We start from the raw sequence: 121,896 nt of genomic DNA, 5'->3' as shown, positions 1-121,896 counted from the left end.
AAAACAACAGTAATATGTTATTTTGCATTGTAATAAGAAAAGGGTCAGTCTGGATTTTCTAAAAGTTCACATTAAATGGGCAAAAGGCAGGAGTCAAGATAGAAAATAAAATTGATATGTGGAAAGGGATTATGATCAGCCAGTGTCTAGTTACTCTGAATCAGAACGTGTTCATGCAAAGAGTAGCTGGGACTGCTGAGGACTCCATTTAGAGTATGTAATTATATTTCTCCAAAGCATGATTTAAATGTTAAGCAAAGCTTCTAAATGTTCCATGAATCAAGCTATCAAAAGCCAACTGTTGACCTTGTGTGTTATTCTTTAGAAAGCGCCAGAACATATGGTTGGTCTGGAAGCCCAGTATCAAGGACACTGGAAAAGAGGAATGGATACACTCTTCACGGCTTGAAAGACAGACCTTGCAAGGTAACCTGAACAAAACTGTGCCTAACCAACTCTTTAAAGATATAGCTGTTACATTTAAGTCCCAAAGGAAAAAACTTCATAAGCTCCTCATGGTAACTATTTCGATTGATTCCAACTCTTCAGAGCCAGTAATAAAGAAAATGTTGCAGTCAGAGTCATCCAGCACCCTGACCCCGGGAGGAATGTATTATTGATTACTGCAGATGTGCCTACTTTCATAAATTCACGTATTCTTTCAGCAAACATTTATTTTCATACCCACTCTGTGCTGGGCTCTATAATAGGGACTGGGAAACAAAAATAACAAACAAACAAACAAAAAAAAAAGAAAACAAAAACATGATTCCTGCTATTCCTGTAAGTTAGCTTACAACCTCATAAAGAAATAGATATTAAAATAAACAATTAAGAAATGCATCTAGTTCAGCTAACAAGACAAAGAAAGCACAAGTGCAGCCTGGACAACAAAGTGAGACCTCATCTCTTGTTCTGCTATAAGGACACATGCACATGAATGTTCATTGCAGCACTGTTTACAATAGCAAAGACCTGGAACCAACCCAAATGCCCATCGATGATAGACTGGACAGGGAAAATGTGGCACATATACACCATGGAATACCATGCAGCCATCAAAAACGATGAGTTCGTGTCCTTTGTAGGGACACGGATAAACCTGGAAACCATCATTCTCAGCAAACTGACACAAGAACAGAAAATCAAACACCGCATGTTCTCACTCATAGGCAGGCGTTGAACAATGAGAACACATGGACACAGGGAGGGGAGCATCACACACTGGGGTCTGTTAGGTGGACTAGGGGAGGGACAGCAGGGAGTAGGGAGTTAGGGAGGGATAACATAGAGAGAAATGCCAGATATAGGTGATGGGGATGGAGGCAGCAAACCACATTGCCACGTATGTACCAATTCAACAATCCTGCATGGTCTGCACATGTACCCCAGAACCTAAAATGCAATAAAATATAATATATATATATATTAAAAAATAAAAAAACAATTATAGCACAATTAGTTAACATCTTTGATAAAAAAAGATGTATGACAGAAACAGTTACTATTTGCGGCAAGCATCTAGGTGGTTTGGGGCCAGATTAGTTACGTTATTTATGTACAATAAAAACAAAGTGGGAGCCAGGAACAAGTGTCTTAATATTCCTGAGAAGCTGAGGGAAGAATCCTCAGAGGAGATGACATTTAACTTCTCAGAGGAGATGGCATGCAGGGGTGGGAGTGTCTCATACAGAGGAGAGTGCATATCCGAAGGCATGAAGACACGGAAAAATATGGGGCATACAAGCAAATACTAGTAAATAAGAGGCTTCTTGAGGAACTCAGCAAAATGAGACGCCCAGTAAATAGCGCCTCCCACTAAGGAGATGACAAGTGATTCTACAGCCCTCTGCCCTGATTGCTCTTCTCCAGCGGGAGGCATTGACAGCCCCGCCCACCTTAAGCAGATCCGTGTGCACCCTCCCCTCCCCTCCCTCCCTTCCGTGCGTGTTCTGCATTCTTCCCACACGGATGAGCCATCCCAATAGGAGTGACAGCCTGCACTCCAGTTTTCTAGCCAGTGACCAGACCCAGGCCAAGCAGCGCGGCCACAATATCGGCCTCCAGGGTAGATCCTGCCCCACAGCCAGCCGGGAGAAAAGACCCTGCAAGGTCCAAAGTTCCAAGCATGTTTCACCGCACAATCTTGTTCAGGTTAGTTTACAAGGTCTGTCTTTTAATCTGTCTGCCCTACTCCCAGATACTTGTGATTTCTGCTGACTAGAAACATCGCATTTTGAGATATGGTCTGTCACAGTGGAAATAGCACTGGATTAGAAGAAAGAAGACCTGGGGATGTCCGAGGGTCTATGGTCAGCCGTGGTACTTCCACCAGGTTTCTTAATCTCGCTGGACCTCAGTTTCCGCATCGTTAGGATTAGAGTAGGTGACTTCCGAGATCCTTTCCAGCTGTTTCTCTGAATTATTGCTACTCAGGGGATATGACGGTTAGAAGCTGCTACCATAACTACGAGTCAGCCAGACTGTGTGTCATGGAAGATTATTCTAGAATATGAGCTGGCAAACGACAGCCCATGGGCTCCATCTGGCCTGCAGGCCATTTCTATATAGCCCACAAGCTAAAAATGGTTTCTACATTTTTTAAAAGGATTATAAATAAAACAACATGTGGCAGAGACTTTATGTAGCTCACAAAGTCGAGCATGTTTACTATCTGGCCCTTTACAGAAAAAAAATTGCTAACCCCTGTTCTTGAACATTCGGAAACTGATCAGATTGGAGCCCTCAGCTATTTGATACTCTGCCACAAAACATTGTTTACTAACTCTGCTTAGGCAGATTAAAGAAGTTTGTCACATTCTTCTCATTGAGAGGTGAGCCTGTATCTTTTCCTCTTAGTGCTGGGTAGGCTCTGAGACTGCTTTGCTCTGTAGAATACTGGAAAGTGGAATTCATCCAGCTTTGAGGCCCAGGCCTTGAGAAATGGGCAGTTTCTCTACCCTGTCTCCTAGAATACTCTGTCTGAGAGCCTTGAGTTGCATTCCCAAAATGGAGACAGACATGTAATGTGAAGCCTTCTTGGACCTTTTCAGACCAGCTTGTCTGCCAGCTGAATACCTCGAGGGACCTCAATCAGCGCCACGTGGAACAGAAGAATTGTCCAGTTAAGTTCTGTACAAACTTCTGACCACAGAATGTTTGTTGGTCTGAGCTTTTAAGTTTTGGGGTAGTTTGTTGCCCAGCAATAGATAACTGGGCAGGATCAGAGTATGAGGTACATGTGAAATAGATGCCAGGCACTCCTCTGCTGTGGGTGGGGTCCTAGTTCTGGATTTTACTAAGTGTCTCTACGTAATTCATATTATCAAACAAGATTGGGAATGCATCTTCATCCTGGCTCAGTTCTTGTGGCATGATTTTCCAGGACCTGCAAGGGACTGTGGAAAAAGCACCTAAATCTTCCACAGCACCTCCTAGGAAATCCAGGCACAGTTGGAATCTGCTCATAGCCCACACCCTAGTGCTATTCACCCCCACAAAGATGAAACAGCTTCTTCAAACAGAACATTCCTAGAGATACTGTAGAGGCCAGATCGATAGTGAGATCCTTGAAGACCAGGGTTTGGTGGCATTCATCATCATATCCCTAGCACCTAGCATAGCACATAGCCAGTCACAAAGTAGTTGCTCACTACATGTTGATTGCAAATAAATAATGATAATTGCCATAAATTTACTTCACACCAGCATAGTACTAAATGTTTTGTATTGATTTTCTCATTTACTCTTCACAATAATCCCAACAGGTAGATGCCATTAGCTTTATGTTAGAAATAGCAAAACTGCAGTTCAGGGAATGAATCTGCCCGAGGTAGCTGCTAGAGCAGGTATTCTGTTTGACCTGAGTGCTCTTAACCACTCCACCTGTGAGTGCCCTCACAAGTGAGGTATCTATATCCCTGCCTTTGAAGGGCTTCGAATCTGGGGGAGCGAGAGTCTAACCGCACACCTGGAAACATTTTGCAGAGCAGATTATGTAAGTGTTTCAGCTCTGTCAGCAGAGTTCTGTAGGGATCTTTGAGAGCTAGATTAGTTTACTGTTGCTGCATAGCAAATAACTATAGACTCGATGGCTTAAAATAAATTCATTTATTAGCTCAGTTTTGTGGGTCCAACGTCCAAGCACAGCAGGACCGGATCCTTTGTTCACGGTCACCCAAGGCTAAAATCAGGGTGTTGGTCAGGTTACTTTTTACTGGAGCTCGAGGCCTTCTTCCTAGTTCATGTGATTGTGGCAGAATTCAGTTCTTCGTGGTTGGAGAGCCAGGTTCTCCATTTCCTTGTCAGCTCCAGGTAGGGGCTGCTGTCAGCCCCTAGAAGTCACCCATATCCCTCATCTGATGGGTCCTGTCTTCAAAGCCAGCAATGGAGAACATCCCTGGGGTCAAATCCCTCTCAAACTTCAGAGAGAACCCACTCTCATTTATGGGCTCACCTGGTTAGGTCAGCCTCAGCCAGGATATTCTCCTTAAGGTCAACTGATTTCACAGGTTGATTATATTTGCAAAATTCCTTCGTGGGAGCACCTAGATTAGCATTTGCCTGGATAATTGGGAGAAGGTGCGTGTACCCCGGGAGGCGGGAATCTCGCAGCCCATCTTAGAATTCTGCCTACCACGAAAGCACAGAGCAAGGGCTGACTGAAAAATAGAAGCTGCTCTACGGGTCTGTCCTCTTGCAGAGACTTTATCTGCTTCTCTATTCAGAGGCCCCAGTGGAGAGGGATTCGTTCTGGAACCTTAAGGCAGATGATTATACGATGCTTCTTAATCTGTGAGTGGGGTTTGGAGAGGAGGGGTGGGAGGCCCATAAAACAATGACTCTGCATGTTAATGTGCTTGTACAAAGGTAGAGAGGCTGCAAATTGTGGTACCCCATGCTGGTTCCCCATCTTTCTCCTCTTAATAAGGTCTCTGTGGAGAGGATTTGCCCCAGAGGGTGCGAGCTGGGCAGGGTCTGGGTTTATCTTTCCCCACAGCCCTATGTTCTCTGCAGGATCAGCTGCGTTTGCAGTTGGAGTTGATTACTGAATAATGAATTATCATTCCTTTTTCATATTCTAGCCCTTTTCAGAAGTGTGCTGCTACTTTTCTACTTACTTGGTCACAAAAATGGAAAGAAAAAAAGATTCTTCTCTTAGAGGGGGCGGGAAACACCATCTAAACAATGCCGTTTTGGTCCTGCAGTTGATAGGAATAAGTGTTTTAATTCAGTTTCTGATTTGGAGTCATTTAACTTCTTCCTTGACTGGACAATAACATGTCTAAGGAAGCGAGCTTCACTAGGTCATACCAGGCAGGGCCACTTGATCAGATCAAACACGTTCTTGCCCCCTCGGAGGGCTGCTTCCTCCCTGCTGGGCAGGGTTCGTGAAGACATGAAGCGGCATCTGGAAATGGGCGTTCCATTCAAGGAAAATAGAGCCAGCCCTGTGTCAGAGAACAGAGCTTGCTCCAAAGGCCTCGTGGGGTCTTGCAGGAGAGCTGCCCTGCACATTACAAGTTGTGGGAGTTCTAAAATACGAGATTGGTTTTCCTGGGAAGGAGACTGTGTTCAGGCTGCCTCTCACATCCACTGTGAAAGGGGAGGTCAGTGCATTAGGGCAGGTGGCTGCAGATGAGAAAGGACAATGTCGCTGTGTTAGTCAGCTGTATTCAGCTCACTAACAAAGTAGAGAAACAACAGAAATGTATCTTCTCACCATTCTGAACACTGGAAGTCCAGGATCAAGGTACCAGAAGTGTTGGTGTCTGGTGAGGTTTCTCCTTGGCTTGCAGAGGGTTGCCCTCTTCCTGCATCCTCACAGGTCGGCCCACGGTCTGTGTGTTGTTTATATCTGTATCTCTTTTTATAAGGACCCCAGCCGTATTGGACTGGGGCCCATCCCTAGGACCTCATTTTACCATAATCACCTCTTTACAGCCCCTGCCTCCAAATACAATACCATTCTGTGGCAGAGGGTTAGGACTTTCAGTGTGTCACTTTTTTGGGGGGCGGGCAGGGGGACAGTTCAGCCCCTAGCAGTCATCCCCACAGGCAGTGGAATGGGGAAACCTAGCGTTCTTGGATGGCAATGCAAGCAGAAACAGCCTGGAGGTGGCTTCATTAAAATTGACCCGTGGCCTATTATCAGGCCTTAAGTTACCACATTCCAAAGTGCCTGGGGGGAGAAACGTGGCAGCTGCAGACCGTCTTCACCAGCTAATGACAAGCAGGAAAGGAGAGTGGAGCCTCTGCTGCTGGGATTTTAGTGTGTTTGTGAAAGGGTGTGTCTGCATGTGTGAGTATGTGTGTGAACAAGTGAACATGCATGTAGGAGAGTGTAAGGAAGTGAGTGTGTTGCATGTGTATAAGTGTGTGAAAGTCACTGTGTATGTGAGTGTTGTGTGAATCAGTGTGCATATGGGTGTTGTGTGTGCTATGTGAGTGAAAGAGTATGTATTGTGTGTGCTATGTGAGTGTGTTGTGTGAATGTGTATGTGCTATGTGAGTGAATGAGTGTGTTGTGTGAATGTGTATGTGCTATGTGAGTGAACGAGTGTGCATTGTGTCTACTATGTGAGTGTGAATATTGTGTGTGAATGTGTTGTATGAGCATGTGTGCTATGTGAGTTTGTAAGTGTTGTGAATGAGTGTGTGTGTGTTGTGTGAATGAATATGTGTGTGAGTGTTGTGAGTGAATGTGTGTGTTGTGTTGCATGAGTGAGTTTGTGTGTGTGAATGAGTGTATGCTGTGTATGTGTGTGTTGTGTGTTAGTGTTGTGAGTGTGTATGTTGTGTGGGTCACTGTGTGTGTGTGTGTGTGTGTGTGTGTGTGTGTGTGGTGCTAGAAGGAATCATGATAGTGACCAGGTTGCCTGAGTCACCTTTCCACGTTGACCACAGATTACTGGGGAGGGCAGGAGGGAGGGTGAGGCATCTGCAATTAGAAGAACCCAGGCGTTCATGTGAGAGAGAAACACAGAAAAAGAAAAAAAAAAAAGGCTTCAGTCCCAGAGAGGGAAAGAAATGCACAAATCAGATGCTAATATTCAGGTAGAAGCTGCAGGAATTTGATATCACAGGCAGTTTGCAAAATCATTTCTTTATTTTAGATAAACATTTGCTCAGACTCTACTGCTCACAGACCATAGGTTCTTCTGAATCCCTCTCACTGGAGGGTCAATACCAGATTTTTCAAACATTAATGAGTACTTTCTAGATCTCTTGCTTCTCTCAAATGTATTCATCTCAAGTATATCCCTCTTTTCCCTTCTCCTGAAATTTTATAAAATTCCCCAGGAGAAGGAACAGCTTTTACTCAACACATATTCTTTAGATTCCTCCTCCAGGTGAGCTTGGGTTTTCTCCTTGGCACTCATCACTGGGTGACATAGTATGTTTCTAGCATTTATCTTATTTACTCTCTGGCTCTTCTACCGCCATGTATGCTCCATGAGGGCAGATAATTATCCCCTAAAGTGTTTCACTGCTGTATCTCTAGGGCCTTAAATACTGCCTGACACAGAATACATGATTTAGAAATATTTGTTCAGTGAGTGAGTGCATTTAATGAAAATCTAATATGCTCTAGACATTCTGCTAAGGGCTAGAGAGAGGAAAATAAATGAGGTCTAGACACTTTCTTCAATTCCCTGGTTGGTGGTAGGATCAGACCTGCATGCAAATGATGAGAGTCCAGGTGATAAAGGGCCAGCAGAGGTGCATGAGGTCTATGGAGAGTGATGTGGGAAGGGGAGGGGTGTGCTTTGCATTGAACCAAGTAGAGAGGAACTTAGGGAAGATGTCACAGTAAGCTGGTACTTTCAGGACAAGTTGAGCTTTCCTGGCAAACAGGGCTTGCAGGTGCAGGAGTGAAGGAAGGGGCAGTCCAGGAAAGGGCACGGGTGTGTGAAGGCGCAGACGTGGAAACAGCATGGCATCAGCAAGGAGCTGCGCAATCTAGCGTGCAGGACGTTTGGTGTATAGATCAAAAAGGAGAAGCGATGAGACCAGAATATCAGGGGTGCGTGCCAGCTAGGGATTGGGAATTTTGTCTCACAGGAGCATGGGAAGATTTATTCTTAATATTTCAAGCCTATTAGTAACATGATCAAATTGGCAATTGTGGTAGGATAAAGGAGAGATGGGAAAGGAAGAGACTAGAGACTGAGATGAGTTAGGAAAGCCCTGCAATTGACCTGGAAAGGCAGGGAGGGGAGAAGTGGGCATGGAGTCAACACTGAAAAAGCAGAAGTGACTGATCCAGTGACTAAAAAAGGCAACGGAGAGAAGAAGCCAGTGGGGATCAGGAGGAATCGGCACCTCCAGCTTGAGCTACTGGGTTAACAGTGGCACCATCCATTCACATACAGAATAGAGAAAAATGGGAGGTGTAACAGGATGTAATTCCGAGGAAATGCGAACCATGTGGGTCTTTAAGAAGTAGTTCCTGTCCTTGGAGTCTGCAGAAGCCTTGGGATTGTCACCATCCTCAAAATAAACCAGCAAGAATATCATTTTCTGCCTCAATCACCCTTTCCTGCCTCTCAATCTACCTTCCTCTGTCCACACCGAACTGTTCCTTCTGCGCTCCTTTTCAAGCTGTGCTTGTCTTCCTGCTGATCGCGTGTACCCGTACTATAAAGCTAGCATTATCTCCACATTTTGTTGTCTCAAAACTGAACACAAGCATGGCCAAGGCACCAAGCAGATACTGCTAGTTGTCTATTGACTTGAACTGCACAGAGTTAAAGATTCAAAGGAGAGAAAGCTCTTCTGTAGTTTTTGTATATTTTTAGAAGTTTCTTAGCTCGATGGCTGTTGGGAAGTTTAGAAACACCGAAACAACAACAACAACAACAACAACAACAACAACAACAACAAAACAAAAACAGAAATAAAAATAAAAGCAGGGCTGCTTCTGCTTGGGAGAGACCTTGTGCCCCTCTTTTCTTGGCATACTTAGCTGTCATTATTAGAACCCCGTTTTCAGGGAAGATGGTAGTACCCAGAGGTTTAAAAATTATTGGGAAGGTGGGGAGATAAGATAAGGTGGGGAGATCACTCCTGTGTCAGACAGGGGCTCTGGGAAAGCACAAGTAACAATGAGACCTTGAGATCAGGGGACAGGGTTGGGCAGCTTCTTTGAAGGGTGGGCAGGCAAGCTCAGCCCTGGCAATACCTGGGCACATGACTCTTTCCTAAGTCATAGGAGGCTCCCACTGAGAGAGAGACTGTCTTCTCAGATGGTTCATTACTGCAGGATTACAACTGTAAGAATTAGCCAGACCCCTTATGAGAGGGACCAGATTGAAGACAATATGCTGCTTAGTTTCCCTAGTTCTCTTCCGTTGCAAACAAGGCTCTAAAAATGCTCTGCAGAACTAAGTCATGAATCATGCAGGAGAGAGCAGGAAAGTCCAGGATGAAGGAGAAGCTGCTGTCAACTCGTACATGAGAAGCTGCTACCAAAGGAAAAAACACCACAGAATGGGGACTCAGTGAAAGGTCCTGGAGCAGGAGCATGGGTGTGTACAGAGAGATGAGGGAAAGAAGTCTGAGGACTGAGAAAACTGGGGAAGGAGCAATAAAAGTTGCCAGAACATCGTCCTGTGAATTTTGAAGTAGTCCTAACAAAGGTCCGGGAACATGGTGGATTCACATACCTGGGTGGGCACATGGAGAGTTATTTGCAGACATAGATCAAGCTAGTCTCCAGCATCACCATCCCCTGCCACCTTCCCTTCTGGCACTGAGATCACTGACATCCCAGAGATAAGCAGTGGTCTTAGTCTTCTGACTTGGTGTCACAAAGGCAAAACTCTAAAGGCCTCATGCAGGTTACGTAAGTGAGTGAACCCAAGTAGGTATAGGAAAAATCATCCACCTGAATCTCACTACTGATAGAAACATGGATACAGACAAATATGTCTTGGCCATCGGGGAATCTGCCGGGTGAGGGGATGATAAAAGGCACTGGCAATCAACCACAGTGTCAGAAGACAATGGGGCATGGTGGGTGAGGTGGTAAACGAGGCTGTTCGTGCCAGGGTAATAGTAGGGTCACTATCCTACAACACATCATCAGCATCGGAGGCTGCATGCCCAGTGCCTGTTACATCTGATTTTTGACAGAAGCCATACTAATTTTTATATGATGGCTGCCAACTTACAAACATTCAGATCTTACAATGACACAATTGATATACTTAGGCACGTTGCATTCAGCCTGCAAGCAGTCAACTTAAAATCCCTGCTCCGGTCCAATCTTCTCATTTTGTATCTGGGGAAACAGACCCATAGAGATATCTGGCCCTCTGTTACATTGTGAATCGGGGCAAGACCTAGAGCCTTGATCTCCCCAGACCCAGGCCTCCTCCATCTCCTACTGTTCCAGGTTGTTTCTCTGGGTTCCTCAGCCTTACTTCCCACTCTCAGAATCTGTTTTGGCCTCGTATGCTGCCCCCTGGCCGTCAATAACATCACTGAGTTACCCCACTCAGCATTTTGTACACCACACATGTATTCCATCTGCTCCCCAAAAATCAACAAAAAACTTATCCTTCAGGACCTGTCGTGGGCTGAGTTATTCACATTCCCATAAACATGTTCACATCCTAATCGCAGGACCTGTGAATGCTATTTTATTATTATTTTTAAAGTCATGGCAGATTTAAGTAAGTTAAAGATGTCGAGATGAGGACATCATTCTGAGTCAAATGAGTGGGTCCTAAATGGGTGGTGTCCTTACAAGAGGAAGGCAGAGGAAGGGCACACAGAAGAGGAGGAGGTAATGTGACCCTGGACACAGAGAGTACAGAGATGTGAGTGTAAGTCAAGCAAGTCAGCAACCACCAAAGGTGGAAGAAGAAAATAGTGGATTTTCCCTTAGGGCCTCCCGAGGAGACACAAACCTGCCAACATGTTGATTCAACTTCTAGCCTCCAAAACCGTGCAAGAACTATCTGTGGAGTTTTAAGCCACCTGGTTTGTTTTAATTAGTTACAGAAGTCACAGGAAACTAATACAGAACACTTTCTTCTGCTAAGGGATAGAAATTACCTGTGACAGTAGTAACTACCAGGCATTTCATCTATACCAGGTCCTTATGTTTTCTACAATCCTCATACCATTTGTTAAAAATAAATGTTATCTCCTTCCTCACCCCTCTGCCCACCTGTTACAAAAATGGACAAATAGACACCTAGAAGCCACATAGCTCCTAAGCAGTAGAGTCAAGATTTGAACCCCAAGTTCTTTATTCTCACTACATTACCTGTAGGGAACTCCCTCAAGTAAGCTTATATAACGTAACAGTGACCTTGCAAAGCTCCAAGAGTGGCCGTTGTGGTAGAAGTTTCCATTCTAACAGGTCAATGTAGACATTTTTGTTTGACAATGATTATATTTCTAAGATGTAATATGTTAAGCTAAATTATGCCAATTAATATTAACAGAGACAGTCATGCTTGGTGCACAGCTCCGTGTCTGGGGTTTGTGGTTTGAGGCAGAGCTGTGCTCGTGCACATGACTTTCAGATGCAGGCATTGCTGGGCTGGGTCCTAAGGTGAATCAACATGAAAAAAAAAGCCCTGACTGCTCATGCACTGATATCTTTATCTTTTCAGATATCTGGGAACTACCACCATCATGTCTGGAAAAGAGTGACTTCACACTAATACAGCAGAGGAAAACCATGTGTTGGCCAAAAATGGAACAGAATTTACAAGGGAAAAGGAAGGTTCCTGGAGTAATATGGTGAGTAGTTTCTAACCCAGAAAAATAAGACTTAAGCATGGATTTTAAAGGTTAAGCTTGTGTAGGTAGATAATTAAAGTTAATCTCTTTAAGCCTCAATTTGCAAATCTGTAAAATATAAGAATAGAAATAATGTGTACGTATTCTATGGAACAGTTTCTAATACATATTTGGTTCTCAGTGAATAGTGCATATTAAATTATTGATGCTGTTGCTATTAATTGTCCTGGGCTCACTCTCTGCCTTATTATACAAAATTTTGACTAAAATATTCTGTAAGAGAATATCGCCAAAACCATCCTGTCACCAGTTTAATTTTTCTTTTTATAGTTACATAAAAAATTGTAGTCCCACACCAGAAATAAGCACCCTTTCAAGTGATCCTTTAAAATAACTTGTTGTAAGCATACATAAATTCACTCCACGTATAATATGTTTTCAATTGACTTAGAGTATGTGAAATCAGACTTGTTAGAGAAAAAAAATCTATAAAGGCTGCACTCATTCATCCACCAGATATTTATGGAGGAACATCTCCAGAATCAATGCAAAGAGCATAATTGCCTTAAGAGCTATGGGTAAAATGCCACGGGATTATAAATGGAAAAACACAGAGAAGTTGGTTAATTAAAAAAATTAAGTGTAAATTCAGAAGAGAGAGAATCACCTCAATACATGAGGTTGGGGAGGGAACAAGACTAATAACAGCCGGCAAAGCACACCACACGGGGAGGCTGTGTGAAGGCGGCTGACTTCCGGTTGGATCCTATAGGAAAGGGTTTATTTCAATGTGCTGAACAAGAGCTTTCTAATCAAAACAGATAGAGACAACAAAATTTTAGATGTCTGGGGGAAGCAGCAAAGGGGTCTGCTTAATGGGGTAAAGGGTAAACAAAAGTGAGTGTTTGATTTTATGTTGGAAAGTGAAGTAGGAGAGGCTTCAAATAGAACCTGAGCATTGTGACCCTTAGTTGTTAGATTACGGGTGTCCTTAACAACCTTAGTCAATGAGAGATATGATCAGAAATGGACATTTTGCAATTAAAGTGTGTAGTCGATATTGGTGGGAATGGAGGCAGAGAGGATGGTTAGGAGACCATTTTAATGACCTAGGTGAGAAGAGAATGAATGTTTAAGTTGGGCCGATAGGAAGGGAGTGAAAGAAAGGGAGTTAGCTGAGAGACCACCAATCGATTAGATGTGCCGAGCCAAGGGGGAAAAGGTCAAGGATGACTCAAAAGTTTTAAGGCTGAATGTCTGAGAAAATCTTCTCATGGTAGCCTGAAAAAAGAACATAAAACAACAGCAAACTTTTCGGGAATAACTGATACGCTTAGTTTGGGATGCGTGAAGATGCTCATCATGGAAATTAAAAAAAAAGTTGAATTTAGAGAAAGTTTGGCCCCGAAGATTGAGGAGGATGAAGCCCTACATAAGATAATAGTAAATAGCCTTGAGTAGGCTTAAGATGACTAAGGAAGAACATAAAGAAAAAGAAAAGAAGGAGACATAGACAGATTCTTGAGGGCAGCATCTAATTTCATGTGGGTAGAAGTAAAATGTCATGCTGAGAAAGGGCCGTCTGAGAGGAAGGAAGAACGTAGAATCATTCTAAGGTTCTTCGGTGAAACAGAACCAATAGAAAATGAAAGACGGAGAGAGAAAGACAGACAGGACAGAAGGAGAGAGAAGAAGGAAGGGAGGGAAGGAGAGAGGGAAGAAAAGGGAGGGAGGGAAAGATAAGAAAGGAGGAAGTAGGAAGGAGAGAAGAAAGGGGGAAAAGGAGGAAGGAAGAAAGGCAAAAAGGGAAGAAAAGAAAGGAGAAAAGGAAGGGGAGAAGGAAGGAAAAGATAAGAAAGGGGGGAAGGAAGTTAGTTAGTTAGTTATTAGGGGAAATAACATGCAGGATCATGGAGGCCAAGAAGTCTCCCATAGCCCGTCTGCAAGCTGGAGACCCAGGGAAGCCACTAGGATGCCTCGGTCTAAGTCCAGAGGCCTGAGAACCAGGAGAGAAGACAGGGTAACTTCAGTCTGAGGCTGAAAGCATGAGAACTGGGGGCACTGCTCATGGAAATCAAAGAGTCCAAAGGCCATAAAACCTGGAGTTCTGATGTCCAAAGGCAAGCGAATAAGGGTTTCTTAGTTCCAGAAGTGAAAGAGATCATTCGTCTTCCTCTACCTTTTTGTTCTATCTGGGTCCTCAGCTCATTGGATGGTACCTGCCAAGTTGAGTATAAGAGTGGATCTTTCTTACTCAGTTTATTGATTCAAGTGCCAGTCTCTTCCAGAAACACCCTCACAGACAAACTCAGAAATAATGCTTTAACAGCATTTATGATGTTTCAGATACAAGATACGACTTGCTGTTCAATTACTTGTTCCTAGATGGCAACTTCCAGCCTATAGCAAATCTACATACTTAGTGTTGTTGTCTTCATGAAATACATTAACAGAGTAACAGTAATATGGCTGCCGGAAGATGCAATGCCTTGATGAAGTCCTCAGAAGGTTTTAGGGAGTGAAGCAATCAGATAAAGAGTAGTGCCTTTGCCCTTAAAAAAATTTCAATGGAGTTTTTATATTAATTTCATATTTAAAAATTATTAAAAATGGAACTACATGCACAAAATATAATCTCATTTATGAAAATGACAGCCTAAAATCCTATTTCAGAACCAATTTTCAATACATGGAAGTTGCTTGTGAGCATCTGAGTCACATTAGGATATTCTTGTTAAAATTACCACAGTCTGTAGAGAAAATTAACTTTCCGAAATATTCCATAGGTACAAAAATTATAGGCTTTTTTAAAATGAGCATTCAATTTTCTAAAATATATTGTTGGGTTTTCCTAATACAGTATTGTATATTTAAATAAAATGTGCATTACACATATAATATATATAAATTTAAACTACATACATTTTATTTAAAACATGGTATAATTGTATATTACATATCTGACAAATCAATTTCCTTACATATGCATCTTTCTCTCTGGCTATTTGAAATGAAAGTGTTCAATAGTGTTTTATTAACGTCTCTAAGAAGAGAGAGGCAGAGACAACTGTCTTCCCTGACAATCAACTGCTCTCACAGTATCTTCAAATTTTCATCATGAAATTGCATTTAGGAAAAGAAGAAGCCATTGGGATAGGTGGGTGAATGTTACAAGAAACTAAGTGAGGAGGCAAAATAAAGTCAGAACCCAATTATCGTTTTGAGGAGCAAGTACAAGGCCAGCTTCAATTTTTGTTACTAATCAAGTATTATCTAAACCTGATGCATTGTTCTGGATATATAGATGTGGCTTGGAATTCTCCCATTCCTTATGCCTCACCAAAGAATCAAAAATATATGTCAGCTTCCTCAAACCACGGTGGGGTTGGCAAAGGGGCAGCAATCCTGGAGAAGGACCCCGAGAGAGACAGGTTGACAGTCAGTAATTGTGCCATCTGCATTTGAATGGTCCTCTCTCCATTTTGTAGAACTATTAACAGTCAACAGCCTATATATAAGGTACTTACTGTGCCTTTAAAATTTTTTAAACTACTAAGACCCACATTTGGGAAGAATTCCATTTGCAGAGACCAAGCGATTACATTAGCTGGGTGAACATGCATTTTAAGGATGACGTGTTAATGAGACCAGGTAAAATTTGGTCATTTGAGCAGCTGACCGGGCTTGCGAATGCTGGGACTCTGTACAAAAGGAAGTTCCTAATTGGGTCATTGATTTGCATAATTGAAGTAATTACTTTGGTGCTCTGCTTCACTCTGTCTATAAAACTCATGAGACCAGGGAGGAGTGTCTGTTTGTCAATCAGAATGATGACTCACCTTCACCCTTCCTGTGCCCCGGCAGCACTCCCTGGTTATCTGGCTACCTACATGGTAGTAAGAGTGTGCCCGGTATGTTTGATCATTGAGGACTTTTCTCTTAGGTTCAGTTGAGGGAAAGACAGCGTCAGAGTCATTATTTTTCACAGTCTGGATTTCTTGAATTTAGCTCAGAGAAAGAGTATGATGAGATGGCCAAAACAGTGGATGAAGCAGAAGTTAGAATAGGTATCTGATCTCAGCCTTGTGGCTAACTACTTGTGTAACTCTGATCAATCATGTCATCTCTCCAGCCCTCAGAACACCCCCAGTTAGAATGACAAAGGAACCAGGGTCATTCTAGAGAAAGGGGTCTGGGTCAGGTTAGGCAAAATCACTTCCACAGTGTCACCTAGGTACACTATGACCTCACTAGCCCTGAAACACGCAGATAATTACTTTGATGTTCCATGTTATTTGTGCCCTGGACCTTTCCCTTCTGGGTGGGAAGAAATATTAAAATCGTGAGTTCCAGGCAAAAAGCAAATATAAACTTCCCTATGGCTGTGTGGCCCTTGGTGGCTGGATTGGGGAACTAATGAAGAGAGATGCTTTTGTACAGGTTACTTTGGGGCAACCAGACTTTTAACCAAACTTTGCAACCCTAAATAAATAGGAGACCCCAAGAATTTCAAGGAAGAGTAGAAAACTGCAGAGGAAAATAGATATGACTCAAAGTTCTCAATCTGCTACAATTTCTAACTTTTTTTTTTAAGTCTCAAGACAAAGAAAGTGATACATAGCAACTGTCAAAAAAAAAAAAAAAAAAAAAAAAAAAAAAACACCCTCCATTTTCTTCTCCATTTCTTCTTTCCGAGCATAGGTGGTGGTTCAAATTACTAATTTTAGAGTAGGCTGATGAGGAAAATAATGTAAGTTAACTCAATTAACTAGATGTTATAACATAGTGCAAATGTGACCATGGACACATTGGAGAAAGAGTGATCACCATGGAGATGCTAGCACTCTCAGGTTCCAGAAATTTGCTGTAAAATTGTTATAAGCATGTACAATGCATAAAAAGATTTAAGGAGAGATTAAGTCAGTGGACACAGGGGAGAAGCATACTGATGTGTAGTTAGAACAATGACATGTATGTTGTCAAAACCATGTATGTTCAAGCAATGATATGGCCTTTATACCCTAGCACATTATTATCAGTGAAGAATAAATCACACAGGTTCCAAGAAAGGAGAACATACCAGACAGGCTTGGGCTTACGCATTTTTCTCTGATAATTACTATGTTATTTAACTTTTAAGCTTCAATTTCTTTCTCTCTATACAATGGGAATTCAGTGTAATGTCTACCTCATAAGTTGTGAGGATTTAATGAAATAATGCATGGAAAGCACTTAGCTTTAGTAAACTTCAGTAAGAGCTCAATTACTCATAGCTTTCATTAGTGCTACCATTCTGTTTTCATGGAAATGCATATCAAGAAATCAAGTCAAGCTATGGGCAGTGCGATTGGTTTAGGCAAACTTAACCCAGAGTCATGAACACATAAGTGGAACATAGCTGTTGGTAAATGTTGTTCTGTGGGTTGATAATAACTTGAGCAGAATCCATAACTCTTTTGTGCAAAGCACAATAATTTAGTGTGTTTGAGCAGCCTGCGACACACTTTGGCAAATTAGCATCCATTTTGGCCTATTACATTGCTGAATGTTCTAATGAAAGTGTGATGGTTGTCAGTCCTCTGCCTTGGGTGAGTCTCTTTTGAGACAGAGAGCTTTGTTTAGTGTACGGCCAGAATTAGTTTTCTCCAACATCTTCCATATGAATGCAAATGCTTTCCAAGGAGAAGAGAACAGGATAAATACCTCAACACAATCTACTGAAACTGCTAGAAAGGCAATTCAGTGTCCAAACTGTATACGTGGAGTTCTGAAAAGAAGAAGAAAAGGGAGGTTCCTCTCCTGTTTTCCTTCTAGTAAGATGGAAGGAATGGCGAAGTCTCTTTTCAGGGACAGTGTTGTGACACCAAAATGTTGGTCAGCCAACACTGGGAGCAGAGGTCTTGGAGGGAAGACCATAATACTCAAGTATTTCACAAAGACAAGGCTTATGACAAGTTAAAGAACATTTTGCAGATTATAAATGCATTTAGACTATTATTACTTATTTCAGAGATCAGAATTCATTAAAGTTAAATGAGCAGTTAATGGTCTACTTTGTGATTTATCCTCGTATCATCATTAAATTTGAGTGGGTACATGCATTCCCTTAAGTAAGCTGGAAGGCAAGATGGTTTCAGTTGTTTTTGTATTTGTTGTTATTGTTGTTTCATTAGTAGCTGATAAATTATTCCTAATGAATTATCAAAGGCACTTAATTATATCTGGGCTCCTCTTTTCCACTAACTAGCGCAAGTGTAGAAGATTCCACATTTTCTGGAAAGCTTGTTTCGTTTTTGTTTTTTAAATCATTTCTTCTGTCCTAACTTTACCTCTCCTATCTCCGGTGGAGGTTAGATGAGAATGGAGCTGGTGAGTGAGCAGAAGAGAAGGTTGGAAGAGTGAAGTGGTGATGACAGCCCTCTGCTGCTCTATTTCTTCCGCAGAACAAGCCCCAGGAAGTAAATCAAATCGACACCACACCTCTTGTTCCTTTGTCCTTTCATATACAGCTGCTTAAATTAGCTTTAAGTTCCCTGAGGGTAGGAATAGGTTTATTTTCAAACTGTGTTCAGGATCTAGCACCTTGCTTAATCAATGTTAAATAGTAACAGTGAATTTTAATTGGCCCACTTTCAGAGCATCAGATTAAATTATTCTGCTAATTAATTGGTTGATCTCATATTTCACTTATATTGTCAGGTTATTATTTTTCCCTTTAGGGCTCAAGATGCCACTGACAGTTCAAATACTTCTTCATTAATTACCACATCTTAGATTTCACATAACTTTATTATAATTATTTTGATATCATATTTATTGAGAACCAGCATATATTCAGAGCAGTTACGAACAGAGGATTGGTTGCAGTTCCTTCCACTATACGCACATCAGTTCATTGCTTAAAATCCTATGGAAGGTGTACTTGGCTTGGCAGAGCAGAGACTTCAATTAGGTTTAATTGGTCAGACATTAAACTAGTTTCATGTAAGTGATCAATAGACATTTTACAACATTGGATCAAGTTTCTTTTTCACCAGCCAAATGTTTTCTGTTAATTGACTCATCTTGTCTTCCCTAGATAGCTGTGATGTATAAGTAAACCAATCCGTACATTTTAAGAGGAAACTAGGCAAACTGGTAGTTTTCAAGAGAAAAGGAAACAAGAGAGAGAATAATTTAAAAATCAGCACAGGTCAAAAGGTTAAAGCAACTGTTAGTGTTTAGCTTGGAAAACAAAAAAATGTAGTAAGGCATAGAAGCTCCATGTAACATTTAAAGAGCTTACATAAATAGGAAATGGGTTTATTTCATGTAAGTGGAGAGAAAATTTTGCACAATATATGAAAAAACTAAACTCTTAATATATACATTGGGGACCTTTATAATACAGATAGTTCTTGTCACTAAAAGAGGCATCAAAACGCCGGATTTTAAAAAATGTAACAAATAATTAGGAATGCCCTACTTTGCAAGACTTTTTTTTTAATAAGTAGAAATAAACAAATCAGACAAAGCAATGGCTGCCAAGGAGCTAAGTTTTTAGTGTGTGTTTTGGTGTGTGTGTGTGTGTGTGTGTGTGTGTGTGTGGTGGTTGGGGTCGCGGACAGTGACAGCGATAATCAGTGAAGCAATTATGCCAGAGATAGTGATGAGTGCTGCCCTGGGATGGCAGTCATGTGAGGTCAGAGAGGTGGGTGGAGACCCAAGCATGTCAGGGGCTTATGGGGAGGATAGAAAGTTAACATTTTAATCTAAGTGCAGCCAAGAACCTTTGGAGGGTTTTAAGAAGAGAAGACATTTTCTGATTTGCATTTTTAAAAGATCACTCTGTCAGCTGTGTAGAAAATGGATTTTGAAGGAGGAAAAGAATGGAAGCAGAGAGACCAGCTACGGGACCCTTAGACTTAGTCAGAAAACAGATGTGGTCAGATAGATTTGGGGAATGTTCTTTAAGTAAAGTCACTGCTAGATAACAAGTGAAAGATGGGCCAGGCACGGTGGCTCAGGTGTGTAGTCCCAGCACTTTGGGAGGCTGAGGCATATGGATCACGAGGTCAGGAGATCGAGACCATCCTGGCTAACATGGTGAAACCCTGTCTCTACTAAAATACAAAAAATTAGCTGGGTGTGATGGCACACGCCTGTAGTTCTGGCTACTCAGGAGGCTGAGGAAGGAGAATTGCTTGAATCTGGGAGGTAGAGGTGGCAGTGAGCTGAGATCACGCCATTACACTCCAGCCTAGGAGACAGAGCGAGACTCCATCTAAACTTTTTTTTTAAAAAGTGAGAGATGAAGGAGTAGGTGGAAAGTGGTAAGCACCTCAAGGGATGCTTGAAACAAATTTTTGCTTTAAATAGGAGGTTGGAGATAGTGGTCTCAGAAGGTTCTTTCTACTCTGAAGTTGTATAATTTTGTGGTAAACTTTGGGGGTGGCAACTTTACATCTTACATCAAATTTCTGCTAATACCGGAAGCACATATGTGAACATCAACACTGATTATGGGACTGAAAGAGATTACAGCTTCTGCAAAGGCAGAGATGTTCTATTGTTTTCTTCACTACTATACCCCTAGTGCCTTGTATTGTAGGCAAATAATCAGAATCCAATGATTAGGTGACGAATGCATGAATAAAAGGCTGAAAAAAAAAAACTCTATGTACACTTTTTCTACCTGTAGTTGATATTCAGACTGATTTATCCCCACTCCATCCACCTTGCTCTTGTTGTAATGTAAGAGTTGTACTTGGTGGCAACACAAAGAATTAACAGTAACTTAACATATGCAGGTTTCAAAGCTTAGCAGTTGAAATGGGTTAGAATGCTCCTCTTTCTCAAACTCACAAGTCTTGAAGTTGTCTTTTTTGACGCAACTATGCCAAGTCTTCCAAATTAAGAAAAATAAGGATATATACTAAGCTAACGTTAAGTAAAACCATTAGAATATACTTGTGCTTTCAGGATGCATGCGATATGTTGACCCTAAGAAAGGTTTTTGTTCATCGTAGGGCCTTGCTCTGAGTAGTCCCTTAGTAAATGCCTGTGGATCCATGATATTTAAGTTCATTGAGGATGAGGAAAACATAGGAAATGTGGTTGGTTGTGCAGTTGAAAACCCCGAAGAGATTTTCAGTACTTCTCTGGAGTCCCCTGTTATGATTTGCATAGGAATTGGTCTGTCATGTCAAAGTCTTTATTTACCTGCCTTTAAGTTATTCTAGAGAAAGTGGTTCCTGTTTTTTTTTTTTTTTTTTGAGACGGAGTTTCGCTCTTGTTACCCAGGCTGGAGTGCAATGGCGCAATCTTGGCTCACCGCAACCTCCGCCTCCTGGGTTCAGGCAATTCTCCTGCCTCAGCCTCCTGAGTAACTGGGATTACAGGCATGCGCCACCATGCCCAGCTAATTTTTTGTATTTTTAGTAGAGATGGGGTTTCACCATGTTGACCAGGATGGTCTCGATCTCTTGACCTCGTGATCCACCCGCCTCGGCCTCCCAAAGTGCTGGGATTACAGGCGTGAGCCACTGCGCCGGGCCGCTTCCTGGTTTTAACAGCTTTTGTTAAATGAATAACTACTCTGTAGCCCCCAAAGACCCAGCAGAGGCCTTTCTAGAGGTTTTCTGTTCTTCCTCTTCCCTCTTCCTGTCACTCACCAGATGGCCCCCTTTGTTTCACCAAATCCACAGAGTTTATTCACCCCTCTTGTACTATAAGGCAGGGGGAAAAATAATAACAAACACACAGTAAACTTTGTTATCAACAAACAGAAGTCGTTGCCAAGGAAACAGAACAAGAGCATCTCTGCATCCAGCCATCACAGTGTGAAGTGAGTTTCAGATGAGGAGATGCCTTGAGGGGCCAAGGAGACCCTTCAGGAAAAAGCTGACCTGATAAAGGAACCAAGGAGTTGCCATTCCAACTGATGTCTTTTTTCCCTTTCTCAATAAAGAGAAGAGCTTGCAAGAGCCCTGAAAGACAGGCAGGCTGGGTAAACTAGTTGGGATTTCGAAGAGTCTTGTTCAATTAATCTTGCTACAGATAGATCAGAATGGTTGTACTTCTGGGCACAACCAGAGGTGAGACTTTTGGGTGAAAAGACACAAGGAAAGGGGACAGGGCATTAAATGCTTCTAAACTGCTGTGTATGCTATAAATAGGAGTGAGTTCCTTTATTTATACAATGCCTTTTGTCCAGGAACCTGCACGCACAGCACAGACATCACCTGCCTAGGTTTCCAAACACCCCTGTGAGTTGAGGATCAAGGACAGGGATTATTTTACAGATGGGAAAACTGGCATTTAGAGGCAGCATATGTGCCAAGGCCCTTCAGAAGGCAGCAGCACAGCCAGAAACAGGATGCGGGTAAAAATACCAACAATAAATTTTTTTTTATTGGTTCTTAACATCTTCCCTGCTGGATCAAGATCTTTTTCACAAAATGACATTAAAGAGTCAAAGTGTTCCTTTCTCCCCAACAACAGGGAGCTTACACAATCTGAATGTGGTTGTTGCATCCCTTGACACTATGGGTGGAAGGGGATCAAGGGGGGTGGGGGCCTGTGAATTAAACGTATCAAATTGAAATACTCTAGGGAAGCACTATAGCTGCTCTTGAATTCACTTTCTTGGTTTAATGGAAGTACTTTTAGGAGATTCATTTTGATACCTCTCAGCCATGTGGATTCTTAATCTGGGGACCTCAGTCAATTAAACAAATGTTTATTGATTGCCTACCATGTTCAGATTGAGTGATATGAATTAATAATAAATATTACCTATGGTACTCACCTGATGAAACTACTGAGTGTCTACCATAATGCTCTCCACAGAAGTACTGAAAACATATAGTAAACAATGAACAAACAAAATAAACATACCATAGATGGTGACAAAAGAGAGAGTGTGTTAGGGTTCTAAAAACAACAGGGTATGGTAACCTTAAGTCAGAGGAGTCTTGACCAAGGAGAGGGGTCTTGAACCACTTGTCAAAGGTTTAATCTGTGAAGGAAATGAGATGGTGCCATCTCCAAATAAAATAAAGCTAGACATAAACCATATAATCTATTTTTTATTTTTTTAAATTTTTATTGCATTTTAGGTTTGGGGGTACATGTGAAGAACAAGCAAGATTGTTGCATAGGTACACACATGGCAGTGTGGTTTTCTGCCTTCCGTCCCCTTGCCTGTATCTGTCATTTCTCCCCATGCTATCTCTTCCCACCTCCCCACCCCCCCGTCCCTCCTCCATTTCCCCTCAACGGACCCCAGTGTGTAGTGCTCCCCTCCCTGTGTCCATGTGTTCTCATTGTTCAACACCCGCCTACGAGTGAGAACATGTGGTGTTTGATTTTCTGCTCTTGTGTCAGTTTGCTGAGAATGATGGTTTCCAGGTTCATCCATGTCCCTACAAAGGACACAAACTCATCATTTTTGATGGCTGCGTAATATTCCATGGTGTATATGTACCAAATTTTTCCTATCCAATCTATCATCGTTGGGCATTTGGGTTGGTTCCAGGTCTTTGCTATTGTAAACTGTGCTGCAATGAACATTCGTGTGCATGTGTCCTTATAGTAGAATGATTTATAATCCTTTGGATATATACCCAGTAATGGGATTGCTGGGTCAAATGGGATTTCTATTTTTAGGTCATTGAGGAATTGCCACACTGTCTTCCACAATGGTTGAATTAATTTACACTCCCACCAGCAGTGTAAAAGTGTTCCTATTTCTCCACATCCTCTCCAGCATCTGTTGTTTCCAGATTTTTTAATGATCGCCATTCGAACTGGTGTGAGATGGTATCTCAATGTGGTTTTGATTTGCATTTCTCTAATGACCAGTAATGTTGAGCATTTTTTCATATGTTTGTTGGCCTCCTGTATGTCTTCTTTTGTAAAGTATCTGTTCATATCCTTCGCCCATTTTTGAATGGGCTTGTTTGTTTCTTTTCTTGTAGATCTGGTTTAGTTCTTTGTAAATTCTGGATATCAGCCCCTTGTCAGATGGGTAGACTGCAAAAATTTTTTCCCATTCTGTTGGTTGCTGATTCACTCTACTGACTGTTTCTTTTGCCGTGCAGAAGCTGTGGAGTTTGAGTAGGTCCCATTTGTCTATTTTGGCTTTTGTTGCCATTGCTTTTGGCATTTTGGTCATGAAGTCCTCACCTATGCCTATGTCCTGAATGGTTTTGCCTAGATTTTCTTCTAGGGTTTTTATGGTGTTAGGTCTGATGTTTAAGTCTTTAATCCATCTGGAGTTAATGTTGGTGTAAGGTGTCAGGAAGGGGTCCTGTTTCTGCTTTCTGCACATGGCTAGCCAGTTTTCCCAACACCATTTATTAAACAGGGAGTCATTTCCAGATTGCTTGTTTTTGTCAGGTTTGTCAAAGATCAGATGGTTGTGGGTATGTTGTATTTCCTCTGAGGCCTCTGTTCTGTTCCATTGGTCTATATCTCTGTTTTGGTACCAGTACCATGCTGTTTTGATTACTGTAGCCTTGTAGTATAGTTTGAAGTCTGGTAGTGTAATGCCTCCTGCTTTGTTTTTTTTTGCTTAGAATTGACTTGGCTATGCGGGCTCTCTTTTGGTTCTATATGAAGTTTAAGGTGTTTTTTTTTCCAGTTCTGTGAAGAAGGTCATTGGTAGCTTGATGGGAATAGCGTTGAATCTGTAAATTACTTTGGGCAATATGGCCATTTTCATGATGTTGATTCTTCCTAACCATAAACATGGAATGTTTCTCCATCTGTTTGTATCCTCTCTTATTTCATTGAGCAATGGCTTGTAGTTCTCCTTGAAGAGGTCCTTTACGTTCCTTGTTAGTTGTATTCCTAGGTATTTTATTCTGTTTGTAGCAATTGTGAATGGCAGTTTGTTCTTAATTTGGCTCTCTTTAAGGAATAGGAATGCTTGTGATTTTTGCACGTTGATTTTGTATCCTGAGACTTTGCTGAAGTTGTTTATCAGTTTCAGGAGATTTTGGGCTGAGACAATGGGGTCTTCTAGATATAAAATCATGTCATCTGCAAATAAGACAATTTGATTTCCTCCTTTCCAATTTGAATACCCTTTATTCCTTTTTCTTGCCTGATTGCTCTGGCTAGAACTTCCAGTACTATATTGAATACGAGTGGTGAGAGAGGGCATCCTTGTCTAGTGCCAGATTTCAAAGGGAATGCTTCCAGTTTTTGCCCATTCACTATGATATTGGCTGTTGGTTTGTTGTAAATAGCTTTTACTGTTTTGAGATACGTTCCGTCAATACCTAGTTTATTGAGGGTTTTTAAGCATAAAGCGCTGTTGAATTTTGTCAAACGCCTTCTCTGCATCAGTTAAGATAGTCATGTGGTTTTTGTCTTTGGTTCTGTTTATGTGGTGAATTACGTTTATGGACTTGCGTATGTTGAACCAGCCTTGCATCCCCAGGATGAATCCTACTTGATCATGGTGGATGAGCTTTTTGATATGCTGCTGCAATTGGTTTGCCAGTATTTTATTGAAGATTTTTGCATCTATGTTCATCATGGATACTGGCCTGAAATTTTCTTTTCTTGTTGAGTCTCTGCCAGGTTTTAGTATCAGGATGATGTTTGTCTCATGAAATGATTTGGGAAGGATTTCTTCTTTTTAGATTATCTGGAATAGTTTCAGAAGGAATGGTATCAGCTCCTCTTTGTATGTCTGGTAGAATTCGGCTGTGAACCCATCTGGACCTGGGCTTTTCTTGGGTGGTAGGCTCTTTATTGCTGCCTCGATTTCAGACCTTGTTATTGGTCTATTCAGGCTTTCGGCTTCTTCCGGGTTTAGGCTTGGGAGGATGCAGGTGTCCAGGAATTTATCCATTTCTTCCAGGTTTACTAGTTTATGTGCATAGAGTTGTTTGTAATAGTCTCTGATGATGGTTTGAATTTCTGTGGAATCTGTGGTGATATCCCCTTTATCATTTTTTATTGCATCAATTTGGTTATTCTCTCTTTTCTTTTTTATTAATCTGGCTAGTGGTCTGTCTATTTTGTTGATCTTTTCGAAAAACCAGCTCCTGGATTTATTGATTTTTTGAAGAGTTTTTTGTGTCTCTATTTCCTTCAGTTCTGCTCTGATCTTAGTTATTTCCTGTCTTCTGCTAGGTTTTGAGTTTTTTTGATCTTGCTCCTCTAGCTCTTTCAATTTTGATGATAGGGTGTCAATTTTAGATCTCTCCTTTCTTCTCATGTGGGCACTCATTGCTATATATTTTCCTCTAGAGACTGCTTTAAATGTGTCCCAGAGATTCTGGTATGTTGTGTCTTCATTCTCATTGGTTTCGAAGAACACCTTTATTTCTGCCTTCATTTCATTGTTTATCCAGTCAACATTCAAGAGCAAGTTGTTCAGTTTCCATGAAGCTGTGCGGTTCTGAGTTTGTTTCTGCATTCTGAGTTCTAACTCAATTGCACTGTGGTCTGAGAGACTGTTTGTTATGATTTCCGTTCTTTTGCATTTGCTGAGGAGTGATTTATTGCCAATTATGTGGTCGATTTTAGAGTAGGTGTGATGTGGTGCTGAGAAGAATGTATATTCTGTGGATTTGGGGTGGAGAGTTCTGTAAATGTCTATTAGGTTTGCTCGTTCCAGGTCTGAGTTCAGGTCCTGGATGTCCTTGTTGATTTTCTGTCTGGTTGATCTGTCTAATATTGACAATGGGGTGTTAAAGTCTCCCACTATTGTTGTGTTGGAGTCTAAGTCTCTTTGTAAGTCATTAAGAACTTGCCTTATGTATCTGGGTGCTCCTGTATTGGGTGCGTATATATTTAGGATCGTTAGCTCTTCTTGTTGCAGTGATCCTTTTACCATTATGTAATATCCGTCTTTGTCTCTTTTGATCTTTGTTGCTTTACAATCTATTTTATCAGAGATGAGAATTGCAACTCCTGCCTTTTTTTGCTCTCCATTTGCTTGGTAGATCTTCCTCTGCCCCTTTATTTTGAGCCTTTGTGTATCCTTGCATGTAAGATGGGTTTCCTGGTTACAGCACACTGATGGGTTTTGGCTTTTTATCCAATTTGCCAGTCTGTGTCTTTTGATTGGGGCATTTAGTCCATTGACATTCAGGGATAGTATTGTTATGTGTGAATTTGATACTGTCATTTTGATGCTACCTGGCTGTTTTGTTGGTTAGTTGATGCAGATTCTTGATTGTGTTGGTACTCTTTTACCATTTGGTGTGTTTTTGGAGTGGCTGGTACCGGTTGTTCCTTTACATGTGTAGAGCCTCTTTCAGGAGTTCTTGTAGAGCAGGTTTGGTGGTGATGAAATCTCTGAGTACTTGCTTGTTCTCAAAGGATTTTATTTTTCCTTCACTTATGAAGTTTAGTTTGGCTGGATAGGAGATTCTGGGTTGAAAGTTCTTTTCTTTAAGGATGTTGAATATTAGCCCCCAATCTCTTCTGGCTTGTAGGGTTTCTGCTGAGAGATCTGCTGTGAGTCTAATGGGCTTCCCTTTGTGGGTAACCCAACCTTTCTCTCTGGCTGCCCTTAGCATTTTCTCTTTCATTTCAACCCTGGTGAATCTTACGATTATGTGCCTTGGGGTTGCTCTTCTTGAGGAATATCTTTGTGGTGTTCTCTGTATTTCCTGTATTTGAATATTGGCCTGCCTTGCTAGGTTGGGGAAGTTTTCCTGGATAATATCCTGAAGAGTATTTTCCAGCTTGGATTCATTCTCTTCATCACATTCAGGTACACCTATCAGAGGTAGATTAGGTCTTTTCACATAGTCCCACATTTCTTGAAGATTTTGTTCATTCCTTTTTGCGCTTTTTTCTCTGTTCTTGCCTTCTCTTTTTATTTCATTGAGTTGATCTTCGACCTCTGATAATCTTTCTTCTGCTTGGTCATTTCGGCTGTTGAAGCTTGTACATGCTTCATGAAGTTCTCGTGTTGTGTTCTTCAGCTCCATCAATTCACTTATATTCCTCTCTATGCTGTCCATTCTCGTTAGCATTTCGTCCAATCTTTTTTCAAGGTTCCTAGTTTCTTTGCATTGGGTTAGAACATGTTCTTTTAGCTCACTGTAGTTTCTTACTACCCACCTTCTGAAGTCTGATTCTGTCATTTCATCACCCTCCTTCTCCATCCGATCTGGTTCCCTTGCTGGTGAGGAGTTGTGATCCCTTTTAGGAGGAGAGGTGTTCTGGTTTCGGGAGTTTTCATCTTTTTTGCGCTGGTTTCTTCCCATTTTTGTGGGTTTATCCACCTGTTGTCTTTGTAGTTACTGTCTTTCAGATTGGGTCTCTGAGTGAGCTTCTAGTTCGTGGATGCTGAAGTTACTTCTTTTTTTTTTTTTTAACCTTTCCTTCTAACAGTCTGGCCCCTCTGCTGTAGGACTGCTGAGGTCCTCTCCGGGCCCTGCTTGCCTGGGGATCACCTGCAGCAGCTGCAGAACAGTAAGGGTTGCTACCAGTTTCCTCTTCTGCTATCTTTGTCCCAGAAGGATGCTCGCCTACTGTCAGTCCGTTCTCTCCTTTATGAGATGAGTCTTCGGATCTATGAGGGTCAGGGAGCTACTTGTGGAGACAGTCTATCTTTTACTGGGGCTTAAGTCCTGAGCTGTGAGCTCCGTTGTTCGTTCAGAGCTGCTGGGCAGGTACATTTAGGTCTGCTGCAGCTGAACTCATAAAGCACTTTTTGTTCTCAGGTGCTTTGTCCTGGGGAGTTGGGGCTTTATGAGTTTCCGTTGCACTACTGCCTTTTTTGATTTTTCTTTCAGGTCTGCCCCGCCCAGCTAGCAGCACGCCTAGCCACTGCCTGCCCGCAGAGGCTTTGCAGAGCTGCTGTGGGCTCCGCCCAGCTGCCCTGTGCTCTTCCCTGCTGTCCTGTTTATATGGGTGTAGTTAGAACTGTCTCGACAACGGTGGCCCCGCCTCTGTTATGGCAGACTCTCTCTGTTGTGGCAGGTTGCCTCGGCAACGGTGGGTGGCCTGCCTCTGTAGCGGTGGAGAGTCTCAGTAATGGCGGATGCCCCTCTCCCACCGAACAGGACCGTCCTTGGTTCAGCTGTGCTTGGTGTGAAGGGCTCAACCCAGAGGGTTTTCCATTACTGTTTTTGTTTTCGTTGTTGGTGGTTGGGGGGTGGGACCAACCGAGCCTGATCACCTGGCTCCCTGACTCAGAGTCTTTTCTTTTAAGTTGAATGACCCCGCGTTCCAGTCGCTTGTTGAAAAGGCACTGGGATCTCCCATGCTGCGACTCATTGAGTCGGCTCAAACAGCGGAGCTGGCTCCTGGCGGATTTTTTGCCTAGGAATCTCCTGGCCTGGCTCGCTATTTCAGATGAATGGGCAACTCTGCCGTCTCAGGGCTCCAATCGCCAGCTAAGAGGGCTCCCAGACCAGTGGCTTTTGTACGGAGAACCGCAGCAACAGGGCGTGGTCACAGCAGCCGCGCGGGCCAAGTCAGCTCTGCGGGGGCCAAAACAGCTGCACCGGCTGGGACTGCGGTGCTGGCGACCCCTCTGCCTGGGTATCTCCTGGTCTGTGGGCAATAAAAATTTGTCTGGAAATGCGGCGTCTGCTCACCCTCTGCACTTTCACTGGGAGCTGAAGTCCTGAGCTGTTCTTAGGTGGCCATCTTCCCAGCACTCCCCATAAACCATATAATGTAAAATAGAGTATACGAGTCTCTAAAATAGAGCTAGACATAAACCATTTCACAGCATTTCTTCATTAATGCTTCAGAGATAGGATGCTTAGCATACTATATTGTAAATACTTACTTTCCAATTGTAGCTTCCTTCACTAGACTGGGTCCTTCTGAGCAGGGACTATGCTTTAGTCATGGCTATATTCCCAATTGCCTACCACATAATAGTTGATCAGTAAATGTATGATGAACAAGTTTATCAAAGAATAAAGAAGTGACCTGAGACAATCATAATAGTATAATCATAAAGTCTAATGCAATCCTCCACACAGCAAGAATTCATAGCTGATGAGAAATAAGTGAGACCTTTAAGTTCCCACCTATTAGAGAAAGCCAAGATTTTGGAAGGTTTGAGTCTTGGCTCTGCCACTTACTTCCCTGCGGCCTGAGGATAAGGCTCGAAGTCTCTGTTTACTCATTTGTAAAATATAGATGAAATATTTATATTTATTTCAGTGGTTTGGGTTAAGATCAAATTAAATAATACATGCAAAATAACTCTGCAAAGTGTAAAGCAGTGTACAAATCTCAGTCCTTATTGCCATCAATGGTATAATTTAGTATATCATTAATTTATGTTACCCAACACATATATTTCTCACCAAAGTACTATTGTAAATCATAGACCATTTAAGGCTGGAACAGCCTCTTCTTAAGATAAATAAGCTAAGGTTGAAGTAAACTGATTTTTCTTAAGTTCCAGCCACCAGGAAATGAGTCATATATCAGATGCCTGGCTAGTATTTCTTCTACTAAACAGCTGCTGGAGGCCCCTTTAGGAGACTAGTCTTGTGAGGATGAGAACTGCTTGGTTGCCTTCCTCCCCTCTCTGTCCTCATTACTCAGTGTCACCACATTGAAGCAGTCTTGAAATCATCTGTTTAGTCATTTCTTGTCTCTCCCTTCACCCAAAGTCAGATGCTACCTTCTTTCCTGAGGACTGTGGCAGCACGTGCCCAGTTCCCAGCTCAACTACTTTCTTCTCCAATCCAATCTGGATTCCACAGTTAAGCTGTCCTTCTCACACATCATGAAAGCAGGTGACTGCCCTTTCAGATAACACAAGAAGTTTCTGTCAAAGATAAGATGCTCATATGTGTGTGACCTTATTTCTGTACTCTCTATTCTGTTCCATTGGTCTGTGTGTCTTTTTTCGTGCCAGAACCAAGCTGTTTTGGTTACTGTAGCCCTGTAGCGTAGTTTGAAGTTGGGTAATGTGATACATCCAGCTTTGTTCTTTTTGCTTAGGATTATCTTGGCTATTCGGGCTCATCTTTGGTTCCATATGAATTTTAAAACAGTCTTTTTTTTTTCTGGTTCTGTGAAGAATGTCATTGATAGTTTGGTAGGAATAGCACTGAATCTTTAATTTGTTTTGGGCAGTATGGCCGTTTAATAATATGAGTTTTTCCTATCCATGAGCATAGGATGTTTTCCATGTGTCTTTTCTGATTTCTTTGAGCAGTGTTTTGTAATTCTCATTTTAGAGATGTTTCATCTCCCTGGTTAGCTGTATTCCTAGGTATTTTATTCATTTTGTGGCAGTTGTGAGTGGGATTGCCTTCCTGATTTGTCTCTCAGTTTAGCTATCATTGATGTATAGGAATGCTGGTAATTTTTATACAATGATTGTATATCCTGAAACTATGCTGAAGTTGTTTAGCAGCTCAAGAAGCTTTTTGACCCAAACTGTGGGATTTTCTAGATATAAAATCATGTCTGCAAACAGAGGTAGTTTGATTGTATCTATTCCTATTTAAATGACCATTATTTCTTTCTCTTGCCTGATTGCTCTGGCTAGGACTTCCCATACTATGTTGAATAGAAGTGGTGAGAGTGGGTATCCTTGTCTGGTGGTAGTTTTCAAGGGGAATGCTTCTAGCTTTTGCCTATTCAGTATGATATTGGCTGTGGGCTTGTCATACATGGCTCTTATTTTTGAGGTATGTTCCTTCAATACCTAGTTTATTGAGAGTTTTTAACATGATGGAGTGTTGAATTTTAGGCATCTATTGAGATAATCATGTCGTTTTTGTATTTAGTTCTGTTTATGTGATGAATCACATTTATTGATTTGTTGAACACACTTGCGTCCTGGAGACGAAGCCTACTTGATCACGGTGAATTAGCTTTTTGATGTGCTGCTGGATTCAGTTTGCAAGTATATTTTCTGAGAATTTTTATTGATATTCATCAAAGATATTGACCTGAGCTTTTCCTTTTTTGTTATATTTCTGTCCTGCCAGGTTTTGGTATCAGGATGATGCTAACCTCACATAATGAGCTGGGGAGGAGTCCTTTCTCTTCAGTTTTTTGGACTAATTCAGTAGGAATGGTACCAGCTTTTCTTCATACATCTGGTAGAATTTGGCTGTGAATGTACTGGGTCCTGGGCTTTTTTGAGTTGGTAGGCTATTTATTACTGATTCAAAATCAAAGTTTGTTACGGGTTTGTTCAGATAACCAATTTTTTTCTGCTTCAGTCTTGGGATGGTATATTTATCCAGAAATTTATATATTTCTTCTAGATTTTCTAGTTTATAAATCATAGAGGTGTTCATAATATTCTCTGATGCTTGTTTATATTTCTCTGGGGTCACAGGTAATATCCCCTTGTCATTTCTAATTGTGTCTATTTGAATCTTGTTTTTTCTTATAAATAAATAAAAGTTTTCTTTTTTTAAATTTACTTACACTTTAAGTTCTGGGGTATATGTGCAGAATATGCAGGATTGTTAAATAGGTATACACATGCCATGGTGGTTTGCTGCATCCATCACCCCATCATCTACATTAGGTATTTCTCCTAATGCTATCCTGCCCCAATACCCCCATCCCCTGCTATCCCTCCCCCAGCCCCCTACTCTGCAATAGATGTTCCCCTCCCTGTGTGCATGTGTTCACAGTGTTCAACATCCACTTATGAGGGAGAACATGCGGTGTTTGGTTTTCTGTTTTTGCGTCAGTTTGCTGAGAATGATGTTTTCCAGTTTTATCCATGTCCCTGCAAAGGATATGAACTCATCCTTTTTTATGGCTTCTTAGTTTTCCATGGTGTATATGTGCCACATTTTCTTTATCCAGTCTGTCTTTGACATATCCTTCCTCACACCTTATACAAAAGTTATCTCCAGATAGATTAAAGATGTAAACACAAGATGTAACAGCTAATGGGCATTTGGGTTGGTTCCAAGTCTTTGCTATTCTGAACAGTGCCACAATAAACATACGTGTACATGTGTCTTTATAATAGAATGATTTCTAATCCTTTGGGTATATAACCAGTAATGGGATTGCTAGAGCAAATGATATTTCTATTTCTAGATCTTTGAGGAATTGCCACACTGTCTTCCACAATGGTTGAATTGTTTACACTCCCACCAGTAGGTAAAAGTGTTCCTATTTCTCCACATCCTCTCCAGCATCTGTTGTCTCCTGATTTTTTTAATGATTGCCATTCTAACTGGTGTGAGATGGTATCTCAATGTGGTTTTGATTTGCATTTCTCTAATGATCAATGATGATGAGCTTTTTTTTAATACATGTTTGTTGCCTGCATAAATGTCTTCTTTTGAGAAGTGTCTGTTCATATAATTTGCCCACTTTTTGATGGGGTTGTTTTTTCTTTTTTATTTCTTTGTAAATTTGTTTAAGTTCTTTGTAGATTCTGGATATTAGCTGTTTGTCTGATGGGTAGATTGCAAAAAATTTTTTCCATTCTGTTGCTTGCTGGTTCACTCTACTGGTAGTTTCTTTTGCTGTGCAGAAGTGCTTTAGTTTAATTAGATACTATTTGTCTAATTTGGCTTTTGATGTTTTAGTCATGAAGTCCTTGCCCTTGCCCATGCCTATGTTCTGAATGGTATTGCCTAGGTTTTATTCTAGGGTTATTATGGTGTTACATCTTGTGTTTACATATTTAATCTATCTGGAGATAACTTTTATGTAAGGTGTAAGGAAGGAATCCATATGGCTTTTTTTCTGCATATGACTAGCCAGTTTTCCCAACACCATTTATTAAATAGGGAATCCTTTCCCCATTGCTTGTTTTTGTCAGGTTTGTCAAAGATCAGATGGTTGTAGATGTGTGGTATTATTTCTGAGGCCTCTGTTCTGTTCCACTGGTCTATATATCTGTTTTGGTACCAGTGCTATGCTGTTTTTATTACTGTATCCTTGTAGTATAGTTTGAAGTCAGGTATCATGATGCCTCCTGCTTTGTGGTTTTGTTTGTTTGTGTTTTGTTTTGTTTTTCCTTAGGATGTCTTGGCTATCTGGGCTCTTTCTTGGTTTCATATGAAGTTTAAAGTGTTTTTTTTTTCCAGTTCTGTTAAGAAAGTCAGTGGCAGCTTGATGGGGATAGCATTGAATCTATAAATTACTTTGGGCAGTATGGCAATTTTCACAATATTGATTTTTCCTAACTGTGTGCATGGAATGTTTTTTCATCTACGTGTGTCCTCTCTTATTTCCTTGAGCAGTGGTGTGTAGTTCTACTTGAAGAGGTCCTTCATATCTCTTGTTAGTTATATTCCTAGGTATTTGTAAATGAAGAAAAAGGCCTGCACACCTGTGACTATCTGATCTTCCACAAAGCTAACAAAAAACAAGCAATAATGGGGAAAAGACTCCCAATTCAATAAATCATGCTGGGATAACTGGCTAGTCTTATGCAGAAGATTGAAGCTAGACCCCTTCCTTACACTATATAAAAATCAACCCAGGATGAATTAAAGACATAAATGTAAATCCCCAAACTATAAAAACCCAGAAGAAAATCTAGGCAATGCCATTCTGGACATAGGAACTGGCAAATATTTCATGGCAAAGACACCAAAAGCAATCTCAACAAAAGCAAAAATTGGCAAGTGAGAGCTAATTAAACTTAAGGCCTCTGCACAGCAAAAATAAATTATCAACAGAGTAAACAGACAACTTAGAGAATGGGAGAAGATATGTGCAAACTATGCATCTGACAAAGGTCTGATATCCAGCATCTATAAGGAACTTAAATTTACAAGAGAAAAACAACCCCATTAAAAAGTGGGCAAAGAACATGAATAGACACTTTTCAAAAGAAGACCTACATGCGGTGGCAAGCATATGAACAAAAGCTCAATATCACTGATCATTAGAGAAGTGTAAATCAAAACCACAATGAGATACCATCTCACACTAGCCAGAATGGCTATTATTAAAAAGTCTAAAAATAAGAGATGCTGACAATGTTGTGAAGAAAAGGGAACACTTACACACTATTGGTGGGAGTGTTAGTTCAACCATTGTGGAAAGCAGTATAGCAATTCCTCATAAAGCTAAAAGCAGAACTACCTTTCAACCCTGCAGTCCTATTACTGTGTATATACTCAGAGGAATATAAATCATTCTACCTTAATGACACATGCACACAAATGTTCATTGCATTCACAATAGAAAAATGTGAAATCAACCCAGATGCCTATCAATGACAGATTGGAAAAAGAAATGTGTAATATATATACCATGGAATACTATGCAGCCATAAAAAAGAATGAGATCATGTCTTCTGTGAGAATATGGATGGAGCTGGAGGCTATTATCCTTAGTAAACTAACGCAGGAAGAGAAAACCAAATACTTCATGTTCTCACTTATAAGTGGGAGCTGAATGATGAGAATTCATGAATACAAGGGAACACTAGATACTGGGGTCTACTTAAGGGTTGAGGGTGGAAGGAGGGAGAGGAGCATAAAAGATAACTATTGGGCACTGGGCTTAATACCTGGGTGATGAAATAAACTGCACAGTAAACCTCTGTGACACAAGTTTACCTACATAACAAACATTCACATGTACCCTTGAAACTAAAAGTTTTTTTTTTTTTTTTTTAAGCTGCTTCTCCTAAAACCTTCTTCGTGAAGTTTGAGCCTCTTAATGTATCCCCTTCTACTCTTGCAGAGCTCAGGTTAGGTGGCAAGTAAAACTATGTCAGCATTACAATTGTGTCTACTAGCTCTTTGCATGGTACCAAGCTACAGATTCATAATACAATTTTGTTAAATTAAAGGAACTATATTGAAGCCTACTAAGCAACCACTCTTCCAACCTTGACCCTCAGTTGTTACATACAAGCCCATAACTTCTCAGCTAAATATTACCTCCACAAACTATATAAAATATATTCTTTGATACAGGAGCACTTCCAATAGTGGGTAGTCATTTGTGATATTTCTCTGTCGTCTTCTTGTCCCCTGGCAGCTGTCCTCTTATTAACCACCCCCATTCACCTTTTTTGGCTTGATAGCAGGAATCCCTTTACCTACAACCCTTCTGACCACATACCCTGCACACAATATCACCACCTTTTATACTTTACACAGTATACTTGCAACTATCCCCACAGTATGACTCTCCCCAATCTTCTCCAAAAATCAGATCCTTCTCCCACTTGGAACTGTGACCAGTGTCCCTTCAGCCTGTGTCTCACCAGACGTCCTCACTGTGTGGCCGCCCTCTTCTCACAGCTCCACTAGGCAGTGCCCCAGGAGGGGTTCTGTGTTGGGGGCTCTGACCTTACATTTTCCTTCCACGCTGTGAGAGCCCCACCTCTGTAGCAAACTTCTGCCTGGGCATCCAGGAGTTTTCATACATCTTCTGAAATCTAGGTGGAGGTTCCTAAACCTCAGTTCTTGACTTCTGTGCACCCACAGGCTCAACACAGCATGGAAGCTGCCAAGGTTTGGGGCTTCCACCCTCTGAAGCCACAGCCCAAGCTCTACATTGGCCCTTTCAGCCACGGCTGGAGTGGCTGGGATGCAGGGCACCAAGTCCCTTGGCTGTACACAGCATGGGGACTTTGGACCCAACTCACACAACCACTTTTTACTTCTAGGTCTCATGGCCTGTGATGGGAGGAGCTGCTGTGAAGACCTCAACATGCCCTGGAGACATTTTCCCTGTTGTCTTGGGGATTAACATTTGGCTCCTCCTTACACAAATTTCTGCAGCCGGCTTAAATTTCTCCTCGGAAAATAGGATTTTATTTTCCGTCACATTGTCAGGCTGCAAATTTTTCAAACTTGTATGCCTTGTTTCCCTTTTAAAACTAAATGCTTTTAATAGCACCCAGGTCACCTCTTGAGTGTTTTACTGCTTAGAAATTTCTTCTGCCAGATACCCTAAATCATCTCTCTCAAGTTCAAAGTTCCATAAATCTCCAGGGCAGAGGCAAAAGGCTTCCAGTCTCTTTGCTAAAACATAACAAGAGTCACCTTTGCCACAGTCCCAACAAGTTTCTCATCTCCGTCTGACACCACCTCAGCCTGGACCTTATTGTTCATATTGCTGCCAGCATTTTGGGCAAAGTCGTTCAACAAGACTCTAGGAAGTTCCAAACTTTCCCACATTTTCCTGTCTTCTTCAGAGCCCTCCAAACTCTTCCACCCTTGGCTGTTACCAAGTTCCAAAGTCGCTTTCACATTTTCAGGTATCTTCTCAGCAGTGCCACACTCTGCTGGTACCGATTTACTCTATCAGTTTATTTTCATGCTACTGATAAAGACATACCCAAGATTGAGCAATTTACAAAAGAAAGAGGTTTAATTGTACTTACAATTCCATGTGGCTAGGGAAGCCTCACAATTATGGTGGAAGACAAGGGGGAGCAAGTCCCATCTTACATGGATGGTAGCAGACAAAGAGAGAAATGAGGAAGACGCTAAGGTGGAAACCCCAATCAAACCATCAAATCTCGTGAGACTTATTTGCTACCAAGAAAACAGTGTGGAGGAAACTATCCCAATCATTCAGTTATCTCCCCCCAGGTTTCTCTCACAACATGTGGGAATTATGAGAGTAACAACTTGAGATGAGATTTGGATGGGGACACAAAGCCAAACCACACCATGGTTCTTAGGAGATTCTACTCAAAAGTCTCCCAAGTCTTGTAGGGTGAAATTCTTTGCAAAGTCATCTTCAACTAAGCTAGAAAATCTATTTGAGGGAAATGGAAAACACATATATAGTGGCATCTGGGATAAGAAAACCCTTCATTTTTCTTTTGTTAAAGTGGATTCTTAACATTTTACTTGCCCCCAGGCTGATATTTTGTTTCATCAGCACAGAACATGGCAAATGGTGAGATGGAAATTAAAAGAGAAAAAGGAAAAAAGAGAGCAAAGGGAATTTCTAAACAAATAGATTAGAAAATTAAAAAAAAAAAAGCCAGAAGTCTTTAAAATGAGTTACAGATGACTAAAAATAGCTATACAAGGAAAAGGGTTAAGTTGGGGCTTAGCATTTTACATCATCAAGAGTTTAAAAACAAGGCAGAAAAACAAAAAGCAGAGTAAAACAACTTGTTAGAAAGCAAAGAGAAGCTCAGAGCTATCAAGGTAAGAAGTTGAAACATGGAATTCAAAAGATATAAGACTGGCCAGGCATGGTGGCTCATGCCTGTAATCCCAGCACTTTGGGAGGCTGAAGCAGGCAGATCAGGAGGTCAGGATATCAAGACCTTCCTGTTTAACATGGTGAAAACCCACCTCTACTAAAATACAAAAAATTAGCTGGGCGTGTTGGCACACATCTGCAATCACAGCTGCTCAGGAGGCTGAGGCAGGAGAATTGCTTGAACCTAGGAGGCAGATGTTGCAGTGAGCTGGGATTGCACCACTGCACTCTAGCCTAGGTGAGAGAGCAAGACTCTATATAAAAAAAAATATGGAAGATTGTGATAAAGCTAAACCAAAAGATAAACTTAGAGCTCTGGGGAAATGGGGCTAAGAACCAATAGCAAGAAAAATCAAGGGTGTGTATAGAGGGGTGGGTAGAAGAAACAGAGAAAAGGAAAAAAAGGAAAATGCTGGTAGAAGATAAGAAGAGAGGGTCTAATAGAAGAGTCTAGAACCCTTTGGCTTCTGAGCACAGAGGGGCCTGCTCAGGTCATAAGCATTCCTGTTTTATAGTGAAGACAAAGGCATCCACGGTCATGTGCAGCCATTTCTATCTTGGCTTCTGAGAGCATTTCTGGAGAATTTTGCCCGAAATCGGGCTTTGTTTTCACTCTGTCTCTGAGAAAGGGAAAAGAGGGATAGATGTTCCAGAGCTGGACCCCTCAATTCCCACAGATCTCAAGAGATTGGATGTTACCTTTCCTAGAGTCTTTGCTCTCAGGCCCCCACCAGTCCTATGGAAGAACACTGGAGTGAGAGTCGGGAATATGGTGTTCATGACCCAACACTGCCAGTAGAGAGCTGAGTGTTTATAATGACTCCCTTACACACTCTGGCTTTCACTATCACCTCTGATGTAAAAAAAAAAAAAAAAAAAAACCAAAAAAACAAAAACTATTGATAGCCATGATGGCTGAGTGTCAACTTGATTGGATTGAAGGATACAAAGTATTGATCCTGGGTGTGTCTGTGAGGGTGTTACCAAAGGAGATTAACATTTGAGTCAGTGGCTGGGAAAGGCAGACCCACCCTTAATTTGGGTGGGTACAATCTAATCAGCTACCAGCATGGCTAGAATATAAACAGGCAGAAAAATGTGAAAAGAGAGCCTGGCCTAATCTCCCAGGCTACATCTTTCTCCCGTGCTGGATGCTTCCTGCCCTTGAACATCAGACTCCAAGTTCTTCAGTTTTGGAACTTGGACTGGGTCTCATTCCTCCTCAGCCTGCAGATGGCCTACGGTGGGACCTTGTGATCATGTTAGTTAATATTTAATGAACTCCCCTTTACATACATACATACATACATACATACATACATTCCATTAGTTCTGTTCCTCTAGACAACGCTGACTAATACAATAACGAAATGGTTCCCAACCCATCAAAAGTTACACTGGGCCATGCAGATGTCACTGGGTAGAACAACCTGAATTTACCTAGGTCCTGTGTCCCAGAGTCCCAGGTGTTTTTCTCCTGTATTCTCCTACTCCTTGCTCCTGTTTACCTCTGGAAGCTGATTTGGCCTCTCTTCTCCTCTCCCAGTGTCCCTCCTCAGTCCTTCCATCTGACTCTGGCTTTTGGATCAGTGAATGAACTCAATGTCTTTCTGATTCTCTGGCACAAACCTTGATGTCCCCGCGGTGTTGATCTCACTTCTCTGTAATGCTGAGCATGACAGCTTCTGTTTTAACCAGTGATAACATACTCTGATTCTAATTCCAAGCAGATATCTTAGAGCATTGGTCACAAGGGAGATCAAGAGAGAGTCAGTGTTTGGCTCCACATAAACCCATCCTTACTGCTAGAAAAACAAAGCAAAACACATGCTGTGTAGAAAATGGGTAAGAGCATCATGTTCCTGCATGAGGGGCAACTGGATGGATTCATTTTCTAAAATCAAGAAACTTTGGGGGAAGCAAATCTCTTACATTTGTCCTGTTCTTTTTCATATATTTATCGCTTTCATTTTATTCTATTTTTAAATTTTAAGTTCTGGGATACATGTGTAGGACGTACAGCTTTGTTATATAGATAAACGTGTGCTGTGGTGGTTTACTGCACCCATTAACCCAGGCGTCCCCACACTTTTTACACAGGGGGCCAGTTCACTGTCCCTCAGACCATTGGAGGGCCGCTACATACTGTGCTCCTCTCACTGACCACCAATCAAAGAGGTGCCCCTTCCTGAAGTGTGGCGGGGGGCCGGATAAATGGCCTCAGGGGGCCGCATGTGGCCTGCGGGCCGTCGTTTGGGGACGCCTGTATTAACCCATCACCTAGGTATTAAGCCCCACATGCATTAGCTATTTATACCCTTCCTCTCCCATCCCCCTCCCGTGACAGGTACTGGTGTGTGTTTTCTCCCTGTGTCAATGGGTTCTCATTATTCAGCTCTCACTTATAAGTGAGAACATGCAGTGTAAATGGTTTACTGTTCCTGCATTAGTTTGTTGAGGATAATGGCTTCCAGTTCCATCCATGTCCCTCCAAAAGACAAGATCTCATTCCTTTCTATGGCTGAATAGTATTCCATGGCGTATATGTACCACATTTTCTTTTTCCTGTCTATCATCAATGAGCATTTGGGTTGATTCCATGTCTTTGCTATTGTGAATAATGCTGCAGTGAACATATGCATGCCCTTATCTTTATAATAGAATGATTTATATTCTTTTGAATATATAACCAGTAATGGGATTGCTGAGTCAAATGGTATTTCTGGTTCTAGATCCTTGAGGACTCACCACACTGTCTTCATGTGGTTGAACTAATTACATTCCCACCGACAGTGTGTAAGTGATCCTGTTTCTCCACAGCCTTGCCACCATGTGTGGTTTCTTGACTTTTTAATAATTGTCATTCTGACTGATTCATTGTGGTTTGATTTGCACTTCTCTAATGATCAATGATGTTGAGCTTTTTTTCATGTTTGTTGGCCACGTAAATGTCTTCTTTTGAGGAGTGTCTGTTCATGTTCTTTGCCCAATTTTTAATGGGATTGTTTGTTTGTTCTTGTAAATTTGTTTAAGTTCCTTGTTGATACTGGATATTAGACCTTTGTCAGATGGATGGATTGCAAAACTTGTTTCCCATTCTGTAGGATGTCTGTTCATTCTGATAATAGTTTCTTTTGCTATGCAGAAACTCTTTAGCTTAATTAGATACTATTTGTCAGTTTTTGCTTTTGTTGCAATTGCTTTTGAACTTTTCGTTATGAAATATTTTCCTGTGCCTATGTCCTGAATGGTATTGCCTAGATTTTCTCCTAGAGGTTTTATAATTTGGAATTTTACATTTAAGTCTATAAACCATCTTGAGTTAATTTTTCTATAAGCTGTCAGGAAGGGGTCCAGTTTCTGTTTTCTGCATATGGCTAGCCAGTTTTCCCAGCACCATTTATTAAATGGGGAATCATTTCCCCATTGCTTGTTTCTGTCAGGTTTGTCAAATAATAGATGGTTATACATGTGCAGTCTTATTTCTGAGATCTCTATTCTGTTCCATTGGTCTATATAGCAGTTTTGGTACCAGTACCATGCTGTTTTGGTTGCTGTAGTCTTGTAGTATAGTTTGAAGTCAGGTAGCATGATGTATCCAGGTTTGTTCTTTTTGCTTAGGATTGTCTTAGTTATACAAGCTTTTTTTTTTGGTTTCATATGAATTTTAAAGTAGTTTTTTTTTTTTCTAATTCTAGTGAAGAATGTCAATGGTAGATTAATGGAATGGCATTGGATCTATAAATTACTTTGGGCAGTATGGGCATTTTCACGATACTGATTCTTCCTATCCATGAGCATGAATTTTCTTTTTTCATTTGTTTGTGTCCTCTTTGGTTTCCTTGAGCAGTGCTTTGTAGTTCTCTTTGAAGAGGTCCATCACTTCCCTTGTTAGCTGTATTCGAAGGTATTTTATTATCTTTGTGGAAATTGTGAGTGGGAGTTCATTTATGACTTGGCTCTCTGCTTATCTATTGTTGTTGTATAGAAATGCTTGTGATTTGTGCCCATTGATTTTGTGTCCTGAGACTTTGCTGAAGTTGCTTATCAGCTTAAGAAGATTTTAAGTTGAGATGATGGGGTTTTCTAGATATAGGATGATGTCATCTCCAGAGACAGTTTGACTTCCTCTCTTCCTATTTGAATATGCTTTATTTTTTTCTTTTGCCCTATTGCCCTCACCAGAAATTCTAATACTGTGTTGAATTTCCTCACCAGAAATTCTAATACTATTGCCCTCGCCAGAAATTCTAATACTCTAGTGGTGAGAGAGGACATCTTTGTCTCGTGCCAATTTTCAAGGAGAATGCCTCTAGCTTTTGCCCACTCAGTATGATATTGGCTATGGGTTTGACATAAATGGCTCTTACTATTTTGAGGTATGTTCCATTAATGCCTAGTTTATTGAAAGTTTTTAACATGAAAGGATGTTGAATTTTATGGATGGTCTTTTCTGTGTGCATTGACATAATTATGTGCTTTTTGTCTTTAGTTTTGTTTATATGATGAATTACATTTATTGATTTGTGTATATTGAACTAGTCTTGCATCCTGGGGATGCAGCTGACTTGATTGCAGTGTTTAAGCTTTTTGATGTGCTGCTGAATCAGTTTTCCAGCATTTTATTGAGGATTTTTGCATCAATGTTTATCAGGAATATTGGCCTGAAATTTTCTTTTTTGTTGTATCTCTGCCAGGTTTTGGTATCAGCATGATGCTGGCTTCACAAAATGAGTAAGGGAGGAGTTCCTCCTTTTAAATTGTTTGGAGTAGTTTCACAAGAAATGGTACCAGCTCCTCTTTGTGCCTCTGGTGGAATTCAGCTGGAAATCCATCTAGTCCTGGGCTTTTTCTGGTTAGTAGGCTATTAATTACTGCCTCAGTTTCAGAACTTGTTTCTCTATTCAGGGTTTCAACTTCTTCCTGGTTCAGTCTTGGGAGGGAGTATGTATCCAGGAATGTACCCATTTCTTCTAGATTTTCTAGTTTATTTGCATAGGGGTATTTATAGTATTCTCTGATGGTTGTTTGTATTTCTCTGGGGTAAGTGGTGATATCCCCTTTATCGTTTTTCACTGTGTCTATTTGATTCTTCTCTCTCTTCTTCTTTATTAGTCTAGTTAATGGTTTATCTATTTTATTAATTTTTCAAAATACAAGCTCCTGGATATGTTGATTTCTTTTTAATAGTTTTTCATGTTCAGTTCCACTCTGATCTTGGTTATTTCTTGTCTTCTGCTAGCTTTGGGATTTGCTCTTGATTCTCAAGTTCTTCTACTTGTGATGTTAGGATGTTGATTTGAGATCTTTCTAGCTTTTCAATGTGGGCATTTAGTGCTATAAATTTCCCTCTTAACACTACTTTAGCTGCATCTCAGTGATTCTTGTACATTGTCTCTTTGTTCTCATTGGTTTCAAAGAACTTCTTGATTTTTGCCTTAATTTTATTATTTACCCAAATGTCATTCAGAAACAGGTTGTTCAATTTCCATGTAGCTGTGTTGTTTTGAGTGAGTTTCTTAATCTTGAGTTCTAATTTGATTGCACCGTGGTCTGGCAGACTGTTTGTTATGATTTCTATTATTTTGCATTTGCTGATAAGTGTTTTACTTCCAAAGATGTGATTGATTTTAGAGTAAGTGCCAAGTGTCACCAAGAAGAATGTATATTCTGTTGTTTTTGAATGGAGAGTTCTGTGTATAACGATCAGGTCCACTTGATCCAGAGCTGAGTTCAAGTCTCGAATATCCTTGTTAATTTTCTGTCTCATTGATCTGTCTACTACTGACAGTGGGGTGTTAAGGTCTCCCACTATTATTGTGTGGGAATCTAAGTCTCTTTGTAGGTCTCTAAGAAACTGTTTTATGAATCTGGGGCTCCTGTATTGGGTACATATATATTTTGGATAGTTAGCTCTTCTCATTGAATTGATCCCTTTACTATTATGTAATGACCTTCTTTGTCTTTTTTGATCTTTGTTAGTTCAAAGCCTCTTCTTTCAGAAACTAGGATTGTAACCTCTGCTTTTTTCAGCTTTCCATTTGCTTGGTAAATTTTCCTTCATCCCTTTATTTTGAGCCTATGTGTGTCTTTGCACGTGAAATGGGTCTCTTGAATACAGCACACTGATGGATCTTGATTTTTATCTGACTTGCCATTCTGTGTCTTTTAATTGAGGTATTTAGCCCATTTACATTTAAGGTTAATATTTGTTATATGTGAACTTGCTTCTGTCATCATGAAGCTAGCTGGATATTTTGCGGACTTGTTGATGTGGTTTGCTTCATAGTGTCATTGGTCATTGTAGTTCAGTATGTTTTTGCAGTAGCTGGTAACAGTTTTTTCCTTCCATATTTAATGCTTCCTTCAGGAGCTCTTGCAAGGCAAACCTGGTGGTGACAAATTCCCTCAGCGTTTGCTTGTCTGAAAAAATTTGTATTTCCACTTTGCTTCTGAAGCTTAGTTTGGCTGGATATGAAATTTGGGGTTAAAAATTCTTTTCTTTTCTTTTTTTTTTTTTTCTTTTTTGAGACGGAGTTTCGCTCATTACCCAGGCTGGAGTGCAATGGCACGATCTCGGCTCGCCGCAACCTCCGCCTCCTGGGTTCAGGCAATTCTCCTGCCTCAGCCTCCTGAGTAGTTGGGATTACAGGCACGCGCCACCATGCCCAGCTAATTTTTTGTATTTTTAGTAGAGACGGGGTTTCACCATGTTGACCAGGTTGGTCTCGATCTCTCGACCTTGTGATCCACCCGCCTCGGCCTCCCAAAGTGCTGGGATTACAGGCTTGAGCCACCGCGCCCGGCAAAAATTCTTTTCTTTAAGAATATTGAATATTGGCTCCCAATGTCTTCTGGCTTGTAAGGTTTGTACTGAGAGGTCTGCTGTTAGTCTGATGGGCTTCCCTTTGTAGGTGACCTGGCCTTTCTCTCTGGCTTCCCTTAATATTTTTTCTTTCATTTCGATCCTGGAGAATTTGATGATTATGTGTCTTGAGATTAATCTCATGGGGTATCTTACTGGGGTTCTCTGGATTTCCTAAATTTGAATGTTGGCCTGTATTGTTAGGTTAGGGAAGTTCTGCTGGAAGTTCATACTTCATCCTGAAGTATATTTTCCAACTTGGTTCTGTTCTCCTTGTCTCAGGTACCCCAATCTGTCAGAGGTTCAGTCTTTTTACATAGTCCCATAGTTCTCAAAGCTTTTGTTAGTTCATTTTCATTCTTTTTTTTTCCCCCTAATCTTGTCTGCCTGTCTTATTTTAGCAAAATAGTCTTCAAGCTCTGAAATTCTTTTCTCTGCTTCGTCAATTCAGCTATTGATACTTGTGGTTGCATTGTGAAGTTCTTGTGTTTTTTTCAGTTCTATCAGGTCATATATGTTCCTTTACTAAACTGGTTAATCTTGTTAACGGCTACTGTAATGTTTTATCATGGTTCCTAGCTTCTTTGCATTGGGTTAGAGCATGTTCCTTTAACTCAGGAAAGTTCATTATTATCCACCTTCTGAAGCCTACTTCTGTCAATTCATCATCTTAGCCTACACCAAGTTCTATGGTCTTGCTGGAGAGGTGTTGCAATCATTTGGAGGAGAAGAGGCACTCTGGCTTTTTGAGCTTTTAGTGGGTTTTTGTTGATTCTTTCTCATCTTTGTGAGTTTATCTAGCTTTGATCTTTGAGGCTACTGGCCTTTGTATGGGTTTTTTTGTGAGAATATTTTTGTTGATTCTGTTGTTGTTGCTTCTCGTTGTTTTTCTTTTAGCAGTCAGTCTGCTCTTCCATAGGGCTGCTGTGGTTTCCTAGAGGTCCGTTCAAGACCCTATTCATCTGGGTCCTTCCCACACAAGGAGGTGTCAGCGGTGGAGGCTGCAGAACAGCAAAGATTGCTGCCTGCTCCTTCCTCTGGGATTTCTATCTGAGGTGGGCACCAACCTGATGCCAATGGTAATGCTCCTGTATAAATTGTCTGGTGATCACTGTTCATTGGTCTCACCCAGTCAGGAGGTGTGGGATCCAGGGCCTGCTTAATGAAGCCCCTTGGTGGACGGGGTGTGCTGCACTGGGGGCAGTCCCACTCGTACAGACTGCCTGGATTCCTCAGAGCCAGCAGGGGAAAGATTAAGTCTGCTGATTTGTGGACACTACGGCCACTCCTCCCTTTAGGGACTCAGTCCCAGGGAGATCAAAGTTCTGTCTCTAAACCCCTGGCTGGAGTTGCTGAAATTCCTACAGGGAAGCCCTCCCTGGTGAGGAGGGATGAGTCAGGACTTGGCCTAAAGAGGCAGTCTTCCCATGATCTGTCGCAGCCACTCAGCTGCACTTTGGGGAATTCCTCCTGGATCCAAACCTTCCAGTCTCCCCAGCACTGGCAGGGGATAAAATGGTAAGCTGGAGCTGCAGTGATGCTGCTGCCCCTCCCCCTGGGAACACAGTAGTCTGACAGTCTCCAGCGTAGCAGCCAGTGAGAAAATCTGTACAGCTCTGTGAGAGCCTTGAGGCGCCGGTGGCATGGGTTCACATGGGTGATCTGACCTGTGGGTTGCACAGATCCATGGACAAAGCATGGTTTCCTGGGCAGGTTAGCATGATCACTCACCATCTCCCTTGGTTGGGGATGGGCAATCGCACCACCCTGCTTTTCTTCACTCTCCATGGGTCGCGCCAACTGCCTGGTCAGGGCCAGTGAGAGAACCTGGATACCTCAGTTGTCAGTGAAGGATTCACTCTCTGTATTTATTCTTCTTGGTGGGAGCTTTCTAACACAGCTGTTTCTAGTTGGCCGTCTTGGTCCCTCTCCATTCCTCTTGTTTTTTGCCTTCAACTAATTCTTTGAAATGTAAAGACAGCACCATGAGAGCAATCATCCTCATATCATTAACACAGAAATCCTGAGAAACAAGAGAGGTTTTTGTTAACATTGAGGTGATGTCCATTCAGAGCTGTTGTGCCTGACACTGCTTCTTGTCTCTTCATCTTAATGAGTTTCCAGATATCAAATGAAGGCTCCCTGAGTAATGCAACAGGAGAAGCAGTACATCTGTCGTGCTGCCAGTGACAACACAGACCGATGATGTTCGTGTTGCTTAAAGTACACAATATGCCATTCTTATAGCACAGCAGCTCACAAGCCTGCACATGAAAATGATGCTGGAGGAGGATATTAACTAGAAAGTATTGAATTTTCCTCTTGATAAACTAAACTTGCAGATAGAGCAATTAATTAGGTCCCATGTGCTAGATCCAGAGGGACTTGAATTTTTTTTTTTTTCCCCCTGGATGACCTGAGGCTGGAGAAAGAAAAGTGGAATTTAATGCAGACAATTGTGGAGTGTTGTCCTGGGGCAAGGAATCCATGGAATGAGCCCAGCGTGTGAGAGCCAACAGCTCACAGTGGGAGCCAGGCAAACCATGCCAGTGCTTTGCTCTGCTAGCTGGGACACCATAACATCCTCTTGATAAATGCTGACCTCCTCCGGAGATCTAGGTCAAGGTAGAGGAGGGAATATCTTTTGTTCTTTAATCCCAGGGCTGTGCATTTCCCCTGGGGGAGTAGTGTCCTTTCAAAGAAAGAACCAGAAGAACAGTGATAGGTGTGTCAGGTTGTCCATTGAGGGCTCACAGCTTTACAATTCAACGAAAAGCAGTTATCCAAGAGAGGACTTAGGGATGCTGCCTCTTCTAAAATCTTCACTTTCCTTTACCCAGTAGCACGCCGTCCCACTCTGAGGACAGCACATACACACACTCAGACATTCGGGTGTATGCACTGTTGTCCTATGTGGAGCTTATTTGGGGCCCGACTATATCTAAGTCCATAATTATAAGAGTTTAATTATTCAACTGAGTTTAGTACCCATGAAGGTGATACCTAAGGTGGGTTCTTGCCAACACCTCCATTTCTCATTGCAGATTCTTCTCCAGGTAGCACAAGAGCTCTGTCTCTCAGCCTTAGTGACCAAGGAAGTGAACTCCTTTCTGTTGTGTTTTTATAAAACCAGTACTTTTCAAGCCTCAAAATGACTCACCTCTGGTGTTCTCAAAACTCACCGTGGCCATGCCACTGAATTCTGTCCACAAAATTTCTTTGAACCTTCTTTTTGCGGGTACAAGAAAAGTCAATACCTCTTCCATGACTGTGTTTTCAGGCTTTTGTGAACATACTCAACATTTGCATCTTCTTCTGTTACAAGAAGATACATTATGACTTCTGTTGCCTTTTGATTCAGTTTTTCAAAAAAGCACCTGAATTTGTTTTCTTTACACATCTTCTCTCCACTGGAAACACTAAATGAGACTTTACACTTCTCCCCATAGGACCGAGCACATGTTCCCTTTATGTACAGGGATTTTCTTTTTAAAACATTTTTAGGCCGGGCACACTGGCTCATGTTTGTAATCCCAGCACTTTGGGAGGCCAAGGTGGGTGGATCACCTGAGGTCAGGAGTTTGAGACCAGCCTGGCCAACATGGTGAAACCCTGTCTCTACTAAAAATACAAAAATTAGCTGGGCACAGTGGTGCATGCCTATAATCCCAGCTACTCGTGAGGATGAGGCAGGAGAATCACTTGAACCCAGTAGGCGGAGGTTGCAATGAGCTGAGATCATGCCATTGCACTCCACTCCAGCCTTGGGTGACAGAGCAAGACTCTGTCTCAAAAAAAAAATTGTCTTTATATATATAAATGTGTATATATACGTGTGTGTGTGTGTGTGTATGTGTGTGTGTATATATATATATATATACACACACACATACATACATATATTTCAGATGAGGTCTTGCTATGTGCTGTGTTGCCCAGGGCAGTCTCAAACTTCTGGGCTCAAGTGATCGTCCTGTGTCAGCTCCCGAAGTGCTAGGATTATAGGTATGAATTACCATGCCCATCCTGTACAGGGATTTTCTACTATCAGAAAGTAATCTGGTCTCTTCTCAGCACAAATATTTTAATAATTTAGTTTCTCTTTTATGGCTACTGGCCCAAATGGAGTGAGGTGAAGAGTGGGGATTCTTCATCCACAAAGGTAATTAGTGGTTGGAAAGACTCACTGAATATAATAAAATGGTAAAAATAACAATAACAACATTTGTAATATGTACAGGCATACAATGGGTAAGAATCAATTCTAGGTAACTGAGATATTCATTAATTATCTCAAACATTTATTATTTCTTTGTGTTGGAAACATTCCAAATCTCCTCTGCTAGCTATTTTGAAATATGCGATAAATGATTGTTGACTATAGTCCCCCTACTGTGCTATTGAACACTAGATCTTATTCCTTGTATCTAACGATTTGTGTACCCATTAATCAACCCATCTTCATCCCTGACTCCCTATTATACTTCTCAGTCTCTGGTAACTACCATTTTATTCATGATCCACATGAGATCAATCTTCTTGGCTCCCACATATGAGAGAGAACATGTAATGTCTTTCTGTGCCTGGCTTATTTCCCTTAACATAATTCTCCCCAGTTCCATCCCTGTTGTTGCAAATGACAGGATTTTGCCTTTTTTTAAGGCTGACATATATTTCACTGTGTATATATACCACGTGTGTGTGTGTGTGTGTGTGTGTGTGTGTGTGTGTACTTTATGCATTCATTCAGTCATTGTATGCATGTATCAAAATAACATATCTATACTATAAATAAATACAACTATTACGCATCCATAAAAATTAAAACAAAACTGAATATGGAGCAAACTACACAAACTTTGTAATCTCTAAATCAAACTCTACTTTTCAATTCTCCGTATTTTCTATGTCACTTTTTTTTTTTTTTTGAGATGGAGTTTCACTCTTGTCACCCAGGCTGGAGTGCAGTGGTGGTATGATCTCGTCTCACTACAACTTCCGCCTTCCGGGTTCAAGCTGTTTCTCCTTCCTCAGCTACCTAAGTAGCTGGGATTACAGGTGCCCACCACCATACCTGGCTAATTTTTGTATTTTTAGTAGCAACAGGGTTTCACCATGTTGGCCAGCCCGGTCTTGAACTTCTGACCTCAAGCAATCCACCCGCGTCAGCCTTCCAAAGTGCTAGGATTACAGGCATGAGCCACGTTGTCCAGCCTCAATGTCACTTTGATATGGACAAATAGAGTATGAGGTAGGTAGAATTAAGGATAGTGAATTTTTCAGTTTCCCACAAGCCTGACAAGAGTTGATCATTTTAGACAGCCACCCATTGGAATACATCAGCTGGAGAATGTTATTTTTATGAAAAAGAAAGCAAATAAAGCAAGCAATTTATCTAGCAAGAATTCAGCTTGGGTAGCTTTGCAGGACAGGGGAATTTATTTTATTTTGGAATGCATGCATTATGAAAAGATTGCATATGAAAGCCATGACCGTTACCCTGAGCACATAATTCTTAAAGGAGCCATTAGGGAATGAGCCATGGAGCTGAATAATGGATATGTATGTTCTTCTAATGGTACCAGTTATGGCCAATGTGACGAGGGTGAAAGTTATGCATACAGATTGCCTATACAAATGTTTGTATTCTAAATGTCTCTGTGCTCCAATATTGCCTGCCTGCCTTAAATCATCATTTCCTAGGTGTCCACCCTAAAGGCTTATCTCTCTTGCCCAACATCTAATTGGTATTCTGGAAAATGCAACATGTTGAGACTACTAGAATTGTAGAGCTGGAGGAAACTTTATTGATGTTCTTACAGCACAAGTCTTATTCAATAACATTGCTTTTTTCCTCAAATTATAAAATTCACATATGTTCATTTTAAGGAATAAGAAAATGAAACAACCTATCATTCAAATGTCAGAGTTCTGAATTTCTTTTCAGTATTTTTTTGAGGGGAGGATGATGAGTGTATATGTGTGTGTGTGTGTGTGTGTGTGCGCGTGTGCATGTGCGCACGCATCTGTGTGCATATGTGTGTATACATAGATGCACAAATTCACATGTACATTTTTGATCTTTCAAAATTGAGATTATATTGTAAGTCCGGTTTTTAACAATAGGTATGTGGTGTGAATTTTCCCATGTCAGTAAATATTCTTTAAGAACCATGATTTTAAAAAATAATGTAAGGTGAAATTTATATAACATAAAATTATTTGAAAGTGAACAGTTTAGTGGCATTTAGTACCCTCACAATGTTGTGTAACCACCATCTCTGTCTGGTGTCAAAACATTCCTATCACTCCAAGGTAAAATCCTATATGTATTAGACAGTTTTTCCTCATTCTTCTTTCCTGTAGCACTTGAAAACCACCGATTTGCATCTGATCTTTGGATTTACCCATTCTGGATATTTTACATACACGAAACCATACAATATGTGAACCTTTTGCGTCTGGCTTCTTTCGCTTGGAATAATGTTTTTGAGTTCATCCACTCTGCAGCATGCATCAGTACCTCGTTCTTTTTGATGGTGGGAAACTATTCCATTGCATGTGTATACCACTGTGTATTTATTTATTCATCCATCAGTGGACATTTGGGCTGTTCCTTCTGACTGTTGTGAAAATATGTATACATGTTCAGCATATAGTGTTGAACATATGTATACGTGTTCTTGTTTGAGTGTCTGCTTTCAGTTTGTTTGGGCATACACCTAGAGTGGAATATGTAGGATCATATGGTAATTCTATTTTTAGCTTTTTGAGGAAACACCAAAGTGTTTCCACAGTTACTCTATCTTTCTACTTCCCTACCAGCAATGTATGAGGGTTCCCATTTCTCCACATCCTCACCAGAACTTGTTAATTTCTATTTGTTTGCTTGCGTTTTCATCATAGCCATTCATTATATCCATTACAGTGGGTGCGAAGTGGTTTTTACTGGTTCTGTGATTCATCTGGTTTCTCTGTAATATATGTACCAGTCTCTACCCTATTGTTGACATTTAGGTTGTTCTGAAATTGCTCCTATTGTTACTAAACATATGATGAAATTTTTATACAGTATATAAATCTGTAATTAAATCTCATGATTTCCTTAGCAAAGTTCCTGAAAGCAGTCATCTGGTTTCGCAGGTGAGGAAGCTGTGTTAACAAGAGCAGAAACAAAAGCTCAGGTTACCTATACCTTAGTACGAGTTTTCCTTTCATATTTGTGATGGGGTTGGGTCAATGTTTTAGATGTAAGGTGGACACCAGTTTAGATGGAACTCAGCTAAAAACAGCAAATTCCTTAGCTTTGGATCTGGTGCCCTGTGGAGCCAATGATTCCACAGTGACGTCTAGTGCTACGTCCACTCACTCTATTTTGTCCTAAACAGAAAAAGGGCTGCAAACACAGCAAAGCTCTATGTGTTCACAAGCATTGTTGCACACTGTATGTCATCAACAACTTTGCAGGCATAGTCTCTACACAGTCCACCATAACTTCATCAGTTCTGCATGGCCACAAAGTCTTAGTGAAGTAAGTCCAGCTCAGTTGCCCTGGGTTGGTTGCCTCTCTGCAGCTTTGCCTTTCTACCTCCACAGTATCTTGTGCTTGGGTAGGAGAATGACAGCAGATTTGTGCTGTCGTTGGTAGACCTTTATTTAAATGGTGTTTTCAATGAGGTTTGAGCTGGTAAAAGAGTGAAATCCAATGGTACATTTTGAAATTTTTAGTGAGATCCCAAAAAGAAATATATCCAGCCACATACAGTGCATAAAACTACAGTCTGTTTCCCCTCTAATTGGTAATAAATGTAAATGTTTAGTTATGCCTGACTAGGGAGCTATGAACAACACATCTGTCTGACTGCTTTTTCAGTCTTCCCAAGGACTGCAGCATTTATACCATCTGTAGCTTGTGCAAGAAGAAAGAGACAGAGAAAAAGTGAGACTGAAATTTAGAGAATGGATATTACTAGAAGTGCATAGGGAATTGATTTAGTCAACAAATATTTATTGAGCACCTATTATAGCCAAGCCATGCCAGGCCAAAAAAGAAAAAAGAAAAAAAAAGAGAGAATGCTGTTGAGTTTGAGGTTGATAATAAATGTCTCCCCTTCCTAAACTCTAAATCAATTGATGAGGTAGGGGACATTAAGCAAATGGAGATATAAATGTCAATGTCAAGTTTATTACTGAAAACTAATACTGGTGAATGAGGCTTAGGCTACAATAATAACGGGTTTTCTAAGAGTGAACTCTGGAATCAAACAGGCCTGCCTGCTGTTACACAGAGACAGAAGATTGCAGGCCTGACTCATGAGGGCAGAGCACAGACTACTTATCTGGAGGCCTGGCTAGAAGAAGAGCAGGCAGGCTTGCTGCAGGCCAGCAAGGCCCCAGTGAGGAAGAGGAGGAGAAGGGGCTGGCTGCAGGCCAGTCTTATTCCTAAATGGGTCAGAGGAGCAAACAGGAGAGGAGCCAGACATACACACAAATATTGTGGATCTCAGGCCTGCTTATATGTTAGGGTTACTTGGGACTCCATCCTCATACCTAGAAAGTCTGATTCCATTAACTACAATCGGGCATGGGCTTGAATATGTATTTTTAGAAACTTCCTAGGTAATTGTAGATATGCATCCAGGGTTGAGAATCATTGTCCTGATAGATCATAGGTGGAAGGTGCCCCTGCCATCATCCCACGCACTCCATTAGATACAGTGATCAACGAGGGGTAGCTCCTACCTTCTAGAATCTCTCATTCTCCTGAAAGAGAAGGCATGATAACAACAGTGCTGTTTGCCAAGTGCCACAGGCACCAGAGGATGGAGAGACCAAAGACCTAGGGTTCCAGAGACCTTCCCGGCACCACGGGTGGCCTGGGTTCAGAAGATCACCCTGGCAATTGTGGAGGAAGCAACATAGGAGAAAAGCAGATGTTTGAGAGGCCTATTTTGAAATTACAATAGATCAAGAGAGTATAAAATAAAAAGGAAGCAGGGTGGCTGGGGACACCGATTGCTCATTAATTAGCATCCTTCAGGTTTCAGCCTTAGAATAACAAGCCTTCTTCCTGAGAGCAGGCTGCCTGTGGCCTGCCTGGGCCATAAGTGCAGCCTCCACTGGAGGCCATGGTTCTGTGTGGAGGAGCTCAAGCTTCTTGAGGTTGTGCTGAGGATGAGAGGAGAGTATGAATATAAGATGCACAGCTTGGCACCTGGCATAGAGTGCCTGCTTGCTAGGTGTTAGGTGCTGCTGCTGCTTTTTGTTCTGAGAAGCACAGGTCTCTTCTTGGCTTGAGCTCTGATTCACCTGTGTGAAAGCAGAGCTTTTGATGATTTGAGATGGCTCACAGTTTTGCAGAAATGCCACAGATACTTTACTCCATGTTCTAGTTTAATCATCAGTAATTGGCAACAACAACGAAATGCAGAGGATACCTGAACATTCCATCTTGATGAGTCTTATTGATAACTAGACCAAACCAGGATTCAGAACCAAATGAGCATTTTTTTCATTTCCTTTAATCCTCATAGCTACCTTGTGAGATACATTTTGTAATCCCATTTTATAGATAAGAAACTGAGGTTAAGAGTAGTTAAGTAATTTTTCTTATGTCAGCTTTTAAGTAACAAAGGATGAAAACTCAAGGCTCTGGTTTCACATCAGGCTCTGTTTTGATTATACGACAGCAAGATTACTGAGCTTTTTGCTTTTAGAGAGACAAGAAGGAAGAAAAGCATAATTTGCAAGTCTTCCAGAGGAACATGTCTACAAGATATCTTTGTGGTATAGAGAAATAGAGTTATACTAGTTTGAGAATTCTTACTGTGCTCTATTATCTAAGATAGTTACAATTTTTCTTTTATAAATGTGGAAAATCCCTCTCTGAAGCTGAGAGTAAATGAACATTCACACTCTGAAAATTTATTTTTTCAAGGGTCCTATAGGATACTCTGAAGACTGAAAAAATAAGAACTTTTGAACTCAGAGGCACGTTTTTCCCAGTTTACTTGTGTGCCATGCATCTTGGATCAGTATCCTCGCTGCATGTTTCATGTGCCTGCAGACAATCCATGAAGCGGCATGCCGAATACTGACCATAAATTCCTTACATTGGTACTTGTGCCTTGCGTTTGACAGCTGACTTTTGACTAAAGGAATGAATGAACATTGGAGGAGCTCAGTATTGTTGAATTCAAAGGGTAACAGAGATGCTATGCTGTACATAGGGAATACCCTCGGAGAACGACAGCCTGTAAGAGCTAGAGTCTGACAGGGAAAGGGAGCCTGAGAAGGGAAGAGAAGTGTCCTCATCTCTCCCAGGGCCTGGTGACAATGTTTTTTGCTATAACTGTAAGTGCTGGATGCCTTTACTCATCTTAATTTCAAATTGATTCTTCATTCTGCATCAGTTAGACATTGCACTGTAGCAGTCCACATAATACCACTTGTCTTCTGAGCCTTCCTGGAGGTCCTATCTTGGCAGCACTTCCAGCTGACTTGCAATTATCTTCACTCGCTTTTAAAAGAGGCATTTGACAAGCAGGTTCACTGTAAAGAGGAAGAAATGGTTGCTACATATCGTTTCATGACTATCACAAACCAATTGGTGTCTCAAAGAAGCGTCTTCCTACTTGGCAGCCTCAACTCAATTCAATACCCATTTATGGAGGTCATCCTCTGTTTGGGACATGACAATGGACAGTCTAATAGTTTCGAGGCTAAAGAGGCCCCAAGCCTTGCCTTCCAGATGGAAGCATTGTGGTAGGGACTAAGAGATGTGCATAAATAACAGTAGCACAATGGAGTCTCCATTGTTTAAAAACTCTGCCCTGCTTTTGAATCACAGGAAATTTCATCAGCTTGGCCTTGGACACATATCTTGCCATCCGTACTATTTAAAATAGGTTTAGCCACAGATAAAAAGGTGAGAGAGAGCATATAATTGCTGCACTAACCACCCTAAGTCCTCCGAATTCTGCTGCTGGAGCATGAGAAATTTTATTGGAAGTGTTTCTGGACATAAGATGTGAAATATCAGGAACTATGAATGATGAAAACTACAAACGGTCTTATTTTGTGATGGAGGGACATTCTGATGTTATTTTAGACCTAAGAGTTCCTTATCAGCTAATATTTATGAAATACCTACTACATGCTCCCCACTTACCTAGGTCTTAGAGGGGAGATACAAAGATTAATAAGATTTTTTTTTTTTTTTTTTTTTTTTTTTTTTTTTTTTTTTTGCCTTTAAGGAGCTTGTAGCTTTGTGAGATCAAAAGAAATAATTTCAATAGATCCTGTTGGGTGCGTTAGATAAGAAATCATGCTGGGCCCTGTCTTTGCAGAGAAAAGGGGTTTATAGACCAAGTACCAGGTCAGAAAGGCTCCCCGGAGAATAGCTGTTCCTCTAGCCCTTGAGGGTATCAGAAAGGTGAAAAAGTTGAGAAGGGAAGTCCAGGTAGAGGGGAAAAGAAAGGCATAGAAGACAAGTGTATGTGGTGTTAGGGAGAATTCTTGACTTCGTTTTCTTAGAATTACGTGCAAGTCAAGAAAGGTTACCAGAGGGAGGTAGGTTAGGCAAAAGGAGGCTTCAGGCAGCGCTGCAGGGGTTTGGGCTTCATTGTAATGAAGCTGCACTGCAAGTCTCCATGACTGCAATACAGAAAAGACTTCAATGAAGCAAGGCAGGGGTGAGAAAACAGGAGTCCAGTTCGGGAGGCTACAACTAAGGTTATAAAGGCCTAAGTTAGCGCTGTGAAAATAGAGGTGACGCAAAGGGTAAAACTGGCAGAGCTGGAAACTGATTGGATATGAATATTGAGAAAGAAGGGGTCTAAAATGGCTCTGAGGTTTGGGGCTTGGATGACTGGATGGATGGTCACATCATTTACAGGCATTGGAAAGAACAGAGAAGAGAAGGTTAGGGGAGGGAGAGGAAAGTCTAACTTGGGATAGGTGTTGAATGTGAGGTGCTTATGAAGCAACTGGGCAGGAGTTGACTAGGAAATAGGATGTTCGCATCTGAGCTTCAGAGGAGGGCAAGGACTGGAAATGCCAGCAGAGGCCCTATCTTCTTCTGGTCCACCTCTCTTGGAGCCTGGGACGTAGTAGGCAAGAAAGTAAATAATACATGTCTAAGGTTGATTGCTTGGGGACCGTGGGAGGGAACTATTTGCTCTAAAAGCAGAAAATATTATTTTCTAGGCCTTAAATTCTGCATTAAAGAAAAATAGTTCAGACCAGAACAGAAGTTGGCCATTAATCTCAGCCTGAAAGCGATTTTTTCCACTACCTGTATTTGGTGTCATTCAGTTTATTTTCAGACACCATTGGAACTAACTTTGGAGAGTCTTCTTTTGGAATGTATCCAGGGGCAGGTGACCTGGATAGTGAAGTGTCTGGAAATTCTTTCACAGGAGGATTAATTTAAATACTTGTAGATATTTAGCCAAGAGAAAGACATCACACACATATGCAGAGATATATTTTTATACATAATAAAGGCTTCCTTCAAATATTGAAAGGGCTGTCACATAGAAGAAATAAGAGACTTATTGAACATACCTCCAGCTGATCAATGAGTGGAAGTTATATGCAGGTAGAGTGCACTTTTACTTAGTAAATAATCATTAGACACCCAGATTTAGTAGCATCCTTTCTAAGTACAGGGGTCTAACGAGGAACAAGATAGATAAGGTCCCTAGTCTCCTGGAGTTCATATTCTATTGATGAGGAGACAGATAATCAACAAGATAGATGACTTTATACACTGACAAGTGCTGTGGGGAAAGGACTATAGTATTAAGAAAGGAAGTGAGACCAAAGGGGGTGTGCGAGCGTTGGGGCTGAGCTCTCTAGGCTGGGTGCTGGGGAAGTCCCAGGAGGAGATCAGAATGACAGGAGCCAGCCAGTTTTAGGAAGAGCTTTCTGGGCCGGGTACAAATCAATTTAAAAGGCCTTCACTCAGGACTGAGGCTAAGCTATTACAGCAAGAGAGCGGGATGTGACTGAGGGAAGGCGAATGGGAATGTAATACCAAGATGAAGTTGGATAGATAGGCAGAGGAAGCTCAGAGAAGGCTTTTTGGATTTTGACTGTGATAGGAGACTACTACGTACATTTTGCATGGGCAGGACTTGTTCAGGCAGCAAATTTTCTAACTTATACTTTTAAAAGATCACTCTGGCCATCGAGCACAGAGTATGTGAGAGTTTACACAGCAGTATTCAAGAAGTCAGAGGACAGTGGATTGGACTAGGGTGGTAATGTGGTAGAAAGAAATGGATTGGTTCCAGAAACGTTTTATATCTATAAATAACAGGATTTGCTGAAGAATTGGATGTTGAGGAGGGCCATGAGGAAAAGAGGGGATGAGGGATGACTCTCAGGTGTTTGGCTTAAATGTTCCATTAGATGGTGCTGCCATTTAATAAGATGGGGAAGGAGTGGGAGGAGCAGGTTGTGGACAGCAGAGAGAGAGGTTAACAGTTATGTTTTGGATACATTATGTTGAAATTCCAATTCGACTCATGTGGATATAACATATCGGCAGTTAGATGCATGAGTCTGGAGCTCAGGGAGGATGTCTTGGTTGGAGCAACAAAAATTGGGAATCATCAACACATAGATGTGACATGAGCCATGTGAGTAGGAATGGGAGGAAATAGAAGAGGGACCTCAAAACTGAGCCTTAGAAGTGTTTGATATTTAGAGACCAGTTAGAAGAAGCAGAGCCAGTAAAAGAGAAGGCCAATGATATAGGATAAAAACCAGAAGAAGGTGTTGTAATGAAAATCAAAAGAAGAAAATATTTAAAGAAGAGGAAGCCATTCAATTTAAGAAAAATTCTGCAAAATTTTGATTTATCCTATCATAGATGGAATCTCACAGTCCCCTGTCAAGGGAACAGGGCACCTTAGGTTTCACATCTCTCCACTTCTACATGATAAAAACAACTAACCCCACCAGCATGCAAATGCCACCCAGGCCAGCACTGACTCAGAAGAAGGGATAGAGAGAGCTTTATCAGTTGCTCAAGGCTTGTCTTCTGGACACTCTTGTTCCAGACATTACTGTGTTCTTAGAGACGCCTTTCCCTAATTCTGAGTCCTTGCCTTATTCTCAGGCCTTCAGGGATTTTACTGATTCTTGCAGTCAGATCTCTAAACCAGAACGGCTCTGGTTGTCTATCAATGTCCTGCCCTGGCCCGAGCAGAATACTTCTTCCAAGATTTAGTTAGCTCCTTGTCTAATGCTACCTCTGCTGCCCTTGTCCTTTTACCCAACATTACCACCGTGTTTTTTTTTTTTTTATGATTATAGACCAACTGTCAGATGCAGATCCATGTATCTTATATGACCAGACCCTTAACCTGTGTTCAGCACCATAGATCTTTCTAGATTCCATCAGCTAGTTGCATCTGGTTTGGGACAGCTCACAGAACCGGAACCTGGTTCTGATCACCATGAGTAAACAAGCTTACATGGGATGAGCTATCTGGAAGAAGGTCCTACCATAAAGGGCAACTGCCCCACGTGAGAATGTGGTCCAGATAACCTTTGCAGAACCTTCCAGTGTAAGATTCTGGGGCATTTTCAAATATAATGTAAATAAAAGAATCTCAGTTCCTTTTTTAGGGAATAATTTAGAAAGAAGACATTTAATGAAATACAATGACTTCCCCTTTTCTCTAGCATATGACTATTCACATTCCGAAATTCTGTTTCTGTATTTTCCTCATATGTTTTGTTTTAGGTTGAGAGAGCTTTTATTTGCTGACAGGATATTTTGCTTCAGGCTAGTGCATTGCTACTCAGGCATAATTCTAAATGACAAGATTGTATACAAGAATGTACAGTTCCTTCTGGCCAAAGCTGACCTCCTACTATTTTCTCACACATCCTAGGCACTCAGTAAAAACTGAATGAATTAAATTGTAGCCATTAAAAAAGTGGCTTCCCTGGTGAAGCAATGGTTGGCGTTGGTGTTCATTATCAGGATCTGGCCTGTGATGAGCAGAGGAGTTTTTGTGGAGCACCCCGTCTGTTTCTCTCTTCATCTGCTCTCCTGTCAGTGTTCAGATGACAGGTTGATGCTTTCCTGTGTGTAACTAGAATGCTGACAAGAATCATAAATTATAGATTTGGGAAATCTCAAAATATTTCTACACTTTGCTAGTAAGCGTCGTCGTCATGGTATGTGTGTGTGAGGCGGAGGCATGTCCCATTGCCTTGTTCCCTGTCCCCTCCCACAGCCACACTCAATGCAGTGTAGGCTTACAAAGGCCTGGGTCAGGGAAGATACTTTTGTATATCTAACACAAAAGTCATTTGTAGTTTGCATATTTGTGGTGTTTGACCCAAAGAGGGTTGCTAAAACATTAAAGGCCAAGCATCCTCCAGTCCTCATTCTTCTCCATTGCCCCTCACTTGCCTTATTTATTTTTGCTACCTGCTAGGCATGCAGATGCTTTTAAATCTGTAAACCTCGTCTACAATATATTAGACAGGGATCACAGCAGTGCTTGTAAATGGTCATACCTAAGTTTTATTGGGACTACAACAATATAAACATCACGAAGTTTTAAGATAGAAACAAATTTAAATCATCAGCAGTTTATTGAACAAGCTGGAATCAGTGAAGGGCAGGCAGAAAGCAACTTGATCCTTTTTTGCCTATTTACACGTCCTCTATGGAACTGTTCTTCCCCACCCCAGGACGGCTCTCTGTCCTATCACTATTTCATCTGTCACTCTCTGTTCTTAATACAAAATATGGTTTTTAAAGTGTCTAGAAAGTAAAATCCAGTGTGATGTCAAAACTTCAGTCTCCCATCCATTCACCTGCCCCGCGGCTTTGCTCCACATGGTTGCTGGACTTTCACCCAGGTCCAAGAGCCTGCAAGGAGGAAGGAGGATGAAAGTGGTTTCTTTACTTTTTGTCTACCTCTGCATTTCTTCCCCTTCTCTATCTCTTTCTCACTGTCTAAATCCTGTTCCTGGCACCCTCTTGGGCTGATCTCCAAAGAAGAGTGTTCAGAGAAAAGGCCCCCATTTTCTTTGCTGGTGTGTTGGTAGCGTGGCACTGGGGCCCTCTGTGTGCCAGGCATCCAAATGTAGCTCTTTCCCTGATGGGTTGCTGTGTGGGTCCCTTACATGTCTCCCCACTGGGAACTTCCCATCAGCAGCTCCCTTATATGGGAAGTGTCCTTTCCAGTGGTCTCTTAAGTTCTACTGACATTCCCTGGGTTCCAGTCCGTCAACACAGACTCTCTCGCTGGTGGTACCTCATCTTTCTAGAACATCATATTGGGAAGATGCCTTTCAAGAAATCTCAAAACTCCCTACCTTTTGTCAGGTTTATGGCCCACAGGAAAACAATACAAAACATTTGGTCCTGGTGGCTTTGGACGTGCAGGCCATTCCCAGTGAATATTTGCTGTGCTGCCACTGATGACTCCACACAGCCTTTCATACGTAGACATTTTCAGGTGTGATCAGGGATGCGATGGTTTCTAAGTGCTCCAGACTCCAGGGATATGGATCAAGCCTCATTGGCTTGGAGAGGGAGGAAAGTCCCCCCTACTCTGTCCCGTCAGGAGGAACAGCAAACTGATCGTCTCTCAAGCCTCTCACTCACTACCAGCTCTGTCATGAACTCTTGCATTTCTTATGTCTTATATTGCCTGAAGTTAGCTTATGGGCTAAGTGAATAAAACTGGAGTTAGCTGATGGGTTAACATGTCTCTCTCCAGGTCTTGCCTAAATGGTACACTGCATCACTTCAGAAAGCAGGAATACTCCCATCTATTATTCTCAGCTTTCGGCCTCAGCAATAAAATAAAACAAGCAACCACTCTTTACATCCTGAGTTCCATAAAATAACCCCCTCCTCGATCAAAAGCCAGTCTTTTTTTTTTTTTTTTTTTTTTCCTTTTCTTTTTGGTTCTACTTTGGATCTCAATCTCTGTTGAGTTTTAAAGGCAGCCTCCCCCCTCTTTTCCACACAATCTCTCCCTGTACTGAAGCAGTCCCATTAGTATCAAAGAAGTTCTAGAATCTCCTATAAAAAGTGGTGAGCTCTCCCTTGATCCTACGTGCTTCTCGAGTTATTGCAATATTTTTCTGCTCTTCTTCTCAGTCAGGCTTCCTAAAAGGCTTTTCTATGCAATCCTCCTCTACTCTCTACACCTCCAATTCACTCTTCAGCTAATGCCTGAGTTCCGTTGCCATTACTCAACGGAAACTACTGTTGTTAAAGTTAACAACCTCTGTGTTGCCAAATGCAATCTACACTCTTCCCTCCTCATCCCTCTGAGTGTTTCACCAGCAGTCAGCTTAACTGACAAACTTCCTATGAGAAACATTTTCTTCTTTTGTCTACAGGATACCACACTATCCTGGATTTCTTCTTATCTCACCCTTCTAATTTCCTTTTAAGCCTCTCCTCTTACTGACCAGGACCGTTAGATTTCCCCAGGACCTCGTTCTGGAACGTCTTCACTTGTCCAGTCTTTCCTGGATGATGCTATCCATTCCCACAGCTCTAAACACCCTCTGTATTCAAAGATCCTAAATTGCTAGATCTAGCCCAGAACTCTCCTCTCTCTGGTGTGGCATATTCAAATATTGACTTAACGTGATGTGCGGAAGCCATCTCATGATTAAAATATTCAAATCAGAAGTGAGGATGCCTATTAATGCTATTTCTCTCTGTCTTTGCCATCTCAGAAAGCAACGATGCCCTTCCTTCCTGTTATGAAAGCCAGAAATCTGGGAAACATTCCTATTTCTCCCCTTTTCCCCAGGATACAATATAATCCTGTGTTTATTGATGGCCTGTCATGTATCCAGCCCTGGAAACCCCTGTTCCGTTCTTTCCCAGCTCCTGCTTCTTCTACCTGCAAAATAGAGCCCTCAGCTGGTGATGTCTTTCCATTTCAATTGACATTGCCTCAGTCCAAAACTCTGCCATTTCTAGCTCAAGCTTCTCAACTGCCTTCTCATTAACCTCCCTGCTTTCACTCTGGCCTGACACCTGATTTGTTTTCCACCTAGCCTACACAGAATTTTTGAAATATAAGAATTTTGCTATAACCCAAAATATTTCAATTGTTTTACAATTGAATATATATATATGTGGGTTATATATATTATATATCATAATATATAATTGTTTTACAACTTAATATATATATAACATGGATTATGATCTATATATAAAACCCACCTTGGTTAAGCTCTGGCTGCCCAGTCCCTGGACATAGATCCCACCTTCACTCACAGCTCTCTAGCCATCTAAGGCCTTTCAGTCCTAGGAGTCAGCCACCTTTCCTACCTCAGGGCCTTTGCACTTGCCATTCACTCTATCACACACCCTGCTCGTTCTCATCCTTCAGTTCTCAGCATAAGATTGTCTCTTCAGAGATGCTGTCTCTAACCACCTTCTATAAAATGAGGTCCCCTGCCATTCTCTATCTTGGTCTTCTGTTATTTTATTTGTAACTCTCATTACAGTGTATCATTACTTGTTTGCTATTTGTGACTCCCACTGGACTGTAAATTCCATGAGGGCAGATAATTTGTCTGGCTTGCTCACAGTTGCATCCTCAGCACTCTGTAGTAACAGGGTCTGTCGATAGAAAGGTTGCAAGAAGAGTAAGTTTCAGGAATGAATTGGTGAACAGGGGCACAGCTCACAAACGGCTCACTCCCCAGTTGTCCTCCTCATTGCAGTGTGTTTGAAAATTATAGCATAACAGAAACAGAAATATGTTGGAATACTGAAAACATTCAGTCCACCTCTATTTAAGGGATATTTATCTGCTATGTGCCCAACGCTGCTGTCCTCATTGACAACAGAACCGTTAAAATGGTGTAATGTCTCTGCCTTCGTGGAGCTTTTGTTCTCATGAGGGAAACAAACTACAACCTATTTAGCAAATAAAGATATAAAGGAATATCCATCCATAAGATATAAGTTAAGAAGAAAAGCAAGCAGGCAAGAGGATAGACAATGGCAGCAGTGAGGCCATTGGAGACTGGATGGATGGTAAGGAAGTCTTCTCTGAAGAGGCACGTGCGAACAGAGATGCAGGGAAACGCCATTTCTGGTGAAGGTTCAGCAGGTAGAAAGGCCCTAAGCAGGAAATGAGCTTGAGAAGCCAAAAGAGTAGAGAGAAGACTGAAGATGACCAGAATAAAGTGAGACAAGAGCAGGAAAGGCTGAGGCTGGAGAGGTGGTCAGGGCTCAGTCACAAGAGGTTTCAGAAAGTATGGCAAGATGCTAGAACTGTGTTGTAAATGTGATAGGAAACTTTGTAGGGGTTACAGCAGAAGGACAGCCTAATCTTATTGACATTTGACAGACTCTCTCTGCCAGTTCTGTAGGAATTGATTAAAGGCCACTAGAAATAGTAAGCTGAGGTAGGAGGCCATCGTAGCAGAGATGAGAGATGACCTGTGGACAAAAATGAACAAGTAGGAGATGTGAGGCAAGTTTTAGGCTAGGTTTTACATTTAGGCCTGAGCAAATGGGTGCTGTCTGTTATAAAGAGGAAGCCTGAAGGAGAGTATGTTGGGAGTAGTGGTGAATAAAGAGTTCTGTTTTGGTCATGCTATGCTCGAAGTGTAGTGAAAACTGACACAAGCCACTTTGATAATGCACAATTCTTAGGTTAATTGTGGTAGACATTTAAAAAGTTGAAATTGGCGAATCAGCTACTGCCCTATAACCTCATTACCAAGTTATAATGAAAGTAAGTCTCAGATCTGATTTTACCACATACGCAGACATAATGTCATTAACAAGTAGGTACAGAGCAATTTATACACCTGTTCCATAAGCCTGATGCAATCCCAAACTCACTGTCCTTCTGTGTGTCCCATCAACTACATCAGATGAGGAGTTTACTCAGCAGAAGATAATACTCCAAGGCAAGGTCAGATAACAAGAAATCCTTTACCCTAATGGCTGGAAATGGACTGTTTCAGAATTAAGCTTTTACACTATTGGTAAGAATGTAAATTAGTTCAATCATTGTGGAAGTCAGTGTGGTGATTCCTCAAGGATCTAGAAATAGAAATACCATTTGACCCAGCAATCCCACTACTGGGTATATACCAAAGGGTTAGAAATCATTCTACTATAAAGACACATGCACATGTATATTTATTGCAGCACTCTTCACAATGGCAAAAACTTGCAACCAACCCAAATGCCCATCAAGGATAGACTGGATAAAGAAGATGTGGCACATATATACCATGGAATACTATGCAGCCATAAAAAAGAATGAATTCATGTCCTTTGCAGGGACATGGATAACTCTGGAAACCATCATCCTTAGCAAACTAACACAGGAACAGAAAACCAAACACCACATGTTCTCACTCATAAATGGGAGGTGACCAATGAGAACACATGAATACAGGGAGGAAAACATCACAATGACCAGGGCCTGTTGGAGTGTGGGGGGTAAAAGGAGGGAGAGCATTAGGACAGCTACCTAATACGTGTGGGGCTTAAAACTTAGACGACGGGTTGATAGGTGCAGCAAAACACCACAGCACATGTATACCTATGTAACAAACCTACATGTTATGCACATGTATCCCAGAGCTTAAAGTTAAATAAAAATAAATAAATAAAATTTAAATTCACAGTTAAGGTCAACATCTGGCTGAATATAACATTTACATTTGCCAGTTTTCCTCATTAAAAAATGTTTAGCATCTTTCTCAAAGCAAAAAAAACTTTATTTTGAAATTGTATAAATTTAAAAAAAAAAGAATTAAGCTTTAGGTACTGTTTCTAAAGGTATAGCCTATAGGCCTTGCTAGCTTCTTATATTTTATTTTTATATGGGTAGAAAATGTCCCTACGACATTTTAGCCAATTCCCATTTCTTGATTACCTCTAATTCGACCTATAAAAGCCCATTTCTAACATCCATTATGCTGATTAACAAGCCACTAATTTCACAAATGAAAACCCGGTTTTGACTTCAGCATGCTAATTAGCAAAACGTCTGGTGTTGATCAGAGTTAAAGATAGCTGAAGTGCTTGTAGTAGCTGCCTCTGGAGGATGGCCTTTCTGCAACGAAGCCAGCTGTAGTGCAAACTCCTGATTAAAGCAACTCTCTGTAGCTTAAAGTAACTAATATACACTTCTGGAGCACACTTTCTATGTTACAGTATTATAAAGTAGATGACAAACAATGTCACAAGTAGCCAGGTAGACATCTACACAGAGGCATCTTGGAGGTAGCTATATATGATGCTCAGGACTGCAAGAGTACATTTTTGAGTCCTTGGCATATTAATGGTGTTTAAAGCCATGAACCTAGATGAGCTCATCCAGAGAGTGAGCAGATAAGAGAGGGAAAAGAGGTCCAAAGATTGAAACCTGGGACACCCCACCATTTAGTGGCTAATTAAAGAAGGGAGATACAGCCAAGGAGATCAAGAAACAGCCAGTTGCACAGGCAGATGACTAGGAATGCATGTTGACCTGAAGTCTAAGTGAAAAAATGTTTCAAAAAAGAATGCTCAAATATGTCAAGTGCTGTAAGAGACTAAGTAATGGGGATTGAGAACTTAACATTGCATTTACCCAGACTGAAATCACAAATGTCTTGATAAGGACAATTCCCACACACCAGGAGAGATGAAAACATGATGGGCATGGGCTACGGAGAGAATGCATGACGAGGAAGTAGAAACAGTTGTGGCAACTCTTCGGAGTTGCTTTCCTATGCGGGGGAAGGGAAACATGGAGCGGTAATTGGGAAGTTCCAGGCGTCTAAGAGGTCTTTGTTGTTGCTGCTGCGGCGGCTGCTGTTTCTGGTATGTGAGATATTATAGCATGTTTTTATGCTGGCGGGACTGATCTATCAGAGAGGAGAAGTTAGAAAGCAAGCAGAGTGCCCCCTCCTGATGCTATGCCACAGAAGCAGGAGAGCCATGCGGCTATCTGCGATGTCCACCTAGATTCCCTGCTGTCAAGATACATTTCCATCCTAGATTAGAGTTGAAGGAGTCGCTTAGTAATTCAATGGGATGGAGAAAGATAATTTCCAGAAGAACTTGGATTCTAAATTAACAGACTACTTAGAAAGATACACCCCAAGTCCTGCATCGCTAGACCATGGGCTAGGAGTGAATGAGAGGCTCCTCCTCTGTTACCCACTGGTAGTGGGTTTTGCCTGATAAACATTCTAATTGGCCTGAACTGCAAGTCCCTGATCCATCCTGAGCAGGGCTTATATCAGCCTCAGCAACTGCAGAAGCAGCCCCAGGTGACAAGATCAGGAATCTGCCAGCATTTCAGTGAATGTGCAGAGAAGAAACAGCTTACCACGAACCAGAGAGAGGAACCCCATGGTCTACTGAGTGGGTGCTGAGGCTCTCTTTCTCTCTTCTTAAGATCACAAGTCTCACATTAACTCAGAAGCCTCTGTGCAAATGATAAACACCAGACCCAGAAAAGCCCAGGAAGCAAGGAAGCTAATCGTGACCTATTCCTGCACCCCTCCTTATGCCTGAAACCCCTGATGCTGTGGTTCACGGATTAGATATGTGCACTTCCAGCCTCACGCTCACTAATGCTACTTCTATGTCATTCTGTCATCACGGTCAATTCATTCCTGTGTTTCAGTGACCCTGAGAAGGGACTTCAAGAGGAAATGCGATCTCACAAATGCCCCTTACATGCCCCTAGCTCTATATCCACATCCAGGTTGAACTAGACAGGAACTTGATATCTTTCACCTGAAGCTTTGCAGCTCTCTTCTTGTTGCTAGCCTCTCTGTTTTCTATACTCCAGTCTGTAAAGCTAATCTTCCTAACTGAAATTTAACCTCATGTTCCCTGTCATCAAATAAAAACTATCATTGTTTCTCCATCGTCTGCAGACCAAGAGCAAATACTTTACAAGGGATATGTGATTCTTCCTAGACTGCTCCCTCCTCTTCCAAGCCCTCTTTCTCCCTTCCACTTTGCTCCCATGGAACTGACAGCCCAGGCATCAAGTGTGGTAGGCTCATCAGCTTTTTCCTTCACTAGAAATGTACTGTTGACCCTTGCTATGTGACGAGTTCTTATTTACCCATCAACATCCAGCTCAAATACCACCCCTTCTCTGAATTTACTGCTATAGACATTCTTGGTTACCAATCCAGCATCTATTCACTTCTTTCTTTGTTTTATGTCCTATATCATATACATGATTCCAGTGAAGTGTATTTCAGGGAAGGGGTCCTTTTTAGCCAAAGCCCATGAAGATAATCCTGTTCTTTTACATCCCACGTGAATGTCCTTGGAGTGGGAGTATGACCTGTACTGAATGAAGGGAAATATGTTTTCACAAGTTGAGCAGAAGTTTTTCTCTCTCTTATGTTAGACACAAACAAGAAAACTATTGCCCAAGGTGCTGCTTCTGGTCATCATACCGTGTGGATTAGGTGAGCCGAGGTCAAATTAAGCCCACAAAAGAGGGCAGAGCTGAGAGGGGAACAGAGAAATGGAATCCGTGCCCTGGCCACACTGTAACTTTTGCCTACGATGAGTTGGACATTATTTTTTGCGAGAAAATACATTTCACTTATTGTTTAAATCAGTTCAAACTGAGTTTTCTGTTACTTGCAGCTGAATGCCTCCTACCTGATGCATCCACTCATATTTAGAGAGTCAGCATTTCTTCATGCTCCCCTCCCATAGGACTCTGTCGTAGTACATTTATGTTTCTCTCTCCATGCAAGACTGTGACCTCATCAATACCTGCGTATCTTTAGTGTTTTACACAGTTTCCAGCATGCAGTAGGTTGATGGGTGTAGAAGTTATAAATGAATGAATGAATTCCTTGGTAATCCCAAAACCCTCCACTGGGTTATAAATTATTAAGAGGAAGATAACAAAAAAGAAATAAAGGAAGAATCTTTTCAAAGAGAGCAGTGCCAATAACTACAGATATATCAGTGTTTTGGATTAATTAGTATCTTCAAGTTCAGTATCCCAAGTTCAGTCCCTTCTTGCAAGAGGGACAGAAAATTAAGGCAGATGAAATTAAGGCAAAATTAAGGCAGATGAGTCTATCCCCAAGCTTATGAAGAGTTCAGATTTCTTGTAGTTTTGAATCTTGTCTTCAGCATTCACCAGCAATTTGACCTTGAGCAACCTCTCTGAGCTTCACTTCTCTTCTCTGTGATTTGGGGATGATAATATCTCACAAGGCTGCCTGAGGCTTAAACAAGGTTAAGCCTAAAAGAACCTATTGTAGTTCATGGGTCAGAACAAATATCTAAGATCATACAGGTGTGGAAGATAGGCAGGCTGCTATATTTTTGTTTGTTTTAATTGAGAAAGGTTTTAAGAGAGAAGCTCTCTCAGCTATCATTCTCCCAAAGCCAAGTGCCTTTACTTCCATCTCTATGTGTGTCTGAGTGAAGCCTAGATACAACTACAGAGATGAAGGTAGGACATCCCTCATGTTGTGACAGGAGCATTATAGTTTTCTAGTTAAGAAAATAAACTGGAACAGAAAAAGTAGAAAAATCAAGTAGGAAGAAAGGATGGAAATTTCTATTCATTGAACCCCAGTGTAGCTGTTTTTCAGCCTTAATTTCAGTGGGGTGTATATTATTACCCCCATCTTACACATAAGGACACCTAAGCTTAGGGAGCATAAGAATTTGTCCAAAACCACATGACTAGTCAAAGGCAGAGGTGTTAATCCAAATTCATCTGGTTCCAGAGATGACGGGAGGCTAACGAGATTTGCGACAATGGCCAGTACATAGTAAGCGAGGCAGAGAGTCTGGGGTCCTAGCAGACCTAGCAGAACCACAGGGATTTGAGATGACACAGCCAGCTTACTTACATTTTCCCCTGAGTCCTGAGAGAGAATGATCCATTAGTAATTTAATTCATTCCCTGCAGTTCGTGCAACATAATTCCCTAACAAAGTGTATTCAGGCCAGTCCACAGGGGGACCAGAAAAAATGAAGTAGGACTCTCAGAAATCATGTTCCTTACATGAAAATAGATCAGGCAGTGGGAGGGGCAAACTGAAAATAGCCTGAGGGAGTGAGAGACAAAATATGTGAAACAGTGAGAGGGAGGCTGAGACAACTGTCATGTAGTGAAGAAAGGCCACTATGCAGAGAGAGGAGCAGAGGAAGGGAAGAGATGGAATGATGTTTTTTTCAGGATTCTGTGAAGCCATCCATTCATCCCCTTAGGCAAAATCATTCCCCAAAAGACAGAGTATTTTAAATTATGTCGACTTACTTAAAGTACCACTTCCTTGGTAGTCTATTTGCCCTACCAGAAACATTTTATGAAAGAAAAAAAATATTTAAAAAAAATGGGTGGATAGATAGCATTTCCCCCCAGATTTGAAATTAAGGGCATCTTTATAAAGTTTAGAAAGTATATGAAAAACAAAATCAGCTATCCACAGCATGAATATAACCACCTGCTCTGTGTGTGTGTGTGTGTGTGTGTGTGTGTGTGTGCGCGCGCAATGTTGCAAAATAACAAACAGAAACAGAATCTCTCAATTCCTAAACAGAGACATGTTGCTAATGCTTCGGAGGTGTCCAGAATTACCTGTATTCTAGATGACATTAGATTTTTGTCTTCTCAAAGACTTTTTGAGTGTTCATCCTTATCTCTCCTGCATCATTAAATATACTTTAAAAATATTAGGCTGAGTGTGGTGGCTCACGCCTGTAATCCCAGCACTTTGGGAGACTGAGGCAGGTGGATCACTTGAGGTCAGGAGTTTGAGACCAGCCTGGCCAACATGGTGAAGCCCCATCTCTACTAAAAATACAAAAAATTAGCTAGATATGGTGACATGCACCTGTAATTTCAGTTACTCAGGATGCTGAGGAAGGAGAATGGCTTGAGCCCAGGAGGTGGAGGTTTCAGTGAGCCAAGATTGTGCCACTGCCATATATATAATATATATAACATATATAAAAAATACATATATGTATATAAATATATATAAAATACATATATGTATATAAATATATATATATAAGTATATATAAAATCCACATATCCCTGCATTCGCCACCTCATTTCTCATCATTACCCTTTGAAATAATTGTCTTCATGGGCTGATTCCATTTCACCTTTAATTCATTACTGTTGTAAACTTATATATGTTATAATTTTATTATATACACATAGATAAAATCTATACATGTGTATAATTACTATATATGTGTATACATAGTATATACATAGTAATTTTATGTATATAGTAATATATATTACTGTATATAACATATATAGTAATTTTACATATATGCTATATGTCGCATATATGGTAATTTTACATGTTTTATAAATTTGTAAATATGTAAAATTTTAATTTTACATATTTACAAATTACATATACACATATATAATTTATGTATAATTATATATAATTACTAACTGCTTGTTTTAGAAATTTCCTTCATTTACCATGTCCCTCCACCTTCATGAGAACACTATCTGTTGGTCTTTTCTCTTCCAGCTTTTCCAGGAAAGACTATCGATTTATTCTCCAGACTTGCTGGAGTTCTGGGAGATACATAGGGAGTGGAGAGTAGTTGTTACTTTTCCAAATGTAGAGTTTTACTTTTTCCCATTATTCCAGCATTTGCCTCTCCTGCCCCTCCAGCCCTCTGCTAATCATGGGACATGAGAGAGAGAGCTGAGGCTCTAATTTCCCCTCAAGACTGCCGTGTAGTTCTCTCGTGTTCAGTTCTGCTATGGCGGTGCTATTGGCTGAATGTGTATGGCCCTCCTAAATTCAAGTGTAGATGCCAAGTCCTCAGCGTGGTGGTATTTGGAGGTTGGGCATTTGGGAGATGACTAGATCATGAAGGCAGAGCCCTCATGAGTGGGATTAGTGCCGTTAGGAGAGAGCCCAGGGAACTCATTTGTCCCTTCCACCATTCGAGGACACAGTGAGGAAGCACCGTCTACAAACCAGGCAGCAGCAGGCCCTTACCAGACAGTGAATCTGCTGACACCTTGATCTTGCTCTTTCCAGCCTCCAGAGCTGTGAGAAATCCCTTTCTGTTGCTTAGGAGCCACCCAGTCCATGGTATTTTCTTATAGGAGCCCTGGCAGACTAAGTCAGGCAGATGGTACTAATGGATCTAATTCTTCACTTCTCCCTTCACCCATGTCCTTCGACACGTGACTCTGCAGTTCCTCTCACTGAAGAGTCTTGGCCATATTATCATGAGGCTTGGCCATTTGATTCTCTTTGGCCCATAGATAAGGTATGAGTGACAGTGTGCCAGTTCTGAGCCTAACCCTAGCGTTTTCACTTGTCCTGCTGTGCCTCTGCCTTCCCTGTGACGAGGACACAATCGTGCTAGCTTCCTGGCCTCAGGGGAGGGTGAGAGACAAGCACAGAAGAGCTGCCCCAGCTAAGTGGCTTAGCCAAGCCCAGGCTTGAGAGAAGCCACTGGCTGATGCGCAAATGCCTGAGTAAACCAGCCTGTCTTCTGAAGTGTGACAACAAAGAGTATCGTATGCCACCAAGATTTTATGATTGTTTATCACGCATTATTATTGTAACTATTCCTAACCAATGCACCCTTTCCTTCCAATACCTCAAGTGTTCAGGGGGTTACAGATGGGTTTTCTCTCTGTCACCCCTCTTTTCACACATTTGCTACTTCTCCTTCGAATTCAACCAATCTTCATTTTCCAAATTTTGTTGATGCCTTTTTCTTTTTTTATAAATTTATTATTACTCTTATTATACTTCAAGTTCTGAGGTACATGTGCAGAGCGTACAGGTTTCTTATGCAGATATACATGTGCCATGGTGGTTTGCTGTATCCATCACCTCATCGTCTACATTAGATATTTCTCCTAATGCTCTCCGTCCCCTAGGCCGCCACCCCCCAACAGGCCCCAGTGTGTGATGTTCCCCTCCCTGTGTCCTTGTGTTCTCATTGTTCAACACCTACTTATGAGTGAGGACATGTGGTGTTTGCTTTTCTGTTTGCTGAGAATGATGGCTTCCAGCTTTATCCATGTCCCTGCAAAAGACATGAACTCACTCTTTTTTGTGGCTGCATAGTATTCCATGGTATATATGTGCCACATTTTCTTTATCCAGTCTATCATTGATGGGCATTTGGGTTGGTTCCAAGTCTTTGTTATTCAGAACAGTGCCACAAAATCATAAATGTGCATGTGTCTTTATAATAGAATGATTTCTAATCCTTTAGGTATATACCCAGTAGTGAGATTGCTAGGTCAAATGGTATTTCTATTTCTAGATCCTTGAGGAATCACCACACTGTCTTCCACAATGGTTGAATTATTTACACTATCACCAACAGTGTAAAAGCACTCCTATTTCTCCACATCCTCTCCAGCATCTGTTGTCTCCTGATTTTTTAATGATCGCCATTCTAACTGGCGTGAGATGGTATCTCAATGTAGTTTTGATTTGCATTTCTCTAATGACCGGTGATGATGAGCTTTTTTTTTTTTTTTTTTTTTTTTTTTTGTATGCTTGCTGGCTGCATAAATGTCTCCTTGTGAGAAGTGTCTGTTCATATCCTTTGGCCACTTTTGTTGGGGTTATTTTTTTCTTGTAAATGTGTTTAAGTTCTTTGTAGATTCTGGATATTAGCCCTTTGTCAGATGGTAGATTGCAAAAATTTTCTCCCATTCTGTAGGTTGCCTGTTCACCTTGATGATAGTTTATTTTGCTGTGCAGAAGTGCTTTAGTTTAATTAGATCCCATTTGTCTATTTTGGTTTTTGTTGTCATTGCTTTTGATGTTTTAGTCATCAAGTCCTTGCACATGCCTATGTCCTGAATAGTATTGTTTAGGTTTTCTTCCAGGGTTTTTATGGTGTTCAGTCTTACATTTAAATCTTTAATCCATCTTGAGTTCATTTTTGTATAAGGAAGGGATCCCATTTCAGCTTTCTGCATATGGCTAGCTGGTTTTCCTAACACCATTTATGAATTAAATGTTTTTGTCAGATTTGTTAAAGACCAGTTTGTTGTAGATGTGTGGCATTACTTCTGAGACCTCTGTTCTGTTCCATTAGTCTATTATTATATCTGTTTTGGTACCAGTAGCATGCTATTTTGATTAGCGTAGGCTTGTGATACAGTCTGAAGTCAGGTAGCGTGATGCCTCCGGCTTTATTTTTTTTTTTTAACCTAGGATTGTCTTGGCTATGTGGTCTCTTTTTGGTTCCGTATGAAGTTTAAGATTTTTTTCCCCCCAATTCTGTGAAGAAAGTCAATGGTAGTTTGATGGAGACAGCATTGAATCTATAAATTACTTTGGGCAGTATGGCCATTTTCACAATATTGATTCTTCCTATCCATGAGCATGGAATATTTTTCCATTTGTTTGTGTCCTCTCTTATTTCCTTGAGCAGTGGTTTGTAGTTCTCCTTGAAGAGATTCTTCACATCCCTTGTTAGTTGTATTCTTAGATATTTTATGCTCTTTGTAGCAGTTGTGAATGAGAGTTCACTCATGATTTGGCTGTTAGTCTGTTATGGGTGTATAGGAATGCGTGTGATTTTTGCACATTGATTTTGTATCCTGAGACTTTTTGCTAAAGATGCTTATCAATTTAAGGAGATTTTTGGTTGAGACAATGGGGTCTTCGAAATATACAACCATGTTGTCTGCAAATAGAGACACTTTGGCTTTCTTTTTTCCTAATTGAATATGCTTTATTTCTTTTTCTTGCCCGATTACACTGGCCAGAATGTCCAATACTATGTTGAATAGGAGTGGTGAGAAAGGGCATCCTTGTCTTGTGCAGGTTTTCAAAGAGAATGCTTCCATTTTTTCCCATTCAGTATGATATTGGTTGTGGGTTTGTCATAAATATTATTATTTTGAGATACGTTCCATCAATACCTAGTGTATTGGGAGTTTTTAGCATAAAGGGCTTTTGAATTTTGTAGAAGGCCCTCTCTGCATCTATTGAGATAATCATGTGGTTTTTGTCTTTGGTTCTGTTTATGTGATGAATTTTGTTTATAGATTTGCATATGTTGAACCAGCCTTGCATCTCAGGGATGAAACTGACTTGTTCATGATGGATAAGCTTTTTAATGTGCTGTTAGATTCGATTTGCCAGTATTTTATTGAGGATATTCACATCGATGTTCATCATGAATATTGGCCTGAAATTTTCTTTTGTAGTTGTGTCTCTGCCAGTTTTTGGTACCAGGATGATGTTAGACTCATAAAATGAATTAGGGAGGAGTCTTTCTTTTTCTATTGTTTGGAATAGTTTCAGAAGGAATGCTACCAGCTCTTCTTTGTACCTCTTGTAGAATTTGGCTTTGAAACTGTCTGGTCCTGGACGTTTTTTGGTTGGTAGGCTATTAATTGCTGCCTCAACTTCAGACCTTGTTATTGTTCTATTCAGGGTTTTGACTTCTTCCTGGTTTAGTCTTGGGAGGGTGTAAGTGTCCAGGAATGTATCCATTTCTTCTAGATTTATTGGTTTATGTGCATAGAAGTGTTTGTGGTAATCTCTGATAGTAGTTTGTATTTCTCTGGGATCAGTGGTGAGATCCCCTTTATCTTTTTGATTGCATCTATTTGATTCTTCTCTCTTTTCTTAATAGTTTGGCTAGTGTCCTATCTATTTTGTTCATCTTTTCAATAAAGAAAAACAGCTCCTGGATTCATTGATGTTTTGAAGGGGTGTGTGTGTGTGTGTCTCTCTCCTTCAGTTCTGCTCTGATCTTAGTTATTTCCTCTCTTCTGCTATCTTTTGAGTTTATTTGATCTTGCTCCTCTAGTTATTTTAATTGTGACCTTAGGGTATTGATTTTAGTTTTTTCCTTGTTTCTCTTGTGGATATTTAGTGCTATAAATTTCCCTCTACACACTGCTTTAAATGTGTCCCACCGATTCTGGTATATTGTGTCTTCATTCTCACTGGTTTCATAGAACAACCTTATTTCTGCCTTCATTTCAATATTTATCCAGTAGTCATTCAGGAGCAGGTTGTTCAGTGTCCATGTAGTTGTGTGGTTTTGAATGATTTTCTTATTCCCAAGTTCTAATTTGCTTGCACTGTGGTCTGGGAGACTGTTATGGTTTCCATTCTTCTGCATTTGCTGAGGAGTGTTTTACTTCCAATTATTGGTCAATTGTAGAATAAGTGTGATGTGGTACTGAGGAGAATTTATTTTCTGTGGATTTGGGGTAGAGAGTTCTGTAGATGTCTATTAGGTCTGCTTTGTCCAGATCTGAGTTCATGTCCTGGATATCCTTGTTAATTTTCTGTCTCATTGATCTAATATTGACAGTGGGGTGTTAAAGTCTCCCACTATTATTGTTTGGGAGTCTAAGTCTCTTTCTAGCTCTCTAAGAACTTGCTTTATGTATCTGGGTGCTCCTGTATTGGGTGCATATATATATTTAGTATAGTTAGCTCTTCTTGTTGCATTGATCCCTTTACCATTATGTGATGCCCTTCTTTGTCTCTTTTGATCTTTGTTGGTTTAAAGTCTGTTTTATCAGAGACTAGGATAGCAACCCCTGCTTTTTTTTGCTTTCCATTTGCCTTGGAAATCTTCCTCCATCCCTTTATTTTGAGTCTATGTATGTCTTTGCATGTGAGATGGGTCTCCTGAATACAGCACAACAATGGGTCTTGACTCTTTATTCAATTTGCCAGTATGTGTCAACACCTGGACTACAGCTGCAGATGCTGCTGACATGGCTGTACTTTTCAAACTGAAGAATATGCTCCTCCTGGTTGTTAGTATGAATGGAATTCCCCTTACACCTCAGGTGAGAATGTCCTGCCTTCTGGGAGTAGTTAACTATTACTAACCATCTTCCCATGTCTCTTAAAGTGATTTCAGTGGCTAGTCTCACGGCTCTCAGGATTAAAATAGTATATCTTTCTGACATGAAGGCATAGTGCATAGATACCACCTTTTGGATTTAGAAGGCAAATTGGGAGTAAAGGATTTATTTGTTTAAGACTTATCTCTTGTAGGACTCCTGCAAAGCTCCATGGAAACTGGCTATAGCTCAGTGTTTCAGTCAATAAAACCTAATCAACCAGAAGGCTTAGACCCCAGGAACCTGACCAGATCATGGGAGGGTCTACTATTTCTCCAAACAAAAATGCTGTTTTGGAAAATCTTTTCAGTAAATCACCACATCATGCAGTTGCAACTCTAAGTCTTAGATCTCAGTTCCCTGTTTGCATCAGAAGGCGGGCTAGTGCTTCATCAGCCATAAACATGGAGCATGCAGAGTAGGACTGGAGCAAACTTCCACCACTCAGATCCTGGTGAATCAAGGCACTGATTATGTCAGGTGAAGAGTGGATGCTTCCTTGGTCAGACAGCTTGAAAGTCCCACAGTCCAAGAGCTGTAGTCCAATATCTGTGCTCGTTAGTTCCTGGACCTTGATCTGAAATGGAATAAGCAATGGAGAATATGAACATATGCTAAAATGCCTATATCCAAGAATTTTGTCCAAGGAATGATTGCCTGCCAAGCCTAGTGTATGTGCTGACTTGCTGTCTTCCTATTGTATAGCACTCAATTATGGTATTTTTTTTCTCTCCCCACACTTTCTTCCTTGATGGTATCATCAGTTTTCATGGTTTGAAATGTCATCTGTGTGCTGCTGATTCTCAAATACAGATTGTACTTGTACATTTGACTTCTCTGACCTCAGGAATTACATCCTTAACTACTTACTTGACATGTCTATCTGAATGTCATGCAGATATCCTGGACTTGTTATGTCTCAGACTAAAACACTATCTCATTTTCTCCACTGCTGCTACCTTTTCCATGCCATCCTTCTACCTGCCATATGGATGTCACCATCTCCCACCTGGAGCACAGATATTTCTTCTTCTATCCTTACCCTCCTCTGCCCTACAAAGGGATCTTTCAAAAGTGTAAACCAGGTCAACCTATATACTGTTTATTGGTACAATAACTACACAATTGCTAAATGTATATGACAAAAAAGGCTCCCAACTACCTTCATGATGAAAACTGTCTCATCCTTTAAGAATCATTTGGAAGTATTTTTTTAAGCACCTGTCCTTTTTATATTATCTAAAGGAAGTCTTCATTCTTATTCTCATGCCTTTCACACTTTTTAATTATTTAATTTGCTTAATTGTTTGATTTCTCTGTTAGCTCTAAAAAAAGCAAATATCATATGTCTTATTAATCATATTTTTGCAGATTTGGGACAATGGCCAGTACATAGTAAGTGCTCAATAAATATTTGTGAAGTAAAATAATAAGCACGTTTCTAGTTCTGTTTACTGAGCAGGTCCCTAGAGTATTACTACTTGATTGCCTTTTTTACTTTAGCTAATATTTTTCTCTAAGATGATGGCCATTTTTTAACAAAGAAATAATTTTACTTTAATCACTGCAGGGGAGTTGAATGTGTACTAAGGTAAGAAAAACAGCCCTAGGGGCTGGGCGCGGTGGCTCAAGCCTGTAATCCCAGCACTTTGGGAGGCCGAGGCGGGTGGATCACAAGGTCAAGAGATCGAGACCATCCTGGTCAACATGGTGAAACCCCGTCTCTACTAAAAATACAAAAAAATTAGCTGGGCATGGTGGTGCGTGCCTGTAATCCCAGCTACTCAGGAGGCTGAGGCAGGAGAATTGCCTGAACCCGGGAGGCGGAGGTTGCGGTGAGCCGAGATCGCGCCATTGCACTCCAGCCTGGGTAACAAGAACGAAACTCCGTCTCAAAAAAAAAAAAAAGAAAAGAAAAGAAAAGAAAAAGAAAAGAAAAACAGCCCTATATATGCAGATGTAGATGGTGGGATAATAATATTAGCTTCCTAGCTCTGCAACTCAACTCACTTTGCATCTTTGTACTTCAATACAATTGAAATCTGCTATGTAAGTCTTTGGATTGCTTGAGAATAGTTAAAACTATAAATATAAAATCTGTGCATGCAGTAAGTTTTATATATTTTATTTTATTTTATTTTATTTTATTTTTTTTAAGTTTTGGCTACATGTGCAGAACGTGAAGGTTTGTTACATAGGTATAAACGTCCCTTGGTGGTTTGCTGACTCCATCACTCTGTCACCTACCTAGGTATTTATCCTAATGCTCTCCTTCCCCTGGTCCCCCACCCGCTGGCAGGGCCTGGTTTATGATGGTTCTCTCCCCATGTCCATGTGTTCTCGTCATTCAATACCCACTTATGACTGAGAACGTGCAGTGTTTGCTTTTCTGTTCCTGTGTCAGTTTGCTGAGAATGATGGTTTCCAGCTTTATCCATGTCCCTGCAAAGGACAGAACTCACCCTTTTTTATGGTTGCATAGTATTCCGTGGTATATATGTGCCACATTTTCCTTGTCCAGTCCATCATCGATGGACATTTGGGTTGGTTCCAGGTTTTTACTATTGTAAACAGTGCCACAATGAACATACGTGTGCATCTGTCTTTACAATAGAACGATTTATAATCCTTTGGATATATATATACCCAGTAATGGGATTCCTGGGCCAAATGGTATTTCTAGTTCTAGCTCCTTGAGGAATCACTACAATGTATTCCACAATGGTTTAACTAATTTACACTCACGCCAACAGTGTAAAAGGGTTCCTATTTCTCCACATTCTCTCCAGCATCTGTTGTCTCCTGATTTTTTAATGATCACCATTCTAACTGGCGTAAGATGGTACCTCAATATGGTTTTGATTTGCATTTCTCTAATGACCAGTGATCATGAGCTTTTTTTCATGTTTATTGGTTGCATAAATGTATTCTTTTGAGAAGTATCTGTTCATATTCTTAGCCCACTTTTTAATGGGGTTGGTTGTTTCATTTCTCGTAAATGTGTTTAAGTTCTTTGTAGATTCTGGATATTAGCTCTTTGTTAGCTGAGTAGACTGCAAAACTTTTTTCCCATTCTGTTGGTTGTTGATTCACTCTAATGATAGTTTCCTTTGATGTGCAGAAGCTCTTTAGCTTAATTAGATACCAATTGTCAATTTTGGCTTTTGTTGTCATTGCTTTTGTTGTTTTAGTCATGAAGTTCTTGCACATGCCTATGTCCTGAATAGTATTGTTTAGGTTTTCTTCTAAGGTTTGATGGTGTTAGGTCTTACATTTAAATCTTTAATCCATCTTGAGTTCATTTTTGTATAAGGTGTAAAAAAAGAGATTCAGTTTCAGCTTTCTGCATATGGCTAGCCAGTTTTCCCAACACCATTTATTAAGTACGGAATCCTTCCCCCACTGCTTGTTTTTGTCAGGTTTGTCAAAGATCAGATGGTTGTAGATGTGTGGTATTACTTCTGAGGCCTCTGTTCTGTTCCATTGGTCTGTATATCTGTTTTCATATCAGTATCAGGCTGCTTTGCTTACTGTGGCCTTGTAGCATAGTTGAAGTCAGGTGGCATGATGCTTCCAGCTTTGTTGTTTTTGCTTAGAATTTTGTTGGCTATGTGGGCTCTTTTTTGGTTCAATATAAAGTTTGTGGTGGTTTTTTCCAATTCTGTGAAGAAAGTCAATGGTAGCTTGATGGAGATAGCATTGAATCTATAAATTACTTTGGACAGTATGGCCATTTTCACAATATTAATTCTTCCTAACAATGAGCATGAAATGTTTTTTCCATCTGCTTGGGTCCCCCTGTATTTCCTTGAGCAGTGGTTTATAGTTCTCCTTGAAGAGGTCCTTTACATCCCTGGTTAGTTGTATTCCTAGGTATTTTATTCTCTTTGTAGCAGTTGCGAATGGGAGTTCACTCTGATTTGACTCTCTGTTTGTCTATTATTGGTGTATAGGAATGCTTGTGATTTCGGCACACTGATTTTGTATCCTGAGACTTTGCTGAAGTTGCTTATCAGCTTAAGGAGATTTGGGCTGAGATGATGGGGTCTTCTAAACATACAATCATGTTGTCGATTGTATGTTTAGAAGACGATTTAACTTTATCTTTCCCATGGAGACGATTTAACCTTATCTTTTCCTAACTGAATACCCTTTGTTTCTTTCTCTTGCCTGATTGCCTCGGCCAGAACTTCCAAAACTATGTTGAATAGGAGTGGTGATAGAGGGCATTCTTGTCTTGTGCTAGTTTTCAAAGGGAATGCTGCCAGTTTTTCCCCTTCAGTATGATATTTGCTATGGGTTTGTGAAGTTTTTAATAAATACTTCTATTTTAAAAATGGCTTCAGAATGTCATTATTAAGACTTAGTCAGTTGGATATTAAGTTTGGTTAACTTTTTCAGAAAGAGTTAGTGGGTGTATACACTGGTCCTTTGCCTGTATGAAAATGATTTCGATTTGGGGTAACATTCCTTCCTCTCACAGTTACCACAATTCCAGATGTTGCTCCATTGTATTCCAGCATTTATTATTGAAAAAAAATTAAAATGTCTGTCACCAACTGATATTAATTCCTCTGTTGATAAGCTCTTCATTTGTTTTCTTCCTTTTGTTGCAGGTATTCATGAGATTTTCTTTTCCTCTTTGTAATTCAAACCTTGTACCTGACCATATATAAGTATCACTTTATTAATTTTACCTATTTAAGATCTTTTCTAAAAATCAAAAAACACTTTCATTATCTTTCCTAATTTAATCTGCTTCTAATTGTTTGGGACACTTTTCAAAAGCACTTCTAATTATCTGATAAAGCTTCTGTCGTCTATCTTCTATATTCATAATCCTCTTTTGCATTTTCTTATTTCCTCTGCATTTTTGAAGAGCTTCTCAAGTAACTCTTGCCAATAGTGATATACTTTTTTTCTCAGCATCCAACTCTGTTCCTAAGTGCCTCTGATAAAGTCAAATTCTTCCTTAGAAGGCCCTGATTTATAGTTGCTAGACTTGTACTCCTCATTTCCACAATTTTTATGATATTCCTTTTCAGGATGACAATAATGCTCCCAGCTAGTATTAAGGAACATCTAATGACTGTGAACGATACCAGCACCAATGCTATCACCATGCCAAGTCAATTATCACACTCGCTTAGCTGGTGAGCAGTATCCTGCAAACATACTTAAGCTGTGAGAATCTCAGTCATGCAAGCTCTTATTGAAATAGAAGGGAAAATGATGATCTGTGGATAGGTAAAAGATGAGAATCTCCTCTGAGTGGACCAAGTAGAGAGAAATGCACTGCCTTTGGGAGGCCTGGCCCTGCAGGTGAGCAGAAAGTACCTGAGGGGTTCAAAGTCTCATGCCAAAGAGCACCGCTTGGGGAATGGCACAAGGGCTGGATTCCAGCTTCTTCTTGCTCCCTTGTCTGGGCATCTATGCAGTAAGGAAAATATGCAAATGCACGGGGTAGCTCTGGTTCCTGGTGCTCCTAAGGCCAGCACTATTATTTCATGATTTGGTTGTTTGAGTAAATAAAAGTAAATAAATCTTTGTTTGGTTAAAAGAATTTTTTTTTTTTTTTTTGAGATGGAGTTTCGCTCTTGTTACCCAGGCTGGAGTGCAATGGCGCGATCTTGGCTCACCGGAACCTCTGCCTCCTGGGTTCAGGCAATTCTCCTGCCTCAGCCTCCTGAGTAACTGGGACTACGGGCACGCGCCACCATGCCCAGCTGATTTTTTGTATTTTAAGTAGAGACGGGGTTTCACCATGTTGATCAGGATGGTCTCGATGTCTTGACCTCGTGATCCACCCGCCTCGGCCTCCCAAAGTGCTGGGATTACAGGCTTGAGCCACCGCGCCCGGCCCTAAAAGAATTTTATACTTGCAATTGAATGAATTTACTTGGTCTATACATATGATATAATTATTTCTCCAAACACTAACCAATAAGATGCAGTAAGTGTTGGCCTGAGCTATTGGTGGAGGAAGGATAGGACATTTGGGAATATCTATTGTTAATACAGTCTCAGATGACATCATTAATGGGGATAGAATATGGTAAGGAGAAACATGTGAGCTGAGGTTATACATATCATCCATGAACAGGCTATCAGGGCAATAAGCCTCTAAGATACCATCTCATCATATCTTAAGCCTCAAAATGAGGGCCATTTCCTTGGTTATAGGGACCAACTTAAGACAGAGTACAGTGTATTTGCAGTATGTTGAGAATTCAGAAGGGTAGGGACTTAAAAACAGGTTTTCTAGTCCACAATAGAGGCCTTTCCTGGTTACTACTGAGACCCAATAAATCTATCCAGTTCCTGGGCCTGTGTCTTACCCAAGTATAGACAGATCATCATGCAAAAGCCCAGTCTGACTCTTTCTGTCAACAAATAGAAGGGGGAGGGGAGAAAGAGAAAGAAAAGAGAGGAGGGAATGAGAGAGGGAGGGAGGGAGAGAAGAAAACGTCAGATAAAAATATTGATAGCAGGTTAAAACAGAACTCTTCTCAAAAGATAGCTGCATTACAAATTGTGGGGAGGACATTATGTTAAGCTACTAGAATTAAGCTAAAAGTATAAACTTCTTAGAAAAAAATGAATATAATTAGTATTTGTATCCCCTGTGCCTAGCAAAGTGCAGAGCATAGAGGAGGTAGCTAAAATATGTTTCCTGAGTGGGAAAATCCATGTTGAATGAATGAGCAAGTGAGCTGGGAAAAACTGCAACAGTACCTAATCTATGCTCCTGAAACCACACCTCTTTAATGAAGCTCCCCATGCTCATTCCTCAGATGCATGGATTTGTCCTTTGTAGTCTAATCAGAATGCACACACCTCCACTAGCACTTTTATCTGCTGTATTATTTTTCTATATGTATGTCCTCAGTGGTTACGAGTTTTTGTCTTCATTTCCCCAGCACCTATCCACTGAGAGTAAGAACTGATTATCTTTGTATCTTCAGCACCTACCTACTAAATGAAAGAAGAAGAGGAAGGAAAGGGGAGAGGGGGACAACCTCCTAGTCTGACCATATAAAATAGTATCTGGGAAAAGGGCTGGTTGTGGGTACAGCTTCAGCAGACTTAACTGTCCCTGCCAGGCAGTTCTAAAGAGAGCAGCAGAACTGCCAGCACCGCATTCAAGCTCTGATAAGAAACAGACTGCCTCCTCAAGTGACTCCCTGACCCCCGTGTATCCTGACTAGAAGACACCTCCAACTGAGGGCCAACAAACGCCTCACATAGAAGAGCTCTGGATGGCATCTGGCAAGTACCCTTCTGGAATGAAACTACCAGAAAAATAAACAGGCAACAATCAGGGTTTGGAGTGGACCTCCAGCAAACTCCAGCAGAGGAGCCTGACTTAAAAGGAAACTAAAAACAAATAGTTTCAACATCAACAAAAAGGACGTCCAAAGGCCACAACTTCAAAGACCAAAGGTAGATAAACGCACAAAGATGGGAAGAAACCAGCACACAAAGGCTGAAAATTCCAAAACCCAGAACACCTCTTCTCCTCCAAGGGATCACAGCCTCTTGCCAGTAAAGGAACAAAACTGGATGGAGAATGAGTTTGGTGAATAGACAAAAGCAGGCTTCAGAAGGTGGGTAATAACGAACTTCTCTGAGCTAAATGAGCATGTTCTAACCCAATGCAAGAAAGCTAAAAATGTTGAAAAAAGGTTAGACAAAATGCTAACTAGAATAATCAGTGTAGAGAAAAACATAAATGATCTGATGAAGCTGAAAAACACAGCGCAAGAACTTTGTGAAGCATACACAAGTTTCAGTAGCCAAATCGATCAAGTGGAAGAAAGGATATCAGAGACTGAAGATCAACTCAATGAAATAAAGTGAGAAGACAAGATTAAAGAAAAAAAGAGTGAAAAGAAATGAACAAATCCTCCAAACAATATGGGATTACATGAAAAGACCAAATCTACCTTTGATCAGTGTACCTGAGAGTGAAGGGGAGAATAAAACCAAGTTGGAAAACACTCTTCAGGATATTATCAAGGAGAACTTCCCCAACCTAGCAAGAGAGGCCAACATACAAATTCAGGAAATACAGAGACCACCACAAAGATATTCCTCAAGAAGAGCAACCCCAAGACACATCATCATCAGATGCATCAAGGTTGAAATGAAAGAAAAAACACTAAGTGCAGCCAGAGAGAAAGGTCGGGTTACCCAAAAAGGGAAGCCCAGCAGACTCACAGTGGATCTCTCTGCAGAAACCCTGCAAGCCAGAAGAGACTAGGGGCCAATATTCAACATACTTAAAGAAAAGAATTTTAAACCCAGAATTTCACATCCAGCCAAACTAAGCTTCATAAGTGAAGGAGAAATAAAATCCCTAAGGACAAGCAACTGCTGAGAGATTTTGTCACCACCAGGTGTACCTTACAAGAGCTTCTGAAGGAAACAGTAAACATGGAAAGGAACAACTGGTACTAGCCACTGCAAAACATACCAAATTGTAAAGACCACTGATGCTAGGAAGAAACTGTATCAACTAATGGGCAAAATAACCAGCTACCATCATAATGGCAGGATCAAATTCACACATAACATTATTAACCTTAAATGTAAATGGGCTAAATGCCCCAATCAAAAGACAGACTGGCAAATTGGATAAAGAATCAAGACCCATAGGTATACTGTATTCAAGAGACCCAGCTCATATGCAAAGACACACATAGGCTCAAAATAAAGGAATAGAGGAATATTTACCAATAAAATGGAAAGCAAAAAAAGCAGATGTTGCAATCCTAGTCTCTGATAAAACAGACTTTAAACCAACAAAGATCAAAAGAGACAACGAAGGGCATTACATAATGGTAAAGGGATCAATGCAACAAGAAGAGCTAACTGTCCTGATAATATATGCACCCAGTACAGGAGCACCCAGATACATAAAGCAAGTTCTTAGAGACCTAGAAAGAGACTTAGACTCCCAAACAATAATAGTGGGAGGCTGACACACCACTGTCAATATTAGACACATCAATGAGACAGAAAATAAACAAAGATATCCAGGACTTGAGCTCAGATCTGGACCAAGAAGACCTAAGAGATATCTACAGAACTCTCCATCCCAAATCCACAAAATATACAGTCTTCTCAGCTCATCACACTTATTCTAAAATTGAATCCATAATTGGAAGTAGAACACTCCTTAGCAAATGCAAAAGAATGAAAATCCTAACAGTCTCTCAGACCACAGTGCAATCAAATTAGAACTCAGGACTAAGAAACTAACTCAAAACTGCACAACTGCATGGAAACTGAACAACTTGCTCCTGAATGACTGCTGGATAAATAATGAAATGAAGGCAGAAATAAATTTGTAAAGTTTTTCTTTGAAACCAATGAAAAAAATGAAGACACAAGATAGCAGAATCTCTGGGACACATTTCAAGTTGTGTGTAGAGGGAATTTTATGGCACTAAATGCCCAAAAGAGACACAAGGAAAGAAAAAATTGACACCCTAACATCACAATTAAAAGAACTAGAGGAGCAAGAACAAACAGAAACACAAGCTAGCAGAAGACAACAATAACTAAGATTAGAGCAGAACCAAAGGAGTTAGAGACACACAAAATCCTTCAAAAAATCAATGACTCCAGGAGCTGGTTTTTTGAAAAGATCAACAAAATAGATAGATGGCTAGCCAGACTAATAAAGAAGAAAAGAGAGAAGAATCAAATAGATACAATAAAAAAAAGATAAAGGGGTTATCACCACTGATCCCAAGAAATACAAAATATCAGAGAAATACCATAAACACTCCTATGCATATAAACCAGAAAATCTAGAAGAAATGGATAATTTCTGGACACTTACACTCTCCCAAGACTAAACCAGGAAGAAGTTAAAACCCTGAACAGAACAATAACAAGGTCTGAAGTTGAGGCAGCAATTGATAGCATACCAACCAAAAAAACTCCAGGACCAGACAGTTTGACAGCCGAGTTTTACCAGAGGTACAAAGAGGGATTGGTAGCATTCCTTCTGAAACTATTCCAAGCAAAAGAAAAAAACTGAATCCTCCCCGACTCATTTTATGAGGTCAACATCATCATGATACCAAAACCTGGCAGAGACACAACTAAAAAAGAAATTTCAGGTTAATATCTGTGATGAACACTGATGCAAAAATCTTCAGTAAAATACTGGCAAACCAAATCTAACAGCACATCAAAAGGCTTATCCATCACAATCAAGTCAGCTTCATTCCTGGGATGCAGGACTGGTTCAACATATACAAATCAATAAACATAATGTATCACATGAACAGAACCAAAGAAAAACCATATGATTATCTTAATAGATGCAGAGAGGGCCTTCAACAAAATTCAGCAGCCCTTTATGCTAAAAACTCTCAATAAACTAGGTATTGATGGAACGTATCTCAAAATAATAAGAGCTATTTATGACAAATTCACAGCCGATATCATACTGAATGGGAAAAACTGTAAGCATTCCCTTTGAAAACAGGCACAAGACAAGGATGTCCTTTCTCATCACTCTTATTCAACATAGTATTGGAAGTTCTGACCAAGGCAATCAGTTAAGAAATAGAAATAAAGGGTATCCAATTAGGAAAAGTATAAGTTACATTACCTCTATTTGCAGACAACATGATTGTATATTTAGAAGACCCCATCTTCTCAGTCCAAATCTCCTTAAACTGATAAGCAACTTCAGCAAAGTCTCAGGATACAAAATTAATGTGCAAAAATCATAAGCATTCTTATGCACCAATAAAAGGCAAGCAGAGAGCCAAATCATGAGTGAACACAATTTCTACAGAGAGAATAAAATACCTAGGAATACAATTAACCAGGGATGTGAAGGACCTCTTCAAGGAGAACTACAAACCACTGCTCAAGGAAATAGGAGAGGACACAAACAAATGGAAAAACATTCCATGTTCATGGTTAGGAAGAATCAATATCGTGAAAATGGCCATACTCCCCAAAGTAATTTATAGATTCAATGCTATCCCCATCAAGTCACCACTGACTTTCTTCACAGAATTGGGAAAAAAAAAAACACCTTAAATTTCATAGGTGACCAAAAAAGAGCCAGCATAGCCAGGACAACCCTAAGCAAAAAAAAAAAAAAAAAAAAAAAAAAAAAAAAGCTGGAAGCATCACAGTACCTGACTTCAATACTACAAGGCTACAGAAATCAAAACAGCATGGTACTGGTATGAAAACAGATATATGGACCAATGGAACAGAATAGAGGCCTCAGAAATAATGCCACACAACTACAACCATATAATCTTTGATAAACCTGATAAAAACAAGAAATAGGAAAGGATTCCCTATTTAATAAATGGTGTTGGGAAAACTGGCTAGCCATATGCAGAAAGCTGAAATGGGATTCCTTCCTTACACCTTATACAAAAATTAATTCAACATGGTTTAAAGATTTAAATGTAAGACCGAACACCATAAAAACCCTAGAAGAAAACCTAGGTAATGCCATTCAGGGTATAGGCATGAACAAGGACTTCATAACTAAAACACCAAAAGCAATGACAACAAAAGCCAAAATAGACAAATGGGATCTAATTAAACTAAAGAACTTCTGCACAGCAAAAGAAACTGTCATCAAGGTGAACAGGCAACCTACAGAATGGGAGAAAATTATTGCAATCTACCCATCTGACAAAGGGCTAATATCGAGAATCCACAAATAACTTAAACACATTTACAAGAAAAAAAAAACACCATCAAAAAGTAGCTGAAGGATATTAACAAACACTTCTCAAAAGGAGACATTTATGCAGCCAGAAAGCATATATATAAAGCTCATCATCACTGGTCATTAGAGAAATGCAAATCAAAACCACATTGAGATACCATCTTATACCAGTTAGAATGGCGATTATTAAAAAATCGGGAGACAACAGATGCTGGAGAGGACGTGAAGAAATAGGAACACTTTTACCTGTTGGTGGGAGTGTAAACAATTCAATCGTTGTAGAAGACAGTGGCAATTCCTCAAGGATCTAGAAATAGAAATACCATTTGACTCACCAATCCCATTACTGGGTATATACCCAAAGGATTTTAAATCATTCTATTATAAAGACACATGCACACGTATGTTTATGCAGCACTGTTTACAATAGCAAAGACTTGGAACCAACCCAAATGCCCATCAATGATAGACTGGATAAAGAAAATGTGACATATGTGCACCATGGAATAGTATGCAGCCATAAAAAAGGATGAGTTCATGTCCCTTGCAGGGACATGTATGAAGCTGGAAACCATCATTCACAGCAAACTAACACAAGAACAGAAAACCCAACTCTGCATGTTCTCACTCATAAGTGGGAGTTGAACAATGAGAACACATGGACACAGGGAGGGGAACATCACACACTGTCAATAGGTGGGGGGCTAGGGAAGGGATAGCATTAGGAGAAATACCTAATGTAGACAACGTGGTGATTATGCAGCAAACCACTATGACACATGTATAACTATGTAACAAAACTGCATGTTCTGCACATGTACCCCGGAACTTAAATTATAATCAAATTTTCACAAAACTGGAGTTAACAGAGCTCTTATAACTCTGAGGGTTGAGGTGTTGAGCTGGGGCTGCAGCAGCTGATTTTGAGCATCCTTCTCTCAAGTCCATGACAATGAAAAACTGAAGGCAATCCATTCTTTGCAATTGAGAAACTATGACATAACTTTTCTTGTGTTAACAAACTACCCCCAAAATTAATTAGCTTAAAACAACCATAAGTGTTTCCTTAGCCAAGTTTGTGGATTGACTGACAGGCTGGGCTTAACAGAATTGTGTATTCATCTTTGCTTGGCTTCCTCACACCTCTGTAGCCAGCTGGGGTTCACTGACTTAGGCTGAGTAAAGTTGGGGGTGTGTATACTTCACGTGCCTCTCATCATCATCCTGGGACAAGCAAAATAACCCAGTTTGCTCTCTCCATAGGGCTGGCAGAGGTACAAGTGCCAGCCCAATCATGCAAGCATTTTCAAGACTCTGCTTGAGTTACATCTGCTAACATCCCATTGACCAAAGGGGTAAAGCACTGGGACCATTAATGTAATCTACCCAATTGCATTAATCTAACCGATTAACCTAATGAAGAGGCTCTTCATCCCTATGAGAGCAAATAATTGTTTTAAATGCCCATCTCAGACATACCATTGTGTGACATGAAAATAGATGCTTAATTTGAGAGAGAAAAAAAATATAAAGCTTTTAGGAAAAAAAAAAAAACCTTCTAGCTTTGGTAGAAATTTAAATCACCAGTCACAAAGTTAAATCTTCTAAAACCATATTGGTAAAAAATTGTGATAGATCTTTTACCTTACTCGCATGCTAGAAAGTTAGCCTGCCACAATTTCATAGATATTGGTAAAAGATATTGGGCTCCCAGGTCAGAAATAAAGGATCCTTTTATTAATCCCAGCAATAGCAGCAGCCAGAGAGCCATTATTTTTGCCTCAGTTCCCCAAGCCCAATTCCCACAATGCCATGCTTAGAGGGCCAGGTGACACTTGCATACTTAGTGTGTTGTATTGCAGGAGAGGAAAATGGAGTTCAGGGAACCAAAACCCGACCTAATAAACAGTAAGCATCCTTCCCTTACTGTGGAAAAAACATCATCTCTATCTTCCAAGGCTGTTGGCTAAATAAACGTCACTGGAAAGATAGGAATAAAGGCAATCAGTGCCTCGTTTCACAAAATGTCTGCAAATGCAAGAAATTTATGGAGAATTGTGTCCCAATAACATAAAATTATCTTCCCCCGGTTATGTGGGCCTTGGCCAGAGCCAGGATTCAGGTAGGGCTTTAATTTCTGTTTTGGATGCCAACACTTCCCTTGGACCAGGGTCACATGCATAGACAGAATAAAATAGGGACGATACCAATCAGCTTCCATGCTTCAATCTTTGCTCACTAACTGTCTGAGTTCCCTAGCTGGAGCAAGGCTTATCTTTGAGTCTCAGTTACCCCATCAGCGAAATAAAGGGCAAAGTCTACAGTATCTTCTTTCCAGATCCTCTTTCCTAGCTTAGAGTACCCATCTCCCAGCAGCTGAGAGTGCTGGATAGTAATCCTCTCTGGGAAATTGCCCTTAGCCAAACAGAAGCCTCTTACTCAAGATGTTAAGCCACGCCCACCACTACACTGAAGGAAACTTAGTTCTCAAGCTCCGGTAGGATCAGAGACCAAATGCTTGCTTAGCTCCTTCCCCCGCCCTACTTCCCTCGCTCCCTTTCTCCTGAGAGCATTGTCTCTGTAAATCACATGCACTCAAATCCATGACTCAGACTCTGCTTTTAGGAAATGTAACTTAAGATAGAGTAATAGCTACCCCAGAGGGCCATGATCAAACATAACTGGATATAGCTCAGAATATGAAAGGAGTAATCATAGTTTTCCTACCATTTCTGACTGTAACGCCCAGTAAAATGTTGTACTCTAATTGTTTTGGTCTACGTAGCTGCTCTTTCCATCTAAGCTGGCCTCTGGTCAACCAGTTCCACCGGGCCCAAGAGTGAGCGCCAGACCCTTACGTCCTATTTAGCTGATCATGGTCTTTTCTAAGGCAGGCCTGTTCTGCTCTCATTGTGGTCTTGGATGACCTGTATCAGGAAAATTCTGGATCATCCAGAGAAATCATATAGCCTCCAAACAAAGCCATGTGGGGTGTGTGTGTATGTGTGTGTGTGTGTGTGTGTGTGTGTGAGAGAGAGAGAGAGAGAGAAAGAGAGAGTCCAAGAGAGAGTCCAAGAGAGAAAGGGATGGAAGCTGAAACATACTCTTCTATAGCAATGCATATAACCTAAAGTAAAAAATTATTTTCCAGGCTATTTGACCCTGGAATCATGTCAAGAAAGACAGTTGTTTACTGGGACCGCCCCTAGCTTCCTGATCACTGCAGTTACCCAGTCTTATTCCAACTTACACAAAAACTTATATAGATATATAGCAACAATGCCTCTGGCAATGCCAGTGTCTGGAAAGTGGTCTGCCCTCTTCCCTGGCACTTATGGACCATTAATGGTAGGCTGCTGTTTCTGGATTAATCAAGCCTCTACTTTGGTTGCAAGGAGTCAACCATTCCTTAACCGGTGCAGTTAACTGCTTATGTAAAAATATCAAACCAGACACTGCTTACCAAAACTTTGAGTCATTTTTACAATTCTTTAATTTCTGCTTCCGGCACCCTTCCAAAATGAATTCATATGTCCTCCCTCTGAATTAATGTGTTTGTCCCCAGAACTCATCTCAACTGCCACATTGCTACTTGGGAACTACTCTTTCGTCCTCCTCAACCTGCTGCCAGTCAGCTTTGTCTCTCCTGAGTCCAATCAACCCGCTTGACTCAGGTCTTCGTTTTTTCTGAGACTTTTGCCATCTAAATAAAGAATATTCTGGACACAATGTACTGTACCCTTCAATGTGACATTCTGCTTGGCAGCATTCTTTATTAGTGCAGAAGCCATGTCCCTAAAGTCAAACCAGCCAGGGGTAAGCCACAGAAGTTCAGCTCACATCCTCAACTCCATCCTGCTCCTTTATCCCTGACAAAAGCAGGCAGAACTGCTTTCGTTTTGACTGGTTAGAAAAGGCAGAGAACTGGTATAATCAACTAGGTAGATAATCTGGGCAAAATTCATCTCTTGAATATAAGCACATATCTCCCAGAAGCTCTCAAATCAAGTACAAATAAAACAGCATAAAAATGGGCATAGAATCACATCCTATCCATCCTAATAGATTTGGGAAGCATGTCTGGCTTCTCAACAGAGTCTGATTTTAGAAGCACAGAAGCTAGTCCCCGGAATGCAAATGCTTCTACTTGGAATGTTCTTTGACTCAACAAGGCAGCATCTGCATATTGGGAGACCTGCTAGCACTAATTTATTTTGGAAGGGAAGAAGAAATTTGTGAGCAATTGGTGCTCAGAGTCATCTTACTTCCCAGTGCCTCAAAGGGAATCAGAGACGTGGCGAAGAGACAGGCACAGATGCTGCTCAAGTGCTTCCTCTTTTAGAACATTCAAATCACTCAGAACACCAAGATGCATTGATTCACTGCTCTGAATTGTATTTTTTGCAAGTCTAAAAATATTTACTCTTTTGTAAGGTCTTAGAAAATCAAGTTTTGAAAACCCCTCCTTCTTCCCATGCCCATTTCTATAAACATTCACAATTCACAAGCGGTCAGGGATGAATAAATACATAGACTATTCTGTGGAAATCAGCACAATGACAAAGGTTTCAGAACATAGTTCTGATAGTCAAGGAATAGAATTAAAAGTAAAACAATCCGCCTCCACATCTGGTAACAAGGCAAAAAATTGTCACTTGGTGAAGCTGCCTCAGAGGCATCAACATATAGTGAGAAAGCTTTTCTTTAATCTCATTTTACTTTGGTGTATGAGCATAGCTAATATCCACATTAAGACATCTATTTATGCTGTCTAAAAGGCATTTGTCCAAAACATCCTGAAAATGAAAATGGAGTATGAAATATTGATGAGACTATAATAATAGAAGGCAAAAGTTTGTAGTGTCCAGAAAGCAGAGCAGGGGTATAAGAGTGTGTGTCCACCAGTGTCCAAGATAAAATGACATTGTAAATGTTGAACACTGTATTGAGTACCTGAAGACCTGTGCCATAGCACAGAGCAAGGACAGTGTGTATAGCTTCTTTGCACATTTCCCACCCAATTTCTTTTAGGGCTTCAGTTACATAGAAAGATAGACAGATAGATGGTAGACAAACAGATAGACAGACAGACAGATAGATAGATCAACCGACTGACCAATAGACAACTCTCAAATCATACTCCAGACCAATGTTAGACATTGCCACTTATATATCTCATAGATGCCTCACAATTCATACATCCAAGACTGAACTCGGTGCCTTCTCCTCAATGAACAAACTGGAGTTCCTTCTCCCTTGGTCCCTTCACCTCAACTGCCACAGTTAATCAACCAAATGCTGTTAATTCTTCACCCATAACACAGTTCAAACTCTTCTTTATCCCTTCATCTCCAGTGTTACCACCTGAGGTCAGGCTACCACAGCCTATTTCATGAATGATTTCCACAGTTTTCTAAAGGGTCTTCCTGCCTCCACCTTTGTCTCCAACAATTCATTTTTCTTCAGAACTCTCCCTTCATCCCCAAATGACTTTTAAAACAATAATTCATTATTGCCTTCAGGGTGGCAATCCTTGCTTTCTAAAATCCTCCACACTGGATAACTTGCAGTTCCCTGGGGAAGTTACTCTCTATTAACTCACCTTCTTCTCCAGCCTTTCCTCTCCTCTCTCACCTAAGTGGGTCCCACTCATCTCTGGAAACCATCATTCTCAGCAAACTGACACAAGAGCAGAAAATCAAACACCGCATGTTCTCACTCATAGGTGGGTGTTGAACAATGAGAACACATGGACACAGGGAGGGGAGCACTACACACTGGGGTCCGTTGGGGGGAAATGGGGGAGGAATGGGGGGTGGGGAGGTGGGAAGAGATAGCATGGGGAGAAATGACAGATACAGGTGAGGGGACGGAAGGCAGCAAACCACACTGCCATGTGTGTACCTATGCAACAATCTTGCATGTTCTTCACATGTACCCCAAAACCTAAAATGCAATTAAAAAAAAAAAAGACTCCACTCAGACATGACCTGATCTGGAACATCTGCCCATAGCATTATTGATTGCACATCACGTGCTGTGAAGGCCCCCTTTTGACAAGGCTCCTGATGATAGGTAACATCTTATTTGGGTAGCACATAACAATGGCTCCATAGGAACGCATTCAATTTAAAAATTCTTTTGTAAAGTATGTGGCATTCCCTGTAAAACTTTTTAGTTTCTTTTTATTCTGAGCTCTCTGAGTAAATTCACATTATTTGTTCTGTAACCTGTTACCTTGATATTGGGGGAAAAAATCTAAACTAGAAGATATAAGAATTTCTAATACTAATACATATTTTTATTATATAAAGAGCTGGAATCTGAGATATTAATCAAGCTCTATCACATAATCACTCATCACATATCAATTCTGGGATAGCTTCCCCCCACCCCAAGACAAAGTGATGAAGGTGAGGGGCTAAAATGTCAAAGGAAAAGATACTCCCTGAACCATGGCACACCTCCTCCACCCCAGGATATAAATCATGTGACCCTGCCAGGATGTTCTGTTGGCCTGGCTGCTTTAGGTGGCAAGTATCACTGCAAGGGATGTGACAATAAAGCAAGCTCTGCCTAACATCAAGTGGTGAGGGAAATGGTGGGTGGCTGAATTGAGGCAGCAGATTTGCAGAGTCTTCTGCCTTCACCTCTGTAGAAACTATTCAGAAGTTTACATGTGATTTTCTTCCAGTACAAACAGAATCTCAAAGTAAATACCTTGCATTCCTCTCACAGATGTTCAGTCAGTGGGAATCTATCAGGTACAAAAGAAGCCATCTGTCTTTTCCACGCTTACCTATTGTTAGGAAATCTTAAGGGTCCTCTTAGCATTTGGTCTGCTCTGCTTATGGTAAAACAGCAGGGGTAGCCATTCCAGATCCGATCTTGGTCCCTGGACAAGGTATAGAAAAAAAACAAAACAAAACACTGAAATGATTAAACACACACACACATATACACACACACACACACACACACTTATTTGTATCAAAAAAAGACAATGTCTTCAAATGTAGCAAATTCCCAGGAGCTATCTATATAGATGAGAAGCCAACAGTAGTTTTCAACTCTACTTATTAGGCCCATTTAAAGAAAAATGTAAGGATTATTAAATACTAGAATGATTTGTCCAAGGTGAGGAATACAATCTTTTATTCCAAAGAGCTATAAAAAAAAAAAAAAAAAGAGAATCAATCTTTTTGAGAAATCAATTGCTGACCTACCTAAAGGCAAGGGAACGGCCTGTATGGACTCTTAGATTCTCTTCTGCCTTTGTGATTCTATAAATCCTTCTAATAAAAATATTGTCAGACATACCAAGTGATTTACGCTTATTTTTGTCTCTGAGTACCAAAAAAAAAAAAAAAAAAAGTCACAAGCAGGTGGCTCATCTGGGGACTTAGTTTTCTAGAGGAATTAGGTTTTTATCAATACCCAGTGGCCACCCTGTGGTATTTGACTGACAGTTGCAAATGAAATCCTAAAATAGAATTATAAATCAGGAGAACATATCCGGAGTGGCTGTTTTTCCTAGCGCTGACTAGGGACACTCTCTTATGCTATCAGTCAACCTGGGTGAGTGTATGATAATAACAATAATGTACTTGTTGCTAAAAATTTAACACCAAGATTTTGAAAGGTGGACAGAACCAAATACAAAAAACACTGAGAAAACCAATGAAAGCTGCCCATACTCGTAAAGGGAGAAAAGACAATGCCAGATTCTTCTACCGTTTGGAGAAAACAGAAAACAAGAGATATTTTAGAAAGAGTTCTATTAAGTGAAAGCCTGATCATCTCATTTTTAAGTGCCATAAGGGAGGCAGTAAAAAAGACAATAAACACCCGAAGTTTTTAGAATTAGGATGAAGAGCTCACTAAATTTTAAGATATGTTTATGGATGTTTGACCATGATAACCAGAGTCCTACAAAATGTGAAATCGTTAATATATTCTGTACTCAGCATTGTGTGTTTAATATTGCATATAGTTATTTGAATATCCTTACATCTGTTCAGTAATTACTGTCAATGAGCATGTACCCCTTTAAAAATATAAATTAAAGGTTAAAATATATTTATCTGACAAATACATATGAAATATAACCGGCCTAGAAATTTATTTTCATAAATCCTTGAGTTTGTAATAAATTTGCTCCATTTCAAGATTTTCAAGGTACTTTTCTGACATTGTAGGTTAATTACCACAAAAACCAAGGTTTGAAAAGAGAAGAAATCAATGCACCATAGTTTTTAGGTGAGAAAACAGTGTTGACCTAAAATCACTGGCTTTGTTTCCACCTAGGTGAGATGAGCACGTGGGGAAAAAATAGCAGGGAGGACAAGGAAGAAGGTACAATTCTGTCCCTTGACAATCGGATTCACCATTTTCTCCCATCATCACACTCTTATAGTCCGGCCTTAGAGAGCACCAGGGATTGAGAAATCCTGGACAAGTTCTTAGTCAATGCAGATGTCATGGGAGATCTATGCCAGACCTTGCCCTCTTTCACAGTCTGTGCTGTTCAACAGCTGAAAACCCGTCATCCCAGCATGGCTAAATAAACTCTAGGAGTGCAATACCATGGAAGACTATGCAGCAGCCATAAATAACAATGAAATCCAAGTGTCTTGACATATAAAGATCTCTGCGACACATTACTGAGTGTGAAAAACAAGCTACAGTATGATATATGTGTTACGACATTATTAATGTTAAAAAACACAAATGACACTATATCTTTCTGTACATAACTACTTTATTGAAAAGTCTCATTCACTGGTCTCAAAATATGGAATTGATTTTTTTTTTTTTTTTTACTCACTGCATTTAACTGTGTTGAATCTCCCTTTTCAACCCTTTAATAGTCTACAGGACAAATCCCATAGCTTTCTGATCACTTTCACAGATTACACACTCCAGTTTAGTCCTATCCACTTATCCAGCTTTAAACAATCAATCGGATACCCTTTTTCGCCACTCAGTTCAGTCTGCCCCAGCTGGAGGGACTTGAAATAAGGAGAGAGGCTGGTCCCCCCTTTGCATTCTTCTCCTCCTGTTCCCTCTTCTCCATCTCTCTCTCCGTTATACTAGAGTAGAAGTGAGATCAGGGTCTCTGTGCCTTTTGGGTCCTTTCTTGGCTGACACGGTCTGGTTTTTGATGCCATGACTTGGTGAGCACCTTTCTTGGGGAAACATGGATAAGTTCTTTCTGAAATAGATGAAAGGCTCTGATTTGATCTTTTCTGCCTCACCCCGCTAGTGGTTCAAAACCACATTCTCTTGCTGATAGGGTCTCCTCTTCTGGAAGTCAGCCATCCTGCTCAGGTAAAGCAAGTGCCTTCAAGCTACCTTCCTCCATGTCCACTTGAGACACAGGAAGCACCTTTATTCTCCCCAAACCACGCAATGTGTGCTTGCTTCATTTTGCTTTCCTATGAAGTGAAGGTCAGCAGGTCTACTCTCTAAGCCAGGCGTCCCCAGACTTTTTACACAGGGGGCCAGTTCACTGTCCCTCAGACCGTTGGAGGGCCGCCACATACTGTGCTCCTCTCACTGACCACCAATGAAAGAGGTGCCCCTTCCTGCAGTGCAGTGGGGAGCCGGATAAATGGCCTCAGGGGGCTGCATACGGCCCGCGGGTCGTAGTTTGGGGACACCTGCTCTAGGCAGATGTCCAATTAGTTAATTAGGGTCCAGTCTCCCCTTGTTGAAGACACTCCCAAAATATAAAAGTATTTCTCTTGGAGTCTTCCTCATTAGGCTGAAGTACCTCCTGTGATTCCCCATGAAGAGAAAAGGGTTCCCCCTTTTGAGAAGGAAATGGTTGAGGGAAGGAGGGTCTCCTAGAGAATCCTGCAGGGAGATGCTCAATGACTCCTCATTTGTCATCCTATTACATGCAGCTCTCTCTATTTAAAAAACTGGTCGGTCAGAAATACCTAATGTAGGTGATGGGAGGATGGAGGCCCCAAACCACCATGGCATGTGTATACCTATGTAACAATCCTGCAAGAGCTGCACATGGACCCCAGAACATAAAGTAAAATTAAAAAAAAAAAAACAAAACTGGTTGACACTGTTCTCCTCTGGGGAGGGACATAGGGTGAGGAGGGGTGGTAAATGGGCTTTAGCTTCTTTTTATTGTTTGGATTTTCATAAAGAGAATGTTATATTTCATGCATTAATTCAAAATAATGTTATTTGGTCCCTAGAGATATCATATCTGCTTTAATCAAGGCAGCCAAAGTTGCAGTCTCAATCCTGGCCACTATATTCTACCAAGTACCATTGACTCCACACTGATAAAGCTTTCCCAAAGTTTGATGGAGGAGTTGCCCTTTCTCCAAGAGTATAACTGGCAACTAATTGGAGCCACAGAACACAGCACAGGGTCCCTTTACCCATGTTGCTAATGGGACACAGACTATCAGGAAAAGTCAACGTTCCCCTCCGTGTTCCACCTGCTCTAAGTCTGTGTAATCATCTGCTAGACTCTGACTAATGAAAGCAGGTAAAATTCTATAGTGGGATGGACAGCCTGACACGAGCATACAGAGGGAGAAGGTGGTGGTGTACTGCCACACTGAGCACCACCTGGAATTACCACTTGTCATGGCCTCCTAACAAGCATTTAGAAGGCTGGGAAAGGGCTTAGCCAACAAGCAAGAGGCCACGGATTATCTCCTGGTTGCTATTCTGTACATCCAGATAAAGAGAAGGTTCCCAAGGCACCTCTACTGGCAAGGAGAGGAGGTAATATAGCCAGCTTCTACCAGGGTGGCACTGGGCATGTGAAAACACAGTTTTTACACCTCTGCCAAGACTTGAGAATCTCAGTGGGTATCTGGAAAGGAGAGGAGTCTACCACCTCTATAAAGTGGTAGAGTCTACCACCTCTAGTAAGCTTCATGGATATTGGACAGAAGATTCAAAAGGGAAATAAAAAGAGAAATGTGAAGGTTTGAGAAAACAGCACAAGTATGGTGATTTTTGGTTCAAGACAATTTTACCCTAAAGAGTACAGCTCTCTAAAAATAATTCCAAAATTTCCTCCATGACCTTGTCTTTTAACATTAAATCACAAGAGAACTATGATCTTCTTGTTTCAGAAATGACAATATACGTTCCTTCATTCCTAGTTTAACATCTGGGTTTCCATTATGATGATACCTCTTGGATTAAAACAAAACAACATTTGGCGCTAGAAAAGAATTTTGCTAATAATCCAGTACAGCCATCTCAGATTGCGGACGTGAAAAGTTGCAGTGTTAGATTAGCTGCACAAGGGCTCACTGCGCTGTAAGAGCTGATGCAGCGCTGGGATCCAGCTCCCCAGAGTCCCAGATCCACAATCTTCTACCACCTCATTCTGCCTCTAGTGGCACAAAGCAGCAGTTCTTAAAGGTATAATTTGCTTTCGTAATTATTGTTCTTCAGCATCAGTGTTGATAGTGGAGAATAGTAATGGCATCTTAAATGTTTACAGATCATCACAATGACTTTCTCTTACATAACCTCATTTGATTGCAACCGCTCTGAGAAGCAAATGGCACAGTCACCACTAGGCCCATTTTACAAATGTGGCAAATGAGTTCAGAGATACTACTTTGCCCTAAATCCTGCGGAAACTATCAGGCCTGATTCTTAGTTTAACTTTACTCCCAGATCATCAATCACAAGTCTTTGTATTTTCCACACTTTTTTTTAACATCATAATTGACGACTTTATACCTGAAGTTGATGTTTTATTCATCTCCACATGGATAAACCACATATCAACCATGTGTTTATTTTTAGATGTGTCCGCAAGGATTTTCTTATGAGAATGTAGTATATTGAAATTGATAGCCAGAAGCCATACTGACTCAAAGCAGCACAATATGAGCCTGCTTTTTATTTTCATAACTTGGGCTGGATGCCTTTGTGGAAAAGTTTCACTTTGCATAGACTCTGAGATGCAATGTTAGGAGTGTGGTAAGTGACCTCCAGATGGGTGCTCAGCAGCTCTCCTCCTGCTTCACCCCTCAGAGGCCTCTCACACTCCTCCCCCCACCACATACACACAAAGGCACCCTCAGCAGGCTCTGTGAACAGTATAATAAGGTAGCCACACCGCAGGCCTTGACACGTGGCTCACTCAGCCTCTTATGTATCTGGTGTCTTACGTTCCATGCACACCACTTGGCCATATTAATTTCTGTCACGGGGGGAGGGGGGGAAGATTGGTCAGTGAAATCTAAATGGGCTTTTCCTATTTATTGATACAATTTCGTGGCAAGAGCAATTTTCAGAGCTTATTTTCCACTCCATTGAATCCCATGTTACTGCAAATGAATATATTCCTCGGTCAGTGCAATGGCAAAACACAGTTGTAAGTGCTTTATGCTTCATTTGGATAAAGAGTTCAGGATATTACTAAATATAAAAGGAAGTTAAGGGCCATATTTCATTAGAAAGCTGTCTCCCCTGTTAATAAAACCGGATGCCAGTGGTAGATGTGTGAAAACACAGAGCAGGGACTTGCAGCTCTGAGTGGTATTCCATAAGGCAGCCCCGTGGTTCCCGGCACCACCTGAGCAGTACACCATTTCTCCAGTCCAATCAATATCAGCACACCAGGCCAGGGATCAGAAAGAAACTGAATTGTGGGATGTGAATTGGATATTTCATAGAAAATTGAAAATCCTACCCTCAGGCCAAGATATGCCCTCCTTGGCTTTGCCACCATTACAGGAAAGCTCATGCAAGCATCACTAACTGTAGAAGGCACCAGGTCAGCCTGTTGTGAGCTGATGTGTTGTGGCTTTTAAAAAATTACCTAGTGGATGAGCTTCCGGGATTGTATCTGTTTGTTCAGTATAGGAAAATGTAGCCCCATCTCATTTCTCAGAGGAGAAAATGTAGGAGTAGCCACAGGCAAAACCGGAGGACTTAGACTTTTATAACAACTAGGTCACTCTCAAATTACAGGCTTCCCAATGTCAACAACAACGAAGAGAGCAATCTGAGCTCATAATCTAGACTTTTCTATAACCTCAAATCCGTATCATAGTACTCTCTAACGCATTATAATTAGTTCACACTGAAGATGGTAGATTAACTCATTTAGCCACCAACCCTTGAGAAACAAGAGGAGTTACTGGCTTTTACTAGTGGTACTAAGAATGCTTCGCAAATCCAAGGTATAAACATTCCCTTTCATTCATTACCTAACAGATAGATGATGTCCCACAGCCCACCTGCACTGAATTCCCCTGAAAGTTCCCAGTCCAAGGCAAGAGTTCTGTCACTGACCTAATTCCTCCTCATCATTTTACTGTTGGGCAGATTTGTGAACCCCACCCTACATTTGATCGCCACATTTCTGTTTCTTATCTTAGAGACAATTTCCATTTCTAATACTAAAGCTACCGCATTTCATCAAACTCATTTTTGGGTCACCAAAGAAAGTATGAGATCTCCTCAGAGAAGTATATCAGAGGAAGAAAATCCTGAGATTTTCCTCATCTATAAAATGGGTATAATAATACCCATCTTATAAAGTCGTTTTAAGAATAACATGATTTAAGATGCCGGGTACTTAATAGGAATTCAACCAACATTATCCTTTCTTTTAAATTTTTCCTAGAACGTCTACCTGGTCTTTGCTTACTGCTCAAGCGTAGTTGCTCTTACTGTCTGACATCCTTTCTTACCAAAGTCACAATTCACCAGAAAAAAAAAAAAAAAAAAAAAAAGCCAGAATTAACACTTTGGGCTCCAGAATTTCGTGAATTTCTTCAAAGTGCAGTTGCTTGGAACTATTCACATCAAAGCCAGCTTGTAGCTAGTTCTCATCCAGATTTGGATTCAACACCTACTTTCTGGAAAATTTATATCCTTATGTAAGTGAAATAGTTTGTCATTATGTTTTCCCTTGAGTTTTAGTAAAAGACATTTAAAAAGAAGTCCAAAACCATTTTGTCTGAACTAAAAGAGAATAAAAAGTTTTCTGCCACGTTTGTTTAATTATAACTTGATCAGCACTGGCAAAACTTTCGTCACAGAGTTATCTCAGAGGAGTTAATGTTGGGTTTCATGCATAGTGTTCAATATTTGTCTCCCTGTTTCTTGCCCCAATTAATCTCCCATATGACTTTCTACCTTTCTTCCTTCATTTAGCCCCTCTATTTTCTCATTTGGTTGGGCTAAATACAAATAAGATCCTCAAGGAAGAACTCTGGATATCACTTGGTGGTCTACAGGAACACCTGTCTTTGGTTTTTCAGTCATTTTTTTTTTCAGTGTTTATGAGCTTCTTATTACATTGTTTTAAAGTAGACATTTATTAAGTGCTCACCATCTACCAGGAACTGAGCTATGTGCTGAACACTCAAAGTCCTTGACTTGAAGGCTCTGTGAGGGAGAACAGCATGTAGGAGAGAACTTGAATGCTATTCATTAAGTGTGCTGGAACAGTAAAATGATTCTCTGAAGTAGGCATTTGGAGAGCTCTCTGTTTTTCAGGTAAAGCCCAGAGTCACATCTGAGTGATTGAAAGCTTATGCTCCCAGTTATCAGCTATCTTATGTGGTGAATCCAATATTGTCCTGGAGAACCACAATGTGTAGGAAAGCCTAATGAGAAAAGTACCTTCACCTGAGTGTTATGAAGGAGATGTCTCATGATGGTGGGATATGGCTTGGACCATGATGGGGCTGTGAACATCAGCACAAAAGCAGGAGGAATAGAGGTGTATGTATTTCTCCTCTGCAGAGCTGAGCAAGATCAGAGCACTGCCACAGACTAAATGCCAGAAAATTTTTTGAGTGCCTGGCGCTTAGACCACTTTTGGTTAAGGAACCAGAAGAAAAAATCCTAAGCTGAGTATAAAAAAAAAAAAAAAAAAAAAAAAAAAAAAAAAAAAAAAAAATTGAAGGGTAGAATGGTAGAAGTGACTGTGTTCTGTGTTAACCTTAAAGAGGTAATATTAAAATTTTTCCCATTGGTGGAACTTGAGACTTAAGAAATAAGGTAAATTCAGATATAAGGAAGTAAAGAAAGCTCCATTTGCACAGAAGAGTCTGTAATTATGAAAGTCATGCTATCCCACATAATGATAGTGTTCTTCCACTATGCCAGACTGAACTCCTTGGAAGAAAGATTTTGTTCATCTTTGAAGAAAGGTCTTGTTCATCTTTTGAAGAGTGGGCGGAGGATGGTTTTTGGGAATAAGCTAGCTTGACATTTAGCTCTGTCATTTATTGGCAATAAACATTTTAAGTTTCCATTTGTTTCCTCATCTGCAAACGATAGACCATGTAAGCTACCACTTCTTAAGGATTTTTGTGAAGACTTCATTAAATAATGTGTGGAAAGTGTCTAGCACTCAGATATTCAATTAATGTTTTCTCTTTTCCTGTATCTCCTCTTTCCCTAGCACAAAGCAAAGAATATGGAACATATTTTTTCTTGCCATCCCCCCGGCCTATAGCAGTATCTCTACTTGTCATACACAGCATGATCCTGGGATATCACCTGTTTCCTCTCCCCCAGAACATTTTCTGGAGAACTTTAATTATATTCAACCATATGAAGTTGTTAATGTTATTACCCCTATGTTGCAGATTGAAAAGCCAAGGTGTAGAATGATTGAGTGACATCCTCAAAGTCACGTAGCTAGTGACATGATTAAACCAAGGTACATCTGACTCCAGAAATAACTACTTTTCTCTCTTGATTCTAGGTCCATCGGATTCCAAGCTCATATTTCTTCCACTGTACCACACAACTCCCTTCCACAGACTACAGTGTTTTCTTCTCGTAAATTCTTCATTTGGTAGCTTGGATGAGGTAAAACTGTATGCTCCCAAGGGAAGTGCTTCATTATTTTGAGCTCCGCGAAGCACATCTGCATGTAGCCACCTTTTCAAATTTCTGCTAAATCAGCTAGTAAGCTCTTAGTGAAAACCAATACATAGTTTCAAGTTCCAAAGGATTATGACACTGCATGTGAAGATCTTGAACCATGAAGACAGATGGGACAGTGAAATTAACCTAACCAGTGACATGCAGATACCTTAGACTTCTACTTTCTCCATGAGTAAAGCACCAGCTCAGGTGCCATGGTGTGACAGGGCTTGGCAGACCAACTGAAGGAGAGAAAAGAATCCAAAGGCAACTTTCTTCTCAAACAAAAATTTCCTTGGGCCGGGCATCGTGGCTTATGCCTGTAATCCCAGCACTTTGGGAGGCCAAGGCAGGTGGATCACGAGGTCAGGAGATCGAGACCATCCTGGTCAACATGGTCAAACCCCATCTATACTAAATATACAAAAAATTAGCTGGGCATGGTGGCACGTGCCTGTAATCCCAGCTACTCAGGAGGCTGAGGCAGGAGAATAGCTTGAACCCAGGAGGTGGAGGTTGCAGTGAGCCGAGATCGCGCCATTGCACTCCAGCCTGGGTAACAAGAGTGAAACTCCATCTCAAAAAAAAAAAAAAAAAATTTCCTTGGATCTTCTCTTTCATAAAATAATAATTACCAATGTTTCCTTCTGTACCTTTTTTTTTTTCTTTTGGAGACAGAGTCTTGCTCTGCCACAGGCTAGAGTACAGTGGCCCAATCTCTGCCCACTGCAACCTCCGCCTCCTGTGTTCAAACAATTGTCCCTGTCTCCGCCTCACAAGTAGCTGAGATTAAAGGCACCTACCACCATATTGGGCTAATTTTTGTATTTTTAGTAGAGACGGGATGTTGCCATGTTGGCCAAGCTGTTCTTGAACTCCTGACCTCTGGTGATCCACTCGCCTCAGCCTCTCAAAGTGCTGGTATTACAGGCTTGAGTCCCCACACCTGGCTGGTACCTTTTTTGAATATCAAAATAAGGATGTCTTATCCACCAAGGCTGACCTTTTCAGTATAATGTAAGCTCTGGGAGAGCAGGGTTCATTCTCTGTGGTATCCCAAGTGCCTAGCATGGGGCCTGGCACATTTAGGTACTCAATAATTTCCCTTCATAAATTCATAATTTCCCTTTTCATTCTGAAAAAAAAATTTGATTAAAAAATATGACATTATTTCCCAGTTGACTCAATTTGGCTGGGAAAGTGAAGATGAGTGACATATATTACCATTACTCTGTATCAGCCACAAGGTTTCCTATGTATGAGGTTATTTAATCCTCATAATAACTCCATCAGGTGGATATTACTACTTCATTTTACAGATAAGGAACTGGATCTCAGAGAGGTAAGATAATGAGCCCAAAGTAGCACAGTTAGAAGTAATTCCTAAATCAATGACTTTTCCATTGCACTATGTAGCAGTTTTCATGAAGGCCAAGACATTGATAAATTTTTATGGTTTGATCCCTCTTCAACATTACTATTAGAGAGCCAGTTTAATCTAATTACCATTAATAGTAAGTGTAACATTTCTGAGCACTTATTATGTGCCAGACATTATTCTAATGTTATTAGTATGTATTAATATATCTAATTATTTCAGTATCTCTATAAGGTTAGTGGTATTATTGTTCCTATTTTATGGACAATGGGTGAGAAATGTGAGAACAAACATGTCCAAAGTCATATATCTAATAGGCAGTGGGCCCCCATTTCATATCCATGTAGTCTTGTTTCAGTGGCCGAGCTCTTACCCATTTTGCTACTCCTTCTCTTCAAAATCCACCAATATTACAAATCTACTAGGACAGCCCATGGCTACCAGAAGTCCCTACCACCAGGGAGAAGGATATTCCCAGAGAAATTAATCATATCCTAGACATTCATCTCCAGCAAAGTGGCCCTGGAAAATTCTCAGGGAGTTTGAACTGTGTACATTCTGGCCCTTTTGTATATACAGACTAATTGGTGACATGGCTCTGCTTTTTGTCTTCTTAGAATAATCAGAGTTTGGAATGTTACTACATTTCAGGTGGTAAACTCGCTGGGTTTTGTTTTGTTTTTTAAGGAAGATTTACACCGTCATTGATTGTAGGCAAGTTATATCACCTCACTGATGATAATTCTGCCCAAAGTCACTGGATGCTCATATTTAAAGAGACCTCAGAGAGTCAATGACACAGCTCAGCTAAGTCACACATGACACTGTAAAGTGGTTTAGGCTGTGAATTAGAATAGCTAACATTCTAGAAGCATAATGTACAAGAGGCATAATCCCCACAGGAAATAAGCCCAGAGTCAGGTGTACATGAACCAATCAAAATGCAGAAGCATCACCCTTCAATTTCTTCATAGACCCACACACAAACCTCAGTTGTGCCCTGCCTTCGAAGCTAAGAATGTGAGTAAACCTTAAATAGGAGAATGAAATTTAATTTTTCTGGTGGCCTATCATGTGAAACAATGAATAATACAACTTTTAAATTTTTTATTGTAATTGGCTAATCATATGATAAACAGTGCCTTTCATTGAATTCTCAAAAGTGATCTCAAGGCTTAACCAAATTACGTTGGGATGTGTTTTTACCCCTGTCCATAGTAACTGCTTTTGGAAAGAGCATTGAACAGCTGATGAAACCTCTGCAATTAACCTGAAATAGAAGGCTATCCTAGAATGTAACAGGCAAGTAGTTCCTTTTAGCCTATTCCTATTCTGGATCAGGCAAAACCAGGTCTATAACTAAGGGCTTCTTCTTCACACCTTGAACAGCTAGGACAAAGCACAGGTACGCTCTGCCACTAAGAGTTTATTATCCCGAATTTGTCATTTTCCTTTTGCTTCTTCCCTCCCCTCAGTCACCACTTCTCCCTCCACGGCCAACCCAAGGCAATGTACTAAGATAACAACATTCTAAGATGACAACAAAGACCTCAAGGGCTCCCAAAGACCACTTTAATTCCAGGCAGCTTCAGGGTTGTAGTTGTTAACCACAACCTCACAAAAACTGAGAATAGCTACTCAGAAAGAAACTTTGGACACGTTACTCCCAGTGAGTAAGCCTACAAACCCAGCCATATCTTCTTTTCTAGCATCCACAGACCATATTGATTTGAACACTGAAAACACAACATTTCTGTGTGTAAGTAACCACATGACTTCAGACAAGTCTTTCACTTCTCTGGGTCTCCATTTCTTCATCTCTAAAGGGAAGATATTGGATTATTAAACTACATACACGGGGTTGGACTTCACTTACTCAAAATGCTGTGGTCATAAGACCAGCCTATTTTTTTTTGATTTATAAATTCCTACATTTTTGTACAATTTGAGAGCCCAAAGACATTTTACTTTTTAGCAAAAACATGTTTATATATCCCAAAATGTCTCAGCAAGTAAGGATATGTTCCTGGGTGGCAGACCTGGGTAAGTCTAGATTTTGTGTTTCTCTACTGAAAGATATGTGAAATTCTATAATTGCGGTTCTTGCCATTTAAAAGTTATAGCAAAAATCACAATTACTTTTGCACCCACCTAAAAACATATTTCGAAAAGGGAGTGGTTTGGAAGGATGTGTGCAGGAGGCATTATTGGTTCAGATGGCTTGGAAGCAAGCTTATAGTTGTCGGTGGCTGCTGTGGATGAGCAGGTGACCTATATGTATAATTTATTATTTACTACCCATGTCCATCCAACCTGTTGGAAGCAAATGCACGCAGTTCTTATCCTGAGGAGCAGATCAAGGACAGTGATAAGTAATATTGACTTATGTCAGTGTCATCAGTTCTAACTAAAACATAAGCACTGGGTCAATTTAACAAGCACATCGACCAGCAGTACACAATGTCTGCACAGAGGAACTCAGTGCTATTGAGAGAAATTAGGGATTTTTCCTGAAGCTTTGCTGAGCTTTACAAGAGATAGTTTATGGGCAGAGGAGAGATCTGCTGAATGTACAAGATATATGCTACATTGAATACAGGTTGTTTTTTTTTTTTTCTTACCAGGTTACCAAGGTTGCTTACATAAGTTTAAAAAAATTGGGGGCTTTGTTGAGTTAGTACGAAGAATTATGAAAGTCGTCGAACCCAGGAAGACCATAAATACAGCCGCTGCTATTCTGAAGTCTAGACTATATCAGTACAGTGGTCCCTAGTGTGCTATTTGGCATTCCTTTTAATTTGCCTCCAGTTGTAATGAGATAACCACGGTTTATAATACAGTAAATGTATAATTAAATGCAGATGATATGCTATTCCTGGCAGTACAATTCAAGATTCTGGGTTGACACTATCAAACTCCATGACTATTTTGAACACAGGCCTGTTCAAAGAAATGAAATCCATAGTCAACTGGATCACTTATAAAACCCCATGCTATTAACTTTGGTGTTGATTGGAAAATTTAGCCATTTCAGGCACCTTTTATTCACTCACTCATTTAACAAATATGTGTTGGATGACTACTCTGTGTCAGGGACCATGCTAAGCCCTGAGTATATAACAATATATGTCCATATGCATCCTACATTCTACTTGGTAGATGGACAGAACTGACCTAAATAAACAAAAGGTCTATAATAGGATAAATTTGATGCAGAAAACAAGAAAGGACATGTTATAGCAATAACGGAAGAAAGGCAACATCTCTGGAGAGTCAATTTTACTGTTGGAGTGGGTGAAGTGCACCCGGCCTATGCTGCTAAAACAATCTGGATGGTTGAGAACATGATCTAAGGACAGCAGCGTGACATTGTTGGCACCCTTGTCTGAACCATCAGGGACCTAATACTGGTGGACACTAGTCCTGGCTGTCACAGGGCTTGGGGTGAGGCCTGGAATATTGTCAGCTTTGATCCTCAAACCTGATTGGGAGGATGTGGGGCAGATATTGTTTTACTAAACTTTTAGACAGAACCAATCGAGAAAAAGGCAGAATTTACCTAAAGCTGTGGATCAAAACACTTGGATTCCATTCTTGGCTCTCTCACTTATTAACTGTGTGGTTTCAGGGAAGTCATCTACCCCAATTATTGCTTTTGTTAATATATGAAGTGGTATAATATCTGTTCTATGTATTTCTATCGTGGTGCTAATGAAGAGCAAATAAACACGAAATTATAAAGTACTGTGCAAATGTTAGTTGTGCGATTATTAGAGAAACTCTAGGAATTTCACATCCTCTACCATCAAGATGCCAGCCATAGAGATTTTACCTCGTTCTTTTCCTTCTGGCTTTCTAAATAAAATGCCAGGAATGTAAACTTTGCCTCCTGGAAAAATATGACCTCTGACTTATATTGTGCACAAACTTCAGTCTGCAAGCGAGAGAGGGATCTTAAGTACTCCGCACATCAGGAGTTGGAAATATGTTTATTAGTCAGTAGTTTGAGGTCTTGGTGGTGACATTTTTTCGGTGCTCAAGTTACATAAGGAAATAATCAGTAAATAGTAAGATTGCCTCATTATGCAAAGTGAAATACAATCTGCCATAGAAAGCAGAATCATGCCGAGAAGCTTGCTGAACAGTCTCTGCCTCCAATTAAGTTCCGATTACAGAGCTGTACTTTAGTTGAAAATTCATTCTCCAGCATGGGTTAGATTTCAAGGGACGTGGTGAACCTGACAATAATAATGAGATTGTGCTACTGTCTACAACGGTTCCCCAGGAGTTCAGAGAACCAGCCCCCTATTGTCTTGGCTTTTATCCTCTAACCTGGTTGGAAGAATGAGGGGTAGATATTCTTTTACTAAACTTCTAGGCAGAACCAGTACAGAAAAAAAGTCCTAAAGGTTTTGCCTGGGAAGTAGGTTAAGAATTTAAGCCAGGTTTCAAGGGTTTCCTTACCAATCTTGTTGGTTGGCATAATTTAAGTACTGATGAGTGTTATACTAAGACTTAAAAATAACAGAGAAATTGCCTTGGTCTCTTAAACAACAAAGATGATGGTGGGGAAAAAAGTACCTGACTAACATTCAACAAAGGCACAAATTAGCAAAATCCTGAGGCATCTCATAAGTATTACCATCATGCCTTAGCACCTACTGCTCCCTAAAGAAGACCAACAATATACCAATACTGTATTCTGTGAGATTGAAAGTGAAGGTGAAGACGCACCATTATCTTTCCTCACCACTCAGAAAGAAAACATGTTGCCAATTAAATTCTGATACGTTGCTTTCTTAACTTTGATTATAAGACATATCTTCATTTTCGAGATGTTAAAATATGTGGGAGGTAAATAATGTGTTTTGAAATCATTGAAATACAGTGTATTGATTGACAGATGTGCTGGCTTTAGCACACCCTCTAAAAGACACACTAGAGGTAGAGAAACTCAGGAAAATATGTAGCTAATCTGATCATGAATTTTGAAGGTCTCCTCTTTAAGGAAAAACAGAGAATCTTCAGAAACACAGAGGTTCAAGGAAGGATATAAAAGAAGCCTGCAAGGTTATGCAGTGTACAGGTCAAGGGCATGCAACAGAGGGACCTACTCACTAAATCCTTGAAACTCAGAATTAGTGGGAGTTCCTATAAGCTTAGAAGAGGAAATTTCGGAAAACACAAAAGGATGTGTTATTTCACACAGCAGGCAGTCCACATAAGGAACTCATTCCTCCAAGAGCTAGCACAAACTTAAAAAAGATAATTTGGTTCAAAAAGGGTTTTAGATAAATTCATGGATGATAGAACCATAATGGACTCCATCCTCTATACACTTAAATACTCTTATTAAGTCCTCACTTCAGCTTTTTCCTTCTGTGCTAAGTAATAGTGCTTTCCCTAACAGTCCCCATTTTCCAATCCTTCAATGTTATCTGTCTTCCTTTAAATCAGTGGTCCATGCCCCCCCCCACTTTTAATGAGCCCCTGAAAATATTATCACGGAAAGTTTAGGTGTAATCTAATCCCAAGTCACAGTCAGAGTTTAAAGCTCACTGGGGCCAGAGACATTATCATCTTTATCTTTGAAGCTTCATAGCACCTTACATAGTGCCAGGGATAAATTTCTGTTGAATTAATGCACGAATCAATTCGTAAATATGTGCAACCTCAGCTGTCTGCAACTCTTACTAAGACCTAGGGTGCCTAGGTGTTCCCGTGAGATATGCAGGTGTTTTATGTGCGTGATGGCAGATTTGGGGAATGGGGTTGGGCAGGAGGAATGCTAGTTTACATGAGGGATTCAGCTCTGCTGCCAAACCTCCTGAATACACAAGTTTAGTTACAATCTCAGCTATGACTGATTTTTTATGGGACCCTTATGGAACATGAGAGCTCACACTGAGCCAACTAATTAGTGCCTGTTCTTGCCACAGAACTTACGGTAAAGGAACAGATTGGGTAGATGGGTAGAAAGGTTAAGCAGGCAAGCAGAGTTGATTTTGTTTTGTTTTGTTTTGTTTTGGAAGGACAGAAGAGGGATGTTTCTCCCCACAGGAGAAAGTTCCTTAAGAAATCTGTTCTTGGCATGATGTTTGTGATTCTGGAGCTGCCCATGGGGCTCAGAAGACAGCTCTCTGCAGGTGAAGGAGGGGCAGTTTAACGAAGTTGTCACCACTGCTTCAGTATTTCTGGTTCAGAGAGAACCAGGAGGGGTTCAAGTTTGAATATCCACAAGACCATAGTGAGATTGGAATATTAAGAGCTGTCTGAGGTGGCAAGGGTTTAAAACACTCAGAGATAACAGACTTAGAAAATGAGCTTTACTTCCCCTTAGAGTGAGGGTTTCCTCTTACTTATGGGTATGGAACACTGATGGAAGTTCTCTCAGTTACAAAGACAATCATTTGCTGGAAGATGGTTTTGGTGATGTGGACTAAAATTATCCAGTAAGCCTGAATGTACACCAGAAGTACGTGGGTGTGGCTGGGTAAAAGGCATGTCACTGACATTACTTAGGACACACAAAAGAACAGTTAATGCTTCTGTGAATGCAAGGATCGTACCCCTCCTTACTCAGCAGTCTAGATTCCTGCTGATGAGAAATACTGGAGGAAAAGTAATTATTCATATATGTATTTACAGACACAGACACATACGTGTGTGTATTTATTTCTTTATAGCAGTTTTGTGACATCCTTTTGAGACAAGTTTTAAAACTTCAATTTGACAATCAAACCTTTATTAACATTTGACTCTTCCCCAATGGCCTGAGTTAGCACTCAACATTGTGTTCTTTATATGCCGTGTTTATGGAAATCACACCATGTGAGGACGAAATGCTTTATGACTGGTAATCTCTGTCTTGTTACATGGGATTTATGAGACCAGCGGGGCAACCATCATTACTGGCCTTGGGCCTGATGTCGATGTTTTATACAATTTCCCTTCTTCCTTGTTAAAGAATTGAGAATTCATTTTGCCTACTGATATTATCTATTGATTTTCCTCCTGCAATATTTGTTAAGTATTTTTAAAAATAAAAGAATACTGCTTAAGTGCATCTTTTGTGATATGGGCATGGGTCGGTGTGTGTTCTTGTATGTGTCTATGTACCTGTATCTGTATGTGTGTCAGCATACTTGTGTGTCTGTGTGGTTGGGACTTCTTGGGACCACACAAGGAGCAAATCCCACATCTAGACCAATTAAAAAACAACAACAACAACAACACTTCCTCTGAACACCCATCTCTTCTAACACGATCCTGAAGCACATTGCATTCTTCGGGAAGCACAAAGGCAGTGACTACCTCCTGCTATATACACTGACCTCATTTGTGAGTTTCCTAATCCTTCTCCCCTAATAAATACCATTTATCTTCACAGACATTTTGTCTTCCCTGTCATTCATAAAACGTATCCTTGTTGCTACCAGCTTCTGCCTCTCTCAAAGGGCAATGACAGATCACTCAGTTTTCCTGAGCTTCTGGGCAAAGGGTTTGTTTTCTGTTAGTGTTGAAAGTGTTTGGGGCTCAGTCTAGTGGACCAGGAATAGGAATCGTTCAAGACATGCATCTTTACAGAACATCCTTCAGATTTAGTGTAGAGAGAGGCAGAAGAGACACAGGAATGTGGAGACCTACTGGGATCTGCCCTCAGACTTCTTGCTTTGACAGTCTTTGTAGACACAAAAACAGACTTCCTGCTGTGGATAAGGAAGGGTTTTACTTTCTTAAAGAGCTTTCATATCTATTAATACATTAATATAAAATGGGAGTGTAAATTAGTTCAACCATTGTGGAAGACAGTGTGGCGATTCCTCAAGGACCTAGAAATAGAAATTCCATTTGACCCAGCAATCCCATTACTGGGTATATATCCAAAGGATTATAAATCGTTCTACTGTAAGGACACTTGCACACGAATGTTCATTGCAACACTGTTTACAATAGCAAAGAGCTGGAACCAACCCAAATGCCCATCAATGATAGACTAGACAGGGAAAATGTGGCACACATACACCATGGAATATTACACAGCCATCAAAAACGATGAGTTCATGTCCTTTGTAGGGACATGGATGAATCTGGAAACCATCATTCTCAGCAAACTGACACAAGAACAGAAAATCAAATACCACATGTTCTCACTCATAGGCAGGTGTTGAACAATGAGAACACATGGACACAGGGAGGGAAACATCACACACTGGGGTTTGTTGGGGGGAAATAGGGAAGGGACAGCAGCGGGTGGGGAGTTGGGAGAGATAGCATGGGGAGAAATGCCAAATATAGGTGAAGGGAAGGAAGGCAGCAAATCACACTGCCATGTGTGTACCTATGCAACAATCTTGCACGTTCTTCACATGTACCCCAAAACCTAAACTGCAATTATATATATATATATATATATATATATATATATATATATATATATGGCATTTTTAGCCCTCAGTTTCTGCTTCTATATATTGTTACCTTCTTGATACAGAAGAAGGAACAGAAATGCAGAAAAGTTGAATGGCCGGCCTACGAGCAATAATGGAGAACAATGGCAGAGTGTGGATTCAATGCCAACCAAACACAGCACTATGAAGTGATGGCTTGGAGGAAGGCATACAAAGTCTAGCACCCTCGGATGCCACAGCTGCTTCTTGATGACTTAGGACTTAGGGAGGTCTCTAAGCCTCAGTTACTTCATAAGGAAAATCATTAATGAGGGTGGTTTTGACCTCATGCAAGTAGATGAAATAAATGAATGAGAGAATGAATTTTGAGCCCTAAGCAGAGTCCTAGGTCCATAGATTTATCATAATAGTTGCTGTTTCATGGTCATATTTTATATTTTATTCTCAAAAAGGACCTTTGAAAGTTTCACACTGTCCCATGTACCACAGGGTTCATTCTGGTAAAATGTGTAGAATTTGCAGATTACCCAGGAGAAACTGAAAGGTAATTTTTTTTCTATGATAAATAAGCTTAGTGTAAGGTTTTTATGAGCTGAAAAATTTTAATAAAAAGGAAACAGGAAAATCACCAAATCAATTGATACTTAGGGCAATAAAAATTAAAGGAATATCTTTAGTTATATTCATAAGCTTGTAAATTCTAAAGGTTGTTGGGTTCTAGCCTTCCTTGTATACCCTCACAAAATTAACTAATCCTGGTTGTGTTCTATATTCCAAACAGTGATAGATCAAGCATTTTTCTTTGCTTTCATAAAATCTTTCACTCTATCGCATGGAATATGTTTACCTTAAATTTTGGTCAAACCCATTTCAGGGGAGCCATAAGAAGCTTTCCAGAGAAATAAAGACCAAAATAATGATCCTCTAGGTTTAGATTATGCTGCAGTTATCTTTTGCTATATAACCAACCACTCAAAACTTAGAGGCTTAAAAACATAACTTTATTTAACTCATGATTCTGGTAGGTGGTTCTTCCGGCCTGGGCTGGGGTGGGCTCAGCTAATCTCACGTAGGGTTGCCACATTATACTCAAAATGGTGATTATTGACCTGCCTCAACTCTGGTAATGCCCGAGAGACACAAATTAAAATCTGGCTAAATATTTTTGAATGGGTTAATGAATAAATAAATGAAGTTATTTGTACTTGATTTTTTTTTTTTTTTTTGGACATTTTGTGGCACATGACTGTCTTCTAGAGAATTGCAAGGCAATTAATTGATTTTTCCCAGCAACTTCGCAACTCTATCTTTGGGGTTGATCTAGTACAGTCTACCCCTTAAACACATACCCAGACCTGCCTTCCCTGAGTAATATACCAAGTAAATCACCTAATTTTCTAAAATAATTCCTTCCTTCTTTTCTCTGAAAACTCCCATTCTTGCCAATGCCCTGAGAAAAAGAAAATCTTCCCCTCTCAATGGAAGGAACAGCAAAATCGCATTGCAAGGACACGTATACTGGAAGAGGAAGAAATTGTGGCCATTTTTGTAATCAACCTTGGGCCATAACCGGTGGATTCTAAAGTGCACCATGCCATCCTTGATCACTAGGTAGCATAGAAATGTCACTACATAAAAGAGAACAGGGCATCTCTTTCTAATACTCATTCTTTCTATTAAAAAAAAATGCTCCTGGATGTCAGCAATTCTCAACCTAAAATAGACGCCTCAGCTCTAGTCAAACAGCCTTTAAGCTCTTAAGAATGCATTCATCACAGACTGGAGAAGTGACAGACAGACTCCAAAGAGGAAATCCCAAGACCAAAATATCATCTGTCACTTCCGACAGAGGATGGCACGTGTGACTGAGAGAGGGAATATAAGCTGGAGACGATGACCCTGTGGAGAAGGCTGCTTTCGGTCACCACTGACTGCTCTGAGGGTTTGGGGGGAGGGAATCCTGGCAAGGAATCCAGGCCGTGCAAAGACAGAAATTGGAGACTTCCATGCTGTGAAAGTCTGATTTAAATGAGCTCAATTTCTTAAAGCAAGTAATGGCCTGAGTGTGACTGGTGTTGGGATTGGTTTTCTATTAAACTGAATGGAGCTGCAGATGATGCTAGGTTTCCCTCCCAGAAGCTGAAAGTAGCTAGACTGGTAGCAGATATCTACGCTCCCAGTGAGGTAAAGAAACAGTTAAGTAAAAGTGGCAAGTGACTAAACCCAAATTATCTGTACGGTTTAGTTTCTGGGAGGCATTCTGGCTTGTCACACTTTTTCATACTCAGTCACAGAGCTTTGTATTTTCAACTTCTGCAGATTCTATTAGGTCTACTCCCTGCTTCCCATCCTGGTGACCAGGATGCCTTAGTTCATGCCCTTACTGCAATTGCTCAGATTCTGAGCTTCCTGCCTCCAAGTGGAACTTCTATCAATTCTGACCTCTTTCTAAAATGTCATTCTGGCCATGTAACTGTGATCGTTCTTAGGTTTCACAAAGCTTTCAGGATCAAGTTCAGAAGTTTTGGCTATACCATCCCTTACTGCTCTGTTATCCCCACCTCTGCACATACCTCTCCTCCTACCCACCCCACCACCCATTATACACCTTCAGAGCAGTCCTTTGAAATTACTTGTTCCTTAAAATATGACAGGCACTTTAGGCTTCCAAGTCTTTGCACATATTGTTCCCTCTTCCAGGAAAATGCTCTCTCCACCCCCACATCATCTAAGACTTATTCATCCTTCTAAATTCAGCTCAAGCCTCACCTCTTCCAAGAAACCTTTCTCGAGCTTCCTAATCCAATATAGATGCTCCTCCTCTGTGCTTCTTTCGTAGTCTTGCTTCCTCTATCACAGCTTTGCCACATTATGCTGAAATGGGTGATCTATTAGGCTGTCTCTGCTACCACTTTGTGAGACTGTTTTATTCAACTCTCCCAGTGTTGAGCACAAAGCAAAGGCTGGTTAAATGTTTTCTGAATGAATAAATGGATAGATGAATGAATAAGTAGAGTTAGCTGAATTTGGCCCTTTGGACACCACGTGGCTCAGGGCTTTCTCCTGGAATGCTACAAGGTGATTAATTTATTGTCACCTGCAATTTTCTACCCTCCCTGTCTGTTGGGTTTATCCCAGTATCTCCCAGTTAGATGTATGCCCAGATCGGCCCTTTACAACTAAATCATGTAACTTCTCTCGAATCATCCCTGCCTTTTTTCCCTTTAAAACTCCTGTCCTGAAAGAAAGAGATAAAATTAGCAGATATTATTTATCATGAAGTAAATACAGCTGAAAGTGAAAAGTGGACAGGGAGACAAGGAGGCCAAGATCTTTTTTTTTTTTTTTTTTTTTTTCTTTTGAGATGGAGTTTTGCTCTTGTTACCCAGGCTGGAGTGCAATGGTGCGATCTCGGCTCACCGCAACCTCCGCCTCCTGGGTTCAGGCAATTCTCCTGCCTCAGCCTCCTGAGTACCTGGGATTACAGGCACGCACCACCATGCCCAGCTAATTTTTTGTATTTTTAGTAGAGACGGGGTTTCACCATGTTGACCAGGATGGTCTCGATCTCTTGACCTTGTGATCCACCCGCCTCGGCCTCCCAAAGTGCTGGGATTACAGGCTTGAGCCACCGCGCCCGGCCGAGGCCAAGATCTTAAGACAGAATTTCCTCAACTACAACCTTGCCTTGCCCCTGGTTTATTTGTTCAACTGGTTGGCTAAGATATAATTCTCCCTAGAATCCAAAAGGATAACCTGAAATAGGCTCCTTAAAAAAAATCAGGAAAAAAAGTCCAGCTTCTAACATAGAATAGAACCCCACTACCCCAAGCCAGGAGATTACACAGGCACATCCAGGTCAGGCTCTGTGGTCTCCCCTCCCTCTCATACCACTATCAGAGCTTATGCTGGGAAACTTAACGATTATCAGAAGTCTTTTTTAAGGTCAGGAGAGAGTTGTGCATTACCTTTGTCTGCAGATTTAATACTCTAGGAATGCCATAAGAAATTTAAGATAACTGGAATTATTTTTTAAATATAGCTTTATTGTGCTCCACTTCCCTGCCAGCAGTAAAGTGGACTCCTTAAATAGGCCTTGTAAAAGCAGATTATAAAAGCGAAGATCCAAGAGAAGCAGACATTCAAGCACCCACCTGCGGTACACACCAGTCGCCAAGGACCTCTGAATGCACACTCTAGAAACAAGTGCAGATTTTTATATTTGCTTTGCCTCAATTACATAGGTATCATACTACCAGTCAATCGCCTTCACCTTTGGCAGTAATTATTCCCCATCTCAGCATTTACCCTCTTCTGCCCATTCTTTGTGTATAATAGTTTTAGCCCTCCAGGGTGTAATCATTTCTTTGATCCAGAGGACAGAATCAAATTTGGTTTTATATAGAATCTCTCATAGCTTAGGGGGCTTGAAAAGGCAATGCTGATGCACAATGGTAAGCAGGAAAAAGGTCCTAACATTCCGCTTCTCTGTGTTTACTTAGACAGAGAAGCCTGCCCTCCTCCACTGTTACTCAGATGTTGAGATCTGAGCATGCCACTATAAGATACATATAAACTACTGAATGATCCTGGAACCAAGGAAATGGGACTTTCCTTTTCTGACATTGACTAGAAAGCAGCCAGTTTTGTTGGCTGTGGTCTCACTTCATTTACAAGGTCTCTAAAGTTCAGGAGCATGTATGAGGAACTGGGGTGGGTGGAAAGGAGGGTCTTAAAAGCTCTCTGACAAGGAAAGAAATGATGAGAATGAGATAATTCTGTTTAATAAATGCATGATATGTGCGAGGCATTCTTCCATAAATTATCTCTGCCCAAGACATGAGATTCAAGCCAAATCTTCGTTCCATCTCTTACTAGTTGTATGATCTTTGACAAATCAGCTGGCCTCTTCACATCCCAGTTTTCTCATCTGTTAGGCAAGAGTAACAAAACCTACTTCACAGAATAATTGAGGAGAATTAAATAGGGAACACTTTGACTAGTAAGTGGAAAATGTTTATTAGGTGGCAATCATGATTATACCCTCAAACCAACTCTGCTATCTATGTATTTTTAAAATGAGGAAACCGAGGCTCTACAAAGTTTAAAAAGTTTGTTCAAGGACATTCAGCAATAAAGAGCAGACCTGGGATTTAAGCCCAACTCGGTATGATTCTTTTCACTGTGGAATGACACTTCAGAGCACCCAAGATAGTATCCATGGCAACTGCAGAGTGACTTTGGGGATAGTTTTTCCAAAAAAACAACAATATGCCAGTTCAACTGCCAGTGTGTTGTGAACACCTCTATCCCTTATTCCTTCCTATTCAGGGCTTGGCTTAGCTCATTGCCCAACCTCCAGAGGCTTTACCGTGGTCTAGTAAGAAAAAAATAACCAGTAAAAAAATGAATAATGGGTACATTTCTGCCTTAAAATAGAAGAACATTAGACATTAAACATTAGAGGGAGACCCATGAAATGTATGCCCAGTTATCACCCAACACCTGATGACTTTGCCCTTCCAAGCCTCCTTTTTATTCATTCATTCAACTAATGTTTATTGAGCTCTTGTCACAAGTCAACCATTATCCTAATGCTGAAATACAGCAATAAACAAGAAGGACACTGCAATTGACTATCAAGACAGGAAGGAAACTTAAAGATTATGTTGCCAATGTTGTGCTGCCTAAGAAGGTCTTTAGTACAAATAATACATAATTATAATAATTGAAGAAATGTGTAATTGAAGTAATTACTTGAGTTAAATGAGAAAGAAAGAAGGGTCAGAGATTTTAATAGCAGCATGACTGATAGATTTAGTTAATTAGATAAAGCATCTTCTTTACACTAATCCCTCCTAACATGGGCTTGTCAGTCATGGAACTTGGCACATTCACCAACCCTTCTGTATTAATCCATCTTCACACTGCTAATAAAGACATATTCGAGACTGAGTAACTTAGAAAGGAAAGAAGTTTAATGGACTCACAGTTCTGCAGGGCTGTGGAGGCCTCAGGAAACTTACAATTTAGAAAGAAGGGAAAACAAACATGTCCTTCATATGATGGCAGAAAGGAGAAGTGCAGAGGAAAATGGGGAAAGTCCCATTTAAAACTGTCAGATCTCATGAGAATTCACTCACTACCATGAAACCGGAAGCACGGAGGTAACCACCCCCATGATTAAGTTACCTCCCACCGGGTCCCTCCCATGACATGTAGGGAATATGCGGACTGTAATTCAAGGTGAGATTTGGGTGGGGACACAGCCAAACCATATAACCATCTAAGGAAAAATAGTTTGCCCACAGCCCTCTCCTGAGGGAAATAGCCCTGAGCTGTTTCATAAAAAAGGGTTGACCACTGATTGCACAACAAACAAATCTGATCCAACTGTAGTCAATTTATATGCTGGTCACCAATTACCTGATAGACTGCTAAGAAGCTGTACACAGTCAGGTAGTGTAATGATTCATGACATCCAGTATCTTTTTCCAGAGTTACAATAGGGCAGAATTGATAGAATATATTACTAACGAAGACTTTAAATATATTAATTCATTAGTTACCAAAACAGCCAATGAGGTGGGTACCATTATTATCTCTAATTTACAGATGAAGCAGCTGAAGCATAGGGAGGTTAAGTAACTTGCACATCTAATAAGGAATAGTATTAGTGTTTGCAACCACACAGTTTAACTCGAGGATCTACGTCCTTAGTCACTAACCATCTCCACAAAGTAGGAGGAGAAATGAGGAAAGACACAAATAAAAGCGTACACACAGAGTAGCAGAATCTGCTAAAGGGTGTCAGAGTGAGGATCTACAGATTCTTCTTCTTAGGGGACAGCAAAAATGGTGCGAGTGCCCAGAGCTAGCTGGAAACGTGGGTATTGGATGTTCCCATTCCCATGAGAATACTGTCTTCTCTGCTGCCAAGTGCTCCCTTTTAAGTAACTTACTAGTAGGAGAGCTTGAGCAACCTTCTTGCAGCCAAAGTGCCAACACACCCTTATATAAAGGGAACCATGAGTTCCCTTTATGTAAAATTACAGAATTTAATAATTCTCTCAAACACACATGTGCGTGCATGCACAACCATAAATTGTGAAGCACTCCTGATGAGAAGACCTAAGAAAAGAGGAACCTGGAGTTTAGCTGACTCTGTGAACTTTTTGTGTCTTCTGTGTTCAGCACATGGAAATCTGACTGCTGACTGAAAACCTACCAAAGGACACAATAAATCATTCTGTAAGAAAACTCAGCCAGCCAAGCCTGCCACGCCTCATGTCTGTCACTCTTGGACAGGGAACAAGATATAAGTATGTCCTCTGGGCATCTCTCTGTTCCTTATCTCACATGCTCACATTGCGCTCCCCACTCCCTCTCCTGATCAAGACTCTTACTGCTTTTTTCCCATATTTTCTAGGATGACCTTTGAATTCTCATTCCATGTATGCAAGTCCCAGTTAAGTATGTCCCTTCTTTGATATATAAAATGGTCAATTATATGGTAACTGCTTCATTTTCTTTATTTTACTTCCCAAGCATCTTCTTGCTAATTTTACAAGTCATGCTCATATACACAATCTCCTCCAAATCAAAAACTCTTCCAGATTCTTTATTTATTCAGAAGAGTTCATGGTTAATAACTACCATTTGTCTTTTCACAAAAAAATAAAGCTGTTTAGGTAAAAGAAGACCTGAAATCAGAATTTAATTTGTGCTAAAAGTAGGGGAGAATTTGGGGTCAGAAAATACCTTGAAGAAAATCTTCTCTTTATTTACCAAAATATGACTTTATTATTAGACCTGGATACAAATTATAAGACTCCAAGAGAAGATGAAAAGCATTTTTTGCTTACAGGGACAAGAAC

At 40.6% G+C, this 121,896-nt stretch overlaps 1 long non-coding RNA gene across 1 annotated transcript; it reads left to right on the top strand.

The window, feature by feature from the left end:
* The first annotated feature begins 355 nt into the window (after window positions 1–355).
* Window positions 356–104,712, top strand: LOC141582237 (uncharacterized). Its single transcript, XR_012515045.1, has 3 exons — window positions 356–426; window positions 11,631–11,760; window positions 104,067–104,712. It is a non-coding gene; the product is annotated as an uncharacterized LOC141582237 (long non-coding RNA).
* The last annotated feature ends 17,184 nt before the right edge of the window (window positions 104,713–121,896 follow it).

The sequence above is a fragment of the Saimiri boliviensis genome, chromosome 19, assembly GCF_048565385.1.
Source record: "Saimiri boliviensis isolate mSaiBol1 chromosome 19, mSaiBol1.pri, whole genome shotgun sequence".
Lineage (NCBI taxonomy): Eukaryota > Metazoa > Chordata > Mammalia > Primates > Cebidae > Saimiri > Saimiri boliviensis.
The sequence above is the reverse complement of the archived record's forward strand: the minus strand, read 5'-3'. Positions and strand labels throughout refer to the sequence as shown.